The sequence below is a fragment of the Mytilus californianus genome, unplaced genomic scaffold, assembly GCF_021869535.1.
Source record: "Mytilus californianus isolate M0D057914Y unplaced genomic scaffold, xbMytCali1.0.p SCAF_18, whole genome shotgun sequence".
Classification (NCBI taxonomy): Eukaryota; Metazoa; Mollusca; class Bivalvia; order Mytilida; family Mytilidae; genus Mytilus; species Mytilus californianus.
The window spans coordinates 5,736,102-5,859,257 of NW_026262666.1; the positions used below are offsets into that span (position 1 = coordinate 5,736,102).

A 123,156-nucleotide genomic window follows, 5' to 3' on the forward strand; every position below is an offset into this window, starting at 1 on the left:
TCAGTTGTGTTGTATGTCTGTGGTGTATATTTACACAGTTTAATTCAGTTGTGTTGTATGTCTGTGATGTATGTTTACACAGTTTAATTCAGTTGTGTTGTATGTCTGTGATGTATGTTTACACAGTTTAATTCAGTTGTGTTGTATGTCTGTGGTGTATGTTTATCCAGTTCAATTCAGTTGTGTTGTATGTCTGTGGTGTATGTTTACATAGTTTAATTCAGTTGTGTTGTATGTCTGTGGTGAATGTTTACACAGTTTGATTCAGTTGTGTTGTATGTCTGTGGTGTATGTTTACCCAGTTTAATCCAGTTGTGTTGTATGTCTGTGGTGTATGTTTACACAGTTTAATCCAGTTGTGTTGTACGTCTGTGGTGTATGTTTACCCAGTTTAATTCAGTTGTGTTGTACGTCTGTGGTGTATGTTTACCCAGTTTGATTCAGTTGTGTTGTATGTCTGTGGTGTATGTTTACCCAGTTTAATTCAGTTGTGTTGTATGTCTGTGGTGTATGTTTACCCAGTTTAATTCAGTTGTGTTGTATGTCTGTGGTGGATGTTTACACAGTTTAATTCAGTTGTGTTGTATGTCTGTGGTGTATGTTTACCCAGTTTAATTCAGTTGTGTTGTATGTCTGTGGTGTATGTTTACCCAGTTTAATTCAGTTGTGTTGTATGTCTGTGGTGTATGTTTACCCAGTTTAATTCAGTTGTGTTGTACGTCTGTGGTGTATGTTTACCCAGTTTAATTCAGTTGTGTTGTATGTATGTGGTGTATGTTTACCCAGTTTAATTCAGTTGTGTTGTATGTCTGTGGTGTATGTTTACCCAGTTTAATTCAGTTGTGTTGTATGTCTGTGGTGTATGTTTACCCAGTTTAATTCAGTTGTGTTGTACGTCTGTGGTGTATGTTTACACAGTTTAATTCAGTTGTGTTGTATGTCTGTGGTGTATGTTTACCCAGTTTAATTCAGTTGTGTTGTACGTCAGTGGTGTATGTTTACCCAGTTTAATTCAGTTGTGTTGTATTTCTGTGGTGTATGTTTACCCAGTTTAATTCAGTTGTGTTGTACGTCTGTGGTGTATGTTTACCCAGTTTAATTAAGTTGTGTTGTATGTCTGTGGTGTATGTTTACCCAGTTTAATTCAGTTGTGTTGTACGTCAGTGGTGTATGTTTACCCAGTTTAATTCAGTTGTGTTGTATTTCTGTGGTGTATGTTTACCCAGTTTAATTCAGTTGTGTTGTACGTCTGTGGTGTATGTTTACCCAGTTTAATTAAGTTGTGTTGTATGTCTGTGGTGTATGTTTACATAGTTTAATTCAGTTGTGTTGTATGTCTGTGGTGAATGTTTACACAGTTTGATTCAGTTGTGTTGTATGTCTGTGGTGTATGTTTACCCAGTTTAATCCAGTTGTGTTGTATGTCTGTGGTGTATGTTTACACAGTTTAATCCAGTTGTGTTGTACGTCTGTGGTGTATGTTTACCCAGTTTAATTCAGTTGTGTTGTACGTCTGTGGTGTATGTTTACCCAGTTTGATTCAGTTGTGTTGTATGTCTGTGGTGTATGTTTACCCAGTTTAATTCAGTTGTGTTGTATGTCTGTGGTGTATGTTTACCCAGTTTAATTCAGTTGTGTTGTATGTCTGTGGTGGATGTTTACACAGTTTAATTCAGTTGTGTTGTATGTCTGTGGTGTATGTTTACCCAGTTTAATTCAGTTGTGTTGTATGTCTGTGGTGTATGTTTACCCAGTTTAATTCAGTTGTGTTGTACGTCTGTGGTGTATGTTTACCCAGTTTAATTCAGTTGTGTTGTATGTATGTGGTGTATGTTTACCCAGTTTAATTCAGTTGTGTTGTATGTCTGTGGTGTATGTTTACCCAGTTTAATTCAGTTGTGTTGTATGTCTGTGGTGTATGTTTACCCAGTTTAATTCAGTTGTGTTGTACGTCTGTGGTGTATGTTTACACAGTTTAATTCAGTTGTGTTGTATGTCTGTGGTGTATGTTTACCCAGTTTAATTCAGTTGTGTTGTACGTCAGTGGTGTATGTTTACCCAGTTTAATTCAGTTGTGTTGTATTTCTGTGGTGTATGTTTACCCAGTTTAATTCAGTTGTGTTGTACGTCTGTGGTGTATGTTTACCCAGTTTAATTAAGTTGTGTTGTATGTCTGTGGTGTATGTTTACCCAGTTTAATTAAGTTGTGTTGTATGTCTGTGGTGTATGTTTACACAGTTTCAGTTGTGTTGTATGTCTGTGGTGTATGTTTACACAGTTTCAGTTGTGTTGTATGTCTGTGGTGTATGTTTACCCAGTTTAATTCAGTTGTGTTGTATGTCTGTGGTGTATGTTTACCCAGTTTAATTAAGTTGTGTTGTATGTCTGTGGTGTATGTTTTCACAGTTTCAGTTGTGTTGTATGTCTGTGGTGTATGTTTACACAGTTTCAGTTGTGTTGTATGTCTGTGGTGTATGTTTACCCAGTTTAATTCAGTTGTGTTGTATGTCTGTGGTGTATGTTTACCCAGTTTAATTCAGTTGTGTTGTATGTCTGTGGTGTATGTTTACCCAGTTTTGGCTGCTGGATCCTAGTTATGGTCACGTTAACCATAATTATGTCTGTTTGGGTTGCTCACTCAATTTGGCAATATTACGGAACATTAAACAACTATCATACAAGTAGGCATTTTAGCTAGCTAGAAAACCAGGTGTAACCCACCATTGCCAAGCCAGGAATATGACAGTAGTTTTCCTGATGTTTTTTTTAACAATGTTTTTTTTCCCAATTTTTACAAAAATCAACAGGGATCTTCGTTTTATAGATATGACTGTGCATACAAATCAATGGAAATCAGATGAGACAAGCTTAACTTTTTATATGACATAAAACTGATGCAGGACGGATGATTTATCGGTTTGCATGTTTTTCTATGTTTCACAAGCAAACCGGAAGATGACGTGCTAAGTTCCGGTCAAACAGAGTGATACAGACAGTGGGACCACCGATAAATATTGTTATAGGGTAACTAGTCGGTGTGGTATTATCAAATAATCAGATCTAATGTCATTGAACCATCATAGCCCTATTCACAAACAAAAGTGAAGCGGAATAAGTCATACAAATCGCATCTTTTGCTATACCATTTATTAATAAAAATTATCATAATTATGTTAACGTTTTAAAGGATGAATTGATCTTTTTCGAGGATTTTTGCAATAACAAATAAGCGGCAACTGATCTTTCACTATTCTTTTCACGATCACCAAATAGCGTTACCCGATCGTTCACGATCAGATATATCATTTTTTTACAAATATTACCATTTTGCAAAGTTTCTTTTTTAACTAAAACAAAATAACTTTAAGAACCATTTTGAACAGTAATATGGAACAATTTTTTAAGAGAAAGGTAGTTTATGCATTCAAAATATGAAATAAATCATGTTTGTTTACATTGTTATTTCTTTGAAATTTCGATGAGCACTCTGCCTTTTGTAGTTTTGTAAAAACGGTGTACTTCAACCCTTGATTACTCTCGGATACTGATCACAATGTTGAACCATTTTGACCGACAGTTTAATTTTTCCAATATTTGTCAATATAATTCATTAAATTAGATGATTTACTGATGTTGCATATATCTGCTCGATAAGATTTCCTTCACGATCCTATACGAGGTCTTTCATGATCTAATCGCAATACTTGACCACCGTTACTTATTCTTTCACGATCATTTTTCTCGATATACCGAATGACAGCCGTGAATATGACACAGCTTGAGTGTAACATTTGCGAATTCATGTACGTTGTATTACACTGCATTTGTTTAATGATTAAATAGAAATTATCCAGAAAGAAGCATTTTAATGTAGTGAGTCGTGTGATCATGTTGTTAACTTTATTCAGTTAATGTCTTGCATTCAAGATTGTACCATTACTTTGTTAGATAGAGGTATGTTAACATGTTTTGTTACTTTTATTGTTATATTCAAACAGAAACCTGAGAAGATATACTAACGTTAGTATAATAGTCCCAGAAGAAACAAATATTATTGAGGTATCAATATCTATATGTGAAAAATAAATAAATTTATCGTAACGTTTATTGGTTAAGGGATTTTTTTCATCATTTTAAAGTGCAAATACTATAATATTGGTCAAGAATCAGTCTTCCAATGAAGCTTTTGCGGTTGCCCTTATAACAGCATCTGCAAATAGGAATCATTTTGCATTTCTAAGTTTTGATAACACATCGATTGTTGTCAATATCAGGAAATAAATAATTTACCATTTTTGAAAAGGGGTAAAAAAATATATATTGTGGAAGATTGAATACCCTTCCCGAGCAACTGCGGTCAACCAAGGAAAAGATAACCAGCTTGTTCAAAGTTAAGTGAATTAATTCAATCACAACATTTAAAATTCAGATATCGATGCGTATGTGTGTGTGTGTGTGTGTTTAGCTGCCCTTTTGTCTGTGTTTTTTTCCATTCATATGTCCATCCGTTAGTTTAAAAAAACTTTGTAATGAGCAATACTCCTCGTACATCGCTTGGTAGATTTTAGTGAAGTTTAGAGTATTAAAGTGTACATACGGAGAATGTACATGAAAGGATTTTATTTATGATAAACAAATTCTATTAGAGTTGAATAGATAGCAATACAAATTCACCATTACAGACACGATTTTAAGTCATCTCATTTTTAACGCTTGTTTATCACATTTATACATACCGTACTGTATTGGTTTTTCATGTTAACTAACATATAAAATTTATTGCAGTTATGAGATCTTTGCACCATAAAAAACCAAACGAACAAATTACAGCATGCAAAGCATTGGAATGTGAAAAAATACTATTTTTTTCTTATTTTGGGAATAAAGTTTTAGGGGTTTCCTTTTTAATCTAATTTTTGGAAAAGTCTATACTTCAAACCAAAGCAAAAAAAAAAATATCCACGAAAATAAGTTGGTTTGGATGACATGAAACCAATTTATAAACATGTTAAATTCAACCACAATTTTAATTTCTCACAACTGTCTTAATATTTTAGCTGAAGTATAATTTCATTGTAATCATATAAATATATCCTTATCAACTTTTGATATGGAAATTTTCAACCAATGTGTGACAGATTATCTACCGGGCGAAAAAGATAGTACAAATGGTATGCTTTCGAATGGTACCGTATATGATTTAGTCGTATGTTAGGTGGGTGCATTAAAAATAAAATTTTATGGTTAATGTCACTCATCTAACAACTGAAAAATGTATCCACATAGCATCATTATGATCTTTACATGACAGTTGTTATTTAAAAGAGAACTGTATCCACTAGCTATTGAGCATCAGGCCTTTTGTCAACTTAAAACTATTGTATGGTCGGTTGTCAGAGTTAGTTTTCGGTAGTAAAAAAAAAACACCCCAAAACAAAATCTAATTAAATATTTCGTGAAAGGGCAGACAAAAAAATGTCAGAGTTTGAAGACTAATTATCCTACATAATACACACAAAAAAATGATTTTTTTGTCTCGCCTGCGACGAAAGTCTCAGTATGCGAGACAAAGTTATTACAATCTGGCGGCGGCGGCGACGGCATAAACTATTTGTTTAAAGCTTTTATTTCAGAAGGTAGAAGACCTGGATGCTTCATACCTTGAATTCAGATACCTAATGTTACGAAGTTTATGTCTGTCATATGTCCATAGTCCTTGACCTCATTTTCATGGTTCAGTGACTGCTTGAAAAAAAATTACAGTTTTTTTGTTAAGTGAATTACTCGCTTGTTATGAGTAATAGGATAACTATATTTGGTATATGGGTTCCTTGCAACGTCTACATGTCCGTCAGGTAAGGTTCATCTGACCTCGACCTTATTCCACGGATCAGTGATCAAGGTTAAAGTTATGTGGTCAAGTCCGTATCTCAGATACTGTAAGCAATAAGTCAACTATATTTGGTGTAAAGAAAGCATACGCTAAAAATGTATTGCTTTGCGATACCATACGGCGTATTTTGTTAATAGTGAACAAAAAAGTAAAACATACTACACTGACAGAGGAACAAGTGATCAGTATGCTGAAGTTTCTTATTGACAACATATTTGTGGAATTTGGAGTAGGACTTTTTCAAGAAATTGTCGGCGTTCCTATGGGAACGAACTGTGCGCCTCTCCTTGCCGACCTCTTCTTATTTTCATATGAGTCGGAGTTCCTTCAGACACTTATCAAAACCAAGAAGATCAAAGAAGCCAGATCATTTAATTTCACATTCAGATATATTGATGATGTTCTTTCCATTAACAATCCAAACTTTTCTGATTGGGTTCCTTTAATATATCCTCCAGAACTAGAAATTAAAGAAACAATAGACACGGCTTCCTCCGCCTCATTTTTAGACTTATACATCGAATTTGACATAAGCGGTCATCTCAGTACCAGAATCTATGACAAACGAGACGATTTTAATTTTGAAATTATAAATTTCCCCCATGCACCTTAGCAGAAATATAACAACTTCACCTGCATATGGGATATACATTTCTCAACGCGGTATTCAAGAGATTACAGCTGCTACTCAGACTTTATAAAACGTTACCAGTGTCAGAGCAGAAAGCTGATGAACCAGGGTTATGTCAAAGAACGTCTCGTCCTTTTTCTAAAAAAAAGTTCATCGAAAGATACCAAGACCTTGTTGATAAATATTCCGTATCAACTTCACAAATAATACATGATGGTCTTCAAGTATAAATTCTAGGTACTGACATTGTTAATCATCTTAATTACGTGTTATGGTGTTCTTTTATTTGTCTTTGTATATTTTTAACCTTTACTGTTTAGTGCATTTTTGTTAACATACTTTTTGGCGTAAAAAAATATATTAAGTAGCTTGAATATATAAAAATAATGGAATCTGAAGCGAGATGATGTATCAAATGTTTTTGCGTTATATGTTTTTAAGACAAAACAGTTAACTCAAACACGCCTGATCCTAAAAAGATGTACTCGACTTTCAATTTTCGATTAGATTATAATTGCCCATTTTTATGATTTTTTCATTAAAAACTGTTGCAGAGGGCAGAGATGCAAATTAATGCTTTAAAAAGATCAATCTTTTATCTTTCTGTGGATTTTTTTCGGCGGAATGTATGCTTATGCACAGAAAAGATCCACATGTAGTTGCGCCTACAGTTTTGTGGAAATGTCTTTAATTCAAAAGTTTACAAATATCTCGAAGCTCCATACTATAATTTAAGTGTGAACACGTATATAGGATGCAAAAAATCCTGAATTATGCACCTACATTTCAAATATACCAACTTGGCCTTTTTAACCTTCTCTAATAAAGAGTTTCATTTCTTTTGTTTAATTTCAACTGGATGTATATAATTTTGCTATTACAGTTAAATCTACTATATAAATCACCTTCAGTGGTTGTTGTTGGTTCATGTCTGTCATATTTGTTTTTTGTAAATTGTTTTGTTATAAATTAGGCCGTTAGTTTTCTAAATTGAACTGTTTCATATTTTTCATATCGGGCCTTTATAGCGGACTATACGGTATGGGGTTTTCTCATTGTTGAAGGCCGTACGGTTGCATATAATTGCATACATCCACTTCATTTGAACTTTGGTGTCTCATTGGCAATCATACCACATCTCCTTATTTTTATATCTATTAAGCGAAAACCTTTCTAGTCAGATCCCTCTCCTCTTATCCCACTGAAGTACGTTATATACATTTTGAACATCAATTCATATATCACCTCTCTTAAAACGTTAGTTTTCTCTGGTCACGAGGGTGGTCTTTAAAGTTATGCGGGTTTGACTGTACCAATAAAGCATGACAATCACAAATCTCGTCTTTTTAGCTCACCTGGCCCGAAGGGCCAAGTGAGCTTTTCTCATCACTTGGCGTCCGTCGTCGTCCGTCGTCGTCGTCCGTCGTCGTCGTTAACTTTTTACATTTTGAACTTCTTCTAGAGAACCACTGAATGGAATGAAACCAAACATGGCATGAATGTTCCTTATGAGGTGCTGACCAAGTGTTGTTACTTTGTAGCGGATCCATCACCCAAGATGGCCGCCAGCGGGGGACATAGTTTAACATAGGACCCTATAGGAAATACATACAAATGTCTTCTTTTAGAGAACCACTGAATGGAATGAAACCAAACATGGCATGAATGTTCCTTATGAGGTGCTGACCAAGTGTTGTTACTTTGAAGCTGATCCATCATCCAAGATGGCCGCCAGCGGGGGACTTCCTTTAACATAGGAGCCTATGGGAAATACATACAAATGTCTTCTTTTAGAGAACCACTGAATGCAATGAAACCAAACATGGCATGAATGTTCCTTATGAGGTGCTGACCAAGTGTTGTTACTATGAAGCCGATCCATAATCTAAGATGGCAGCCAACGGAGGACTTAGTTTAACATAGGACCCTATGAGAAATACATACAAATGTTTTCTTTTGGAGAACCATTGAATGGAATGAAACCAAACATGGCATGGATGTTCCTTTTGAGGTGCTGACCAAGTGTTGTTACTTTGAAGCTGATCCTTCATCCATGATGGCCGCCAGATGGGGACAATGTTTAACAAAGTACCCTATGGACAATACATACAAATGTCTTCTTTTAGAGAACCACATACTGAATGGATTGAAACCAAACATGGCATGAATGTTCCTTATGAGGTGCTGACTAAGTTTTGTTACTTTGAAGCTGATCCTTCATCCATGATGGCCGCCAATGGGGGGACTTCCTTTAACATAAGACCCTATGGGAAATACATACAAATGCTTCTTCTAGAGGTGCACTGAATGGAATGAAACCAAAACATGGCATAAATGTTTCTTATGAGGTGCTGATGAAGTGTTGCTACTTTGTTGCCGATTTACTGTTCAAGGTGGCCACCAGGATTTTTTATTAAATTACAGGACCAATATTAAACCAAATTTGGTCTCACTCATTATTAGGGTATCTGTTATAATTTTAATCTATTTTTACATGATTTCCAAAACCAAAGTAGAATCAGGTGAGCGACACAGGCTCTTGAGAGCCTCTAGTTTTATAACTCACGGTGTGCTCAAAGAAAAATAGAAATATTTTAAGCATCGGTTTCATTCAACGTCACATTTTATAACCGTGTTATATAGCCATTTTTCACCATGCCAGTTTTTTCTCCCGGCATGATCTCATTTCCCCCCTCGGGGAAATTTCGGATCATTGCCATTCTTCCCTCGCGGAAAGTTGACAATACATATACATATAGCCACCTTTCTCCCATGCCACGATTTCCCCCCACAAAATGGATATATATCAAAATTGCACGGCCATTTATTCCATATATATTTTCCATATGTTCTTAAGACATGATTGATCTCTGGAATGCTATAATGATCTGTTTTTCGGCTTGGGTTGCATAGAAGAAATGTTTTGTCAACCTGTGTTCGCTTTGTCGACACGCGTGTCACTAGAAAGGTCTGGGATGGGGCACTTATTACAGGGGTGCCGTTAGCACTTACAAAATACCCCCATTCATATATCGAATATATCAAAAATTTCGAATTATTCGTATGTCTTACATGGAAATGTGTTCCTATTCATATTTACTGTGGATGATAAAATGCTATTGTAAAAGTTGGAGATAAACACTTTCACCGCAGGAATAAATTTATTTAATATTCATAAAGATATTTAGACCAATTGATATATGAAAGGCTGAAATTTTCCATCCATTGATATATTGTTTAATATAATTGGCACCCATTGATATATTTGACATCCTGAAAAACGGACATCAGTATAAAACTTATACAGATCGGTTCTTGGTTCTATGTTTATGGAAGCATTAACCTTTTTTTTACTTTCATTTTAAATGTTGTTAAAAGATGCAAACCTTGCAGAAGACTAATAGTTCCTTTTTATAATTGATTAAGTAAACGCGGACCTCGAAGAAGACACCCATTGATTTGCCTGTTTGAACAAACATCAAATATAAACAAAAAACGTTATTTTATCATAATAATCGATAGTTTCCTACAACACTTTATCGAACGCAAATCATCTCATGAATATTATTGATGGCTCATGAATATTATTGAAAGCTGGCATCATGAATATTAACGCCGGCTGTTATCGACGGCTAGCCTCATACTTGTAAAACTTATTTATAGGAAGTGACCCTTCAGTAAACATTGAACTTTATGTTTGTGCAGCCATCTGTGTCCATTACATGTAGCATGTTCTTGTCAGATAGTATCATGAGTGATTTGATCACACATCCACAATTCTGAGTTCTTTTCTACATGGCCACTAGTCTGTTAACATGTCCACCAATATGTGTATATGTCCACGAATCCTTTTACATGTTCACCAGATTGTGTGTGTCCTGTCTGTCTACATGTCCATCAGTCTGTGTGTGTCTGCAAGTCTCTCTACGTGTCCGGCAGTCCGTCAACATGTTCATCCACCGGTCTAGCTATGTGCAGACTGTTAACATGTCCACATGCAGCCTTTCTACACATCCACCAGTGTGTTCACTAATATGTCTATATGTCCACTAGTCTGTGAATATGTTTATTGGTATGTCTATGTGTCCACGATGATTGTGTGGTAACGCTTAACTATTTGAAAGAAGGCTAATATCCTTTAACGGATAATTAATTTCCAATTGACGTCGCCGACGTTACTACAAGGGGGAGGAGCTTCTCGTGTTACTAGGGGGGAGAATAGGCCTGATCCTGCCCCCCCCCCTATAACGCTGAGGGGAAAAGTGGGATCATGCCAATTGTTCCGGGGGGAAAACTGGATCGATCCAGTTCCCCCCCCCCCCCGAAAATTAGCATGGGAAAAAAAAGGCTATAGGACACCGGCTATCATGCAGTATGGCATGAATTACGGCAGATACATACCGGCTGTCATGCAATACGACAGATACATACCGGCTTTCATACAGTAAGGCAGATACACACCAGTTGTCATGCATACGACAAATAAATACCGGCTATCATACAGTAAAGCAGATACATACCGGCTATCATGCAGTAAGGAAGATACAGACCGGCTGTCATGCAGTACGACAGATACATGCCGACTGTCACACACTTCGTCAGATACATACCGGCTATCATACAGTAAGGGAGATACATACTGGCTATCATGCAGTACGTCAGATACATACCGACTATCATGCAGTAAGGGAGATACATATCAGCTATCATACAGTAAGGGAGATACATACCAGCTATCATACAGTAAGGCAGATACACACGAGCTGTCATGCATACGACAAATAAATACCGGCTATCAAACAGTAAAGCAGATACATACCGGCTATCATGCAGTACGTCAGATACATACGGACTATCATGCAGTAAGGGAGATACATACCAGCTATCATACAGTAAGGGAGATACATACCGGCTATCATACAGTCAGGCATATACATACCGGCTATCAAGCTGTACGGCAGATACAATATGATCAGTGTTTCCGATTGCCATAAAAAAACAAATTTGTTTGCACGTTCACAGCAGATTTTTGTCATTTGAATCATATGCGCTTGGATATAGGAACGTGATATAAAAGTAATTGAGACAGGAATCCAACAATAAAGATTCCTAAGTTTCAATAAACGGAATTTCAACAATTGTGTAAATTCAAAACTTTCAAAAACTATTCTGATTTCACATAATAAGTACCTGACCCCAGCCGGTGTATTTGTAACAGAGATGATTGATAAAGGTTAAAGTTAGTCAATTTAGACAGCCGACACCTCGAATAATTATGATCTCTCTAGCGACTCTTCTTGTTATAAATTCTTCCTAAGAGAGGTTTATTGTTTTTCGCCAATGAGAAAAGAGAATTTGTTTAGTCATATAATAAAACAATTTTTGGCCTATGTGAATATCATATCTCTGGGTTGATAAATCATTGTATCAACCTCATCAAAAGACTAGAAGTCAATAATTGCATATTACCGTCCTTAGTATGTATGATATACTTGCAATCGGACGTTCAACAGCCATCGATCAATCAATAGTGTCAATGTAGTAATTGTAGTGAGCGGATTGCAACTTCTTATTTATTCGCGTAAGACACTCGAGTGGTCTAGGGGGGTCTAATTTAGTAGGCCAGACGCGCGTTTCATCTGCATAAGACTCACCAGTGGCTCTTGAAACAAAACAATTGGAAGCCCAATGCAATTCTATTATATCGATGGATCTGATTGGATGACGACCAGCGTAAAATTTCCAATCCACATCTAGATGTAGGGTAGCGGAATCGGTCGAGGTTTGTCGATTGGTAAAGGTTGGCTTTACTGTCGCACATATCCGTTCACCTAGCTCCCCTTAGGACAAGCTTTAAATACAATACAGTTATCTCCCATAGTTGAATAATATGAATGAAAACTAATAATCCATAAAGGAGTGTCAAATTTAGGCGGTTACTTGTAATCGATCTAATCAGATTCCTATGATCAAGGTTTCCTGTACACATCGTGAAATACCAGACGCAAGTCATTAAGGGGAGCTTTTAAAAAAATTAAGCCACTCCTATCAGAACACGTTTAAAGAAATCAAATATATTTGTTGAATTTTCCAATGGTATTAAGGCCCGCTGAAATAGAGTTCATGCAATAAGTTTTGTCTTGCAACAGACTACCTCTTAAAAACTGCAAGACTTCCTCTTAACAACTTTTTAAACTTTAACACTACCTCTCACGCTCAGGATAAGTATTTATGCATCCAACACAATTAACTTATGACCACCTCATTGTCAATTGCGAGAAGGCATGCAGTCCACTATTCGTAGGTGAAGACTCCTTCTATACCCAAGGGTTTATTTGGCAAATAAAGTGTTATAAATTAAACGATACAAGTTTACTGGTTATAGAAGAGAGGCGAAAGATACCAGAGGGACATTCAAACTCATAAGTCGAAAATAAACTGACAACGTCATGGCTAAAAAAGAAAAAGACCAACAGACAAACAATAGTACACAAAACACAACAATAGACCTCTTATTCGATATTTCGCCAAACTCCTTGGTTAATGGTGAAATCGTCATCACGTTTGTATACACATTCGGTGTATGTAAAACACATGATAACAAATGAAAACGGAACTAGGACTATGTGCCTCGGGCGTTCATCGTTACATTGTTGTATCATAATGAGAAATATGACAAAATTTCTATGTATTTACAAAGTGGTGTGGTGTTTTCGTGAAACAGATATCAAAATTGGACATATGGAGCGATTTAATAATAAACTTCCATATTAAAACCAATACCTGATTTCCGGATTTCGTTATCGTCAAAATGTTATCAGAATAGTCCGTTATCAGTAGGACAACCCAAGTATGTCAGGTGTTTGAGACAAGGTAAGGCATGTTTTTGTTAAAGTAAAAAAATCCAGTTTTAGTCACTATTAACTTTTTTTATTTAGTTCATACGTCTCTATTTTTTTAATTACACGTATATATCTATATGCATATAGATATGAATAATAAGTGTTGATAAACTTGTATACTTGTGAGTTCATATTTACCTGATGTCTATTGTGAAATTTTAGTAAAATTCCTGCAATTTTGGATTAGAAACCAATAAAATATTCGTATTAGGTATACGTCTCTCACATTCATAATATTTTCCTAAAATAAATAAATCTGTGCGCTTCAAGACTTCACAAATCGGTTTTGTATTTGATTTATGCAGATTTCGTAGGATATTGTATAAATACCTTCGAAAATCAATCGAAATATATTGCCTAGAAACATTTGAAAACACGTTGTTAGATTTAAGAAAAACAATTGGTCATTATCCCAGCTCATGTCAAAGTTATTGGTGAAAGTTGTCATCTTGTTAATTTTTATGAGGTGCATGACTTGTCAAGTATATATAGTAATATTACGACAGCTTACGGTAAAAACGTGGATATGAATAAGATGTAATCGACTATGAGGCTTTCCGAAAACTCTTATGTCGTAGCAATATCAGCGGATACACACATCACATTTTATCCCGGTCTACCAATGAAATACACAACATTTTTTTCATAAAATGGACGTATAAGGAAATTTCATGTAAGTAATAAATCAATTTGTTTCTTAGTTTAAACAACACAATGTACAACATTGACATTACTTATTCAACATTTTTATATGAACAAATCGTGTTAATGTATGATTTTTATACCTATACTTATTTTCTTATGTTATACATTAATAGAAAAAAAATTGTATTGAATTGTGGCGGAGAACGCAGGAAACTTCAAACCACTTTGCCAACTTTAGAACAAAGGAGTAGGGTCGATTTCCCCTGAATTTATTTCACACTAGCGTATTTCAATCTTTACTCTATTAAATTCATAGTATCAGCTCAAGGTGTGTTCTTTAAGGTTCTATTTTTCCCCGGCTTATTTCTAAACAGGCCATCAAATTACAAACGCCAGAACAATACCAAAAGCCGTAATTTTGAAAGATTTGGCAAATTTTGATTATTGATCGTAAAATTGTATAAGGCTTTTGTTAACCAGAACCAAAGTTATGTTTAAAGTAAAAGCTATGTGTTGGCATTCGGGTTGGGTAGTGATGTCCTTCGATGGAATATTTGACAAAAACATGTTTAATTTCGCAGTTATTTTTATGGAATGACTGTAATCTTTTTTCTGTCTGAAGAAATTACATAAAAAATGTGGTGCACACTGAATAACCTGCGTAGCAATTCTCAATTCCATTTTCAAGGGGTAAATCATGAAAAAAACGTTGATGAAGTCACGGCCACATGACAAACTTATGTCTGTGAGCCGATAGACAAAAAACGTTCAGCCAATCAGAAGACGTGTTACATCCAAAATAAAATTATATCAAAATGCATGCAACAGCAGTATGTAGCGCAAAATAACTTTTTGATTTGATGGAAATATGTAAAATTATGAAACAGTTTTTTTTTTTTTTATTTGATACAGACCATCTAATTTTCAGTGTATATAGTAAGATCTGACATCTTTTATATTTTGACCTCAGTTAAGCTTGTGGATGAAACAAATTACAGTGGAAACTGGCCCTACTCCTGTGTTGTCTCGTCGACTTATATCCATATTGCTTTTTTTTATTCATTTTGAAAGTGACAATGAAATTGTGTACAATACCCGATGTGAATTCTAATAAATAATGTCTATGCAAAGATATTCCGAAATGTGAAATAATCCAATTCATGAAAAAAACATTAAAGAGCTAGAACAGCCCTAAAGATAAAAAAAAATGCAGTAGAGAAGAATCGAAAACTATGATTTGCTAGCGCAGATCCGGAAATTATTAAGAGGGGGATTCCACCTGGTAAAGCGATTAATCAGTGTTTGTTTTGGGGGTCTTCTTCGCGGTCCGCGTTTAAGTCGTGTCAATTTCTGTAACAATCAAAAACAACAGATGGGAATTTTTAATTCCTTCCTATTTCCGAGGCTAGTACAAATAAATTATTTTAGTTTCCTACAATGTACATATTTTGCATATTACCACAAGCAAGCTCTAGTCTATCGATAAGCGACCCACACAAATTCTATTAATGTAATAATTAATATTTAATCATATAAAATGCAAAAAAAATAATTAACATGACGCCAGACTGTTACAAATAATAATATACATTTATAAACATACACAAAGTTTTTAGGAATACACAATCAGGAAAATAAATCATAAAACAAAGAGAAATATTGCCTTTTAGACACCTTTGTATCTCAGATCTATATATTATGTAATATAGTCAAATTCACCATTGCAGATTTTTAAAAAAAATTATTAAGAATTTGTCCAATGCTTAAAATTGAGTTTAACTTTACATTTTCCTATTTAGATCCCTACCGATCGACCATTTTAACAGTTTTTCGGTATTTTATTTACAATAATGGATAATTCGCTAACATTAATGATTAGACGGCAACATGTTGAAATTATTAATTGTTATTGAACAAATAAGTAAATTGTACGTAAATTCTACGTGACAACCCTTGAATTTATTTAGTCTACCAATCTTGTTTTTTAAATTTTAAGTATGATCATTTTCATTTTTGTCATTATTAATGCAGGAAAAAGACAATTTGGTCAGCACTACACACAAATAAAATACAAACTGTTGAAAGCACATTAAAAAATGTCCGTCAACAGTTTAAGCATATAATTTACAATAAACAGAAAAAATCACACAGATTTCAATAAACTAAGACTCGTGAATCTCTCCTTTCCTCGGTTCTAATGACTGTTCTATAAAGGACGAAAGGACCTTATTTGGTACAAATAATGTCATACCGTATGAAAACAAGGCAAGATCGACATTTTCTATTTCAGAGGGAAAAAAAGGGGGGGGGGGGGTCGGTGAAAAAAGAGGAGATGTGGGATATAGGGGTAAAAAAGTGGGGATGTAGGAAAATGAAAAGAAAAAAATGGAAAGCGGGAAAAAATTTACAAAAAAAGGGGGGAAAATTTACAAAAAAAGCGGGATTTGGGAAATGAGTACCCTGTGTCACCCCCATTTTCGGGGGGGGGGGGGGGGGGGGGGGGGTAACCAGACCTGACGTTTCTCTTTAGTAAACAAGTATATGGGTCTTCCATTTTTTTTATTATCTTAAGCGCCCTTATCCTCAGTCAGACCGCTATCTTGTTTACACAATGATAAAAGAACCAATATTTACAACAAATCAATCACCTTTTTCTATATCAATAAGTAAGTCGTATAAGGAAGGAGTGTTATTGATTCTGTAAAATTCAACCAAGATAAAGTTATCATTTTCAAATATGATCAAAAGTGACCTGTTTATAGGACACACACTCATTAACTGACCAGTCAGAACTCTACACACTAAACGCCCCTAATATAAACTTTACTATTTGAATTAGTACGTTTATTGACAATTTTCGTATATAAAAAAATCATTTAAGATGGGTCTAATGGTGTCAAAGATATAAGTAAACGAAAGAAAATTGATTCGACTAATTAAAATAAGATAGAATTACAGCCAATTTTTTTTCAAAATATGGTCCTCCAACTCCCAATTCTCAGTAGACCCACCCCCTGGACATCAAATCCTGGATCCGTGCCTGGAGTAGAATTCACTATGCAGTTATACCGTCATTAAAGAGTAAAACAACAAAAATACCGAACTCCAAGGAAAATTCAAAACGGAAAGTTCCTTATCAAATGGCAAAATCAAAAGCTCAAACACACCAAACGAATGGAAAACAACTGTCATAGTCCTGAATTGGTACAGGCATTTCCTTATGTAGAAAATGGTGGATTAAACCTGGCTTTAAAGAACCACATTTATATAAAAAAAAAAAAAAAAATAAAACAAAAATAAAAATAAAACAAAAAAACAAAAACAAACCTAGCCATGCCGTATGCATGAATATAGTTCCGCAAACATTGGATTTGGTATAACAGTGATGTTAAAAGACAACTTGAGATTGTTGTGTCTGTAAGACACATTTGATGGCTCGTCACAGTTATAATTTATTCCATAATGTAGGACAATTAATTGTTATTTGTTTTGCTCCTTTCAAACTTCAAAACACATTAGCAAGTAAATAGGAGGTAACAAATGTGACTTGTAATAATACAAAAATGTTCATGGTAAATGCAGTATCCAATTAACAACTGTGCTTTTGTCATGCTGGCATAAAAATGACAAAGTTAAACATCCTGTCATTTGATGCCTCGTTCACACGTACATTTAATTCGAATTGAATTCGAATCGAATGCGAATCGAATTCGCTAATCGCGTTCACACACTCTTCTTTTTTAATTCGAATTGATTCGAATTCACTAAATCGCATTATCCAATTCGCATTAGAAATGCGTTTTTGTTAATACGAATTAAAAGTTAACGTCGTTAGGACAGTAAAGCGAATTTGACGCGCATTGCAATTCGAATTAGAATTTACGTTTGGACGTTAAACGTTTCGAATGCGAATTAAATTAATTCGAATTAGTTAATGCGAATCGAATTCGAATTACGTGTGAACGCAGCATTAGTAAATTTTTAAAAAGATCAAAATTCTGATGTCACATTAACACCCTTATGCTGCGTTCACACGTAATTCGAATTCGATTCGCATTAACTAATTCGAATTAGTTTAATTCGCATTCGAAACGTTTTACGTCCAAACGTAAATTCTAATTCGAATTGCAATGCGCGTCAAATTCGCTTTACTGTCCGAACGACGTTAACTATTAATTCGTATTAACAAAAACGCATTTCTAATGCGAATTGGATAATGCGATTTAGCGAATTCGAATCAATTCGAATTAAAAACGAAGAGTGTGTGAACGCGATTAGCGAATTCGATTCGCATTCGATTCGAATTCAATTCGAATTAAATGGACGTGTGAACGAGGCATTACTATATGTATTAACACACTGCATACTATAACATTTCTAGCGTTAAAACTAAAGGAGGAGTTAGCTAGACAAACTATGTCGGACGGACTTACGGACGGACGGACGGATGAACAGGGGTAAAACAGTTTGCCCTACGAATTGTAGTGCGGGCATAAATTAAAAAAAATTGAGTGACACAACAACACAGTACTTGTCGCACGTCACAGACAAACTCTGAGTGACTAAGATGGTTATTTCTTCAATTCCCCCCTCCCACCACTACAATCTGGAAGACAACTTACTCCAAAGACATCAACCTCATTGACAATATTTTTCCTTAGCTGCTTTTATGGTCTTACATGTATCTTCCGCATTCCATGTTTGTTAAAGTACTATATATAGTTATTTGTTGTTATCTTTTTTTCAGTTTTCCGTAAATGGACAGAAACAGGACTATTGAAATTAGTCAACACGTGTTACTTGCAACAAACCGGGGAGAACAAATATATACATTATAGATTTTAATTCAAATCGAATAGTAAATAGCAATAACAGATATATCTTTTTATCGCCAATGTAAATCGACATTGAATAGATGAACTAATTAATCTCTCATTTACAACTTGACTGATGTGAAAGAACAATTCAATGTCAAACCATGCTTAATATTTGATGACAGAAAATCTAGAAAAAAAATTACAAAAGTCGAATAACATCTACGAGTCCAACTTAAATGGAATGGGGGATGCGAATGAACGGTATTGCGCAAAAGGATCAGTGTTTAAATCTTTATTCTTAGTGCTATTATTCCTGATAACGATCCAGATAGCATTCAATTTATCCATTCAACAGGCAGCTTTCACATTTATGTCAAAATGGGTACAAGTATCGGAACAGTTGTACTCGAGTTCGTCTCGCCTAGCACAATTACATTCATCAACATTAGGCATACCAAAGGGTACTCCGAGTGCTGTCTCATTTCAAAAAGAACAGTCAACACAGTCAGTGATAAAATCAGATAACAACGTCACTTATGTGTGCAGTAAAAATGTAATGAATGTGACGAGTGAAGATTGTTTGCCTCTGTGTCCAGTAACTTCAGATAAACTAGGTAAGGCTTAAGAAAAAAAAATCAGGATTATCTAATTTAAAAAATCATCTTGTTCTTGCATTTATAAGAGCTTTCTTCCGATTTTCTTTTATTTTTTTCTATTTTTTTCTTTATTATTATTACTATTATGAATTTAACCTTTCTAACGTCCCATCGTATTCTTTAGCAACCGTTTGCGTCACACCATGGAAGTACTTTATTGACACATAGAACTTCTATGATCAAACAGGGGAAAATCGTTTACTGTTTTACTGTAATGTGTTGTGCGGGGGACTTCATCGAACTCCCATAATAGAATTTTATTGAAATTGAACAATCGGATTAAATAAGATACGAGATGTCGTCTTTTCAATCCGTGTTTTAAAAAGAGGTGTTCATTTAACTGATGACTTATAACGAGTTTTCTCCCCATCAGTGTTATGTGCCGTTTTAAACAAACGAACAAATCAAGGTTTGTAAGAAAAATGTTCATACAAAAACTTGTACTACATAGGATAAGGAAAGGGAAGAGGAAAAAAACAGGATAAGGAAAGGGAAGAGGAAATAAACAGGATAAGGAAAGGGAAGAGGAAATAAACAGGATAGAGTTGTTCGATCTTGTTTATAGGCTTTAGTTCTTCTCATCAAGCAAGTGTCTTGTTTCACAGGGGAATCATATTTTCCTCAAAATAGTCACGAGTGTAAGCTTTCCAAAAGCTTGTCTGACCTCACAAATCACTACTTTTGTTATCAACAATAATTCCATATTACGATTTAGCAATCATTATCGTAGCTGCAGTGAAGGGCAATGAGTTTCGATTGGTGATGAAAACGTTGTAGTGTGTTGGGTGACTTTAACGTTGGTTAAAGAGAAAAGAAATAGTGATACTGTGTAGCAATGGTGTTTGTTCCTCTCGAATGAACCAATTCCTTTCAATTACATACTTTAGTCAAAGTTTTGTTTTTCATTTTGCATCCGTATGTTTTTTGATGGTACAAAAACACAAATAATATAACCTAACATAATTATAGAATCACCAAATAAGATTTTTTAGGAGACAGTTGAACCTTTGTCTGTATATGTATCTTCTCAATCTATATCATTTAGTTTAGAATGAAAAGGGTTTTCCTATGTGTGTATGTGCCACATAAGATTTTAAACAAGAATAATTTTGATGTTAAAATTGGTTTCAAACGGCATTGCATGGTTAGTTGATTATTTATATGCTTTTTATTTTATATGGGGTTTTTTATTTGGTTTTTCTACATGGATAGATAGTAGGTTTCTAAAATTTGACTTTACGCCAAAAAACAAAAACAAACATAAAACAAAATCTGTAGGTTTTCTTAATAAATAATGGTTTGGCCAATCAAAAATGTCTGAAACAGTGGCGTTTTCAATAATCGTATTTAATACTGCAGCACCTTTTTGAACACAAACAGTACTTTTACACAAGGAAAATAATTTGTCAAACTTAAATATTTAATAATGAAACATGAAGCTATATTACGAAGGCTAAAACTTCTTGTTAAGTAATATATGTTTTATACGGCAACATCTTTCATAACAAAAACAGTATTTTGGTAGTTTTTATAGTGAAAAAAAATAATTTGTCAATCTTAAATATTTGATAATGAAAAATGAAGATATGTTATGAAGCTAAAACTTCATGTCAAGTTATCTGTTGTTTGGGGAGAATAAACATATTAACATGATAAATCAATTAACTTTGTAAACAATTTTTGAGAACGTACAAATGGCATGAATTTAAATAATACACAAAGTTGAACCCCCATCCAGACCCTCAGTTGTCCATTAAAAGTTACGTTTTAATATTGACCTTTTTTTTTTTAACTTTTAGCGATATTCGATTTAAAAATAATTGATAGAAATAGACTGTTTTGGTCCTTCATATTTTTATGGAAGACTTAAGGACATATATATATATATGATTGTATAGGAGGTGGCAAAGAAGAATTATTCAGATTTTTACATAAATAGGAATATCAACATTGCATGTTTTTCAAAGATGGTCGAATGAGTCTCATTGGGGCCTCTAGTTTTCTAACGTGAATACTTCCCATATCAGTATTAGGACTGAAAAAGACAGCCACTAACATAGGTGCTAGATCAGAATTAGGTAGATTTTCTTTGGACTCTTATATAAAAACTCAAACACTCATGTATTTTTATAGAATAAACGGTAATGATATTAATCCCCTGGTTAAAGAATCTCTACAAACAAACATAAATTTACATTCCGCATGAATTTATTCTTGGTACTCATTTGCAGATAAATTTTTTAAAGATATGAAAATAAACCCAGAAAATTACTATAATATTTATGTACCTTTTGAACAATAAAAAAAACGTGTTAAAATGTAATATTAAAAAGTGCGTTTCAGAGGAATATGAACAAACTACTTAAAATAAACTTTCAAAAATTGGATTCCTCATCCAAACTTTGTCTCTATGGGAAACTAAAAACTAATTGTCAGTCCGAGGAATATTTAAATTGCAATAATTTTATACATAGGCAGTTTCTCTCAAAATTTAGACTTAGTGATCATTCCCTAGGCATTTAATTTGGGAAGGTACAGAAATATTCCAAGAGCACAAAGGTTATGTAAAAAATGTGGAGTCCTAGATGACGAATTTCATTTCTTTTTGTATTGTGACATTAACATATCATTGCGTTCTAAATTTTTTGCTTATCTAAAAGACTATGTACTATTATTTCAACATCTTGATGCATTTAATAAACTAAAACACATTCTAAACCCCATCCCTGAACTTGTTTGTCATATTGGAGTCTTTATTAAGCAGTCTTTAGAACGCATATGGTCTGGAACATCCGTACATCGCAAGTGATTAAAATTTGATATAATTAGTAGGTTATAACTACTAAGAAAATCTAAAAAAAAAACACTTTTAAATTATAAAGTTAAGTTGATTTTTACATAAAGAGGAAGAAGACACGAGCAGCAACTTTGATTTTTTTTTCGACAAACTTGACATCAGAGTAAAATTTTTATTTTAGAGTTGTCAATTGAAAATGTTTGCCTACCAGGTTATTTGGATCATCCGTACGACCTATTAACTGATTAACCGGAAGTAAAATGGGTGTTCAAAGGTCTTGTTTAAAGTACTCTGCAAATTCATGGTATTAGAGTCTGGTGATTTTCTTATCTAAATCTGACACCTAGTTTATGCAATTTCAGCCAATTTTATTTCAGAGTGTTTTGATCAAATTTCATCTTCAAAATTGTTTACAGTGACCTGCTTCTTCTTCTTCTTTCCTCTATATCTTCCTCCAATAGTTGGAGTACACCAACCTTACTGAATTAAGGTTGGTTAATCCTTATAAAAATTATTAAGTGAAAACCTAACTATTTAAAAATAACATTATGTACAGTTAAATCCCTGCAAAGATACTAATAATAACTTCTATGTACATTAAAAATGGGTCACAGTTTAAAAGTTATTAATAAAATTTTTAAAAATAAAAAAGTTTTGAATATTATTTACAGGGTATGCATTATAGTAAAAAATCTTTACATTTACTAAACAATGTTACAGCATATATGTTCCAGACCATATGAGTATTTGGACTGTACACGTACGGTCTGGACATGGAAAGGAATATGCATGAACAAAACATGTAAATGTAAAAAAAAAACTAATGTTCCTTGTGGGCGAGAGTGCCAGAAAGAAAAGAAAAAATTCATTTCAATTGATTGACTGATCGCTTATTCACTTTATTCATGTACTTGTAACAATATGAGTTTAAGATTTTAACAAATGCCTGTCTAAAATCAACCAATATGGTCCATATACACAATTTCTTTCATTTCTATTACTAGTAGTACCAACATAACGTCCAGTTTCAATACAAAGGTTATGTGAAGACAAACGAATCCTTGTTATACATTTACCAAAAAGTACAGGAATGCATTTCTGTAAATAAAATTGCAAAACTACATTTGTTACCACATACTTATATAATCTACACTTTACAGAAGAATCTAATAAAAAATGTAACTCTTGGTTACTAGACCGTACGAGTATATTATACTCATACGGTCCGACCGTACGCGTATGGCGGGACCGTACGAGTATACTTATACGGTCCGGACCGTACGCGTACGGTCCAAATACTCTTATGGTCTGGAACATATACATATACATGTAGCATTGTTGAAATAAAATATTTTTTACTTGTACTCATCATGGGTAAGATACAATACAGAACCGCATCCGCGTATAATTTATTCAAGTCATCTTCAACGCATTCTGAAACAAATACATTTTCATTTTTGAAAACCAAACAAACATGCAAACAAATGAGTGATGGAAATCTGCTTAGCACCACAAAATGCTTGTGTGGGATTCTTTATCATTATTTTGATTTCAAACAAGAACACTATGGTTTAAAGTCTATTTTTGAGATGTTACGGACCGTTTTGGATGCTGTGGAAATTTAGTTTTAGTTTAAACATATTTTATTTACTCAAAGTAAAATGGATTGGACACAAGTAAACCATACTTATGAAGCCCGCCATGCTGTGGAGTATACATAACAGACACTGAATGGATTTCTTTCTAATGTTTTATAAATATTTGCAAAAGAAATTTGAATGTCAAATATAGACTTCAAGATATGTCAGTGTCTCCAGCATATACATATAAAGAGAAGTTGGAGTTTCTTGTGGATGTACAAATGTCAACTAGAGAATACAAATAGAGCACCATAGCTAGATAACTTTTCAGAAATGTTGTCTGTTTGATTGATAGAAAATCGCAATACAAAGATCAAATTTATGGGAATCAAAATTAGATACTTTAATCTTTTCATTTATTAAAAATATAATTCAAGCTGATAAGAAATACTTTCCAAGAACAAAAGTCCATGCTTTTTATTAGATCTTACTATCGGGAGTAAAAAAAATGCGAATTGAATTTTTTGATAATTAAAAAAAAATGTGCGGAAAGTTTGTGGACTTTAGCGGAAATTTGTTGTGGACTTTAGCGGTGTTGTGGATTTTAGATGTATTGCATGTGGACTTTAACTGTGCCACAAAGGGCGATGAGTTTCGATTGGTGATGAAAACGTTTTGTGTTGGGTGACTTTGACGTTGGTTAAAGAGAAAAGAAATAGTGATACTGTGTAGCAATGGTGTTTGTTCCTCCCGAATGAACCAATTCCTTCCCATTACATACTTTAGTCAAAGTTTTGTTTTTCTTCATTTTGCATCCGTATGTTTTTTGATGGTACAAAAACACAAATAATATAACCGAACATAATTATAGAATCTCCAAATAAGGATTTTTTAGGAGACAGTTGAAACTTTGTCTGTATATGTATCTTTTCAATCTATATCATTTAGTTTAGAATGAAAAGGGTTTTCCTATGTGTGTATTTCCCACATAAGATTTTTAACAAGAATAATTTTGATGTTAAAATTGGTTTCAAACGGCATTGCATGGTTAGTTGATTATTTATATGCTTTTTATTTTATATGGGGGTTTTTATTTGGTTTTTCTACATGGATAGATAGTAGGTTTCTAAAATTTGACTTTACGCAAAAAAAAGCAAACATAAAACAAAATCTGTAGGTTTTCTTAATAAATAATGGTTTGGCTAATCAAAAATGTCAGAAACAGTGGCGTTTTCAATAATCGTATTTAATACTGCAGCACCTTTTTGAACACAAACAGTACTTTTACACAAGGAAAATAATTTGTCAAACTTAAATTTTTAATAATGAAACATGAAGTTTTATTACGAAGGCTAAAACTTCTTGTTAAGTAATATATTTTATACGGCAACATCTTTCATAACAAAAACAGTATTTTGGTATTTTTATAGTAAAACAAAAATAATTAGTCAATTTTAAATATTTGATAATGAAAAATGAAGATATGTTTAATATGAAGCTAAAACTTCATGTCAAGTTATCTGTTGTTTGGAGAGAATAATCATATTAACATGATAAATCAATTAACTGTATAAACAATCTTTGAGAACGTGCAGGTCACCACCTAGTTCATTGTAATTCACTTACAAATCCGGACTTCAAAATGCGCTTTTGTGTTTATAAAACAATTACTACTTTGAATTTTAAATAGAAAATGCTTTTAAAAGATTAAACAGCACATGGACAGCTCTATTGAAATGCAAATATTTGTCTTACATCTCCAAAATTGTAGTATATATTGAAAAGCTTCAGAGTCAATCTGATTAAAATACATATCCCGTAAGCGGAGCGTGGACAAATGGTCTGTTTATCAGTGTAAATGCTTGGAAGGTTAAAATCCAAAATTATCTATTTCTATCCATTTTTTGGTTTTTCAGAAGAAAACAATCAATATGACTTAAAGTTCATAAAAAGTCAATACACGTAACTTTTATTGGATTAACGAGGGGCTGGATGGGGTTTACAGAATAGAAAATAATTGGAAAAAGTGCAGAATAAAGGCTTAAAAAAATAAAGAATATAGAGCAAAATATGCAAAAAATAAATAATAGAGAATAATGGTGTGCTAAAATATGAAGAATAGAAATAATCGTCAACAAAAATAAAGAATAGAACAAATGGCCCATGAAATTAAATAATACAGAAATGATGGACCCCCATCCAGACCATCAGTTGTCCATTAAAAGTTACGTTTTAATATTGACCTTTTTTTTTTAACTTTAAGCGTTATTCGATTTAAAAAGAATCGATAGAAATAGACTGTTTTGATCCTTCATATTTTTATGGAAGACTTAAGGACATATATATGATTGTATAGGAGTGGGCAAAGAAGACTTATTCAGATTTTTACATAAATAGGAATATCAACATTGCATGTTTTTCCAAGATGGTCGAATGAGTCTCCTTGGAGCCTCTAGTTTTCTAACGTGAATACTTCCTATCATTATGTTCTCATTTCTGATTGCAATCTGTACTATCATTGTACATGTATACAATATCTTTCATTCACAAATATAAAATTGTCGTCACATTTGGCCATGTCAGTTCATGGACAGGGCGTTTATTTAAAATAATCATTTGGGAAACAGCTGTGACTTTTGATTTGTTATTTAGATAGTGGTCAATATCATGTAGGTAATTTGAAATATTTGTTTTCTTGTGTTTTCTAAAAAAAGCATTCCGACAAACCAAATTCAATTAAGGCTACATATCTGAATAAAATTGGCAAACAATGAATTATATAACACAGAATAAAGAAAGAAAAATGTTCATAAAATTACTTCAAATTTGTTTTTTAATTCATAAATTTTGTTTAAAGATCTTTTTTTATATAATCAAATATTCTAGCACTGACTGAATAAAACAGACACAAGTAATGGATATCAATATTGTTTTTTGATATATTATAACTTTATATTACTACTTAAAGAGGAGCAAAGATGTCTTTTGTCCTTGTATTGCGTTTGCGTGCTAGAATGTCTTTTGGTGATCTTAGATAAAATAGAATAACAACACAAACATAATTTATGAACTTTTGAAAATTGAGAAATTAGGATTTGTAAGGCTACTCAAAACTTATGTCATACTACATGTATGGTCATGTATGTATGTCGTTAATCATTAGATACACTCAGTACTGTTGTTAAGTATGCAAGATAAATTGTTTAACAAGAATTATTAAAAAGAAACATGGCGTCAAACAGTAAGGAGAGTTTAAAATATGGATTTGTTTTATTTGGGTGAAAGTTAGTGTGTTTCTTTTTGGTTGGTTGAAGGCTTCAACTTGATGCAAGTTTTTTTGTAAAAGCACCAGCGCCGATCTTACAGCAATAGTTTTAATATTATGATTAACATATAAAAAAAGGCAGTTGCTATGTGTCCGGCCAATACAATGCGCATGTCACTATTTGTGTGTGCGTGTGCATGTGATATTATCTTCATCAGCACCAGGGGGTCGCAAATTATATATATGGACATTTAAAAAGCAATGTTTTGCAATCTTTAATTGTTAGGCCCCAATCTTGTTACTGACACTTGAAATTGTTGTTTTCTTCATATAATTATAGCCCAATGTGGACAACGTATATGATTTGAAAATTTTTCCATACATATTCCATATTTATTTCTATATCTATGGCTTCACATTGTAAGAAGAGGGACATGAGAAATTACTTGTAAAACAAACTTGGGTCGTGATTGACTCATGCATTTGAAGTTAACGTAAGGATTTGGTCTAGTTGAAAAGGATACAAAATTGTTATGTCTGAAGCTGTCAAACAGAATTATAGACCCCCTTAACATAAAGTTATCAAAATTTTGAGTGAGAGGTGGTAGATGTTTCTATAATGTTTTCCCCAAAAAGTAAACAACACTGTTAAAATCTTATTAGGAATCCCAGATGGGATTTTTCTTTTTTATTTGCATTTATTGTTCTAACTGAGAAATACGTGAGGAGGTCGGGGTGACACATGGTATTCCTTTTTCCAAATCCCCCTATTTTCTTTTTTCCCCAGATCCCACCTTTGTTGTCCCCTATATTCCATATCCCCACTTTTTACAACCTATATCCCACATCCACACCTTTTATATCCCACTTTTCCTTGTGATTTCTGTTATTTTTTAGTCCCTTTTATAAAATTAGATCTTTCTTTGAAGTTCATACTATCGTATTCGCTTGTCAAATTCTGAAACTGGAAAATTTATCACAAATATTGATATCGCTGTTTTTAGCCATGATCTCAAAATTGTAAATCAGTGATCGGATTACACGTGACCCCCTGGTTCTGCTGAAGATAATATGACACGCACTTCACGCACATAAAGTGACATGCGCATTGCCATGGCCGGACAAATAGTCCTAGCACTATTCGTCCGGCTAGCCGGACAAATAGCCGCTCCGAAAATAAAATGGCTAGAATATTTCCTACCACATTTGTTTCTAAAAGAAAGTAAATAAATTTATTTAAAAATATAATTTGACATAGACACTTCCGATTTATTAAAAAGATACAGTGCATCCTCGTTTTAATGGTACCTGAATTTAATGCCAACATTTTAGCCAAATATTTTTTTAGCAATGTATCGATTGATAAACTATATATATAGGAGCCTCTGGCATTTGTTAGTCTTGTATGTTTTTTAATTTTAGTTCATTTATATGTTTTGGAGTTTAGTGTGACGTCTATTTTCATTGAACTAGTACATATTTTTGTTTAGGGGCCAGCTGAAGCCCGCCTCCGGGCGCCGGATTTTCTCGCTGTGTTCAAGACCCATTGGTGGCCTCTGGCAGTTTTCTGCTCTTTGGTCGGGTTGTTGTCTCTTTGACACATTCCCCATTTCCATTCTCAATTTTAACAATTTGGCAAAGGGGTCTATGGTAATTTCATAGTGGCGATAAGTGAAGGCGTGGCAATAATGAGGGGCACTGGTATAAATGAATAGCTGTTGGGGAAAACAGGTCATATAATACAGAACTGGACAATCTACAGGATAAATAAACCATCTTATTGCAGAAAAAAAATAATAGGAAAATTATTTTCATGAGAATTTTAGAGAAGAAACGTTACTTTTAAAGAAAAGAAAAATGCCCTTGAAATTTAAAGAATACAGAAATTACGGACCACCTCCTTATCCGGTGATAGGAAGACGAGAAGGGAAGAAGAGTGTTAACAAACTGCATAAAAGTGTCTATTAAGACTGTAAACTGTAAACTAAATTGTAACATTGAACTCATATCAAATGTACAAGTATTTATCGTGAGGAATATGAGATGATACAAGTATAAATAGTATAAGTGTTAGAGGGTGATCATTTATAACAATCAACTCTTAAAATGAATAATCTCAATGACTTTACATAGAAAGAGGTAGGGTCCATTTCCACTTATTTTTTAAAGTCTGCAGATTAAAACTTGAGGGGGGTGGGGTGGGGGGGGGGGGGGCTTTAAATTTATTTGTATTTATAAATTGAAAGACTGTGTTGTAACGAAAAATAAATCCAAACTAACAGATTTATATTCTTAACTTAACAGATAAGTATTGTTTTACAACAATTTGTCACAACAGGAAATGTAAATACTTAATCTAATAACCAATTTGTTTTAGAAGACAAAATCAATGTAATGCTTGATATTATTACATATTTTTATGACACAATATATTGGTTAATTAATCTTCTTGTATTTACAAATCACAACAAGACATTGTCCTTATCATACCTAGTCCCTTAAAAAGAATATGTTGGACTTCTCGAGTTGTTTTTTCCCGGTTTGACCTAGAACAAAAAATTGAGAATGGAAACGGGACACCCGACCAAAGAGCAGAAAACAGCACAAGGCCACCAATAGGTCTTCAACACAGCGAGAAAATCTGCACCCGGAGATAAATTTTATAAAAAGTGTACTTCGGTTATCTAGAATCTTAAATTATTTTTTAATTGTCTTCAGAAAACCGAACACATAATATATTATCTTTCAAGAGACATTCAAATAAATCTAACGTTGTTTGATAAATATTTACATTCAAATGAATGACTTACAGAATTTATGTTCCGTCATGAACTCTGAAAAAAAATCCTCAAATTCTGTACTCTCCACAGGTTCTATCATTTTCAACTTTTAAATATATTTGGCCCAAATTGGATCACATAATTTAGAAGTGCAAAATAATGTAGCTCAGAAAACTTTAATTTTGGACTTTTTTCCAGCGACTTGGGGAAAACCAATCTGATAAACTGGTAAGGGGCTCAAATTTCGTTTGCTCAGAGTATATCCACAATAGGCTAACCGCGGATTACCTTGCTTTGCTTCTTTTAACATCTTAGTGTGAACGCTCCGGGTGAAAAAAAAAAGCGCATAATAGGCAAACCGCGTGTAAATCCGCTACGCTTCTTACAATGATCTAAGTGATTGAGGACCAAGTCGTGCAAGGAGCCCCGAGTGATAAACTCCGTATAAATAGGATAACCGCGGATAACTCTGCTACGCTTATTTTACTATCTTAGGTGTTTGAGGAACGAGTCACCCGAGGATCCCCGAGTAATACAATCCATGATAGGCAAACCGTGGGTAACCTCTGCTACATTTCTTTACTTTCTTTAAGTATTTGAGGTACGAACCACCCCAAAGCCTCCCGAGAGATGAAAACCAAGGTTGGAATGTATGCACCTGCTAAGATAAAACAAAAGTTTCACGAAACAATATTTTTTTTCATTACATCAAACTTTATTATGATTTTTTGTTAATAAAAAAACGAAATGCCACGTTATACTATGTCATCTGCAGCTGTGCAATACTATGGTTAATCTGTAACTACAAAATTAATGCACAGTAAAATCGATATTAATTGATATTTACATGATTTAAGTTGACTTTGTAATAATCCTTTGTAGTGCTCAAATATTGATTGATGGGGTCCCTTTCATCAATTACACTACTGGGCGTGCATATCAATTTAATGAATTTGAGAAACCGTATAAAATGTGGTGTTTTGGGATTGATTATTTTCGATTGAATTTTAGTTAGGATATATAATCTGAGACCACAAAAATTCATTATTACATTTTGTTAGCATTCAGTCAATTAAAAAAAAAATAACACCAGCGATTTTTCTAAAACAATTGCCTGTTTGAAATATAGTGTTTGTCAAAACATATACCTTAACCTTAAAAGAACTAACTTTATAAAGATCAAATGTTTTTTGTCATTTATTACACACAAGATACATGCTCATGACAAATTATTAATGCAATACGAAACAAATAGGAGTCATTTAGTATGCAAAGTTATGTTAAAACAAAAAAACATGAAACCTAAAATACAACTGGTGAAATCTGGAAACTTATCCAGTTAAATCTGGAAACTTATCCAGTTAAATCTGGAAACTTATCTAGTTAAATCTGGAAACTTGTCCAGTTAAATCTGGAAACTTGTCCAGTTAAATCTGGAAACTTGTCCAGTTAAATCTGGAAACTTATCCAGTTAAATCTGGAAACTTGTCCAGTTAAATCTGGAAACTTATCCAGTTAAATCTGGACTAGAAGTCTTTCATCATCACAAATGTTCAGCTTTTTCTGTTTACATTGTTTAATGGTTTTTCACTTTACGTTGTTTTAACATATTTCTTTTAAATTCCTTCTGTCGTGTAAGGGAGCGACCATTTGATTTTTATTGGGGGGAGGGGGGGGGGGGGTGGAGGATGAAATTTGAAAAAAAGGCAGGACAGGAGTTTTGAGCAAAAAAAAAGGCAGGATGAGCAACTTGGCCAAAAAAAAAAGGCACGATAAACTAATAAAGTGCTCCCGTAACCTTGTATGCAGATGCCTTATGTTACGAAGTTTCTGTCTGTCATATGTCCATTGCCCTTGACCTCATTTTCAAGGTTCAGCGACTGCGTGAAAAAAAATATTAGTTTTTTTTTGTCATGTGAATTTCTCACTTAATATGAGTAATAGGATAACTATATATGGGTTCCTTGCAACGTCTACATGTCCGTCAAACAGGGTTCACCTGGCCTCGACCTTATTTCATGGATCAGTGATCAAGGTTAAGGTTACGTAATTAGGTCCGTTTCTCAGATACTATAAGCAGTAGGTAAAGTATATGTGGTGCATAGAATAATTGTAAGGAGTACATGTCAGTCGAGTACATGTCAGTCTGGCAGGTGTCATATGACCTTGACCTCATTTTCATGGTTCATTTGTCAATGTTAAGTCTTTTTGTTTTGATCTGGGTTTTTTTTTCAAACACTATAAGCAATAGGTCAACTATATTTGGTGTATGGAATGGTTGTAAGGGGTACATGTCTGTCTTGCAGGTATCATCTGACATTGACCTCATTTTGATGGTTCATTGGTCAAATGAATGTTAATTTTTTGTGTTTTGGTCTGGGTTTTTTTTTCCAAATACTATAAGCAGTAGGTCATCCATATTTGGTGTATGGAATGGTTGTAAGGGGTACATGTCTGTTTGGCAGGTATAATCATCTGACCTTGACCTCATTTTCATGGTTCATTGGTCAATGTTTAGTTTTTGTGTTTTGGTCTGTTTTTCAATTACCACATGCAATAAGTCAACTATATTTGGTGTATGGAATGATTGTATACATGTCTGTCTGACATAATTTATGACTTTCAACATAAAATTAATGGTCAGTAAAGCAGGCCAGACATTTCAGCGTGTGCACTCTTGTTTAAAAGTCTTTGAGTTGCTGTCTTATTGGCATATTCCCCACTTTTTATTTCGTTCGTAAATAAACATACAGGATCATGAAAACAGAAATTGACACGTATAATTTGGTTCTAGCAAATTGAGAAACTAATTAAACTTCAAATAAAAGATGATATTTTTTCTTAAAAGAAACAAACAAGTAACACAAACTGCAAAATAATACCCGTTGAGACTCAGTCAAGAAAATCGTTAAACTTTTCTTTATAATTTATTATGTGACAATATAATTGAAATGCATTCAACATTTTATTTATGTAAAAGTAAAAAAAAATTCTTCACATGCGCAGAATCATATTTTAACGCTTATGAGGGGGGAAAACAATAGGAAGCGAGTTAGTGTTTAAGCGCTTTCGTCTATTAGTATCTGTATAGGGACTTATCAAGACTGTCCGTTGTTAAGGTATATCATAGTGATATATACAAGTATATTATTTATCATTAATTCACATAAAATATTGTAAAAACCAAAATTTATTTTTAGACCTACTGCTAGAGAATTTTAACCTCAGTATCCTGTTTTCTCGGAAAAAAGTTTACATGTTAACATCAAACAATGTAAATTAGGGAATGAACGTCGGACTTTACAAACCGGAATATGTTAATATGTATGCCTAAGGCAGTGAGTCCTCCGAGGTTTTTATCTAATAATTTGGCGTTTAAGTCTTTGAAAGTTGTGTGATGATGATGCATGCTCTTTGTATTCTCAATTCTCTTTAATTCATACTTAATTTGGCCTTCTCATATTTTTTTTATTCGAGCGTCACTGATGAGTCCTTTTATGAGGCAATGCGCGTCTTGCGTACAACATACTAAGCCTGATATCTATGATGAGTTTATTTGTAAGTCACTGACCATTCATCTTTTGTGGTTTGTCGATTAAAAACATTCACTAATGTTTCTATAATATACAGGACAAGATTGGTATATTTTAATCAATGTTTTTTTTTCTAAAACTTCAATAAGAAAAAATCATCTAGACCCTCATAAATAACATTCATACTGAGCAATTAAGTTTTATTGCACGATTTTTAATAACCGACTTTTTTTTATAGTCCTTGAATTTGTTTAATGAGTGTGTTTATGTACATGTCATGTTTTTTTTATGTAAATGTCATAAGTTATAAAAGCTTTAAGTCTCCGAAAAACTATTGCTTAGCACAATATTACTGACAGCAGCTATCGCAGGCGTGATACAGGGTTCCGCGGAACCCCTTTCGTTTTTTTTTTTTCGCTTTGTAAACAAAGCAGATCAAAGCAATGTTCTAATTTCAATTAGAATATTAGGTACATGGGTTTGACGTCTCAATATTGAATTTGAAACGTCAGTTGAATTTATGAGGTTCTGGATTGGGGTTAACTGAAGAGAGAATAAAGGGCGAAAAATATAAAGATTAGGGAATAATGAGGGTGCTAGAATAGAAAGAAGAGGAAAAAGTGAACTAAAAAATAAAAAAAAAACAGAAATAAAGGATACCCAATCCTTATTTATGCTACACTGCCCGGGAGATCAGAATGGGTGTTTCCATTCATACCGAAGCTGTCTGCAATCAAATGTAACAAAATCTTTAAACAAGTAAATTTATATGTATGGTCCACTTTAACTCGCGAACACTTTGTTATTTTAGAACGTATTTACTTTATCAAGTATAAATAGTTGCCTTTCGAACGCAAATATCCAAAACGGCATATAACGGTTAACATACTGTCTATAGCGTCCTTTAACTACTGTTTAAATGTTTTGACTTTGTTTTCGAGAAATACTGGCCAAAATATACATAAATTACTTATGCGCTTTTTTCTATTTTCAGTTGGCGCTTTAGCAACTTATTCCGACTCCCCAACATACTCTGACCTAGATAGACTGTATCCCTGGGTTCAAGATGGAGGAAGGGGAAAGCCGTCCTACTGTTACCCACGTCATCGTGTTGCCATCATCATTCCATACAGAAATAGGGATAGTCAACTACGGACATTTTTATACAATATCCATCCAATACTTTATAGACAAGAGTTAGATTATGGAATATATGTCGTAGAACAGGTATGCAATCTAATAAATCAATCAAAAATCGAAAACAGGGGGACCCCTCCCCCTTGGATCCGCCAATGCAATTATTATGGTGAACTTTGGTGAGACGGAAGGGTAAGTAGTGTATGGACTATGGACTGCAGTTGTCACTCCTCATGTGATTTATTGCAAAATTTGTCTATGCAGCTTATGACATTTCATTCTTTTTTTAATCAATTTTTTAGCAAGGACGGGACCGAACTTGTGGCGTTTTATGATTGGACTCTTTACTAAAGTCAACATGTTTCAATAAGATTTGTGAAAGTTATTTAATATGCATTGTGAATTGTCGCTTGATAAGGGGAAGATCGTTGGGGTGGGGTTTCGGGAGTGAACAAGAGGATTACTGTCCTGGTAATCTGGTAAGAACTGTTGATAATTAACCTGTCCAAGACATGAATGGAATTAATAGTATGTCTCACAAATTGCACATAAATATTGTGTACTAAATAAAAAAAAAATGTATACGATATAATTTCTTCCTTTAATAATATGACAATATGAATGGTTATTTTATTGTTCGATAGCCTGAGAGAATTGTTTATGTGAAAAAAAATAATAATCCTAATTTCAAATCCTACTATAAAAGACTGACTTTTCGTTTTTCATTTCGAAAGTTTTGCGGACCCTATCGTAATTTAGTTCACCTTTATGGAACATTTGTGTCACGGATGACCACGGATATGCCCCATTTGTCGTAACAACCTTTCCAACCTCCTTTCAACACGTGTGACATGACAGCATGCAATTTATCAACCCGAATAATCCAGTTCTCTACGATCAATCCGTCTTCGAGAAACGGTAGTTGATAGAGGGCGCTGAATAATTCGAGTTAATGGAACAGGAGCTGATTTGGTAAATAATTTTGTAGTCTTCCTGTTTGTTCAGACAGAACCAATAATAAAAATAGTAATATATGGATTGTCATAACACGAGACCGTCGGTGACAAAATACAAAACAATATCTTCATTGTTAAAAAAAATCATATATAAAACATCAAAAACTTCCATACAACATTTACAACAATCGGATAATCAAGAATCCTTTGTCCTCAGTTTGGTTGACCTTTGAAGACATATTACATGCACGTTGAACATTTGTTGGATTATGAATTGAAACTTTTACTTTTCAAGCAAAACTCATGAAATCACTATTTTGATAACCTTATATAGTTCATTCAAGTTATTGTTTCTTACACATTGACTTCTTTTCGCATTTGAAGAGCAAATGAAATTCATCATCTACAGCACAACTAAAGTAAAAGTGACGTAAACACCGGAGATCCCCCATGCGTAGTAACAGATGAAAATAAATAGTCAATCCGCAAAAAAATCCTCCTGACTCCCCCAGAATATCAAATAGGCGTCCCCTAATTGTCAAATGCTTGACTTAAACAAATATGTTTTTAAAATTAGTGTTCATTAATACTTATTGGTTCCATTTGTTTAATTCTTAAAAGACAATTAAATCAAAAAGGTTTATGACAAACATTAGCTAAATATAAACACTTGTCAAACAGTAATATATATACTAGTATATATAGTTATCTATTTACATGCATGTATACAATGTGCGTCTATCTCCCACCTTGCCATGCAGCACCGTTCCTTGGTGGCTTTTGTAGTTAAGTTAAATATCCAATACATTGCCAATTTATCTTAGGAACTTTTTCATGTTGGGGTGTACCTGAGAAGGAGGGAAACACTGTTGAACGTATATATATTTATATATGTGTGTGGTTCGCTATTTCTTTTCTTTGTATACTAGACTATTGTTGTTTCTTTTTGTTATCGTCTTATTAATGTCTTATATTGTATTATGCTCCTTGTGAGCCCATCTAATTGAAATAAAAACATCTTCTATACAGCGTAAACGAAACAAAATAGATGTTTACGACTGACCAAACAAGACAGCAAAACTAAAAATCAGTGGCGGATTCAAGAGAGGAAGTAGAATCAGTGGCGGATTCAAGAGGGGAAGTAGAAGGCGTGTGCCCCCTCTTTCAACGCCCCCGCTTTGATCGGACAATATATCATTAAATTTTTTAAGCATAAAGTCGTCCAAAACCCGTATTTATTCTGGATCCGCCCATGACAATCGACTTATGAAATAAAATATGCATTTCCTTATTCACTTCAGTAAATAGTTTCGATAATACAAAAATAGTAAAAATAGTATGAATAGCAACTTATAGCGATTAAGACATTTTTATTGTCATGGTAACATGTGTTACCATAATTGTACGTGTTATTATCCCGTGTGTCTAATGGGACAGATAATTTATAGACTGGCTCATTTCGTGTGAATAAATTGTTAAATTGAAATATTTTCAATGGTTTGCCCTTTGTTGGCGTCCATTTCCATGCATTTAGAAATACAAAAGGAAACGATACACGTGTTGACAATAGTTGCACATAGTATCAAATCGGCAATGCTATACATTTCATTTTCTTCATATTTAAAAAAAAAACTACGAGTCTATGTTCATAATCTTAATCCAAAATTGCATCCAGATATTTATATTAAATGCAGTCTTGACCAAAACTTTATCCATTTAGATGGTTGAAGGAGGGAGTATGGTAATTAACGTACTACAAAATACCTTAGTGTATCTAGCTATGACTACGTACATTTTTGTATTTATACATCCCACACAGCCACAAGGAATTCCTTCTATACCCCGTCAACATACATACAAAAAATTACATAAAAAAATAAAGACTGAGCAACATGAACACCACAAAAACAGGTTTTGAATATTGAATAGAATTGTGAAGGCATATGTTATGTGACTAGTTTGTACATGTGAAATACCTCGAGAAACACCAGGTGTTCAATTTAACAACCGTTTATTGGTGGGTTGCTATAATATTATGTATCAACATTTGCACCTAATCTACTTTTATTTACATAAATGTCTAAATAATGGTGTGAGTTATGGATGGACATTATGACGTATTTATACATTAATAATTATTGTTGTCTTGTTAACCTGGAGGGTGATTAATCATGCTTATTAAATTTTTACTAATATTATCATCGAGTGTAAGTGGTATGACCAAGGTCCAATGTATTTGTTTCACCCAAGGGGTCAAATCTAAATTATAAGTCGTTGGAATTTTGAAATTTAATATTCTAATTAAGAGACTTACAAAAACTGTACATATACATATATAAACTGATCTTGTAATTCATAGCTATGCGTGGCCGTTGTAGACCGTTTTGATACTGATCTTGTAATTCATAGCTATGCGTGGCCGTTGTAGACCGATTTGATACTGATCTTGTAATTCATAGCTATGCGTGGCCGTTGTAGACCGTTTTGATACTGATCTTGTAATTCATAGCCATACGTGGCTTGTAATTCATAGCTATGCGTGGCCGTTGTAGACCGTTTTGATACTGATCTTGTAATTCATAGCTATGCGTGGCCGTTGTAGACCGTTTTGATACTGATCTTGTAATTCATAGCTATGCGTGGCCGTTGAAGACCGTTTTGATACTGATCTTGTAATTCATAGCTATGCGTGTCCGTTGTAGACCGTTTTGATACTGATCTTGTAATTCATAGCTGTGCGTGGCCGTTGTAGACCGTTTTGATACTGATCTTATAATTCATAGCTATGCGTGGCCGTTGTAGACCGTTTTGATACTGATCTTATAATTCATAGCTATGCGTGGCCGTTGTAGACCGTTTTGATACTAAACTTGTAATTCATAGCTATACGTGGCTGTTGTAGACCGTTTTGATACTGATCTTGTAATTCATAGCTATGCGTGGCTGTTGTAGACCGTTTTGATACTGATCTTGTAATTCATAGCTATGCGTGGCCGTTGTAGACCGTTTTGATACTGATCTTGTAATTAATAGCTATGCGTGGCCGTTGTAGACCGTTTTGATACAGTGACGCCAATTTTTTTTTATTTTAGCGTTCCGGATTAAGTAAATCATGAAAGACTGTCCTTCTTTTTCATTTATTGTCCTTATTCATAATTTGGAACCCCCACTTTTTTTTTGGCCGATCAATGCATTTGAATCGGGACATATGGTTGGAACCCCCCCCCCCCCCCCCCCCCCCCCTTTTCTCCGGGGTTGGGACCGCCCCCTTTTTTTTAAATGGCTGAATCCGCCCCTGGATTGGAATAACTTTTTTTAAATTGTCACATTGTGAAATAAATTCACGAGAAGTTGGACCTCCCTCTTTTTTAGCCTCCGGTTTCGAGCATTTTGCTTGTTAAAAGGCTAAACTGGGTATATTTCTGTACAAGGCATGAGGAACTTCATAAGTTGATGCATAGACAAATTTAATTCATATCTTTACTACGACAACATTATATAACATTGAGGTCACACAAATTGTTTCATATATTTGTTTATTCCATGGATACATTTAAGTATTATATTGGCCAACTCGTCTAGACCTTTGTTGATTGATAAAGACACCGACAGCCTTTTTTACATTTTAGATTAATTTAAAACATTTGAAAAGACATTTAGAGTCATAATGTTTTAAATCAGTTATTTTCGTAGTCGGGTAAAGTAAAAAGTCAATCAGCTGATAACCAAGTTGGAGTTGTGATATATTTGATATATGAGGGAATTGATGGGGTTTACAGAACAGAGAATAGATTATTTTTTTGGGTCCATTTTTATCTATTCTTTATATTTTAGCACCCCATTTTTCTCTATTCTTTATTTTTTGGGGTCCATTTTTATCTATTCTTTATATACTTCGCCCATTATTCTCTATTCTGTAAACCCCCATCCAGACTCTCATAATTTGAATCGCGCAGCAAATCGATAGCTTTTAAATTGTGAACCCATAATCATATCGTACATGTCTAACGTTTCAGAATGGAAGTTCAAAATTTAATCGTGCCATGCTGATGAACATTGGGTATGCAGAAGCAATGAAGATACATGACTATCAGTGTTTTGTCTTCCATGATGTGGACTTGATTCCAGAAAACGACAAAAATATTTACAACTGTCCAAAACAACCAAGACATATGTCAGTTGCAATAGATAAATTCAAATACCGGTAAGAATTATAAGGTCTTATATTGGGAAGTCTTCTTGGAAACATTTTGACAGTTATATTTTAGACACATTACAGTGAGATTTTAGACACATGACAGTGAGATTTTAGACACATTGCAGTGAGATTTTACACATTTTAGACACATCACAGTGAGATTTTAGATACATTACAGTGAGATTTATAAAATAATTTTATTTTATGTCTCCCGCTTTCACAAACCGTCTACGACTCTAAAACTAAATTTTGTGAACTGGTGCTTGTATATCTTGTATGGCTCACGGATCTCTTTTTTTATAGAGAGCAAAGCGAGATGAAGTTGATGCATGTGAAAATTCTTTGTTAGCCTTGTCTTTCTAAAGGTTCATTAAAGGGATTTTCGAACAGGGTTAACTCAGTTAAAACAATTCTAGTTAACAAATAGTTCTACGTATTAAAGATTCAGTTTTACATTCGCTTATTTATGACAGTTTTCCAGATTGATATCAAAGGACCAGTCTAAACCACTGGTACAAGTTTAAACACAGGGTAAAACTTGGTTTGTGAAAACTATCAATTGTTTTTTTAACGTATTACTGTCTGTTAATGACTCAAGTTTGTCAAAAGCGTGTTTTAATTAAAGTAATTATTGCCCAAGCTTTAATTGTTAATGTTGTCTTTTTTTATATGTGCATGTCTTTCTCGGTGACCTTGTACTGGCCTTTGTCCAGTTAGGTTTATATTTTTCCTCATTTTTGATGTTTCATGTTACAATTTTGCTTCGGAACTCTTGTGAGTTCTTCGCTTATCGAAGCATACACAGTTATAGTATGAGATTAGAAATGTGAAATATTTTTTAGATTGCCTTACACAGCAATATTTGGAGGCGTATCATCTTTAACAAAGGAACAGTTCCAAAAAGTCAACGGATTTCCGAACAGATATTTTGGCTGGGGAGGTGAAGACGATGATATGTGGAATAGGTAAGGAGTATTTTGTAAGAAAGAAATTATATTCACATCCATACGGCATCCATTTTGGATTGGAATAGTACTATAAGGGTCTAAATGGGGGAGGGTTTTTTTTCCAGAATAGCGAATAATGGGAAAACAATAGAGAATATTGTTAGTAAAATAGTCCAAGAATGGGCCGAAAATGTAAGAGTAGAGAAAAATTGGCCAAAATAAGGAATAGAGAAATATATCCCGATAGTAAGGAATGGAGAAAACTGAGCTAAAAAATAAAGAATAAAGAATAATGGACAATGAATAAACAACAGAGAAAAAAAGCTTAAGCAATTGAAGAGTATACAGAAATGAAGAACCCCCTGACCTTCCGAGATCTATCTACTTCGCTGGAAGTGAACACATTTTTATCCTGCTGTATTTTAACTGACTTTCCTAGTATTTGTGATCAAAATAAACAAGAACGGCCTTTCTTGGTTGCCAATACTCAAGGTCACACGTCAAAAAAAGAGATCAGACATCTCTGAAAAGAAATTTTCCTCCATTGATCGATTGAACAAGAAAAGAGAGACAACTCAATTTTTCATATTCTTTTCATTTTATGATTTTTTTTCTTTTTAGAATTCACAACGCTGGATATAAAGTGATCCGATATGCTATGGAAATAGCTCGTTATAAAATGATTAAACATGGAACTGAAACAGGAAATAAAGCTAATCCTGGAAGGTAATGACGAATGACTGAAATCAAATTCATTTTAAAAAAATTTCAAGACATATCATTCATTTCAGTTAAATTGCAGAAGCCTCGATTTCATGAATTTCCTCTATTTGTAATTCAATGTTAATAGAAGTTTCTATCTGACAACTTCATTGATACTTGCAGCATATTATTTGTATTTCTAAGGTACCATATTAATATTTTGCTATACAATTTCTATAGCCTGAAATCAACAAATATATTCAAATGTTCCTTTACTAATATAAACAAGTACAGCTTGCCATTTTAACATGTAAGCTAGATATTTTTAATGTACTTTTTTAGTATACGTGAAATAGTCAACGGATTGATTTAACATCCAGTGGCAAATATTACATACATTTTCTGGTAGTGGAATTGGATTATAATAAATCTTCAAAGTAAAGGGAAATACTGTAAACCAACTTATTTTCGCGGATACTTTATTTCGCGTTTATCCCTTTCTAGCCCATTTCGCGGCGGTTTAATTTCGCGATTCTGAAATTTACTTGTTGCAGTCAGATAAATAAGGAAAAATCCAAGTTTTACATATTCGCGACTATTTATATTTGCGATATTTTTCTACTCGCGAAAGTTGCGAAAATTAGTTGGTTTACAGTAGTTCTACCTTTAAGTTAAGACCCATGTAGTACAATGTAGTGGGCAACTCTATTAAGGTATATACATGGAGGTATTTTTTCAACTGCTTGTGGGAACGTGGCAGAATGATGGGTGCAATGGCTGCCCCAAATCTAGGTGGTAAGGTCAAAACTTTCGAGGTTAAAAATTCCTCCAGAAGCTAAAAAGACAATTGCTCTTGTGTTTTGATTCAACATTAAGCTCAAGCACTATCACCATTCATTAAGCACTATCACCATTAATTTAGCACTATCACCATTCATTAAGCACTATCACCATTCATTAAGCACTATCACCATTCATTAAGATTAATATTACTTCTGATGAAGGTTTAAACAGTATTTTTGAACTCGGAAAAACCTGCATGATTATAGCATTTATCATTATTCATTACAGGTTTAAAATGCTGAAAGAAAGTAAAAAATATTTTAAAACAGATGGCATTAATAGCCTAAAATATAAAGTATTAAAGATAGACTTTAACCATCTCTATACACGAGTCGTTGTTGACATAGATGAAAAAGAAGTTATGGCGGTATGTAGAAATATTTTATTTGTATTCTTGCTTTTCATTGAAAAAAAAGTTGTAAAAAAGTCTCATAAGAAAAATATATCGGTATAAAATGACCGTATCCATATTTTGAATTTAGATGAAACATACAAATATCACCAACAGTAAAACTTGATAGAGAACTTTTTTTTTTTACATAGGCCAAAAGCAAAAATGAGACTAGATGCAGGGAAACGGTAACGTGTTTACACATTTGAGTATCTGGTAACGTGTCATCACTATTTGATATCTTTAAACTTGTGATATATGTTAACGTGTCATTACAATACGATATCTGTTTACTTGTGATATCTGTTAACGTTTCATCACAATACGATATATGTTAACTTGTGATATATGTTAACGTGTCATCACAATACGATCTCTGTTAACTTGTGATATCTGTTAACGTGTCATCACAATACGATATCTGTTAACTTATGATATCTGTAAACGTGTCATCACAATACGATATTTGTTAACTTGTGATATCTGTTAATGTGTCATCACAATACGATATCTGTTTACTTGTCGTGATATCTGTTAACGTGTAACTACTTCTTGATATTGTGTATCGTACATATGTCATCTTTGCATGATATTTGGTACGTGTCATCACTCCTTGATATTTGGTAACATATCATCACTCCTTGATATTTGGTAACGTATCATCGCTGTTTGATACATGTACCTGGTAACGTGTCGTCACTACATGAAATCAAGAAACGTGTCATTAGTACATGAAGTCAAGAAATGTGTCATAACTGCTTGATACATGTACCTGGTAACGTGTCGTCACTACATGAAATCAAACAAGAAACGTGTCATCACTGCTTGATATCTGGTAACGTTTAATCACTTTTCATATAACTACAGACTGTTCGGCATACTTTCCTTTTTTTATTTGCAGTGGAATTTTCAAGTGTGACATAGGCTTCATATATATGCAACTCATAACTACTATACGTAAACTTGCGAAAATTTCGTAATTTAAAATGTAAAAAAGTATATGTATTTTTTATTTTAGGGATTAAAAAGGTCATGACACCAACTTAGTGAAGAAGATACTACTCAAGTGTAAAGAAATAACGAATACACACTAAATGACGACAGATATATGGAGACACTCAATCGGATAATTCATTTATGGTGCATTATGGGGTAACTCTGCCGTTCTAGAAGATATTCATAACATTGCATTCAAACTGAAACTGTGTGGGTAGCATGAATTAGGATGACAGAAGAGGGATTATTTTTGATTCGACCATTTAAAGCAAAACCTTATGTACACTTTTTCAAATGAAAAATAAACGTTCTTGAAAATATGAAGTAACGTTTGAGACAGAGTGGTTAATCGTTTGTTTTTTTTATGAAGCATTGTTTAATGATTATAGATAGTTTGTTTGTGTTAAATTGTTTGCAACATTGTTTAACAGGTCGGGTACACTACATTTTATGGATACACATAATGCCCCCCCCCCCCCCCCCCCTATGTAATTTGTTTGTTTACATATAATCATTATTGTTTACGTTAGAGTGTGTTGCAATGCTTTATGGGTTTATTGCCACTTGATTACTTTCATATTTTACCCAGAACCACATGTGTCAAGCTCTTGGACTAAATCGTCCCTAGATCACGTATATAACAAGTCATTGCGAATAGTAATTTAGATGAACTAACTTTTAAAGTAGCTCCTGCCAAAAAATCAACACAACCAATGCAGATATTCTGCGTCTGTCTTTAAATCAGAGTGGCTTTGCAGCTGGAAACTCTGCGCAACCAGAGCATGCTTTATATTCGGCAGGATTACTATGAAAATAAGAAGATGTGGTATGATTGCCAATGAGACAACTCTAAGAGACCAAAAGACCATTTTACTATGTGTTTTTCTCAAGAGCATTGTTTTAAGAAAGGTATAAGAAAACATGATACGAAAATTCCTAGAGCACAGAGAAGCGTGTGTCCAGTTCTTCTAAAACGATTTAACTTGTTACCAAATTCGACGTGTTCGTAAGTGATAGTAAACTCGTAGTAGCACACAATGCATTGTAGTTCCTTGGATTGATTGGGCAATTTCTTAGAATGTGTAATTTGGGAAAATTAATACGCAAATATTTATACTTGACCTGAAAATTCTAGTTGTCTCGACCTGTGTAAAGATTATATGTGCCTTCTTATTGATCTCTTTACCAAAGAATAAATGAATCATGTTTTATTGCAGGAAAATTATTTTATTATTGTTATATATAATTTTATCCCCTGTAAATAACATATGGTCGCGCTTAGTGGAACAGAGCGCTGGCGCGATCAGTCATTATTGTATGTTAACTGAACAAAATGTTTTAAATCATTTTACACAAATATCTTTTTTTTAAATTAAATTATGTTTATATTTTTATTGATATTCTTTAAACATATTGAAGTGCCTTTCAAAAACAGAGTGTATGGATGTGGGTCCTTGATTTGAACAAGGATTTGTATAGATAGTTAACTACTAGTATACAAATCCTTGAATTGAGGGGGTGGATAGAGGTAAGGGAATATGGGAATGAAGGGGCTGGAAGCGGGAGTCAGGGGTGGGAACCGGGAGAAGAAAGGGGGAAATAAAAAAAGAAATATACTAGGAAAGTTTTTTTGACCGATTTTAGTCTAAGAGTAAAGGGGAGGGAAGTGGGAATCAAGGACCCCCTGTCCATCCCCTCTAATTTCTGTATTCTTTAAGTTTTTAAGACATTTTTTTTTATAATTAAAAATAACGCTTATTCTGAAAAATTCTCGTGAAAATGATTTTACAATTAAAATTTTCAGAATTTCTGTAATTAGATGATTTCTTATTCTGTATATTGTTCATTTGTGAAATAAGTGAAATATTATCTGATTCATTTATTTTCCACAGTTATTCTGTATACACTTGCACTCACTTTTTCTCTATTCTTCATATATTTTGCTATATATTCTCTGTTCATTTCCATATTTCTCTATTCATTACCAACCGCCTCGGTGGTCTCGTGGTTGCGTGTTCGCCTGGAGTGCGGGAGGTCGCGGGTTCGAACCCCGGCCGGTTCAAACTAATTATAAAGACTTTAAAATTGGTATTTGCTGCTTCTCCTAAGGAGTAAAAGCAAAGACTGGTTGGCTCGGAGTCAGAATAATGTGTCCAGGTAAGGTGACATGTTTTCCTGTGGACAGTTACCTTGTGAACTAGCACGTTAGAAATCCGACTCAATGCGTCGGTCTAGTACAAAGCAGGGTTAATATTCCAGTGGCGGATCTATAGGTGGAAGGGGGTGGGGTTTGGAACCCTCCTTTTTTTTTTTGACGATCAATGCATTTGAATGGGGACATATAGTTGGACCCCCCCCCCTTTATCCTTTTAAAAATGGCTGGATCCGCCCCTGATATTCATATTACATAAACATGTTCTCGTCCTGAATATGCATATTAATTTGCCGCTGGACGCGTTAAACAGCCATCCATTATCATCATCTATTCATTACCATATTTCTGTATTCTGTAAACTCCAACCATCCCCAAACAGGAATTGCAGTTAAAGAAAACAAACTGCACTACATTATATAAAAATAAGGAGATGAGGTATGATTGCCAATGAGTCAACTATCCACCAAAGTTCAAATAAAGTGAATGTAAGAGATTATGTTCAGTGGTAACTTGAATTGTGTTATTAGAATATGTAAAAAAAAAATATGCGTCTATTTGTCATCCAGTTTTAATGAGGGTCTGAATGGTGTTTACAGAATAGAGAATAATTGGGGGATGAAAAATAGAGAAAAATGAGATAAAAAATAAAGAATAGAGAATAATGGGGTACTATGATTGATAAATAAAGAATATAGAAAATAGCTTAAAACTTAAACAATACAGAAATGAAGACAGTCATCTATTTATATATTTGCTAAATGTTAATCCTGTAAACTGTGTTGGCTTTTATAGATGCCTTTCAATACATCCATACCGTGACCATTTTTCGTTATCATTTTAGGTATAACATGATGGTAAAGTTTGTTTATTTTTGTAAAATACATATTATTTATTCATTTATTGTATTGAAAATACATTTCATTATGCAACCATAAAATTAAGCACCCAAAAAATATGACAAAAACAGAAAAAAATGACGGCTGCTGTGCTTTGTATTTCTATTACATCATAGTGAGACGGTATTTTCAGACTCATTTTATGTTTTGAATCTGTTAAATCAATATTCAACGTTCTGATTAAGATAAGTCTATTTTAGAACGTGGTTTGAGTCAAATATATATCAAAGATCATACGGAAAATCATCGTTGAGTTATATTTATTTATAATGCATTGTGTTTTGTATCATTATTAAAATGTTGATAAACTGCTGTTTTTTTTTAATTTATGAATGGAATTTGAAAAGTTTAACGGGAATGAATTGCACTATTAACTGTTCACACATAATAAAATACCATGTGCACAACGATACCTAACAAGTTTCCTACCATTCAATATTAGCTGTGGAGGATTTGTGTTAACATTGATGTTTATCGGCAATTTGTACAGTTTTCCCTTTGATCTTACTGTCTAATATTTTTAAGATCATGGACAGGACTTGATACTCGAAAATATTAGGCAATGTCGTCATATATCAGTGCATCAACGTCGCGTGCTCAAGTCCATCCTCGTCAATTTTATCAATTAAATGCACGCGACTTCATTCATACAACCGAACAATTATCCCAACGTTTTGTACGCGTAAAAGTAGTTTTACTAACTATTTCATTTTACTTCATATTCTCAACAACAAAAAAATACAGTTATGACAAATTGCCGATAAACAGAATAATGACATTTTAGTTTTTGATACTGACTTCATCAGCTCGAATATCAGATCGCCCTAGCGGGCTCGCTTGATATTCTTGCTGATAAAGTCAGTATCAAAAACAAAAATGCCATTATTCTATACTTTGAAGTCATTTGTTAACAGGCAGACAGACAAAAAACATATATACCTACGTCTAATGGTAAAAGTGAGGGTGATCAGATACCAAGGGGACAACCGAATACCATAAATCGAAAAAATACAGACAAAAAAGTAATCTGGTTCTCGGCTGACTACTACACTTTGTTCATAGCGTAATACAAGCGGATTCCAGTTTAACAAAAAAGACGAACAAACATACAAACAAGTCCATAAAACACTTCACAGGAAGAAAAAAGAAAATGAGAAAAATTACCCAACCACACACCGATGGTGCACCCAGGAGGGGTCAGCAGTTCCCACTCCACTAATGACACCCGTCGTCTTAATATAATTATATGGTACATTTATGGTGCTTCTTTAAAAGCCCATCTTACACCTAATCAGGAAAGTAAAACGGTAAAGTTAACGTTAATCTGAGAAAAATAAAACTCATAAATTTGATGCGTCCGAAGCGATTTACCTTCATCAAGAACGCTCAAATCCAAAAATTTAAAAGCCAAAGGATGTATGCATATGAATCCTTGATTACTTGAAGAGATATATGACAAAAAGGAACTTTCAAAATCTAAGTCAACTTTGTCCAAGGGAGTTGGAACCTTAGTTTCCCAATAATAGTTTCTAAATGTATCAACGGAGAAATTTAAAATGGTATATTATTAACAAGTCAGTACCGAAGCACTGACTTTTGACCATGATTTGATGAGTACTGGATATCCATGATGTATATACCATGATCTGATGAGTACTCGATATCCATGATGTATATACCATGATCTGATGAGTACTAGATATCCATGATGTATATACCATGATCTGATGAGTACTGGATATCCATGATGTATATACCATGATCTGATGAGTACTCGATATCCATGATGTATATACCATGATCTGATGAGTACTGGATATCCATGATGTATATACCATGATCTGATGAGTACTGGATATCCATGATGTATATACCATGATCTGATGAGTACTTGATATCCATGATGTATATACCATGATCTGATGAGTACTGGATATCCATGATGTATATACCATGATCTGATGAGTACTGGATATCCATGATGTATTGACCTTGATCTGATGAGTACTGGATATCCATGATGTATATACCATGATCTGATGAATACTGGATATCTATGATGTATAAACTTGACTTTATACAACTCTATCCTTTTCGTTATGCATAGCAGACTACTGATTAATGAAGTATTAGTCCGCCAAGCCCTCTCACCTTATGTGATGGTCTAGAGGTTGTTCGCTATAGAATTTCAAAATAGTTTTCATAAATATTGGTTTTATTGATTAATAAGTATAAGTATCGGTTATTCTGAACATTGGTATCCTAAATATCAGCCACGAGTCACAATGTTATATTCACCCAGTTTTTTTGTGAGTGAGCGTGTGAGAACAAGCCTAAACGTTTTAGATTGTGTTGCTGATAAGTATAAGATTATCGGGTTTTCTACACATTTTCGACACAATGTGAAGCTTTTTAGCTAGTTCGCTGCGCTCTCTCTCCAAAAAGGTTCACATTGTGGCTCGCGGCTGATATTTTACGATATCTATACGAAGAAAACCCGATTATCCGTTTATCGTTCTATTTCTGGTCTTTTCCCCCTCCCTAAGACAGTTTTACGCTCTCCTCACACATTGTGACGTCGCTGATAACTTCTCCACAGACATTATGACGTCGCTGATAATGCCTGCTCTCGTCTCAAAGCCGTGATACGAGAATTACGGAGCGACTGAGCAGAGTGATATAGGCGTAGGAAAGGACGATAAGTTGTCATCTTACATTGTGACATCGCTGATAAGGTGTTCTTTCACATTGTGATGTCACTGATAAGATGTTCTTCCACATTGTGATGTCACTGATAAGGTGTTCTTTCACATTGTGATGTCACTGATAAGGTGTTCTTTCACATTGTGATGTCACTGATAAGATGTTCTCTCACAATGTGATGTCGCTAATAATGTGTTCTCTCACAATGTAATATTGCTGATAAGGTGTCCTCTCACATGTTCTCTCACAATGAGTTGTCGCTGATAAGGTGTTCTCTCATTGTGATCACGTTGATAAGGTGTTCTCTTACATGTTCTCTCATTGTGATGTCGCTGATAAGGTGTTCTCTCACATGTTCTCTCATTGTGATGTCGCTAATAAGGTGTTCTCAAAACATGTTCTCTCATTATGACGTCGCTGATAAGGTGTCCTCTCACATTGTGGTTTCGCTGATTAGGTGTTCTCTCTCATTGTGATCACGCTGATAAGGTGTATTCTCACATGTTCTCTCATTGTGATGTCGCTGATAAGGTGTTCTCTCACATGTTCTCTCATTGTAATGTCGCTGATAAGGTGTTCTCAAAACATGTTCTCTCATTATGACGTCGCTGATAAGGTGTCCTCTCACATTGTGGTGTCGCTGATTAGGTGTTCTCTCTCATTGTGATCACGCTGATAAGGTGTTCTCTCACATGTTCTCTCATTGTGATGTCGCTGATAAGGTGTTCTCTCACATGTTCTCTCATTGTGATGTCGCTGATAAGGTGTTCTCAAAACATGTTCTCTCATTATGACGTCGCTGATAAGGTGTCCTCTCACATTGTGGTGTCGCTGATAAGGTGTCCTCTCACATTGTGACGTCACTAACAAGATGTTCTCTCACATTGTGACGTCGCTGATAATTTCTGCTCTCAAATCAAAAGCTGTGATAACGAGAATTACGGAGCAACAGCAAGGTAATAAAGTCACAGAGGAGTATTTCAAGCAGAGTGCATACCAGTTTTTTTGTGATTTATTGTAAAGGAGTTTTGTTTCATTGAGACCAATACGCTATTCGGACACAGACTAATGCCAATCCTCCACTCGAGAAATGTTTTGAAAAATTATTTTGAGTACAAGCGGAATCGTTTAACGCGATGGGAATGAGAAAGCTATCGGATCTTGTATACTGTTATCGTCCTACAAATTCCATTACAAAGATGGAACCAACAAAATTAGATGCTTATAAATTTATACGCTCGAAGACAAATATTAGGAGCATAAAGCTGCGTCACTTTTTCTGTCCCTGTCTGTTTCCGGATGAAATCTTTAGTTTCCTGTGAATTGGAGTGAAACTTTGATAAATGGAAGATATAGGGAACGAGAAGTCTATTCATATTAGGACCAATAGGCCAAAAGTCAAATACGTTGTTTCTATTTTTTGTCTGGAAAATATCTAAGATGATAACTCCAATTGCCTTCTTTGGACTAGATTAAGACTTATATGGATTGAACATATATGAATAGGAAAAGGTCCTATTGATTTTCAGATCAATCGTTCAAAAGTAAAGGTCACATACGCTCAAAATAGACTGAACATTTAGAAATATGAGATGCACTTTGTTGTTTCTTGGAGATTTCTTGTGATGTACTTGTCTCGAACAATTTGATAATACTACAATATAAGTGTTAGATATATAGGAATGGGACAAAGACTATATTTGAAGTTAACAGGTCAAATGTAAAAAATGTTGGTTTCTGGATAAAATATCTTAACTCTGGCTTTTTATGAGTATTTATATTGGGCATGATCCTCTCAGACCTGGTGAATCATCCATTGTAACCTGACCTACTTTTTTTCAAAGGAGCAAATGTCAAAACTTTCGATCAAGCAATACAAAAATAAGTTGATGAGGTATGATTGCCAATGAGACACTCTCTACCAGAGACCAAATAACGTAGAGGATTACAACTACAGGTTGTACGGCCTTTAACATTTGTTTGTTCACAAAAAGAAGTTTCACACGAATATAATCAAAATATGATGACGTAGAACACACATCTAATTACAATACAGATCATGTGACCACGTTTTACTTACAAGGATCTGAAATTCCTCCGTTTACTTTCTGTCCTGGTAATTATTCAATTACCCAATGAAGTGTATGCCTTCAAATTTTTGAAAATGTATATCATTACATTGTAGGACAAAACGAAGTGACCCTGAAAGGTCTTATAAGCAGGAAATTAAACGGAGCTTTGAAAGATCCCTGTAAGCGTGCGTACATGAGCTATATTTTAAAAGGATCTGTAGAACACAGCAAATTTTTAATCTATTAACTTTCATGTTTCAACAACTGCCCTCAATACCCCCCACACCCACCCCCACCCCGCTATTCCTTCTAGACAATTTGGACATACAGTTAATTCGTGTTACGTAGCCCATATCTGGGACATGTTTGCGTTCTTTGGTACCATTAAAAGATTATTATTACACACTTACAAAAAACTGATAAACAATTCATTGACGTGATCATAGCCACAACTGTAATATTGATTGATTGCTGGTGGCTTAACGTCCAGTGGCAAATATTTTATGCATGTTCAGGACGAGACAACTGGAAGACTATGACTCCCCAAGGATATTGGGAGTCTCCGAGTGTTCTGGGTCTGTTCCACTACCTACTGGAAGACTACGAGACTACAAAGAACTGAATCGGTACCACTACTGAAAGACTATAAGTCCCGGAGGGTACTGGGTTGGTGTTACTTCTGGAGAACTTTGAGTGACCGAGGGTACTGGGTTGGTACCACTACTGAAAGAGAATGAGTCCACGAGGATACTGAGACGATACTAATACTGGAAGACTATGACTTTTCAACTGATTTTTATAGTTTGTTCCTTTGTTGTACTGTTACAACAGTGTCCCAGGTTAGGGGAGGGTTGGCGCCTACAGACATGTTTTACCCCGCCACATTCTATATGTGTCTGTCCCAGGTCAGGAGCCTGTAATTAAGTGGTTGTCGGGTTTTTTTCTGTTTCTCATATTTGTTTTTCCTTTATTGTTTTGCATAGTTTGTTCTTGTGTTGTGCCGTTTCACCATTGTCCCAGCTGGTTAGGGAGAGGGTTGGCGCTTTTAAACATGTTTAACCCTGCCAAGCCTGTAGTTAAGTTGTTGTCGTTGGTTCCGGTCTGTCATATGTGTTTTTCGTAAATTGTTTTGATATAAAGTAGGCCGTTAGTTTTCTCAGTTGAATTGTTTCATAATTTTCATGTCAGGGCCGTTTAAAGCCGGTATTGGTTTATCTCATTGTTGAATGCTGTACGATTGACTATAATTGCTTACATCCACTTCATTTGAAGTCTCATTGGAAATCATACCACATCTCCTTATTTTTATATGAGTCCCAGAGGGTATTGGGTCGGTGCCAATACTAGTAGACTATGAGTACCACTACTGGAAGACCATGAGTCCCCGAAGGTACAATGTGTCGGCGCCACTATTGGAAGACTTTAAGCCCCGATGGAACCAGCAGCCTTTGGTTGTCGTACGTCGTCGCCTGCTATACATGTTTTTGTTTAATGTAATTAGCATAAATAAGTTAGTTCGTTTTATCTTTTTGATTATCACGAGACGTTTTATAGCTCACTAAACAATTTGGGTTTTGCTCATTGTTGAAGGCCGTACGCTGACTAGCAGTTGTTTACATCCTTGTCAATTGGTGGATACTTGTTCAACATGTCTCATTTGCAATCATACCACGTGTCCTTATTCAGAGGCATTCCCGGAGAGAACATGCAAAACACCGAAGAGTTAAATTTTGACGCGGGATAAATGTTTTGTCAGCAGAATTCCTTAAAGATTTTAAGAGACCACGAACACAGGGACTCTGTTAAGCAGATTAAAATAAATTTAATCAATGATTTTTTATTTTAAATTTAGTATTTCCTGTCTATTTGTATTACTTTATTAACATATTTAAGGATGGCATCAATATTTCTTTGTTTTCTAGCAATGTCCAGTTTACTATCTACATCCGTATACTGAAAAATCTAGGTTTTTCCTGTCTATTTATATTACTTTATTAACGTATTTAACGATGGCATCAATATGTCTTTGCTTTCTAGCAATGTGCAGTTTACTATCCACATCCGTATACTGAAAAATCTAGGAAATACTAAAAAAAAAAAAAATTTAAATATTGATTATTTTTTTTAATCTGCTAACCGAGACCCTCTGACCACGGTAGATATCAAAGTTCTGATTTACTGAACATCGGATGACCGCAAGTTCTTGTGGATGGTCACAATCACTTGTCTCAGAAAAGAAAATCACATCTCTATACCTGAAAGTGAGGTTAATGTACAGAGATATATTTTTTTCTGAGAAAAGTTCGTGCGTGGATGATGAATAAATGACAGGGAATTCAACCTCACCGTAATAACTATTATATTGTAGTGATACAAATCAGTAAACTCTGGTTTGTTGTTATATATTATATTAATATTTGTATATAACAGTTACATGTATATATAATTTTCATCTATTTGTATATCATTCTATTCTACTATTCTAATAATAGTGCAGTGCAAGTACATGGTGGACACTCTTCCGATTAATTCGATTTTTCTAATAGATTGGATTTGAGCAGGCATTCATATTTTCCCGCAAAACGTTCTTGAGATATTCTTCCGCATGCGTTAACACAATTTTTCTGTACGTGTGCATAGATATTAATGATTTTTTACTTATATATATATATTTCTGACGACAAAACATTTTCATATTATTAATTTATGTTCTAAAAAAGTATTTTTATGAGTATTCATTGAAGAAATGAATTTATAACAAGCGATAAGGAATGTTATTTTGCACTCGATAATGTCCGCGTATTTATACGCACGGTTACCAGTCAAAAACGAAAGTCAAATCTCTGTGGCAACAATACATCGGAATGCTTTCACGGTCATCGCGATGTAAAAATCACATTGATTCCTTACAAACAAATACCTGTGTTTTTGAACTTATGTCAAAGATAACGAACATCAAATCGATCCATAGACTAGAATGGAATAACCCACTTTTATCTTCTTTAATAGGTTGGGGACAATTATTTTGGGTTTTCGAAGCCTTGAAAATAGTTTTCGAAGTTTCCATATATATAAGCTTGTAACTTCTTTAATAAGGTTACGGCTAATCATCTTTTGGAAACTTTGCTACAATTTTTATGAAAATATGTCATTTTAAGTAAAAAAAAAAAAACTCAGTTCAGAAGATTTTGATTGTAGCACTAACAAGTGATAATTCAAATGAGGGATTGTTACTAATTTTGGGAATTGTACCCCATGTGGCGGGTTGTCCCCAACATGTTTTACACGGACAACTTGTGAGCACAAAATTCATTTCAGGCAATTTGATAATACGATATTTTTAGTAGTTTAATATGAAAAAAAAACACATATTTGTAAAATTTCACTGAGACAAAAACTAACAACTCCGTCTACAATTTGCCAAATTAACACGAAGAGATTATAATGTATCCTTAAACATCAAACAGGTCCCAGAACATTTACTTATACGTTGGTTTTTTTTTGGTGTCACTTATTACATGTTTCGATTTATGATAAATGTTAAACTTTAATAAAAACGTTGTAAATGTTTCTATATCTAATCACGTTTTGTGTATCACGTGCATAAATGACAGTCAAATTATTTATATTAAGAGTTGAGTGAACTACATGTATAAACTGTGACAAGGTTAACTTATATATACTACCAAATAACAAGGGTTATTACTTAATACATTTTTATTTTGAATACTTTATATGTGGATCTCGTCCGTGTTGCAGCCGATAAATAACAAATGATGATGTATTCGGCGTTAAACTTTTTGATACTTAATACTTTCTTATTCATTATAGCCGTTAATAGTTTCTTACTCAATAATTCATTTGTGGATACAGATTGTGGAGATGTGGAAGGGATAGGAACGTCGGTCTACGAATTCAAAGAAATCCCATACGCCGAACCACTTGTGGGAAATTTGAGATGGAAGCCACCAGTTCCGAAATCAAAGGACGCAAAGAACTGTTGGACAGGAATATTAAAAGCTAATACGTTCGGGAATTCCTGCTTTCAAAGGGGAATGGTTAATAAATCTATACTGACCTTTGGATCTGAGGATTGTCTGTATTGGAATGTGTGGACTCCAAATATTAATAAAAATGTCATGGTTTGGATCCATTACGGATTTTTAAACTATCTGAACGGAAACTGGCCAGCCTACAGTCATTCTGAAGGGCTCGTTAAAGCTACAAACATTGTGTATGTTAGTATGAATTACATTAATGCCTTTGGTTTTATGGCATTGGATTTACTATCACAAGGGTCTCCGAATCGAAAATCCGGGAACTACGGATTCATGGACCAAATACTGGCTCTCCAATTGGTACAAAGGAACATACATAATTTTGGTGGGAATAAAGATTCTGTGAGTATGAGTTGTAGAAGAAAGCTTGACATCGTACATTATTGCTAAATATATGTAAATAAAAAATACATGAGTATCCGACCACAAAGTATCCGGCCTCACCTGATCAAATAGGTTTCTATAACATACTTAGATCATGAAACTTACACTATTTAAGGCAAAGAATAATATGTGCATTTGGTATTTGATATTTAAACACTAAACGTTTTATGGCTAGATTGGATAAGAATGAATATATAGGGATTATTTTTTCTCAATTGATACGTGTTTCTTGAACAATTTTCATCGGACACGCGTTTCTAAGATAATATTCATCTGATATATGTTTCTTATATGATTTTCATCTGATACATGTGAAACCAGAAGTATTAAAAGCCAAAGATAAGATATTTTAGAACATAAAAATTGAGAAAGGCCTAAATAGAGTAGCCCAAACAATCAATTAAGGACAACTTTGCATTAGTATACGTTGCAACCTTAAGTTAGGTACAATTGCATTATTAATGAAAAATACATTTAATGACAAAAATATATCATTAGGACCTTGGCAGTATCGATGAGTTGGTTTCCTTCGGGTTGTGATAGTAAAAACTTAGTATACTGTTTCAATGAATGATAATTTTTGTGTATCTTTATAGAAGGTGACAGTGTTTGGACAGAGCTCTGGAGGTTCAAGCATTTATGCTTTATTGGCGTCACAGATGGCGATGGGACTCTTTAATAAGGCCTGGATGTTAAGTGCGTCTCCTGTTATGATCAAGACTCTTGCTGATGCGTCCAAAGATAACTTGGTATTTTTGAAAAAAACACCAGATGTTCAGACATTAACTGTCTGCTGCAACTTCCGGCAGTTGACGTATTAAATGCCATTCCATTGGATGTGTTTCCGTAGTGGGAAATGGCGGATCAAAGTGATCTACCAACGCATAACCTTTTTGATGGAGCTCTACCAGTTATTGACGGTGAGTTGCACAGAAATCATTTATACTTATAAGTCAGAGATTAGGAAGACTTAATAAAAATAGAATAGTGAAAGCTCTCCTGAAGAGGGATATGCCACTTTTGTGCTCAAAAACATAGTTTTAAAGCGATGTTAATTTTTGTAAAAATGAATTATCATGCTTAGAGCCATATAAACAGTTTATGTTTTCTAAAAGAATGAAAAGATACCAAGATATACCAATCATTCCAAGATAAGATACCAATCATTCCAAGATAAGATACCAATCATTCCAACATAAGATAACAATCATTCCAACATAAGATACCAATCATTCCAACATAAGATACCAACCATTCCAACATAAGATACCAATCATTCCAAGATAGTAAGATACCAACCATTCCAAGATAAGATACCAATCATTCCAACATAAGATACCAATCATTTCAACATAAGATACCAATCATTCCAACATAAGATACCAATCATTCCAACATAAGATACCAATCATTCCAAGATAGTAAGATACCAACCATTCCAAGATAAGATACCAATCATTCCAACATAAGATACCAACCATTCCAAGATAAGATACCAATCATTCCAACATAAGATAACAATCATTCCAACATAAGATACCAATCATTCCAACATAAGATACCAACCATTCCAACATAAGATACCAATCATTCCAAGATAGTAAGATACCAACCATTCCAAGATAAGATACCAATCATTCCAACATAAGATACCAACCATTCCAAGATAAGATACCAATCATTCCAACATAAGATACCAATCATTCCAACATAAGATACCAATCATTCCAACATAAGATACCAACCATTCCAACATAAGATACCAATCATTCCAAGATAGTAAGATACCAACCATTCCAAGATAAGATATCAATCATTCCAAGATACCGATCATTCCAAGATAAGATAACAATCATTCCAACATAAGATACCAATCATTCCAACATAAGATATCAATCATTCCAACATAAGATACCAACCATTCCAAGATAAGATACCAATCATTCCAACATAAGATACCAACCATTCCTAGATAGTAAGATACCAATCATTCCAAGATAAGATAACAATCATTCCAACATAAGATATCAATCATTCCAACATAAGATATCAATCATTCCAACATAAGATACCAATCATTCCAACATAAGATATCAATCATTCCAACATAAGATACCAATCATTCCAAGATAAGATACCAATCATTCCAACATAAGATACCAATCATTCCAAGATAAGATAACAATCATTCCAACATAAGATACCAACCATTCCAACATAAGATACCAATCATTCCAACATAAGATACCAACCATTCCAAGATAGTAAGATACCAATCATTCCAAGATAAGATAACAATCATTCCAACATAAGATACCAACCATTCCAAGATAAGATACCAATCATTCCAACATAAGATACCAACCATTCCAAGATAAGATACCAATCATTCCAACATAAGATACCAACCATTCCAAGATAGTAAGATATCAATCATTCCAAGATACCAATCATTCCAAGATAAGATACCAATCATTCCAAGATAAGATACCAATCATTCCAAGATAAGATACCAATCATTCCAACATAAGATACATGTACCAATCAAAGACCGTAAGCCAAAGAAAACACAATTCCATGGAAATAAAGAAAATTGACGAAAAGACATAAAGTCTTTCCTACTGAATGTTCTTATTGTTATAGACCCACTAGTTATCCCATTGAATGTTGCTTTGAAGGTCTTGTAGTTTGTATCTTGTATCTGATTCTGATAAACAAAGATGAAAATATATATAATAAATGAAAGTGAATTAACATAAGAAAACAACAACAAAAAAACGGTTTCCAGATATTCAATATCTTCTATGAAATAAATTCAATAATAATTCGTGTACAGATTACAAAAAAAAAAATTCAAGAAAAACGTAACAATCAGTCCAAGAAAATCTGGTATCCCCTATCGATGACTTAAAGTGTAAATAAGTATATGTATTACAAGTGCTTTTAAATACAACGATCTAGCTTGCGATAATTATAATTTAATGTGCATTTCTAAAAAAAACAAAAAAAAACATATTTTTTTGGTGGGGGAGGGGTTTGTTGTTATTTTTCGACTTCGATTCTTTTACTGCTGATTTAAAATTTTCTTTCTTTCACAAGTGAATGTTTATTCAATTATGCATTGTGATGAACAGTTTGTATAACATGAGACATGTCAAAGTGTGACGTTTTGATTTATGGTTACAGGAACCGTTCTTCCAGTGGCCCCGATAGAGGCTTGGAAACGAAGACAAATGGTGGATGTACCAGTTATAATTAGTAAGTTCTACTTCAGTGAACAATATTGAAGATCGAAAATAAACCTATTGTTATTTCTTATTAAGTCGTGAGTTGCGCTAGGTAGGTAATCATACCATATCTTATTTTTATATTGTGCTTCTTAGTTATGAATAGTCGGCTCTTTTGTCGTAGGAGCCCCGAGCTTGAGGTTGCTTATGTTAGATTCCACCCGCAACAGAACTATATCGGCCCTGGTATGACTCATTAGAAATGCAAACTAAAACTTCAAAGTTCAAGATTTTTCTTTTTTTTTAATCCACTTTTTTTTTGTTTAATATAAAAATAAGGGAAAGTGCGATGCTCGCCAATTTGACTACTATCCATCTAGACTAAAGGACTCAGATTAAGAATAAATCAATTTTATGTCCTGTACATAGTCATTGCTTAAGACTTGTCGAATCTAGTGATCTTCCAGACGACTTAGTTGTGTAGTAAAGAAATTGTTATTTTTAATTCCAATTTCATTTTATTGTTTTGCTTCTTTTTTTCTCTTAAAGTCAGAATTTTATAATCGTCAAATATTATTAAAACTATTTTAATAAAATTATGCAAATATATGACACTAGCTTTAAAAAATAAGGCAACACGAACCCAATTTTTATAGCTTTTCATCTTTCAACAAAGGACCCAACTGCCGTCTTTGTTTGTCTACGTGCAATTTGTATATTCAGAACGGTATAAACCACCCAAGGATGAGACATTGACAACCGAAACCAGAAAATGATATTCATAACATACCTATACAAAGGGATTAATTTTTTGTTAAATTCAATAAATAGCAGAATTTTACATTTTAACTAATTTTGTAGGTACAACATCTCAAGAAATAGACGATGGCCCGGCTCCTTCCGACATTGCTCAATGGACTTGGGAGAATTATACACAGAGGGTAACAGATAAACTAAGTGAATTTCCGGAAGTAAACATATCTCGTGTGTTTGAACTGTATCCATCTGGTTTGGAAAGTCCGCAATATCAGTACACCTCTATGGCATCAGACTTACGGGCTACATGTCCAAATATGGAGTTAGCTCGTCACATGCAAATATCATTTGATTCTCCTAGCTACCATTATGTTTCAACAGCTCGACCTCAAGTCCCTTCGAAAAAGTTTGGAATTCCGCACGATGCTCGCTACGCAGCGCATGCGTGGGATGTGTTTGTATTTTTCGGTACAGTAGAGTATTATTCATCTTCGCTAGCCAAGGGTTACGATCCACTTCCCTCCTCTCCACCCTTGGCAGATTAAGCCTACATTTGTGATAACAATGTTGCGTCATCTATTGATAGATTAAAGTCACGCCCATTCCGAATACATTATTCTTGACCAATGGTAGCACTTGAACTCTTCAATTTGGAGGTAAAAACACGGTAGCGTCTAGATTCTACACACTTTGTAAAGCAGGAAACGAAAATATACGTTGACATTCATGCATTTGTGCAAGAAACATACACAGGAACTTCTATTAATTGAGTAAAACATTCAAATTGTCACTAAATATAGTCGTATGTTTAGGGATGTAAAGACTTGTTGCACAATAAGCACGTGGCAATTGTTTACATACACTTTCTACATTTACACGTGATCATGTTATAGGCGCTTTTTGATTGGTTGCAGCGAGTTTCGACTGCAACCAATGAAAATCATTACCTTGTGTCTCCGAAATTCTATCTCAATCCGCCAAGGGTGGAGAGGAGGGAAGTGGATCGTAACCTTTGGCTAGCGAAGATGAGTATTATTATAAACCTACCCAAATAGACAACGATTTCATACAAACAATACGACGTGAAATTGTCAACTTCGTGCAGACTGGAAGAACAATTTCCGATAGTTGACAACCATTCCCAAATACTACCACTTTAATGGACAGTGACTTAGGTATTACCGATTTTTACCACAAAGAGCAGTGCCAGTATTGGTTAACAAAAGGTTATATTCATACGCTTGGATTAATTAAGTTGCAAACGATTTTTTGTAAATGACAGTTTTTTCAAAGGAATTAAAACAATTGTTTAATTAGTAGTACATTTTGTAAATGATAAAAAAAAAACTATAAATGAACTACTTGATTTTAATCACAATGTAAGAATATCAATACGCTATACAATTATTATTACATGTTAGGAATTTTGATTATGCAACACGACGGGTGCCACTAGAGTGAGCAGGAACAATTTACACATCAGGAATGAGTACACGATGTCACTTCCGGATTAATTTGGGTTCGTTTAAAACAGTTTCGAGTTTTCTGTGTGATCTCCAGTACGAAAATAAGGAGTTGCGGTATACCAGTAGTCGACAATGAAGAAATCAACCACCAAAGAACATGCATTTAAACAAGTGATGGTCACTGTGCGGACTCCAACAATAATAAATCCCATAACGTAAAAAATATGTTAAAATAACTTGATAAATTCATGATTGTCAGCGTAAAAAAGGCAATATCGAGACGAAGGAAAAAAGTTGGTTACTTTTTTTTAAATCAGACAAAATATTCAAATTCAAATTCAAATTTTATATGACAATTATGGTATTACACTTTAGAAAAAAACATGATATTCTCTCTACACAAGGCATCGGATTTAACGTCCCCATTTCAATAGCACGAGACTGCGTATCCATATATCCCGCACAGCCAAACGGACGTTGCTATGGTGTTAAAGTAATATCATACGAGTGAAGTCCAAAAATGACCATATTTGTATACCCAAGTCACCTCTTGGGGTTAAATATCTTTATTATGTAGATGAGAAAATAATTATTCCCACACTTATGTATAGTATATAGCCTAGTAAGGGAGATAACCTGTAAATTCTTTGTAATAACTAAGATATATATAACATGGGACTTAACTCTAATTAACTCAGCCGTGGTATCAGGAATAATAATTGTTCTGTTCAATGTAATGTTATTTTTATCATTTCGTTCCATTTTATAAACACATGTATATGTTCATTTTGTAAATGTTGATATCCACTGAAAAGGAGTGCAAGATTATTAGGGGTAGAAGTTTGCATGTCCTTGCAACAGGCTATTTACGGATCCCGCAGAGAGTTGTTGCAAGTATTCCTTAACGTACCAACGTATTTGAAATCCCCATTCCGACCAGACGTAGCTATTTATTTATATATCCCACATAGTTAAACGGACGTTCCATATTACAAAAAAGTATAACAAAAATACCGAACTCTAATTAAATTCAAAAAAGGGAAGTCCATAAAAACTGACAAAATCATACTCTATCAATCAATGGAACAACAGTGAAAAACAACTGACATATATCTGACATGGTACGGGCATTTTTCGACGAAAGTGGTGGGTTAAACCTGTTTATATAGCTAGCTAAACCTCCCACTTGTATAACAGTTCTTTATAGTTCCGTTATATTGAGAAAATTATACAGCCATATGGGAGAAGTCATGGGATGACCATATTTCCATACCCGTATCAACCCTTGGGGTAGCTGCGGAACAGTAGCTCATAGGTCCTTGTCAAAATAGATCACAAGGACCTATGAGCTACAGTTCCGCAGCTACCCTTGGGGTCATAAATTAAAGGACGGTACTTACTTATATTGTAAGGTTCAACATAAAAAAAGATGATGTTACAAAATTTAAAAAAATGGGGCATCGTAATAAAACTCAATGGACATCTTGGTGCAAGATTAACTACTTTAGTCAAAACACGAAACACTCATTTTTCAACAAAATCTAAAACAGTATTTTCGACCGTTTTTCTGAAAATAGATATTTTGAGATACTTTGACAAGACTCCTTTAAATAAAGGTCATGTGATTTCTGTATATTCTAGATACCAGTAAGACAATTGCATGTTTTGATTTAGGGATAACAGCTGAACTGGGAAGACAGGCATTAGAAAAATATAAAAAAAAATTACACGCAATCTTATATTTATGTATACTTAACACCAGAAATAACGCACCGCATCTTAACATATTTGGTAGTTTCACAATTTCTTGTTTTTGATACAAATTTGTCGAAATATTGTATATTTTAAGCATGACCTTGAAATAAATACCGAGTTTCCAGCGAAAGTTTCATTTTAGTGGCGACAATGGAGAACTCAGCCACAAAAGTCTGAGATAAGTCAATATCAAATAAGTCATTAGAAAGGAATTCGATAAAGAAACCGAAAAGCAGAGATACTTCGTTATTTTCGGGTGAAATATACACACAACTTTATAGTGCTCACCAATTTGGCATTAAACAAATGGGTTAAAAATGTGTTTTTGATGTGTCAAAAATAAGAATTAAGAAAATTCTCATTTTCACAGAATTTGTTGTTTGTGACAAAAGAAGTGACAAACTTTTGACTTATTTAAATCTCTTTTGATAAAGTTATATGCAAAGGTATTTTTTACTCCAAAGAAATTAATGGAGATGGCGTTTTTCTTTTGTTGTTGCGTATACAAATATATAATAAGAGATTAAATACTAAAAACATAAACTCATTACTTACAGAAAGTTATACAATCAGTAAATACTTTGATGCACAAGGAATTATACATCATGGTTCGTATGTATCAAATGAAAGATTCTTTTCAAGAAATAAATACTGGTATGTAAAAAAAAGTTTGTCAAAATGTGAAGAGTAAATAACAAGAATTTAAGGATGTTCGCTCCTCTTGTTTTTGATTTTTTGCCAGATATTCGGAATCCTCTGGTTTTATCCATGTAGTGCCATTAAAAATTTTTGCCCACTAACCCCTTCTTTTCTTTTCATAATTTGATTACATATAGTTTAAAAAGCCATATTTGAAAATCTTATAAAATCCTTGTTATTTTTTCATTGTTTTTGAAAGAAAAAGGTGCCAATGTTAAATGTATGAAAAATCTAAAGAGAATCATTTCCCGCCAAATTTTCAATGGCTTATATCTCGAAAACAAGCACACGGACCCTTCATTTTTTCTGCTTTTTTTAGTTCCTTCATGTATATACTATTAATTTATAACAGTCTTTTAAAAAGCTTGTTATTTTGAAACAGAGTAGCGAACATCCTTAATCAAAGATATCCAAAACTTAAAACTAGGCGAGTTTTTTTATACGATTATACGAAAGTTTGAATTAGTGATTGTGTATGTACAAAAGAAAAGCGTCGATATCTAAATTTACATTAAACCACAGAACGTGTGTCAAACTCTGGTGCAGATCCAGGATTTTGAAAGGGGGGCCTGGCAAGCCAACGTTTGGAGTGATAATTTTGAAAAGTCTATATGCATATCTAGCTCAATAAGTGGGCTGGACAAAAATGTTTCTTTCCAAATTATTATAAAAGTTGTTTGTACATGTAATAAGAGAATTCTATATTCCCATATTGGCCAAATCTTTGAAGCGATAAGTAAAAACTTGTTCATAAATCTGTTTGATTTTCTCAAATCATGTACCCTATAATAAAGTCTATTTGATTGCTCATAACGTGAAATTGCCAATCTTTGAGGTATAGTAATACTGAAAAACTAGTGTTCTTGATAAATCCTTCAAATCTACGAAAAGAAGCCCTTAATGATGTGCGCTTAAAAAAGCTAAAATACATCACAGAGATCAATGTCGCATTTGTTTCAATCAGAATGCCGAAATCAATGAAAATGTTATTAAATAAAATCTTCAGCATTATATTAAATACTAGAAGGTGAAATGCGCAAACGCGGTATGAAAGATATTTTAAATAGAATATTATGTAATGATTAGCCTTAGTATTAATTTGGGTGCGTTTTCTGGAATTGGATGCACATAATGTAGTTGATGATACAAGCTATCTCAAATATCTGTGTTGTATCGTTATGTTTCATCGACTGTAAGGGATCTGCCATTTGATTTTTTTATTGGCTAGGATGGAAAATTTTGTCCTGCATTTTTTTTTAGTTGTAATCTCTGTCCTGCCTTTTTATTTTTCACTCTATTCGGTCCTGCCTTTTTTTTTTTTATTTATCCTGACTTTTTTTTACATAAATTGTCATCCTGCCTTTTTTTTTGCAAAGTGTCTCATCCTGCCTTTTTTTTTTACTCAAAACTCCTGTCCTGCCTATTTTTTTTCAAATTTCATCCTAGACCCCCCCCCCCCCCCCCTAAAAATCAAATGGTAGCTCCCTAAATCAAGTTTTTAGTGTTTATTTGTATAACTCCGAGAAACATTCTAATAGTTATCCCCCCCTTACTTGAGATAAACTGCATTCGAATTGACAGTCCTGTTTATCAAATCAAATCAAATTTCTTTATTCCTAATTGAAGGGCCCATATAGAGCATGTAAATCAACACAAATCACAAAGTTCATACAATATCCACACAAGCAACACATGTAATCTAACATATATAATGATTGTTAATAATTAAAATGATTAAGGTGGTACCCAACACCTTGACTAATATTAATTTGGCTCGTTTAATTTTCATAAAATTTTGACAAAAATATAAAAATTTCAAAAAATTTGAACCAACCACTTTATCAGAAAAATTTCATTGGTTATATAGCAGTTTGACAAACACTAATTTTGATCATTGAGAAGCTTAATATTTCCTTAACAATACAACGTAATTAAAACGTTTAGCTGATTTTTACAGAGTTATCTCCCTGTAGTGTTAGGTACCACCTTAAGAGCAAATCAAATATAGAAACAAAATTTAAAAAACTTATATACATGAGGGTAGAGAGCCAGTACAAAGAGGGATAACTCTATTTGTTCACCTTAACTTGTGTTTCTTTTTCCCTGTCTCATCTGGAAAAATTTTATTCTCATACAGATTAAAAACTGTGTTAAAATCTAAATCTTCATTTGTCGTGATCCAGATAAAAATATTTTCTAAATTAATGTTTCTCAGATTTGGAAACTTTTGAAATAAATTTTCTAAGAATTCTTATCTTGGAGAACTGTAAAGGGGGCATTAAACAAAATGCAGTTCTAGATTTTCTATTACGTTATGTGAACAGTGTTGACAGAGCCTTTCACATCTGGGCAGAAGCTCAAGTTTTCCTGAGATTATACTTAGTTTTCTTTCATGTCTCCCAGTTTCTATTCTCTATCTGTGGTTACTCCGCCTAACTTTTGTTAAAGTTCTTCTTCCTTTTTATACAGGTTTGACTGTATTTTACCCGAGATGACATTTTTATACAAGTTTGACTGTATTTTATTATACTATTGATGTTAAATCCGTATGTCTTGTACATTTTATATTAATCGGTTTTCCAAGATGAATTAAAAATGCAATATGTATACATCTCACTTAGCAAAAACATATAAGAAGTTTGTTTGGTGTATTATCGAATAGTTATTGAATTTTTAAAGATTCGCTTGAATGAATGAGATGCGGAAGAAAGACAACAGACGGTTAAATACGACATATGGGAGCGACACAAAATGTATTTACTTATTTTTCAAATGTCGAATTATGAATACTGATTATATGGCCGCTAAATATTGTAAAAAACTATCAGTTTTGAGAATCTTTTTTATATTGATAGTACTTTCATTATTGTTCCAGATCTATTATAATAGTGCGATTTTTCATCAAGAAATTGTTTTTGAATTTGTTTCAAGTTGGAGACACAATTATTCTAAAAATGTATACTTGTCATCGACTCGAGCTGGTCTAAAACGATCAGATAAAGGTGCAAATGTTATAGAATCAGCGGATTTAGTATATGATAACTTGACATTAATATGCAGTAAAAATGGAACAAACTGTTTGTCATTGTGTCCAGAAATTCCAGACAAACTAGGTATTTTCTAAACTTCTTTTTTTTGTTATCAAAACTTGGAATATGTATTGTGATGTATATGTTGGTTATTATATAATTTTGTCATTCAGATGATACTAAATGTGAATCGTGTAGTAGTTGTAATAGCATTAGATATAAAAATCAAAGTACTGACGTACTGTTTACTCAGATTTTCCCCAAATCTGGGAGTTGCATGACGAATAAATAATAGGGATTTTCATCTCAACGTTAAACTGCAATTATTTTTTTTAAGCTGATAAAAAATTCAACTACTATTATGATTAATTTTCAATTTGGTCAATTCAAAGGGTCGACAGACACAATTGATAATCGGGAATGCTATCAGAAATTAATTGTGCTTTGCAATACGTCACCGAGGACCAGATTGTTAGAAGGGTTTTGTTTACGTGCAAGGTATGTGACACCCTCCGAACATATGATACTATTGAATTAAGATTTGAAAGAATGTCAAAACCCGATAGAATGCGACTGTGTTTAAAAGCAGTATAATAGACGCCCTCCCCTCTTAGAATGCACATTTCTACCGGACCGAAGAAGTTCAATTGATCATATTTGATAGTCTGTCTATCCTTATTGGTATCTAAAGTATGTTGTGGTTCTTCATACACATTTGCATTTAAAAGTCAAAAAATCACATTATCTTATTTTCTCTAAAATCCATGATAGCATAGGCATGTCATACTTTCAAAACTGTCTAAATTTTTATTTTCTTGTAGCTTTTTGCATAGATCTAGATATTTATTATCTTAAAGCAAATCATGAAGACCTCAATTATTTACAAAATCGCACCATTCTTCGAAAACAGAATAGTATATTCATTCATACATAATGCGCATAAATGTAATAACAAGTGTCTTAGTTTCTGAATGAATTGCTTTTAGGGATGATTGCCCTTCTGGTTCGATAGCGAATTCAGTCTAGTGAAAAGGGGGAAGGGTAGTTAAATGTGGAGGAAATGTCGGGGTGAAAATTGTCTTACGCGATTAAAAAAAGAGTTGGAAAATGAAGATTCCGAACCCAGGATTTTTATTTTTGGTATATAAATATATATTGATTTTGTTATCAGTAAATTAAAATCAAACTAAATATTATTTTTATATACATATGCACATTCATGGCTCTACAATCTGTCGATACCTGTATCTTGGCATTGCACAAGGTCATGTTTTTCTCTGACTGTTAATGACGTCTTTACACTAAATTCATTGGATGTTGGATGTGTACTGATTGATATTTTAGTCTTAGATGCATATTTTTATCAGTTGTTATTGGCTTTGAACTAGCTGTCAGTAACTGCGAGTACTCTCATATCTGTACTTAGTGTCGTTTTGTTGTGGGGATGTATAAGTACCCAGCCACGTCCACTCTGGTTTTTTTTTTGTTATATGTATTTCTGTTTGTATCCATCTGATGAGTCAAGCCTTTTTCAACTGATTTTTATAGTTTATTATTATTATGGTGTACTATTACACCACTGTCCCGGGTTAGGGGGGGGGGGGTTGGATACCCGCTAACATGTTTAACCCCGCCACATTCTGCTTGTGCCTGTCCAAAGTCAGGAGCCTGTAATTTAGTGGTTGTCGTTTGTTGCTGTATATCATATTTGTTTTTCGTTCATTATTTTTTACATAAATCAGGCCGTTAGTTTTCTCGTTTGAATTGTTTTTCATTTTTCATTTCGGGGCCTTTTAAAGCTGACTATGCGGTATGGGTTTTGCTCATTGTTGAAGACCGTACGGTGACATATAGTTGTTAACTTCTATGTCATTTGGTCTCTTGTGGAGAGTTGTCGCATTGGCAATCATACTACATCTTCTTATTTTTATATACTGAGCATTAAGTTTCATCACACGATTTTAAACTACCGACGTGTTTAAAGTCCTTGATTCTTTTTAATGTATGTTTTTATTTAAATGTCATGTTTTTATATAAATGTCATAAAGAGTTAAAATTATAAAAGCTTCACGTTGTATCACCAGAGCTTCAAGTCTCCTAACAACTATATTTACTATACTACCTTGCTATAAAGCACTATATTATAGCCTTTGAAGAGTTATCTGCTGTAACGTTGATACCCTATGCGCATGTCAATGTTTTCACGTTACAGTAAAAATAATCTGCTGTTATCATGATCAAGTCACAAATTTAAGCATTGAGATATTTGCCTCTGGAGGTTAAGTATTCCAACAGTTTATTAATTAAATTCTAATATGACGCTCTTTTTTCGCTTTGTAAACAAAGCAATGTTCTAATTCCAATAAGAATATTAGGTACATGGGTTTGCATTTATGAGTGTATGCGACTTTTTTCACAAAAAAATCTTATGAGAAAAAATACTCGTAAGTAATGAACATTTTAGTATAACTTGCGATCAGTTTTTGTCGTAAGATATTTTGTGAAATAAGCTCCTGGATGGGGGTTTACAGAATAGAAAATAATGGGCGAAAAATATAAAGAATACAGAAAATAGAGCTAAAAATAAATAAAAGAGAATAATGATTGATTGATTGTTGGTTGCTTAACGTCCAGTGGCAAATATTTCATGCATATTCAAGACGAAAGAGAATAATGGGGTGCTTAAATATAAATAATGGGCAATGATAGGCAAAAATTATAAAATAAAGAGAAAAATGACCTAATTACATGTAATTAAAGAATACAGATATGAAGGACCCCCATCCAGACTCTTATTTATGCTATTAGTCTCTTCCTTATGCTACACTGCCCGGGAGATCAGAATGGGTGTTTCCATATATAATGAAACTGTCTGCAATGAAATTTAAAAAATAAAATTAAAAAGTGAATCTATATGTATTGTCCGCTTTTTATCGCGCACAAATTGTTATTTAAGCACGTATTTACTTCATCAAGTATAAATGATTGACCTTCGAACGTTTTATATATAGGTCCGCTTGGAACCGAAAATGTTCTGAATTTTCCTATTGGAATCGAATTAATTCTTTTGTGTCATGCTTTATGCTCATTTAAACATGGATAAGCATTATATTTGTCATTTTACACCTCGCATTTAAAAATATATCATAAGGTCTACCCATGGAAAATGAGCATAGAGTATGACATAACAGAATTATTTCTGAACCAAAAACTGTTTGCGACTAGGAGACAAAGAATACAGAGATACTTATAAACATAAAATTTAAAAAAATAAGGATGTTGGTTTTACGTCAATGTGACAAGAACCCAACGACACAAATCAGGGGCCGATCCAAGGTTAAAGGAAAGGGGGAACGTAATTGACCGTAATGATAAAAGTAGGGCCGAGAGTAGCGGAACGATTTCTTTTTGAACAATTTTGTGCAAAAAAGACATTATTTTCCGTCAAAAGGAAGGGGCGTACCCATAAACGCCCTAACCTGAATCCGTCACTGCAAAATATCCAAAACGACATATAAAGGTCAATTGCAACATCAGACTCGTTAAACACAATATGTTAATGTTTATATCGCTGAGAGTCTATAAACATTGACTTTATTTCTGAAAATACCACCCGATGATCACAAAATTATATCGAACTTATAAAATAATTTGGGTGGTGAACTTTGTCTTAGTCGGAAAGAATTTTGAGGTGTTCCTATTTTTTTGTTGTTGTTCTCCTTTGTTTCTTCATTTTGTTTTTTTCTTCATTATGTCTACTGGTGCTTAATGTCGTTTATCAATCTGTTAGACACATACGAATGGATTATACTACAATATCGTCAAAGTAAAAAATCTTTAACTGTTTTGATGTTTTGACTATGTTTTTGAGAAATACTGGCCTACCATACATAAAATTACTAAATATGAGAATTTTTTTCTTTTTTCAGTTGGTGCTTTAGCAACATATTCCAACTCTCCAACATACTCTGACCTGGATAGACTTTGTCCCTGGGTTCAAGATGGAGGAAGGGGAAAGCCGTCCTACTGTTACCCACGCCATCGTGTTGCCATCATCATTCCATACAGAAACAGGGATAGTCAACTCCGGACATTTTTATACAATATCCATCCAATTCTTTATAGACAAGAGTTAGATTATGGAATATTTGTCGTAGAACAGGTATGAATATATGTCGTAGAACAGGTATGCAATGCAATCACTTAAAATTATACGTCATTCAGTCCACTAAGAATATTATGCTGAACTTTGGTGATCCGGAAGGGTAAGTAGTGTATAGACTGCAGTTGTCACTCGTCGTGTGATTTATTCGATAATTTGTCTATGCAGCTCATGACAAATCTTTCCTTTTTTTCTAATCATTTTTTTAGCAAGGACGGGACTGGACTTGTGGCGTTTTATGATTGAACTCTTTACTGAAATCCACATTTCTTAATAAGATTTGTGAGTGTTATTTAATATGTAGTGTCGCTTGATAAGGGGAAGATCGTCATTTGGGGGTGGGGGTGAAGAACCTTCCCAATACACGAAGGGAATTAATATTCTGTTCCACAAATTGCAGAAAATCGTTGTGTACTAAATCAAAAATAAATCACACAAAACAAGTTCACCCGCCTACAGCAACAGGTACGAGTGAATATTAATGTTACCTTCGAAAAGCCCTTTTGACACCAAACAAAATAAGCGAATCAATAACAGCTGGTGCATGGACGCGTTCATCGTAGTCAGTTAATTTGGTATTATTTTTTGTACTTATAGGACAATATGAATGGTTGTTTTATTGTTCGATAGCCTGAGAGTGTTATGTGAAAAAAAAACATTAATCCTAATTTCAAATCCTAAATTAAAAGACTGACATTTCGTTTTTCATTTCGAAAATTGCGGACCCCATCGTAATTTGGTTGACCTTTATGGAACATTTGTGTCACGGATGACCACGAATATGCCCCATTTCACGGTGTCACGGATGACCACGAATATGCCCCATTTGTCGTAGCAACCATTCCAACCTCCTTTCAACACGTGTGACATGACAGAATGCAATTTATCCACCTCGAATAATCCAGTCGTTATATTCCGCTCACTACGATCAATCCATCTTCGAGAAACGGCAGTTGATAGTGGGCGCTAAATTATTCGATTTAATGGAATAGGAGCTGATTTTGTAAATAATTTTGTAGGTCTTCCTGTTTGTTACAGTGTAACCAATGTCAGACAGAATCAATAATGAAAAAAATAATATATATATGTATTGTCATAACATGAGACAGATGGTGACAAAATACAAAACAATATCTTTATAATTAAAAAAAATCATATATAAAACATCCAAAACTCCCATACAACAGGTTTTACAACAATCGGATAATCAAGAATCCTTTGTCCTCAGTTTGGTTGACCTTTGAAGACATATTACATGCATGTTGAACATTTGTTGGATTAAGAATACATTGAAACTTTTACTTGAAATCACTATTTTGATAACCTTATATAGTTCATTCAAGTATTGACTTCTTTTCGCATTTGAAGAGCAAATGAAATTCATCATCTACAGCACAACTAGAGTAAAAGTGACATAAAATTTGTAAACGGAGCACCGGAGATACCCCATGCGTAGTAACAGATGAAAATAAATAGTAAATCACCAAAAAATCCTCCTGATTCCCCCAGAATACCAAATGGGCGTCACCTAATTGTCAAATGCTTCACTTAAACAAATATGTTTTTAAAAATGGTGTTCATTAATTCTTATTGGTTCCATTTGTTTAATTCTTAAAAGACAATTAAATCAAAAAGGTTTATGACAAACATAAGCTAAACATTAGCTAAATATAAACACTTGTCAAACAGTAATATATATATACAATTATCTATTTACATTCATGTACACCACCTTGCCATGCAGCACCGTTCCTTGGTGGCTTTTGCAGTTAAATATCCAATACATTGCCAATTTATCTTAGAAACTTTTTCATGTTGGGGTGTACCTGAGAAGGAGGGAAACACTGTTGGACGTATAATTATATATATTTATATATGTGTGTAGTTCATGATGTTCAAAATGCTTTTTCTTTTCTTTGTATGTATACTAGACTATTGATATTTCTTTTTGTTATTGTCTTATTAATGTCTTATATTGTATTATGCTCCTTGTGAGTCCATTAAATGGAAATAAAACATCTTCTATACAGCGTAAACGAAACAAAAAAGATGTTTACGACATAACAACTGACCAAACAAGACAGCAAAACTAAAAATCAGTGGCTGATTCAAGAGGGGAAGTAGAATCAGAGGCGGATTCAAGAGAGGAAGTAGAAGGCGTGTGCCCCCTCCCTCAACCCCCCCCCCCCTTTTCTCTCCCGCTTTGATCGGACAATATATCATTTTAAGTCAAAAGTCATAAACGTTGCATTTCCTTATCCACTTCAATAAATAGTTTCGATAATACAAAAATAGTAAAAATAGTATGAATTGCAACTTATAGCGATTAAGACTTTTTTATTGTCATGGTAAAATGTGTTACCATAATTGTAAATGTTATTATCCCGTGTGTCTAATGGGACAGATAGTTTATAGACTGGCTCTTTTCGTGTGAATAAATTGTTAAATTAATATTATTTTCAATGGTTTGCTCTTTGTTGGTGTCCATTTCCATGCTTTTAGAAATACAAAAGGATATCAAACAACAACAACAAAATAAACAAACTGTCATCTTTTCACTTTTTCAAACGTTTGTCCTTGTATGTCTGATTTAGATTTATCCAGATGATCGCTTATAAAGTATATCAGCCCCCCACTCCCAATCTTCGAAATTTTATATTTTTATATTTCATGTTGCACCTGGGACTAGTATACTAGTATTGCTGTATTTCTGTCACGTAGTGTTTTAGCGATATTTTTTAACATTGTCATAAAGCGGGAGGTTTGGCATGCCATGAAACCAGGTTCAACCCACCATTTTTTCTTAAAATGTCCTGTACCAAGTCAGGAATATGGCAGTTGTTATCAAATAGTTCGTTTCTATGTGTGTTGGCGTTTGTTTTTGTTGCACTTCAGTGTTCCTGTTGTCCCTTTGTTTTCCCCTTATAGTTGATGTGTTTCCCTCGGTTTTGGTTTGTAACAGAACACCGGTATAATACTGTTGCCTTTATTATACTAACAATATATAATTATATTTTATACTTATTGACTGGGTATGAGTGGAATAGTAAGTTTATTGTCCCCTGAGGTGCAACTACTGCCCTGAGGCGTAGCCGAGGGCAATAGTTGTATCCGAGGGGACAATAAACTTACTATTCCAAGAATCCCCGGTCAGTAAGTGTTTTATTATACCGAAAGAGACAACAGACAATAAATTTCGGGGCTAAATCAACTATCGCAATATAAAAAGCAGAAACACAACCATACTGTTTAATGTTTACTTCATATATATTCTGAATGCTAAAGCTACGTCCCGCACTGACGTCAACCCTAGATACAATAGGAAAAACGCGACGTCTTAACTCCCGCGGTATTCTCAACATCCTCCAATCCCGTAGCTGCAGTTGAAATTCCGCGAAATATAATGACCCTTGCGGTCAAATAGTGTCATCGAGGACAAATAGTTGGAATCTATTGACCGGTCAAATTGTTCAACGCTTGCAATTTGAAAAATAGTGAAAATATTGTGTACTTACTTTATATACAAAAATGATAACTGAGGTATAATACTATAAAGTATGTCCCAGCTTGGACGGTACACGTGTTGACAATGTTTGCACGTAGTATCAAATCGGAAATGCTATACATTCCATTTTCTTTGTATTTAAGAAAAAAAAAATACTACGAGTCTATGTGCATAATCTTAATCCAAAGTTGCATCCAGATATTGGTATTTGATGCAGTCTTGAAAAAAAAACTTTATCCATTTAGTTGGTTGCAGGAGGGGTTATGGTATTTAACGTAGTACATACCTAGCAGTGGCTACGTATTTATACATCCCACGCAGCCACAAGGAAGTCCTTCTATACCCCCGTCAACATACATACAAAACATTACATGAAAAACTAAAGACTGAGCAACATGAACACCACAAAAACAGGTTTTGAAAATTGAATAGAATTGTGAACAGGCGGAAACCCACAGGCGGAAACCCAGTTGAAATAGAACAAAAGAATCGAAGCTCTTTGTTAGAGAAGGCGATAAATGCTTACTGTAATGTTTACTGTAGTAACACAAATTTTAAAAGTTAATAGAAACAAATAAAATGACAAATTTTTGCTAAATTACGAAATATTTTATCATAAAAACACAATTTGCATAAGTTTTCAATTTATCTATTACATAATTAAGCAGAACAATTAGATATCAAGTCGACGACATGGGTGTCTATTAAGTTGGATTTAAAAAATGCATAACCTCCGATTTTTCAAAAAAAATTTACCACGGACGGAAAACATATCAATCTATTTGTTCCTTAATTTTCGTTTCTGCCCTTCCATTATGTGACTCAAGAAAAAATTCCAAAAAATGGGCAACAATTGCATCGAAAAGAGAAAATCGAGTGCACCTTTTTATGTTAGGGCGTGTTTGAGTTGAATATTTTGTCTTGAAAACGTAAAAAGCAAAAGTATTTGATACATCATCTCGCTTCAGATTCTATCATTTTTATATATCAAGGCTACAGGTTGACTTTATAACATCGAAAATTCACAGTACTAAAAAAATGAAATATATAGGTCAAGTGAAATACCTTTCTAATGAATCATAAAAGCAGAGTAGGTGTGTTCGAATAGCAAATTTTTACTAAAAGTACTTGACGACAGACTTTTAAGTTGGATCTTAAAAATGTATATCTTCGAAAAAACTTCATTTTTTGTGTGTGATATCTAGGGTTTATAGTCTTCAACTACTGAAAATTTTTAGTCTGCCCTTCCACGAAATATTGAATTAGAATTTTTTTAAATGTTTATGAATTTTCGAAAATTCCACCTGACAACCGATCAGACAATAGTTTTAAGTTGACTGAATGCAGACAAGTACACTAACTGATGTTCGTTAGCTAGTAGATACATTTGTCTTTTAAAATACAACTGGCATATAAGGATCGTAATGGTGCTATGCGGATAAATTTATCGGTTTTCAAGAGCTAAATTGGCAGCGCGTCATCCCTACAATGGCTTCCATTTTTACGATTGTAAAAATGAACTGGCGTAATAGGGAGATAATTTTGACGAAGTAGAATCCTGACTGTGAAGGCATATGTTATGTGACTAGTTTGTACATGTAAACTACCTCGAGAAACACCAGGTGTTCAATTTAAGTATTATTTTTTGTATTCTTAAACGTACCACAATTTTTGTATTTGATTTACAAGTGGGGGGTGGAGCTAACGCGTGGCGTAGCACGGTTACCAACATGGTACGTTTAAGAATACAACAAATGATTTGTGACTCGAACCGTTCCGAGTCGGCCCGAGTTTTTCTACGATACGTGGCTTTTTAAAAAGCTCCTCCAATGAAAATCTTGTTTTTTGGGGCGATAAATTTTAAAGTGACCACATGGCAAGCTGATGCGGACATTTAACTTGAAGATGGAAGAGCCAGAAGATTGCGGAATGAATGTAGCAGAAATTGACTTTTTGGATGTCGATATGGTTGACGATGTAGATGACTTAACTTTGTCACAAGTTTGCCAGAATGTGGAAAATGAATATTTTGCATTTGAAGGGTTGCAAAACCTGACGTTGACTCAGACATTGCAAAACTACCAGCAAGGTAATATCGCCATAAGTTTCCACTGCCCAATTCTGGTATATAACGCCCGTCAATTATTTTCAGTTGTTTTTTTTTCAAATTTTAAAAGCAAAAACCAAAAAATAGCAACACCGGTAGTAATTTTATCATTCTAACCGAACGAACACACCGCTTGACGTGGCATATAACAATATTTTATTGTTACAAATTATGGTTTCATGTCGCCAGTTAATCAATATTAACCTAACAATTCAAATTTACCTATGTAGAAATTAAAGGTATATCCGTTTTTAGACGTATTTTTCCATGAACGAATTTAGGGTGACGAGGGTGCGTTCTAGTGGTTAGATTTTGTTATCATTGCCCACATGAACTCTACCTTTGATTTGTGTGTCACAATATATATTTATATATTTTAAAGTTTGCAGAATAAATTTGTTAAGTACAATTCAAGGCCCCCTTTCTGGTGCTATAAAGCTTTTTATGCACTTCAGAACTTGCGTATAACCGTTTCCATAGCAGGGGCGATTCCATGTTTTTTTAAAAGAGGGCGTAATTCAATAAAACGGATTATATACCGCCGAGCGGAGCGATGCGAAAAACGTTTTGGACGATTTTATGATAAACAAGAGTGCACACGCTGAAATGTCTCGCCTTCTTTATTAATCATTGATATTATGTTGATAGTCCTAAATATAAAGCTTTATTACAACTGTCACATAAACTTAACATTAACCAAAAAATTAACATTGACCAATGAACCATGAAAATGAGGTCAAGGTCAGATGAACCATGCCAGACAGACATGTACAGCTAACAATTCTTCCATACAACAAATATAGTTGACCTATTGCTTATAGTTTAAGAAAAACAGACCATAACACAAAAACTTAACACTGAGCAATGAACCGTGAAAATGAGGTCAAGGTCATATAAAACCTGTGCGACCGACATATAGATCATAAAATATTTCCATATACCAAATATAGTTGACCTATTGCATATAGTATTAGAAAAAAAGACCACATGGGCTAGATGACCTTCTGGTTTTTTTTTTTTTTTTTTATTATTATTTCTTCCTTTCGAAAAGTAAAAAAAAAGTTTTGACCAGTATGAAAGTGATATCATTAAAAGAACCTTTGTGAGCATACTTCAAAGACTCATAACTGCTACAAAGGTCAACTGATAACATTTCTAGTGATATGAACATCTTTAGCTACTGAATATGTTCTAATTATCTAAAAAGTTAAAGTATTCTTCAAAATGAAAAAGGTATCGCAAAATTATACTTGTTTCAAGATATTTTGTCATATGGATACAAATATAAGTAAGACCAGTACAGTGAGCTAGATTTGTTGTAGTATTAAAGTGCTGTAATTGACATTTACTTCTAATTCACACAAATTAACAAATTAACAAATGAATAATAAATGTTAAACAATGAAATATAATTTTAAAAACCATAATTTTTAAAATCAATTAGCATTATATGCCCTATGAAGTTTGTCATTTTCTTTTACATATAGTGAATGACCATTTACATACAGAACAGATGTTTTGAAAGTGTTACAAAACCACCGAGCATCATACTGCTTCTAGCACGTATAGCATTTTTTGGTAATTTTTTGCTTTTTTTCCCCTGTGTAACACATTGCAGGGGACATGGAAATACCAAGCGTCTGGCTGTGCCTCTGTGTGTCGGTTCTTTCAGTCTTGTTAGCACTGTCATGTTTACAATTCTTGCCAGATTTTTATAACACTAATACTATACTAAATCTAACATAAACAGCAGTAGTTGTCCTTTTCTAGATTTGGACATTTCAATCTCTAAAGGAAAACTCCATACGAAAATTTACGACAAAATAGACGATTTTTCATTCCCTATTGTTAATTTTCCTTTTTTAGACGGCGATGTTCCTTTGGCTCCATCATACGGTGTTTATATATCCCAACTCGTTCGTTATGCCCGTGTGTGTAGTGATGTCATAGATTTTAACGAACGTAATCAATGCATCACTGGTAAATTATTAAGTCAGGGATTTCGTTACCATAAATTACGTAAAACTTTTGCTAAGTTCTTTCATAGATACAAAGATTTGATTAGTAAATTTGGCTGTACCTGTAGAAAACTGATTAAAAACGGTATTTCACATCATAAATTTTACGGTAATATTGTACTTAAAGCGCGGAAATCACTATGTGATCCGTGTAAACTCATCGAACCTTTAACCAAACTTATTAGTAAAGGTTATCTTACCAATGTTGTAATTAGATCTTTGAATATAGTTTACATTGGCACTAATATCGATTTTGTCATCAGCAAATTAAAACATAACTAAATTTGTATTCTTTTCAAACGGGATGTATAAAGACACACCACGTTCATTTTGATCTATAAAGAGGTTAAACTCCTAACTATCCTACTGTCTGTCGATACATTTATTTTTGGCATTGCACAAGTCATGTCTTCTTTAACTGTCCATGACGTTAAAACACTAAATCCATGGGATGTGTTTTAGTTGATTTTAGTCTCTGATGCATGATTTTTTATTATTAATTGTTTTGGCTTTTAACTAGCTGTCAGTAACTGCGAGTACTCTCAAATCGTACTTTCGTGTTTATTTGACCTGTTGATACTAATTGTAATGCTTTTTTGTTATTTAATGTTATTCAGGGTTATATCTGGTCTATATACCAGCTTTGATAAGTGTTTGGTATTTCTATAAATTTTCACTTCGTACTATGACCATCAAAATTATTTATTTTGTAAAAATATTTCCTTTCTCTATTGGAACTGTACACGTATACCTAACAACAAAATTATTTTCATTTACCTGTGTTTAAAGTTATTGCAAATGGCTGATATTTTTGTTTGTGCATATTGTTTTTCTTAAATTGTTTAACATTTCATACCGATATAACATGTTACTTTTATTATTCTTCCCTTAGTTTATTTATTTTTTATTTACATTGTAGCATAGGTCAAATTTATTTGTTCAGTGTTTGTTCACTGGTGTTAATATGTCCTTTGATTGAGTTAAGCTATTTCAGTTGATATTTTATAGTGTGTCTTTCTATGTCGTGATGTTACACTATTGTTTCAGAAAAAGGGTGAAGGTTTGGTACCATTAAAACGTTTAAACCCGCTGCATTTGTTTGCACCTGTCCTAAGTCAGGAATCTGATGTTCAGTAGTTGTCGTTTGTTGATGTGGTTCTTAAGTGTTTCTCGTTTCTCGTTTTTTATATAGATTAGACCGTTGGTTTTCCCGTTTGAATGGTTTTACACTAGTAATTTTTTGGGGCCCTTTATAGCTTACTGTTCGGTGTGAGCCAAGGCTCCGTGTTGAAGACCGTACTTTGACCTATAATGGTTTACTTTTATAAATTTTGACTTGGATGGAGAGTTGTCTCATTGGCACTCATACCACATCTTCTTATCTTATCTATATAGGTGAATATCAGCTATATCGCGGACAAGTTCTAAAATGGTGGACGATCGACTTATTTTAAAAGAGATTTGCCTCTTGAAAGTATTAAATTTATGGAAAATGGGCTCGTTAACGCTCTCACGGGTACAATTTTTGTCAAATATTTTAATTATTTATAAAACTTACATGTAAATTATAGGTTAATATCAGCAATATCTTGGACAAATTCTGAAATGATGGACATCCACTTAATATAAAAGAATTGAGCCTCTTGAAAAAATTAAATGAATGTAATGGTCTTGTTTGCGCTCTCACGGGTACAATTCTTTTCAGATTTTATAAAACTACTATAGGTTAACAAGTTCCTTAATGGTGGCTGATCAACTTTTTTTAAAGAGTTATGCCTCATAGAAATATTACATTTATGGAAAATGACCTCATTAGCGCAATCACGGGTACAAATCTTGCCAGATTTTTATAAAACACATATTATATAGGCATATATCAGTAATATCACGGACAAATTCTAAAATGGTAGATGTCGACATATTACATGTATAAGAGTTGTGCCCATTGAAAATATCAAATTTATGTAATGACCTTCAGGTTAGCACTGTCATGGGTACAATTCTTGTCAGAAATTTAAAAAAACTTATACTATAGGTTAATATCAGCAATATCACAATTAACTTCCATAATGGTGGACGATCGACTTTTTTTTAAAGAGTTATGTCACTTCGAAATATTAAATTTATGGAAAATGGCCTAGTTAGCACTCTCACAGGTACATGTATAATTCTTGCCAGATTTTTATATAAAACTTATATTATAGGTTAATATCAGCAATATCTCGGACAAGTTCTAAATTGGTCGACAATTGACTTTTTTAAGAGTTATGCCCCTTGGAAATATTAAATAAGTGTAGCATGGGGGACATTGCAATTGGAACTGTTCTTGTATTTAATTTGGCTTCTGGACCAAAATGTTTGGATCAAATGTAAATAAAATGCCTTTATCTTCCTATCACTACTTACATAGAATGGATACTACTTAAAACAGTCCTGGTGCAGTTGAGAGTTGTCTATCAAATCTTGAAATTCACCAAGAATGAATTGCATAACAATGAACTGAGCTCAAAGCAAAACACTTTAATAATACACTTAGACAAAGAGCTCAATCCAGTGATATACTTTGTACAGGTCCTTCCGGAACATCCATTGTCAATAACAACATCTCACAAACATGACATACTTCATGGATCAGAAAGCCTGAAAAAGACATGATTCATTTTTATAATTTTAGTATATAAACCTGTTAAAGCTTACAAAGTTTTGGTAAAATCATTCCAACCTAGCATATATAACAATCACTTCATGCACAAATTGATATACATGTAGGCTTTGTGCCCTCTGTTTGAAATAAGAACAAACTTTCACCTAATCATAGTAAACTGATGAACATTGAACAAACATTCAAAACTATAAATTGTTATCAGACCACCCCCACCCCAATTTTTTTTTTTAATAACCCTATCAAGTGTCTATTTACCCTCACAACTGATTCAATAATATATGTATACATATATAAGACTCAGATTGATGTCAGATTTCTAATCGACATCTATTCCTGAAGACGATGTCCAAATCAGACTTCATAATAAAATAAGATTCCAAATCTACGACCAATCAAATACCCCTCTAATCATTCTTATAGACGTCTATTTGTTGTTTTCAAATATGTCTCAAAATTTAAGTATTCACTTCTCTAAATGCCATCCTTTTTACAGACTAGCCACAATGAAATCAGTTTTAAATAAACAAAGTTTCTTGCAAATTAGTAAAAGCATTTTTGAGTTACTGCCTGAAAACTGGAAAAATGCCCCTTTTTTTGTATGAATAAAAACTCCATAACTCTGAAAGGAAAAATAAAACATTTATAACAAACGAAAGCGAGCTCACGTCAATAGATATAAACAATTCACCAAAGTTTTATGCAAATTGGTTAAAGTGTTGTTAAGTTATTATTGTCTGACATGTTGATGAAGGACGTACTGACAGACAGACGGACAGACAACGGTATACCATAAGAAGTCCCATAAAAGGGCGTATAAAAATTGTAGGTGAATCTACAACTTAATAAATTGTGAAAGATATATTTTGAATCTTGCAAATTACATGTATATGATATTTCTTTTCAAAAATTCACTGTATAATTTTTTAATTTTGTTTATTGTTCGACTGTATATTAACCTCTAGATATTTTTCAATTACATTCAGTTTGGCGTTGGGTTGATGTCTGATTGTTGTACATGTAAATGTAATATTGGCATGGGATTTATTTGTATAAATAACAACTATTCACCAAAGTTCACATTATGTACATTGATGTAAGTAAATTTAGGCAACCATACAGCCTTCATAAAATGAGGAAAAGCCTTGAAGGCTGTAAACCGTCCCAACATGAAAAGTATGCAACAATTCAATCGAGAAAAGTAATGGCCATTTTAACAACTAAACAACAGCTCAGTTTGGGACCCCCTCAAAAAAATAAATAAAATAAAATGTGGGATATCCCTTATTTTGCTGTTGTAGAAAAGAGAAAAAGAAAATTTAGCCTTTTTTAACTTATAAAGGGGGGTTGTTTTTTTTCTTCAAAGGATGGATCCACTAATTTTCAATAGAAAATTAAGATTGTTTTAAAAAGTCCATCTCATCTGGGAACAGTATATGTGTATTATGTATATGTGGAGTGGACAAATTCAAACCCGAAATCAAATGTTGATACTGTTCTACTTGAATACTGCACTGTAGTGATAGGAAATCAAATTAAAACACGTCAGTAAATAACAATGTCAGTGGTCGAATCAGAACTTTATATAGGGTGGGAGGAAGGCGCTGCCTGATCTACCAAGGGCCCACTCCAGTCATTGAGTCAATCATGCTTCAGCGATTCCCTATATAATCACCCAAATTTTTCCCACAAAAGGGGAGGCCTGGCCCCCAGGCAGTGGCTGATTAAGATTTTCATAAGAGCTGGCCCACTGACTAAGAGGGGGGCGCTCCAGTCATGCTTCGGTGATTCCCCGTATAAACAACCAAATTTTCCCAACAAAAGGGGGCATGGGACTCTACCAGGGCCCCCTGGATCCATCTATGAATGCAGAAACAAATTCAATTGTCGCAATGGTGATGAATTCGAATGGAAGATTTTCCCGTGTAAATGTCATGTGTAAAACGGGAAAGATCATAATGAATTTCAGGTCAATGTTGTCATTCACATTCCGATCAATTTACACAGTTATATAGAATATATATGTTAATTATATCTAAATTGGTTTTAAATTAGTAACATTATCAGAAAAAATATTTATTTCTCGCAGACAACGCTATATAATATACATTTACTCGACACTGAATCTAAAAACCCTTAAAACATAATGATATATGGAATCGTCCAAACAGATTTCTTAATATTGATAAAGGGGATATATGAAGAATCAGAACTGTGTACACTGAAATAAGATCAGAGATAAAGCCAGACGTAAAGTGAAAACAACAAAAAAAAACCTATATAAAAGCATTGTTTATTAAATTTGCTTGCATAAGAACCTTGAAATTTAAACTAATGACGATTAGGTGTATCCTGTCAACCCCTGAAAAAAATAATACTGTGTTCTTGACTACTTCCGCGCGCGATGGTCGGAATAATTAATATTTTATTATAGTGTATGTTAACAATTTGTCGCACCTGGGACTTTAATACGTGAATAATAGTCTCTTGGTCCCAGGTTGTCTATTCCTTTATTTTTTTTTAAATATCAAAGACTACTAGCTAATTTTATTTTTAAAGTAACTATTAATTTATTAAAATGCTTATTGTATTTCGATATTATGCGAATAAAAGTCTATAATGTGTTCATCAAAAGAAACATTTTGTTTCATGTGTATAACAGGAGTGATTTATATTGTACAGTGTGCACTTGTTTTACTTTATCTTCATACTATAACGATAAAATATCAATATAATTTGCGCTAGAATGGAGCTGTATATGTACTGATTAATATCTTTTATTTCAAGTCACCTGGATACATAAACGCTTAGCAGTCCAGGGCAGCTGACAGAGGGGTTCCTGCTTTTCTCTGACGCAGTCAGTATAATTTCGGTTTGTGACCCATTTATAAAGGACGCTTCACTATGGTAACGGCATGCATAATGTCACAAATCTTTACTCTGATTGGACGAAACAACGGAATGGAACAAAAAACAAGAAAAAAGATATATGCTACAATAAAAGGAAAACATTTAGAACATAAAATCAAACATAAAAATGAAATTATCCAGATGAATAAAAATAATTTCAGGTAAAGGAGGTGTCATTATTACAACTGTCAAATTGTTTAGATTTTGTAGGCTTAGCCTTTAATATATGAGTAGGTAAATATCACTGACAGGTTCATAAGATATACATTGACCCAGGTCAATTAGGCTATTACCCAGACGACATTTGTACGTTGGGACCAACGTATTTACATTCATTGGCCCAACGTTGTTTTTAAACGTTGGCCCAATGTATAAGTGCAAAGTGGCCCTATGTTGGCACAACGTGATGGCTAAACGTTGGCACAACGTTGTAAGGTTTTATACAATACATAGGTCCAACGTTGGCCCAATGATGGAATAAAACAGCCGATGTTGAACCTCCGTTTTTGAACTTATGTCAAAGATAACGAACATCAAGCCAATCCATGGACTAGAATGGAATAATCCACTTTTTATCTGCTTCAACGGATTGGGTACAATTCCCCAAATGAGTAACACTCCTTCATTCGAGTAATCATTTGATAGCGCTAAAATAAAAATTTTCTTAACTGGGTCTTTTTACTTAAAATGGCATATATTCATAAAAAAATCAGTAAATTTTCCAAAAGATGAATAGCCCTCACCTGATTTACTGAGAAGTTACAAGACTGAAAACATCGAAAAATTGACTATTTCCAAGGCTACTAACTTTTTAAACACCCAAAAAATATGATTCTTTGGAAGAAGTTGTTCCGTTTTCTATATTTTATTGCTATCAAATGATTACTCAAATGAGGGATTGTTACTCATTTGGGGAATAGTTCCCCATGGGGTGGGTTGTCCCCAACCTGTTTAACGTCCTTTAACATGAACAACTTGCGAGCACAAAATTTATTTCTAGCAATTTGATAATATGCTCTTTTTAGTAGTTTAATATAAAAGAAAACGTATTTGTAAAATCTCACTGAAAAGGCAAACTTACAACTCCGTCTACAAATTAACACGAAGAGATTATAATGTATCCTTAAACATCAAACAGGTCCCAGAACACTGTGACTTATTACATGTTTTGCTTAATGATAAATGTTAAACTTTAATCAAATCCTTGTAAATTTTTCTATACCTAACCACGCTTTGTTTATCACGTGTATAAATGACATTAAAATGATTTATATCAAGAGTTGAGTGAACTACATGTATAAACTGTGTCAAGGTTAGATATATTACAAAATGACAAGGTTTCCAACTTATTACGATTTACTTTTAATGCTTTATATGTGCATCTCGTCAGTGTTGCAACCGATAAAAAACGAATGATGATAAATTCGGTGTTAAACTTTTTGATACTGAATTCGTACTTATGCATCGTAACCGTTAGTTTCTTACTCAATAATCCAGTTGTGGATACAGATTGTGGAGCGGTGGAAGGGATTGGAACGTCGGTCTACGAATTCAAAGGAATCCCATACGCCGAACCACCTCTGGGAAATTTGAGATGGAAGCCACCAGTTCCGAAATCAAAGGACGCAAAGAACTGTTGGACAGGAATATTAAAAGCTAATACGTTCGGCAATTCCTGCTTCCAAAGGGGAATAGTTAATAAATCTATAATCTTTGGATCTGAGGATTGTCTGTTCTTGAATGTGTGGACTCCTACCACTGATAGAAATGCTAAACTTCATGTCATGGTTTGGATCCACGGCGGATTTTTAAACTATCTGAACGGAAACTGGCCAGCCTACAGTCCCTCAGAAGGGCTCGTTAAGGCTACAAACATTGTTTATGTTAGTATGAATTATAGACTAAATGCTTTTGGTTTCATGGCATTGGATTTACTATCACAAAGGTCTCTTAATCGAACATCCGGGAACTACGGATTCATGGACCAAATACTGGCTCTCCAATGGGTACAAAGGAACATACATAATTTTGGTGGGAATAAAGATTCTGTGAGTAAAATTGTAGAAGAAAGGTTCACATCGTATATTATTGCTATATATTTTTTTAAATAAAATGTCTAAGTATCCGGCCTCACCTGATCAAAATAGGTTTCTATAACAAACTTGCATAGACTTACACTATTTAAGGCAAAGAAGAATATGTGCATTTGGTATCTGATATTTAAACACTATAAGTTTTTATAGATAGATTGGATAAGAATGGATGTATAGGAATTAACTTTTTTCTCAAATAATTTTCAATGAATACGTGTTTCTAAAATAATTTTCAATTGAGACGTCTTTCTATAACAGTTTTCATGGGTTTTTAGATAAATTTCATCAGATATATGTTTCTTAGACAATTTTCATCGGATACATTTGAAACCGGAAGTTTTAAAATTCAAAGATAAGATATTTTATAATATAAAAATTGATAAGGCCTAAATATAACAGCTCAAACAATAAGAGGACAACATTGCATGAGTACGTTGCAACCTTAGGTTAGGTACAATTGCATTTTTTTTATGAAAAAGATATTCAATTACAAAAATGTATCATTAAGACCATGGCAGTATCGATGCATTGACTTTCGAGGAGATTGTTTCCTACGGGTTCAGATAGTAAAAACTTAGTATACTGTTTCAATGAATGATCATTTTTTTTGTTTCTTTATCGTAGGTTACAGTGTTTGGACAGAGCTCTGGAGGTACAAGCATCTATGCTTTATTGGCGTCACCGATGGCAAAAGGACTCTTTAGTAAGGCCTGGATGTTAAGTGGGTCTCCTGTTATGAACAAGACTCTTGCTGATGCGTCCAAAGATAACTTGGTATTTTTGAAAAACACCGGATGTTCTGACATTAACTGTTTGCTACAACTTCCGGCAGATGACGTATTAAATGCCATTCCATGGGATGTGTTTCCGTACTGGGAAATGGCGGATCAAAATGATCTACCAACGCGTAATCTTTTTGATGGAGCTCTGCCAGTTATTGACGGTGAGTTACACTGAAATTGTTGATAATTATAAGTCTATAGATTAGGGACACTTTATATAAATAGAATAGTGAAGGATCTGCTTGAGGGATATGCCTCTCGTGTGCTCAAATCTTAATTTTAAAGCGAGGTTTATTTTGGTAAAAATTAATTATGCTAAAAGCTATATAAACATTTTTTGTTTTTAAAAGAATGAGAGATACCTAGATAAGATACCATATGTGATTGAAAAACACAATATCATGGACAAAAAGAAAATCGGCGATAAGAGAAAAAAGTCCACATAACAGTACACAGAAAATAAACAATGGATCAATATGAACCCGACAAAAAAAAGTGTTGAATTTGTGTACTCTGGAAGGGTAATTAATCAGTTCATTCTCCACTTGTGACAACAAATATATAAATATTTTTGTAGAAACCGAATTAAGTGTTTCGCTGAAATTGTGTTGCTAAAGAGTGAAATGTATGAGAATGAATATGTATTTTTCGTATAAGTAACTGAAACTATATGGTTAAACAAAAATCTCGAAAAATCTAGTTAGTGTGGTTTCTACATAATTTGACAAGAGAGTAACTTTTCGATTGTTTTCGACTCACCTGTACACCTGTTTCCTATTGAATGTTCCTATTGATATAAACTCGCTGGGTATCACATTGTGTGTTGCTTGTCACAGTATAATATGAACGGTAATTTTCTAAGCAGTTTCCAGAAATTATGTCAACAAAAGTGTTATCGTTGTTATTGGCTATGACTTAGCTTTCAGTAATTGTGAGTACTATTATATCTGTACTTTGGGTCTGTTGTGTTGTTGCTAGTAGCTTTTTGTGCTTTGTGTCGATCTGATGAGTTACTAGTAAACATTTTATATACGCCCGCTTACGGGACGTATTATGGTATACCGTTGTCCGTCCGTCATCAACATGTTGGACAATAACTCAAAAACGCTTAAACCGATTTGCATGAAACTTTGGTAAATTATTTATATCTATTGACTTGAGGTCCCTTTCGATTTTTATAAATTTTAGATTTCACGTTTCCGAGGTATGATTGTTTTCCAGTTTTCGGACAATAACTCAAAAACACTTTAACCAATTTGCAAGAAACTTTGGTGAATTATTTATCTATTGATGTGAGCTCCCTTTCGATTTTTATGAATTTCAGATTTTACGTTTCCGAGTAATGGGGTTTTATTCATTAAAAGAGGGTGATTTTCCAGTTTTTAGACAATAATTCAAAAAAAGCAGTTTTCAAGAAACTTCGGTGAATTGTTTATATCTATTGACATAAGCTCCCTTTCGATTTTTATATTTCAGGGAACGACCATTTAACTTCAAAGGAGGGGGGGTATGTTTTTTTCCTAAACAAATAAATATTCTGATCCCAAATTTGATGAAAAAAAAATATTGTGGTCAAGCAGATGACAAAAAAATTATTCTGAATCCAGATTTCCCCATACCTTATAGTGTTAAATTTAAAAAAAAATAATTTGATTGATAGCGTCGAAAGACGTTTTCGAGTTATGGGATTTTATTCATAAAAAAGGGATGATTTTCCAGTTTTCGGACAATAACTCAGAAGTGCTTTAAGCAGTTTTCATGAAACTTTCAGTATAGTTTCTAACCTTCTACTTCATGTGGTCTCTGGTGGAGATTTATCTCATAGGCAATCATACCACATATCCTTGTTGTTATGAAAGCTACGTTATAATTGTTTTCTACTCAACCATTTTTCTTTTGAATATTGTCATAATTAAAATTTAATGATTATTTCTAAATCTTAAAAATATTTTTATTTGTGTCAGTCTAATTAACTAAAGTATTATTTCATCTTAATAATCATATTTAATCTTTTTTGACTTTTTCTTTGTTTTTTGAGAGGGGGATGTTGTTTTTGCTGTTATTTTTCGACTCCATAATGCATTGTGATGAACAGTTTGTTTAGCATGAGACATGTCAAAGAGTGACGTTTTGTTTTATGGTTACAGGTAGCGTTCTTCCAATGGCCCCAATAGAGGCTTGGAAACGAGGACAAATGGTGGATGTACCCGTTATCATTAGTAAGTCACTTCAGTGAACAATATTACAGATCAAATATAAACCTATCGATATTTCTCATACAATCAAACGTAAAACTATCGATGGTTCTCATACAATCAAACATAAACCTATCGATGTTTCTCATACAATCAAACATAAACCTATCGATGTTTCTCATACAATCAAACATAAACCTATCGGTGTTTCTCATACAATCAAACATAAACCTATCGATGTTTCTCATACAATCAAACATAAACCTATCGATGTTTCTCATACAATCAAACATAAACCTATCGATGTTTCTCATACAATCAAACATAAACCTATTGATATTTCTCATACAGTCAAACATAAACCTATATTTTGAATGTGGTAAAAAATTAAATATTATTAAAACTATTTTAATAAAAATTAGACAAATATATGATTCTTACTTGAAAAAACAATAAGGCAACAAAAAAACAATTGCTTTTCATCTTTTCACAAAGGAACCAAATGTAGTTTAAGTTTGTCTGAAATTATCTATGTGAAGATGGTATATTAAGAATGGTTTGAACTACTTAAGGGTTTGACATTGACAACCAAAACCAAAAAAAGATATTTATTATATATACCGATGCAAAGGGATTTACTTAAATCAATAAATAGCAGAATTTAACATTTTAACTTATCTTTTAGGTACAACTGCTCAAGAAATAGATGATAGCCCAACTCCTTCCGATATTGCTCAATGGACTTGGCAAAATTATACACAGAGGGTAACAGATAAACTAAGTAAATTTCCGGAAGTAAACATATCTCGTGTGTTTGAACTGTATCCATCTGGTTTGGAAAGTCCACAATATCAGTACACATCTATGGCATCAGACTTACGCGTAACGTGTCCAAATATTGAGTTAGCGCGTCATATGCAAACATCATTTGACTCTTCTATCTACCATTATGTTTCAACAGCTCGACCTCAAGTCCCATCTAAAATTTTCGGGTTTCCGCACGATGCTCGCTACGCAGCGCATGCGTGGGATGTGTTTGCATTTTTCGGTACAGTAGAGCATTATTATAAACCTACACAAACAGACAACGATTTCATACTAACAATACGACGTGAAATTGTCAACTTCGTGCAGACTGGAAGGCCATTTTCCGACAGTTGGCAACCATTCCCAAATTCTACTGCTCTAATGGACAGTAACTTAGGTGTAACCGATTTCTACCACAAAGAGCAGTGCTTGTATTGGTCAACAACAGGGTTATATTCATACGCTTGGATAAATTAAAGAATTGTAAATGACGGCTTTTGTCAAAGGAATTATTACATTGTTTTTTTTATTTATAGTTCATTTTGTAAATACAAAAACAATAAATGAAATACTTGCATTGTGTGTTTTTATTTTTAAATATAAAATTATTAAACACAGTTCGAGAGGATTAATACGGTTTACCTACAATTATAATTACATGTTAGGAAGTTCCAGCATGCAACACGACGGATGTGCAGCTAGTTGAGCAGAAACAATTTACCAATCAGAAATGAGTACAACGGTCGAGTTTTCTCAGTATGATTTTCTGTACGAAAATAAGGAGATGTGGTACCGTCGCCAATGAAACAATAAACCACCAAAGAAAATGAAATTTAAACAAGGAAAGGTCTCTGTGCGGACTCGGAACAATAAGCAAATTTCATAACGTAAGTCATATGTCAAAATAACTTGATAAACGTATGATTGTCAGCGTAAAAACGCAAACGAAGGAAAAAGTTCAATATTTTTCTTAAATCAGACAAAATATTCAAATCTTATATCACAATTATGGTATTACACATAAAAAAAAAGCGTGATATACTCTCTTCACGAGGCATCAGATTTAACGTTTCAATTGGACGCGTGATTGCGTATCCATACATCCCGCACAGCCAAGCGGACGCCCCACTTTTGCTATGGTGTAAATGTTGTACGGATGAAGTCCAAAGATGGCCATATTTACATGAATGTATACCCAAGTCAACTCTTGCGGTTAAATATCTTCATCATGTGGATGAGACAAATACAAGTAGAACATTACCCATATCACGGTAGGTGAAATTAAAAGATTTATTTATGGATTTACTGTTGCTTGCTTTACGTCCAGTGGCAAATATTCCACTCACCCTCCAATCTTTTATATTCCTATATCACAAATATAGATATCCAAAAAGAATAATTATGGGCAATATGATTTTTCCATCATTGCATGATAACTTCAGTTGTGTTTTTTGGTTAGCATGTTGTTGGGTTTCTATCTCATTAATGTTTACCCAACATCTCACTTTTTTCGAACATCAAAAACAGAAATGGGAATCATTTATCAGTATCAAAAAAAAGTTTTATTTCAATGAAATATCTGTAGTTTTGATTAATTATATGTCCAGGCAAATGAAACTTCCTTAAAACCCCTTAAAGTTGAAACTCAAAACAAAATGCAAGACTGAAACTTATTAAAACTAACATTTCACATGAATACATTAGCACTGTAAGTAATTTTTATTGATGTAAAAAGAGAGGCACATGAAAGGAGTACCTCAGTTACCGCACTGGATGATTAAAAAAAAGTCCGGATAAGATTTGATAAAAAATAGAAGGAAGAATTTTGCAGCATTTGACTTAACTTGTTTATTCCTGTGTCATGAATAAACCTATATATATCTAATAACAGGTTCAATGGGCCCCACATAATGAGACAATTTTTGCCTCCAGTGGAACAGATAGAAGACTCCATGTATGGGATCTTAGGTTTGTGTTATTTTACTTATTTGTTGTAGCTCTTTGACCCTTAAAGTTGAGGTCATATTGCATTCAACCTGTATGTACGTCCGTTCGTCCAAAATAAAGTTCAGTCACACTTTACTCCCGAACTACAAAACAGATTGACTTTATAGTTGGTCAGGTGCTTGATAGTGATGAGTTGTGACGCACGAACGCGTTTTAGATCTGTTGGACACAATGTCCCTGTTTACTAGCTGAAACTTTGAATTTTTCAATATGATGAATGAACTTACAATTTTAGTCATGAATGCTTATATCAAGTACTACTGAATAGAATGATTTAAAATCTAGTCAGCAGCCTAACAGTAATGAGTTGTAACTTGTGTGTGCCTTTTGGGTCTGTTGGACACCTACTTCCTGTTTTCAGATACTTTCAATTATGAATGGGGTATGCTTAGCACGACAACACATGCATTCGTTTTCTAAAATTACATTGTATTCTGAACCAGTTAACTTAAATAATCTTTTTGCCAATTCTATAGGAGGGACATGAATATCCATTGACAATGAAAAGCTAGTGGAAAGAGCAAAATTATCTATGCATTCTTCTTGTTAGCCTTTAAATACACTATATTTTGTTAAGCTATATTTTTTTTTATATCAATAGTTATCATTCCTTAAAAATTGGATAAAATGCCTATATATATCCCTTTCAACTTGTCATTATTTGCATGGGCAGTAGCCCATTTTGTCCAGTTTAGAACCAGGCTACAATTGGCAAAGGGAAACAACTTGTGACCGTAGAATAAAACTGAGAATGGAAATGGGGAACGTGTCAAAGAGACAACAACCCGACCATAGAGCAGACAACAGCCGAAGGCGTTTTTTATACCGATAATATATTTAAATATGTTTGTTGGTTTAACTTTTTTTTATAATAACTTTTTGAGAATGTGTAAATATACTAGTTCCGTTTTAATCCGTCTCTCATAATTCTTTTTAGAATGGCATTAATAATTTTTAAAAAGTTTACTTTTACAATGTAAAATGTGTATACTGTATTATTGATGGTGAGACGTTAATAAATTATTGTATATTGTATGTTCTTAAACAATTAAATCAGTAATTGACAAATCGGCTATTGTGTTAACAAAACTCAATTGTTGTTAGAAAACAAAAATGTTAATGTTATAACATGTATAATGGATGTTCCAAAATTTATCCTGTGGGAGGCATTCAAATTAGTAAATTAAGGTTGTTGAATTTTCCTTAGAATTTTCCTTAGTAACAATTTTAAGTAAAATGAAAATTTTATTTTATTGGTTGTTGGGGTCTTATAAAAGTGCTTCACATACCCCCTTCGCCTTTAAGTCGGGAACAGTCCCAATTTATTCATTACTAGTCTATTATACATAGTGGAGAAAAAAATGCCGATAAATTCTAAAATGATGACCATCACTATTTATCCATGGTCTTTTTAGTGAAGACAAAAATAATTGGATGACATTGACCATAGGCATATCAAGAAAGAGCTCTGTCATTTCCAACTCACCACTGTGAGTGTTCGAAAAAATAAACAAAAAGACTTCAAAATGGGGAAAAAAGAGGGGGTCTTCACCTATCCTATGAAATGGAAATGTCTTTTCTTTTCTTTGATGGGAATCATTATATTACATTTGTTAGTATTTTGTTTGAAAATACACCAAATTGTTTAAACTATTGACTATGCTAGTTTTTAAATTTGTTTATAAACATTGATTGGAACATATTTATCTATAGTTAGTTTAATTGAGGTCTGGAGCTGGCATGTCAGTAACTGCATGCTAGTAGTCCTTTGTTCATTTATGTATCATTGTCATTTTGCTTAGTTTCTTTTGTTACCTATTCTGATATCGGACTCGGACTTCTTTTAAACTGAGTTTTACTGTGCGTATTGCTATGTGTTTCTTTATTCTACATTGGCTAGAGGTATAGGGGGAGGGTTGAGATCTCACAAAACATGTTTAACGCCGCCTCATTTTTGCGCCTGTCCCAAGTCAGGAGCCTCTGGCCTTTGTTAGTCTAGAATGTTTTTTAATTTTAGTTCATTTATATGTTTTGGAGTTTAGTGTGACGTCCATTTTCACTGAACTAGCACACGATTTTATTTAGGGGCCAGCTGAGGACCACCTGTTGAGAATACCGCGGGAGTTAAGACGTCGCGTTTTACCAATTGTATCTAGGGTTGACGTCAATGCGGGACGTAGCCTTAGCAGCTCGAATATATATGAAGTAAACGTTAAACTGTATGGTTGTGTTCTTTCTGTATAACGATAGTTGAGTTAGCCCCGACATTTATGGTGCCGTAACCAAAGGATTACATCGAAGATGGAGAAGTTAAAGAATATAAGAACTGGAAATAGAAGTGCAGTGACGAGACTTTTCCGTAAATTCGAGGAGGCGAAGGAAAACACGGACTTCGACAGAGATGAACTACTTGCAACATACGATAATCTTACGCAAAAGAAGAAATTGTTGGAAAAACTGAACGAACAGATATTGGAAGCAACGGATTCAGACAACGTTGAAAGTGAAATAGTAGATACAGATGAGTATTCAAATAATTTAGACACTTTTGTAATTTCATTCAAATTGGTCAAAACCGTACACCAAGTTCCAATGTAACACAATCTTCATATCAAGTACTCAATGTAGAAAGCCCTCCTTTCCGCCCGGCAAATGTTGATAACTTTCAAAACGCAACACCATTCTATGCTTCATCCGCCGCTCAACCACAGACAAGCTACAATGGCTCTGATACAGGTCATATTGCTACACAAAATATAGCTAGTACTAGTAACCATCGTTTACCCAAGTTATCACTACCGAAGTTTAATGGCAACATTTTAGATTGGCAAACGTTTTGGGACTCGTACGAATCTGCTGTACATTTTAATCCTACTTTGACAAACATTGAGAAATTTAATTATCTGAAATCGCAACTTGAAAGCGAGGCATTAAATACGATAACTGGATTTGCGCTTACAAATGGTAATTACATGGAGGCTATAAATGTACTCAAGGAACGGTTCGGACAAACACACAGAATTACGGAAGCCTACTTACAGGCACTTTTAGATATTTCCCAACCACGATACACCTTGTCAAGCTTAAGATTATTTTATGACCGATGTGAAGCCTACGTAAGAGGTTAAGATTCGCTCGGACAACCTGAGACGTCATATGGAACTTTACTGGTACCGATTATCATGAGAAAGTTACCAAGTGAAATCAGACAACACTTAGCAAGAGAACACGGACCGTCCAGTTGGAATTTGAAAGATCTGAGAAGGAGCATATTGAATGAAATTCAAATCATGGAGGCAGGACAAAATACAGGTACATATCTCGAGTCTTTAGACCGTCAGTTCGCAACTGCATCTACATGTACATTTCATACAAGAACAGAATCACCGCGAGAAAACACATCACACAACGCGAAGAGCCAACCCCGGAATATTACAGAAAGACCATGTGTTTTTTGTAAAGAGATACATGCACCAGCACACTGTACCAATGTTAGTAATCATAAAGCTCGCATGTCTATCGTAAAACGTGATAATTTATCCTTTAATTGTTTAGGTAATCATCATGCTAATGAGTGTCAATCGAAACGAACGTGTCGACACTGCAACCAGAGACATCATTCCAGCCTATGTAGTGCAAGTAGCTATGTTAACAGCGAAGGTTTAGCATTCATTACAAGCAATACAAATAAACAGATTCAATCTATACCCGTCAATCTTATAAATGACACTGAAAACGAGGAAGATACTAAAGTTTTGCATTCATCGACACAGATGCGTACAAATGTGCTATTGAAGACTGCTGTAGCTCCTGTATGGTCAGGTTATATATGTATGGATACGAATGTTTTATTTGATGAGGGTGCACAAAGATCTTTTTTAACAGATGATCTAGCGAAGAAATTGAATTTGAAAACTGAAGGAGCTGAAGTTGTAAACCTATCGGCATTTGGAAGGGACAACACAAGCACGAGAGAACTACGCAAAACCACCGTATTTGTCGAAACCGAAAATAGTCGTTAATTTCCTATTGAAGTCCTTATTGTTCCTACTATAGCAGTTCCAATTCATAATCATATGCGGTACGTAAACCGAAATATGGATTATCTCAAAGGGTTAAGACTCGCTCATCCAGTTACTCAGGACGATTCTTTTGAGATATCGTTACTTATTGGTGCCGACTACTATTGGAACTTTATCGAAGACGAAGTAATAAGAGGAGACGGACCGATCGCGGTTAAGTCAAAGCTTGGGTACTTATTATCAGGACCCTTACAACCAGGAAGGGTACGTTCGTCTACGACATCCAGCATCTTGAACGTACTGGTTTCGAATAAATCAGAGGAATTTGGCTTAAAAGAAATTATAAAGGAACAGACACGTCGCGGATTTATCGAGAGAGATGAGGAAGCAGAACCGACAGGGAAAATGTTAAAAGATGGACTGAATGATACGTATCTAATGAACTGTTGTGACTTATTATGGACTGTTACGAAAATGTTTGATTTATTGACTTACTTTCAAAAATCGATTATATGATACTATTTCATTGAAAGAAGGAACAGGTGCACGGAAAATATAGACATACTGTGATTTGTGTATACGAGATAGATTCATTGTGATTTAATTCGAAGATAACTAATCTGGAAGTTAATGACTGTGCTAAAGTTTAAGTTTTGAATTTGAGAAACAGTAATTTTAATTCATTTTCACTTTATTGTTAATTAATTTTAATATTTACTTTTAGCGGCCCGGAGAATGTTGAGAATACCGCGGGAGTTAAGACGTCGCGTTTTACCAATTGTATCTAGGGTTGACGTCAATGCGGGACGTAGCCTTAGCAGCTCGAATATATATGAAGTAAACGTTAAACTGTATGGTTGTGTTCTTTCTGTATAACGATAGTTGAGTTAGCCCCGACACCACCTCCGGGTGCGGGATTTTTCTCGCTGCATTGAAGACCCATTGGTGGCCTTCGGCTGTTGTCTGCTCTTTGGTCGGGTTGTTGTCTCTTTGACATATTCCCCATTTCCATTCTCAATTTTATTACAGTAAAATTGGAGAAGAGCAGTCTGCAGATGATGCTGAAGATTGACCACCAGAATTATTGGTAAATTAATTGGACTCCACTTACTTTTAGTGGTTTTCGTCCATCAATAGAAACTGTACACTACATTATAGCCAATAGTACTGAAAATTAATCATCATCCCTTTACTTTCACGGTTCATTGGTCACTTGCAAGTTTTCTTGATTGGATCTTTTTTACAATAAGTAATGGGATAATTATATTTGGTCTAGAATGATTGTAAGGTATACATGTCTGTTTGACAGGTTCCTCTGCAGTGGCGGATCCAGGGGTTGGAACCTTCCTTTTTTTTGACGATCAATGCATTTGAATGGGGACATACAGTTGGAACCACCCCCTCCCCCAACAACCCCCCCCCCCCTTTTATCCTGGGTTAGGAACCCCCTTTCAGAAATGACTGGATCCGCCCGCCCCTGCTCTGACCTTGTCTTCAATTTGATAGATGATTTAGTGTTAAGTTTATATGACACCTGCAGTAAGACTCAACATCAAATTCAGTTGTAATCATCATAGCAGGGGAGACAATTCACCGTGTGCACACTTATTTCGATGTCATAGCAAATGTAACTGGAAACATTGAAAACAAAATTTGTTTTATGCCTCTTGTTTAAAAGAAAATAGGTATTGTCAATTCTTTTTTTGGACATGTTAATGATATATTTGTGAATATTGCAACAAGTCGGTTGACATTGCCAGTACAAGAAATGTAATTTTGTACATGGTATTGAGTCACAGTTCTGCATTCTGATTCAATATTTCTGTTGATAAAACAAAGTGATTCTTAATATGTGAATTTTATTTGTACTTCCAAGTGGATTTTTAGAAATAATATATATATATATAAGGATATGTGGTTACAGATGTCATGAAAACAACTTAGAAATAATACTAAAGACATACAAAGTACAGATCTAAGAGAACAGTTACTGAAAGCTAGTTTGTTTTGTTTCCAAGAGTAATGACATAATAATATTTTATGGCATGCTTATTTTAGTTTTTACACGGAGGACATACAGCAAAGATCTCTGACTTCTCGTGGAACCCAAATGAACCCTGGGTAATATGTTCTGTATCAGATGATGATGATGGTGGATGGCAGCTTAACGTCCAGCGGTAAATTAATATGCATATTCAGGACGAGAACATTTTAATGTGATATGAATATTAGCCCTGCATTGTACAAGACCGACACGCCAAGCCGGAATTTTAACGTGCTAATTCACACAATAACAGTCCATGTCACTTTACCCACACACATTATTCTGATTCTGAGCCGACCAGTCTTTGTTCTTACTCCTTAAGGTGGCTCGGGTGTCTTCCTCCATTTTGGATTCTGAAGTAGCAGATAACGTTGGTCTAGATTTTTGATGAAATGTACAAATTTTGAGAGTAGTATATAATTTATGTAAAAGACTTTTGATGTAAATATAGAAAATTGTGTGTTTTATCATACTTACGGTTGTAATTTCTCAAAAACACCTTATTTGGGTTTAATTAGATTTTTTTCAACTTTGCCAAATAAGGGGAGATAACTCAGATAAAGTAATTTTTATAATAGAAAGTGTTGTGAATTTACCTTTTTTGATATTTTACAAGAAAACAAGTTCGGTGACCCCATTTTGTCTTTTTCTTATATGAAAGCATGTTATAAGAGCTATCTTCACACATTTTATCTTAAAGTTCTATCAAGTAGTTTTCTTTTTATCACACAAAATTTGATTTTCCATGCATAATCTATACAAAATCGGACAATTTTGCACGACCTGTAGCGAAAAAAAAGTCCGGTGGCCCATGCTTTTTATTATATTTTTGAAAAAGCATGATAAAACTTCATTTTAACAAATTATCAAAAATCTATCAATTTTAATTAAGACGCCCCAGCCACCTTAAAGCCGCGTGCTTAGCGGAAACGCAGCAAATGTCAGTTTTAGTCTTTGGTTTGACCCGGCCGGGGTTCGAACCCACGACCTGCCGCACTCGAGGCGAACACGCTACCACGAGACCACCGAGGCGGTTTTTCAGAAAATAACATCATGCAGGTCTGGTAAGTCTGGTTAATTATTGTATAATGATATGAATAGAAAGATGAAATACAGGCAGAAGATACCATTGGGATTATAAAAATCGAAGTTGATTCTTCATCAAGTGTCTGTACAACATGTCAATGCTCTTAATTTACCCAATAACCCTGTAATTGGGGAAGGAGTGAACAGATTTAACAGACTGTCCGACAGAGATCAGCAACATCACTTTTTAACGACACCCCACTTTAAGATATAACTGGACAAGTGACAAGATTCCTGACCTGAAATATTCATTTAATGTTATTCCAAAAACAGGTTGTGCACAATTATATGGGTATTTTACCTTTATGTAATATTTATGTTTTGAGTGTACTCAATGAAGGTTATTCCAGAAAAGTGTCATTGAAAAGAAAAGATAATAACCAGTGTGGAAATATCCTTTATTAACTCTCTCATTGTTTGTCCTGTGAGTGGTAAATTTGATGCCCTTACCACGTAGTCATTTTAAAATCAAGTAAGTGTCCTGATTTTTGTTTCCTCATGCCTGTAGATTTTGATGGGGACGTACAGATTAAATTTGCTTGAGTCGTCCTGATTTCATATCTACACATTTAGTTTAGAGCTATCTTTGTACTGTGTTTTTTTTCAGTTGTAACTCGTCATAAAATATTTGATATTTTTCAGGCTGAGAATATCTACAATGATGCAGAGCCTGATACTCCAGCAACCGAATTAGAGGCCACTGCTTCATGATGTGTGTGACTTCAGTATCATTTAACATTACTTATAACATACCGACTTTAAATAGCAGTGCTGATAAATTATTCGTGTAAATCTTGTCATTAAAAATACATGTTGTAGAAGACAAGACAGGTGTTATTCCATGGTAAAACATCAAATAAGTTTTACATTTAGTTTCATACTTCAAAAGGTAAGAAATAAAATCATCTTTGTTTTGTATATAAAAATACCTTATGGTTGTAAAACAATGTTTCTTTATGTAATTTTATACTAGAGTTCAAACCTTGGTGTTATCTCCCGCCGTTGGGAACATAGTCATAGTTTTTGTCTATCTGAAACCACGCTTAAACACATAGATGGCTCAAATATTTTCTTACTTTGTAGGATTCCCTGATCAAATTTTCTTGATCATACTATGCTGTCATTTGGATTTTATCATTCTTGCCAGAGTTAATGGACTTTTTGGCCTTCTAGTGGTGCAATCAGGGTTTTGTTTGTGCAATAGGGTTTATAAAGGGGTACTTTGAGGGGCAAAAAAAGAAAGGAGGGGTTTTCTGTAGAACCTTGACTGTTATATTATTTTTTCTGCACTCAATAATACATGAATATCAACCATTTTGAATCTCTAGGATATTTGTTTTCTACATGACCTAATTGTGTCGAATTATTTTCTTGTCATTACTTCAAGCAGCAGCCTGGAAGACATGGTCCATACGAATTTGACATATAACCTTGACCTCCCTCTTTATTTGTAGAAATAACACACATATATATATATATATAATATGTATATATGTATATAATGTAAATACAAAATAAAAAAAAAAACATTTACATATTTTGATTCAATACCACAAAAAATACAAACTAAAAAACATTTAATTTTATAGTTTGATCATTTATAAGGTCCCTGGTAACTTTGTGGCAGTGAACTAGTGATAGCTGTCTTGTCATTTAGTACTTCTAAATTGTATGGGATGTTAAGATTCAACTTATTTCAACATTTATATTTGAAGTGTTTATCTGGCTTAAATCTAAACAAAAACGTTTGATTTGGTCTCCATTAGCATATCAATCTAATAAATAAATGGTCTGTATCAAGATGTCTTCTGGTTCAGATTAGTTTTTCCCAATCAGCTGGAACAAAGTTTTCTCATCTTCATTCAGTTGGGATGTATATTCAATCGTCGTACTGAAATGGGAAATAATCTGGTTAATTTATAAACCTTACTTAGTAAAGTAAAAATGCAATTTATGAGTATTCTAGTTCTTATAAATAAGAAGATGTGGAGAAACAAGAAACACCTATGAACCACACCAACCAACGACAACCACTGAACAACAGGCTCCTGACTTAGGACAGGTGCACAAAAATGCAGCGGGTTTAAACGTTTTAACAGGCGCCAACCTTCACCCTAACCTGAGACAGTAGTGTAACATTACAACATAAAAACTTACCCACTTTTCTTTTGTTGATGACTATATTGACCTATAGATGTCTTTGGTTTTTTTTGTGTTGTTTGGTTGCTGTCTCATTGGTTTATTTATCCACATCTCTTTATTCATATATATATTTTTGAACATGGCAAACTTCATAAAGTACTTAAACTACTTTTTTGTCACTCTGTGGTTATTACCAGAATATTAAATTGGCATTACTGATAAGAACAGCAATAAAATTTGCAAACATAATTTTGATTTTTTTCTAAAATGCCCATCAATATGAAACTTGTGTAGTACTTTCAAAATGGTTTTCATGCCAAGAAGCTGTTGACTAAAAAGAATTGAAATCTTTCAAAAATAAACATTAAAAATTTACATTTAGAGAAATTCATGTTACTGATAAAAAGACATTTGCAAAGCTGAAACTTGACTTAAAATGTTGGTTATATATTTGTCTGTGAAAAGCATCTAGATCCTTAAGGGCTATTCCAGAATTAAGTTTAAGGTGGTCTTGAGGATTGAAAGGAGCCTAATATTGATAAAATAGGGAAAGTGGGATGGATTCAGTACACATTTTTACATAATAATTCCTTGCATTTTGAATTGTATAGGTAGGGTTTAGGGAAAAACTGCCTTTCATCCCCTAAAAATTTTAATTTTGAAAAAGTTCTTATAGTCATCCCTCATACATTTAATTTTGGAATAGCGAAGGCTTTATAGAAAAATAATTTTAACTCATTAACGACAACATACCTCTTGCATCATTTTATCATGTGCTCTTACATCCCATAATTTGTCTGGTTTCATTAGTTTGTCATTCAGTCTTAAGTCAAATATTTCAAAAGCTTGAAGCATCTGGAAAATGATTCAATTTTTTTATACCTTGATATTTTTAGATTTATTTCATTTTATTCTACACCAAAAAAGTCAAATAACAAAAATACCTCAAACCTCAAACGAATGGAAAACAACTGTCACCTTCCTGACTTAGTACAGGCATTTTCTTATGTATATCATTATTTTATTTTATTTTACTCTTGGATCTTTTCTCATCATCAACACAATTAGAAAATCATGAAATATATTGTGCAAACTCTGCTGGAAAGGGATAAATTTGAAAATAACTTGGTTTACTGTATGTGTTGTATCATTCCTTTTTGTAATCTGCATATAAAACATGCTTCCAACACTTCAGTTTAGTGACCTTGAAAAGGGAGGTAACACTAAAGACAAATTCAAACTCAACATTTTTGAGAAAATATTTTCTTTAATTACAAGCCTAAGGAAAAGTCATTTAAATTTTTTATAGGCTTTGTGCTAGTGTGAATTCCAAATTGCATTGACCATTCTCTGTGGGGTCTTACAAATTAAGTTCATTTCTTCTATACGAAGTAATAAAACAAACCTGAAAAGCACATCTGTTAAACGGCATTCTACCAACAGCAGTCCCAAGACCAGGACAAAGAACCCTTCTGATTGGCTGATTTTCTGGGTTTCTGTTGTGTTTCTGTACTGCAATAGAATATACACATTAATGAGTTGATATATTTGTCAATTATCAAAGTGTTTCTCCTGCAACAGTCCTTTTTTTACACTAGGTCCATTTGCTAGACCTTAAATTGTGTATTTCTTGTTTATTTCCACAGATTATGTATACAAATTGTATTGGGGTTCAAAGGACTAGAGAGGGTAATTTTCAAAAGTAAATGGTGATATTGAAACAAGGCAATTATACATATACATATTAAACTTTCCCTGATTGGTCTACGGGTGACTGGGGAACAGAAATATGATCCCTTTGGTTTTCTTCCGATCAGCACTAAACCCTTGCCAAAGTGGAGCAAAAAATCAGCAATGTTTTACTTTATCTACGTAAAGATCTGTCAAAATAACTCCCTTAAAAGAAGAATATGATAAACAAAGTAGAATCAGAAATGATTTACATATCTATTTAAATACCTGCCAAAATGACTCCTCTAAAAGACTGATACCGGTAAGCTTTAGTGGAGTTTATGATATGGTATGCGTAATGATTCATCTATGTAAGTACCTGGCAAAATGACTCCTCTAAAAGATAGATAAGCATTAGTCGAGTTTATGATATAGTATGAGTAATGATTTACATATCTATGTAAATACCTGCCAAAATGACTCCTCTAAAAGACAGATAAGCATTAGTTGAGTTTATGACATCTTTTGGTACTCTCATAGTCGGGACGTGTATGAGGTATTTGATTGGTTTACCATTACTTATATTATTGGTCTTTAACTTCTGAATGTGTTCTTTGTCTGGGTCTTTGTCATGGGCTGGGATAATGATTGCATTTCCCTACAAAATACAATGCATGTTTTTGATAAATTTGAATAAAATAACTTTAGGTGTATTAATGCCAACAAAACCAAAAGAAAAGAAGACACCTGAAATCAGATGCATTTTATTTAGTGGTTGTTGTTGGTTGCTGTTTTTTTTTTATTGCTTTAGCATAAATCAGGTTGTTCTGGTTTTCCTGTTTAAATATTATAGTTATACAATTTTTGTCGTTCATTTTATATATACAATATGCCAATTTCCATATATCACTCCATCACTCAACAAGTTTAGAATAAATTATAATTTTTAGACAGTTATTTTGAAAGATCTGCCACCAATACCAAATTCAGTGGTGTGGAACCAGTGTAGCATTGTAAATAGATATAAGAAGATCACATACTAACAAATAATTTTAGAGAAAAAAAAAATTTCAATTAGAATTTTACTATAAATCTATTATAGTTATCGATCAACTTCAAACAATCCCCCTCCCCAGCCCCTTGCTCACAATTTATTTCCAAGTGGCTACGCCACTGAAATTTACTAATTGACAAAAATTGTGCTGTTGTTAGATCTGATGAGGTTACAGTAAATCCTCCGTATTGCAAACTTTCAACATAAATTCAATCATGATAAGTACAGCAGGCGAGAAATTTCAGCGAGTGCACTCTTGTATTTTAAAATATACATTCTTACAACACTTTTATATTAAGGAATAGTTCAAAGAAAAGGTGTACTCTACTCACCACAAAGTTTTCTCCATCATATTGATCCCTGATTACTTTCTGTATCCGTTCTTGCCTGAAGAAAAAAGGTAAAATATTATCCACTGATCAACTGTAATATATATAACAACTTTAGTATATTACATATAGTTTGCTTCAAGGGTAAACGGTAGAAACACAATGTACATTGGCTAGTAATATTTTGTGCTGAAAACATAACTTATACTTTCATCCAATTTTTGAACTGCTTTTAGGTAAAAATATGAAATCTACAATTACTCAGTCATAACAGTTAGCCTAATATTCACTTAATTGTCTGCTAAACCTTAAATAAGCATTAGAACAGTCGTAGCAGTATATAAAATCCAGGGATGGGGGGGGGGGGGGGGGGGGGGGGGGGGGGGGGTCCAGCCATTTTTTAAAGGGGGGTTCCAACCATATGACCCCATTCAAAAGCATTGAACGTCAAAAAAGGGGGGTTCCACCACTGAAATCGTAGTAAACATTGCACTGACCTGAATCTCCTGGAAGGGGGAGGTAATGCTTTTTTTAATATAGATAATTAGAAAAAAAATTAAAACATTTATTTTCAAAATGTATTCTTTGCTTTTAAATAAAATTGAGAATGGAAATGGGGAATGTGTCAAAGAGACAACAACCCGACCAGAGAGCAGAAAACAGCCCAAAGGCCACCAATGGGTCTTCAACACAGCGAGAAAATCCCGCACCCGGAGGCGTGCTGCAGCTGGCCCCTAAACACAAATGTGTACTAGTTTAGTGAAAATGGACGTCACACTAAACTCCGAAAAATATAATAGAACTAAAATTATAAAACATGAAGACTAACAAAGGCCAGAGGCTCCTGACTTTGTTTTTGTATATTTGTATATTTTTGAGAGAAAAAATGTTTTTGTCACGAGAAAACTAGCCAACCCTTCCCCACACAACACATAAATGGCCGGTGTCTTGAATGCAGTCATAATAACTCCTTTAATTGGATTTAGGCAGATATCATCAATAGAAATCATCTTAAATATCTCATAAATGATTGCAGTTAACCAGTACACTAAATTTAATATTTGGTATTTTGAAAAATTCAACTCAATTATCATGAAATGAGCATAAAAAGTTGACAATAATTCATCATAAGACAACAAATTATATGCCAAAGTAACATCCTTAGCCTTTTGTAGCAGTCTGTTATTGTCCAGTTAATGCATCATTTCAATGTACGTCATGTTTTTGTTAAAGTTGATTTTGACTAAACTTTAGAAGCAAATACTCAGAAATATGTTTCCTTAATAGAGAGAAAACAAATTAAGACTCACATTTGCCATCCAAACAGCTCTGAAAATACTCGATCTATTCCACCATCCATAAATCCAAAGGCATTTGCTGGAGACACCTATCAATTAGAACTGAAAATTGAGATGCACTTCCTGGAATCAGCCTGTACTGAGAAAAGATTAAACTTAGAATTTTCCTTGGAGTTCGGTATTTTTGTTATTTTCCTTTTTTCGTGAAACAATTACTACCTAAAATCAACATGTATATACAGCAATCATTTTTACACAGAAAACAAATTTATCAAATTAAAACAAAAATTAAAAGCTAATTCCGTAAAAAATCTTTTTGTGGATGTTAATGATTTCAGCAATAGTGACTTATTTGAGGTTCTTGTCTTGATGATCATTTTTGCTGTTTGAAGTTCTTTTCTATCTTTAATAGTTTCAAAGTAATTCTCAAAAATGCAAAAATTAGTAAAAATCATCATTAAAGAGCAATAACTCCAATAAGGAGTTGACTCACCATTTCGGCCATTTGAGTTGTTTGTAAATCTTGTTTTTCTGGATAATTTTGCTGTGAAAAGTGTCTATCTATCTATCTATTATAGGTTTCAAGATTATAGGCAACCCCCCCCCCCCTCCCCCCCCCCAAAAAAAAAGGGTAAAAATCGTCATTAAAGAGCAATAACTCCAATAAGAAGTCAACTGACGACTTTGGCGATTCAAACTTAATTTTATATTATCTTACAGATAATTTAGCTATTAAAAGTTTCTATCTATCTTTTATATTTTCAAGTTATTTGGAAAAAGTGCAAAAAAATGGTCAAATCGTCATTAAAGGGCAAGAATTCAAATTAGGAGTCGACTCACGATTTTTGCCATTTTGTTCTCTCTGCCTATTTAATTTTTCAAGATAATTGGCAAAAATGGAAAAAAAGTTAAATATGTCATTTATGCGCAATAACACTTATAAAAGGTGGTCTAACAGTTTTCATATGAATGGACAGTAGGTCGATCTAAACATTCTGAACATATCTGCTATTCAGATCTTCTCCATTTTACCCCTATGTTCTATTTTTAGCAATGTTAGCCATGTTGGTTGGTAAGTCGAATTTAAAGGGCATATTTGTTTTTAATTAGATACCCAAATGAAAATGATGGCTAAGTTTAGTTAAATTTGACTTAGTAGTTTCAGAGGAGGACATTTTGGTAAAAATTAACGGACTGTCACGAAATAGAAGTTCCTTCATAATATAAGTTCCAAATGGAAAAAATATTCTAGAACATTATTTCCACTGGAATAAATATTACAGGATATGTTCCTAACGGAATAAATGGTATAGAATATTTGTTCCAACAGGAACATATTATGACATTGTTTATAACAAAGTTTCCAGTGGAACTTCTGTAAGCCGGAACAAATATACGTCGACAGGACGACGAAGACATATACGACGGACAACGGACGCCAAGAGAGAAAAGTGAGACTTGGTCCTTAGGGCAAGGTGTGAGCTAAACATATAATTAGATTGGTATTAGTACTTACAACAGCATCTACTTCAGGAGTACCAGCAAATATATCACCCTCTGTAGCCTGAAATATAAAAAAAAACAATAACTGTACCGACAGGTAACACTTCAATGGTGAAACCTATGACTGGGGTTATAAACTGGCTCACTGCTCTAGTAAGAAGAAACTGAAGCAGATATCTGGAAAGGATCTCACGCTACAGGAATGATGATCAATAGAAAATGGATTATTACAGTATGGAGCCCTCTGTTTCTTTGTGACTTTTATCCTAAATGTAAATAGTGTATAGAAATGTGAGTGATTGCTTATCTTTTTTTTATTTGAACCAGTCTTTTGTTTGGCGGAGTCTCAATTTTTTATTCTTGCTTGTACTGAAGGTATTAATGTGTACAGAATTAGGATAAACCAAAGGGTGTTGAGGGAAAGTATGGTTTTGTATGTTAAAGCACTTGCAACAATGTACTCTTAATAGGTGGCTTGAGTAGCTGTCCACACTTCTCATCCTTCATTTCCAGTGAACCAAAATTTCGGAACCTACTTTTTTGATTTATTGATCAATTTCTTCTCATTCTGAATATGCAAAAATATGTTTGCTCCTAGCTGTTAATTAAGCAAGCAAGAATCAATCAATCTTACTTACTAGTTTCTTTGTCGAGTTTTTCTATAAAGATCTTAGAAACGTTCATTTGTTTGTAGTTGTATTCATTCCTTAAAAGTCTTTAACAGTCGGGCAATGAATGACAGAATTTATACGGAGTTATCACTTGTTAAAGTTACTATGCTCCTGCATATGTTTCTTCTAACACAAATTTAGCAGTTATTAATTACTATCATATTCATGGAAAGAATGTTTGCTCCTAAAATCCAAAATAACAACAAAATGTCATAAATGACATCTTTTTCAATGTCTGTGTTCAGCAAAATATGCCATAGCAGTAGCAAATTTAATAATGTGTATTACCATACAGACAGTGTGGATTGATTTTAATGGGTTACTAAGATTGAGGAAAATATTTTGTGAAAATTCTTGATTGCACATTGTACTTGAATGAGGGTCTGGATGGAGGGTCCTTCATTTCTTTTTTTTTAATTGTTTTGACCATTTTTCTCTTCTTTATTTATTTTTAACATGTTTTTCTATTATTTATTTATTTTTACCATTTTTTCTCTAATTTTTATATTTCAGAACCCCATTATTCTCTATATTCTGTATTTTTTTAGCCTATTTTTATCAATTCTTTATTTTTTTCACCCTTTAATCTGCACTTTTTGTCCTTTTTTCTCTATTTTGTAAACCCCATCCAGACCCTCTTGAATTATGCAGACTAAGGGAGCTACCATTTGATTTTTATGGGGGGCTAGGATGAAATTTGAAAAAAAATAGGCAGGACAGGAGTTTTGAGTTAAAAAAAAAAGGCAGGATGACAACTTATGTAAAAAAAGTCAGGATAAACTAAGAAAAAAAAAGGCAGGACCGAATAGAGTGAAAAATAAAAAGGCAGGACAGAGATTACAACTTAAAAAAATGCAGGACAAAATTTTCATCCTAGCCCCCATAAAAATCAAATGGCAGCCCCCTAAATGCCTTTCATTATTGTTTTCCTGAATCATTTTTTTATACACAGATTTTACTGTAATACCTTGACCCTAGCTTCTATTTTATACACAGATTTTACTGTAATACCTTGACCCTATTTTCTATTTTATACATATTTTACTGTAATACCTTGACCCTATCTTCATATTTTCTGAACTTCTGTTTCCATTCGTCTACCATTTTACGTTTAATATCCCTGAGATAGTATGTAACTTTGATGTCATCTCCATGTTGTGCATATGTCTCCTCATCAGCTGATTTAACAGTCGAAGATTCTAGCTTTTCAAGTCTTTTCACTGTTGAGTCTATTTCTGTTTCTGCCATGGAAGCCAGAACTTATTCTTTTCTTTAGAATAGAACTATTGTTTGGGATGACTGAAGGCTGAAGTTTTTATCTATTAAACCCTAACAAAAACATTACAAACAACAATAACATCATATATTCCAGAGGTTGGGTTTCCTATAAGATTTTCCTCGACAAATATTGCTTCATACAACTAGCAAGATTATCTACCTTGGGTTCTTAATGGTAAAGCGCACGCAGAATATAAAATCAATTGGATATTAAATTAAACATAACACTAAATAAAACTTAAAAGCAAATGTAAGGAACAATTAAAGTATGCCTAGCTGTATTTCAAAATGTTTAAGAATGAATACAATATGAAATATAAGTGTTCTTTTTTTATATTAGATCATTGTTTATTACACTGTTACACCAAAATCTAAAGGGGCTTCAAATATGATATGTTGCCTTTCTGTTGGCACTGAGTGTATACATTAACTCCTCATTAGACTTTAAACAATATATAACGTAACATTTTGGAAGTCTACCATTATATTCAACAATTACATGTAATTGAATCAAAATCAATACCCCCCTTTTTATAAAAGATTTATTTATAGCAAAAAAGATGCTGAAAAATAGTTCATACGTATGCCTAGCAGTATTTCAAAATGTTTCAGAATGAATACAATATAAAATATAAAGTTATTAAAGCACTGTTTAATTATTACACCAAAACCTGGATCCATCTAATTCAAACGGGGCTTCAAATATGATGTGTAACAGTTGCATTTTTATTGGCACTGAGTATATACATTAACTCCCCATTAGACTTTAAACAGTATACAACGTAACATTTTGGGTTGGTTGCTATTAAATTTAACAATTACATGTAATTGAAACAAAATCAATAACAGATTTATTTATACAAAAATGAGGCTGAACAAATTAATCTTGATTTTACTAACTGTCTGATCTAAGACTTTTTCTACTACTAAACAATTATTGATATCAAAATAAATGTTCAGTTATTCTGGTATTATTAAGTATTGAAAAGTAAAACATGAAACTTACCTTTGAACATTTGCTTTTTTATGTTTTTATCAGAATATTTTGAAGTGTTATATACCTCCAGCTTTGGGTAACTGCCAGTGAGAAACCATTTACCATATAAAGACATATGACCTCAAACTAAAAACAGTTAATCATACATTCCCATTCTATAAATAAAGCTGATTTTCCCTGGACAATTTTGAGTTACCTCTCTTGCAATAGTTAACAAAATACAGACTCAGCAATCACTGTTTAAGAATCGAAACTGGCAGACATGAACGTTTTATCAATGTATGTGGTAAACAGGGGCGTAGCTACCCGGAGGCACGACAGCACGTGCATCCACGTCATTTTCACCCCTACCCCCCCCCCCCCCCTTCCCAAAAAAAAAAAAAAAACAGAGAGAGAAGGACAAAGTTAACAATAATAGGTATTGGTCTTTCTATGTATGCATTTTAAAAACTACACAAAGAATAAAAGCAAGAGGAACACACATGCAGCGAAATTTTTAATCCTGTATAAGACATGTATGTGTACGATAAAAACATACAACTGGTGTAACTATTAGCGGAACTTTTTATATTAAAAACAAAAAACCTACATTGTTGCCGATACCACCACCATAACGTATACTCGCCTCAAGTGCAAAAAAACCCAGAATCCTCCTATAGGGTTAACACAAAAACTTGAAAATTGTTATTTTCCGCTTCGCCCAAAGCACACATCTTACTAGAAGGAAGACTCTTCAACTCGTATCGATCCGGGAATAATTACTGTTACCTTGTGAACTAGTTCAAAATTGACTAAGTATGTAGGTCTTGACAACACATATAGTTCATTTTCACATCACGTCAACGTATTCTCGTCCTGGTATGCATGTAATATTTGCTACCGCACATTAATAACCATTCAATCAATCAATAGTTTCTGTATACTAGTACATGAGAAGTTGGAACTGCTGTTAATATAAAAAAAAAAGTACACATTCCCAGAACATGTATTACGTTATTTATTTATTTTACACAAATACATCTTCTATATAGATTCGATAATTCGAAATCGTTTGTATATGGGCCTGCTATACGAATGGTTGATTGTAAAAGCATTTAAATAAATTGTTAATTCTAACTCGTTTTCCTGGACTATTTGGTCATTCAATTTTATTATGAATTTTCTGTCCGAGTCGGGCTCTGAACTGCTGATTCTAGTTCGAAAGATACACCAAACTTTTAATACACGTATCTTTACTGTTCGAATGCATATGTATTTGTAATTAGCTGGATAATTAACAAATGCAGATCATGAATAAGATCGGGATCAAAGTACCATTCCCTCTGGAAATGTTCATTAATTTCAACTTCGAGAATACCTAACAGCATAAAATTAGAAATTCCTATCTCTCTCTTGTAGAGTATACCCACAAAATTTTTAAACATCTAAATACATATGTTAAGCAAAATATTGGGGAATGTGTTCACCAAGTATTTGGTATCCAATGGTGTTTATGCTAACAGAAACTCAACATATAGTATTGTGTTTATGTTTATTGTTTGTTTTTTTATACACCTACTTTGATCAATACAAATACTAGCATATGGAACAAATCTCCGTGATTTTAAAAGCTCTCACGGCGTACAAAAAACGAAAACGATAATGTTTAGCCTTTATTCGACTCGAAGTTAAACAAATAGTTGACCTAAAAAACAACAACAAAAATGTCCGAGTTTTATTACGGTTGTGATTTTTTTTAAAACGCTATATATGGAGACCCATCGCCCTTTAGTTTGTGATTCCACTTCATCAAAAAGGTAGATACGCCCCTGGTAAATATGAAATATTACCTCGACAAGAGAGGATATGTTTATATTGTAATTCAAATTCTATTGAAAATGAAATGCACTTTCTTCTGGAATGCCCTCTTTACAATAACCTCAGAAGAGATATGACTGATTATATCAAAAAATACCCCAGTTTAGTTAATTTAAACAGAATAGATCTTTTTACATGGATCATGAGTAATGAAGATAGCAGGTTTTTATCTATTTTATGTACATACCTTGATAAAGGCCTGCAACTTAGAAAATCAGAAAATTAGTTAAATACTCTAATAGATAGCAAAATTATCTCCCCTTGACCACTCACCCTTTCCTCATGCATTTGAACTACATGTATTATTTTATGTTTCTTTAATCACTCTGTAATGTCTATGTCATGTTGTTATTAATGTTATGCTCTTAATGGGCCCTTTAATTTGGAAAAATAAAAATATTGTATTGTATTGTATTATTGTATTGTATAATAGTGATTTACAAATATCTGTTTATTTTACTGGAATAAAAGGCTCATAAGAGCTTAAACTGCTCACCATGCAAACAAGATATGGCATTTAATATTTGATTTTTACACTTTTTAGTATGGTACATTAGCTACAGTTTAAGAATTAAATTACATTCAAACTTCTATATAAAGCCTTTCTAGGGCAAGACAAGTAAGTTAAATCAAGGAGAATAACAATTTTCTTCGGTTTTAGGACAACAGAAGTTATTTACGATCAAAATAGGGTTGAAATTTTTTGAAATTTTTTTTCAAGCTCCCCACAACTTACCCACCCTTAATTCATATGCCCGTCCACTTTGAAGTCATCACAATATCAAAGACTACAAAAACTGATATGTAGATCTTAGCGTATTTTTCAATCTTAAACTAAGACTGAGTTTACATTTTCTCTCAATATTCTAATTTTAGCCATGGTGACCATTTTGGTTGGCTGTTAGGAACAAAAAACACTAATTTTATGCTAGATAACCTAAGGATCATTCAGTTTAAGTTTGGTTGAAATTGGTCCTGAAGTTTCAAAGCAGATTTGTTTTTAATGAATGGACAACAATTGGACCTCAAGTTATTGCAAATGCACAGATGGTCCCTTGGTTGGAGCCAGATAAACTTAACCTGACGAAAAATTCGCCAGTTTGCTAATTAGGACATTTATATGCACATACTATAGTTATTCTTTGTGTTGCTAATCATTTTTGCAATAAACATGTTTAACCTAGCTCCTATAGCTTTTTAGATAACAGCCGAAACTGCAAAATAAACAGTAAAAAAAAACAACATTTCAAGGGCAATTACTCCAAAACAGGTTGTTAAAAATATCAGAGTAGATAGATTTTTCTTTAATTTTCAGGGTAGATACATAAATAAACTCATCACAAATACATTTTGTTGTGATGAACCTTTTGGAATTACACTTTAAACCTAGCTCCTATATGTTTTATGATAACAGCCAAAAACTGCAAGCAAACAAATATTATTTCAGGGGCAATTACTCCAAAACGAGTGAATAGATTTTCCCCAATTTTCAGGAATAATACATCTTGTCATGCTGATCATTTTTGCAATTTACACATTTAACATAGCTCCTATGGTGTTTGAAACAATGGCAAGGAAAAGCCGCAAGTGTCAAAAATCTTTTCAGGGGCAATAACTCCAAAGCAGGTGGATAGACTTTCCAAAATTTTCCAGGTAGATATAACTTGTGCTGACAGTTTTTACCCTGTCAGAAGAATTTCTCTTATTGCTATACTTTCAGAGATATGAGCCATAACTTTACTTTGACCACTCTGTTCTATTTTTAGACAAGGCGGCCATGTTGGTTCATTAACCTAGACGAAAATCACAACCTTCATAGTTGACATGCTATAGATGAAGCAGACAATCTTTGGTTTCAATCCATTGAGCAGTTTTAGAGCAGAAGATTTTTAAAGAAAAGTTTATTGACGATGGTGGACGGACGAAGGACGCAAAGTGATAGCAAAAGCTCACATGGCCCTTTGGGCCAGCTGAGCTAAAAAAGGACTATTATGCAGCAATTTGTAAAGATTTTTTTTTAATCAGTTTTCATAATATGTTCTTTTCTTTGGATTTTTTTTTAAATCTGAAAAAGCCAAGGTTGCAAATATAATTTACTAATCGACTCATGAAGTATGAGTAACTGAAAGCTCAATAACAACTGTATCACTGAACAATATATAGCTACCAGCTTCACCTTAAAGTTACAATGTACAGTTTCAGACATTAATAAGCCTCAGAATCTGTTTTGGGTACTGAATCTATAATCCTATATCCTTTCTATAATCCCCCTTTTAACTATAAACCATGCACTCATACTTTTTTTAAACTTGAAAATCATTTGTTATTTGCAAACATAAACGCATGCGCCCCTACAAAAAAAAAGATAATTATGAAAACTGATTAAAAATTAAATACAGTAAAATTAACTTTTAACTCATAAATTGTTCACACAGAGATATGTCTCGCCTGTCGGCATAAAATTCAGAAAATGTCAATCTGATGGACAGCAACATGGTTTATTAATTCAGTCGCTGAACCATTATCTAGTAAACAGGGCCTGAAAATAATCGCCAAACAGATAACTACTTATACTAACATCGAAAATTGATAATTAATTCAAAATCAATGGACCATGTCCTAGGGGGCAGGGCTGATATGCATAAAACTACTCAAGTTAAGATTTGTTCCGAACGGACGGATTTTTATACGACCGCAAAAAAATTTTGCGGTCGTATATTGGTATGACGTTGGCGTCGTCGTCGTCGTCGTCGTCGTCGTCGTCGTCGTCCGAAGACACATTGGTTTTCGCACTCTAACTTTAGTTTAAGTGAATGGATATCTATGAAATTTTACCATAAGGTTCAATACCACAAAAGAAAGGTTGGGATTGATTTTGGGGGTTATGGTACCAACAGTTAAGGAATTAGGGGCCAAAAAGGGGCCAAAAATAAGCATTTTTGTAACTTCCAGACATAACTTGTGTGTTGGTGTATGGATCTCTTTGACATTGTACCACAAGGTTCCATATCACAAAGGGAATGCTGGGATTGATTTTGGGGGTAATTGCTTAAAAATTTTAGGAATTAGGGGCAAAAAAAGGGGCAAAAAACAAGCATTTTTCTAGTTTCATGACAATAACTTGTTTGTAAGTGTATGGATCTTTCTGAAATTGTACTACAAGGTTCCATATCACAAAGGGAAAGCTGGAATTGAGTTTGGGGTAATTGCCCAAAACGTTTAGGAAAAAGGGGCCAAAATAGGGGCAAAAAACAAGCATTTTTCTAGTTTCAGGACCATTACTTGTGTGTAAGTAAATGGATCTTTATGAAATTGTACTACAAGGTTCCATATTACAAAGGGAAAGCTAGGTTTGAGTTTGAGGGTAATTGCCATAAACGTTTAGTAATTTGGGGCCAAAAAGGGGTAAAAATCAAGCATTTTTCTAGTTTCCAGACAATAACTTGTGTTCAAGTGTATGGATCTCTCTGAAATTGTACTGCAAGGTACCATACCACAAAGGGAAGGCTGTTATTTTTTTTTCTTTAAAATTTTCCATTTTAAATTGGTTATTTCTGATTTATATATAAAAGCAAATAATAATGATATGGTTTGAATAGGTAAATTAAAATTTTCTTAGACCACATTCATTCTGTGTCAGAAACCTATGCTGTGTCAAATATTTAATCACAATCCAAATTCAGAGCTGTATCAAGCTTGAATGTTGTGTCCATACTTGCCCCAACTGTTCAGGGTTCGACCTCTGCTGTCGTATCAAGCTGCGTCCCAGCGGAGCATTTTATTCTACATGTCCTACGATAGATTAGTACTACAATTGGATATCTTAACTGAAGTGGTTTTATGCATATCAGCCCAGGGCCTCAAAACAATTGTCAAACTTATATGTACAGACAGTAATGCAATTTCATACAAAATATCATTAATCTATCACAAGTAGATCCTATCAAACTAACTAGCAGAAAACTTAACAATTGTTGACGCCGTCGCCGTAACAGCAATCCCTATGTCTCGCTTTCCGCTACTTTCGTCGCAGGCGAGACAAAAATGGCAGGGGCCGAGGGATCCCTTTAGCTTTCTGGATTGCTGTAATAATTATTTGTAGCCATGAAAATTAGGGATTTGCTGCTAGCTTGTAAGGTAACAGTTTGCATATCGACATGTTATCCTCACGCTTACTGCAGTAAGCTGTGTGATTGACCGAAAAGTAACATATATACAAAAAGAAGGACATGTAAGATTGCCAATGAAGACCAAAAGAGAGAGATGTGAACAAATGTAATGTGAAAATGCTTGTTTTAAATCCTTTGGTTTAACACAGACAAGATCAAACCCCAAGGGGTTGAGAATTGGAAGCAAGAAAAATAGTCCAAAGCCACCAAAGTAGTTGATTATAAGAATTTGGTAATACATGTATTAGAAAACTCAAAATGCTGGTTTTCTACCCTAAATAAAATATTTAAAGTACTTAAACTTGATACAAAAGATTTGACAGATAAAAGTGTTTTTAAAAATAGTATAATAAGATATTATAATCAGCAATCTGACTCACAACTACAAAAAGTCAAATCTGGAGCTGTGGACAGTAAACTGATGCTTTTCAGTAATATTTTTGTTCCAAATTTTGTTCCCTTCTATCTTGAAACCAATCTTACCAAAAATATAAAAAGTAAAATTACACAACTACGTATCAGTGCTCATTGTTTAAATATAGAGCGGGTAGATATGATAAACCCAAAATTCCAAGAGAAGAACGTTTTGCAAATTCTGCACTGAAGTAGATACAGAAGAAAATGTTTTGATATCTTGTCATAAATATAAAGATATAAGGCAAAATTTTTTCCAGTCTTATGGTTTAGATTTGAAAAATTCACATGATAATTATTTTTCAGTTTCTAAACTTTTAAATCCACAAAATATTATTTTCATGTAATTATCTATACAAATTTATTAGAGATGCATTTAATAGAAGTAAGAAACAATTCTTAAAATTATGTGCACAATTGTATTATTATATACTACATACATGTAAAACTTTGAAATGTTGTTTTGTATATTATCATATGATTTGTAATGGAGAACACTAATGTAATATTAGTTATCTTTAATGAAGAATCTGAATCTGAATATACACAATAATTTAATTACAGTAAATAGTAAAGAGCCAATATATAGCCTATAAATCAATACAATATACACAAACAACACATGTAATCTAACATACAAATAACATATTGATTGTTAATAATTTATTAATTTTAATGTTTATTAAGAACAAATATAGACACAATCTGAACTTACATACTTGATGGGAGAGAGCCAGTACAAAGAGGGATAACTCTATAAAAATAAGGAGATGAGGTATGATTGCCTATGAGACAACTATCCACCAAAGTTCTAATAAAGTGGATGTAAGCAATCATAGGCAACCGTGAGAAAAATCCATATCATATAGTCGTTTATAAAATGCCCCGACATAAAAAAAATATGAAACAATTCAATTGAGAAAACTAACGGCCTAATTTATAATAAAACAATTTACGAAAAACAAATATGACAGACATGAACCAACGACAACCACTGAACTATAGGCTCCTGACCTGGGACAGGCACATAAAGAGTGTAGCGGGGTTAAACATGTTTGTGAGCGCTCAACCCTCTAACCTGGGACAGTGGTGTTACTGTTCAACATAAGAACACTTTTTTTGCACCTTAACTCTTTTTACCTGGTTCATCTGGAAAATGTTATTTAGATACAGACTAAAAAAAAATTTATTAAAAAATCTTCATTTGTCATGATCCAGGTAAAAATATTTCCTAAATGAATGTTTCTCAGATTTAGAAACTTTTGAAATAAATTTTAATTTGTATTAAGGGTTGAGTTTGCCGGTATCTTTTGAATGACTATTTCTTATGTCTTAAGAAAGTTCTTCTGGAGACATTTCTTCAAATACAGTTTAAATTTATTTTACGAAGTTTTTTTTGCAGATAGATTAATGTCAAGTTTTTAACTGTAAAAAAGTATATTATATATAAAGTACCATGAGTAATTTGACTGGTTACTGTTAGATTTATATTTCTTATAGGCTCTGCTCTACATATCAGCTGGAAAATGTTCAAGTGTATACCAGTACAAAATATTTGTTTTAACAAGTCTAAATATAATGGATATCTCCCAACTTCTGAAAGGACTGCTCTGTTTGTACAGAGTTTAGTAACACCTAGAATGGGTTTACAAAATTTTAAGTTTAGCTTTTCCATTTCCCGATCTTTGAAGATATCGAATAGAGAAAGCGTTTTTCTTCTTTGATTAATGTTAATGACTCCCACGTCCTCACAAAAATAAGATACAATGGGTTTAATGCAATGATAAAAAATATATGTAAAAAGGTTTTAATATAGATGGATCTGAAGATTTCATATCTCTATATAATTTGAAACTTGTGTTCTTTCCCTTCTGAAACAACTGTTTTCGGCTTCATTAAACTTTCCAGTGTTTTCAATTCTAAGGCCTATGCACTTCTATTGTTTGACACATTCAGTTCCAATATGCTTATATCTTTATAACTCAATATGAAACATGTCATTCATTAGCCTTCCAGTTTTGTTAAAAATGATTACCTTTGTCTTATTACATTAACTTATATACATGTACACAATTCAGTACAGTAGTTATTTAAATTATCTAGCTTTTGTTTAGCGTTATAAGTTATAAGATCATAAAAGTACAAAACACTTTATATATGTACATAGCAATGATAGCAGTTGTTGAATCCCCTCTGCTCAGTGAACATGACAAATGTAGCATCATAATGCATAACTGTCGGAAATGAGAGAAATAAAACCAATATATGCATCTACGAGATTAGTTGTGAATGAAATGGTTGCACAAACGACACACTCATTACGTTAAGCCTGCCCGGTTTGAATTTCATCAATTGCATACATATTGTTGGTTTTATTTTCAACCTCTAAATTTGGTGTATATGTCATAGACCAACGGTTGGAAACCCATGTCATTTCTCGCTCTGACTAGAGTTTTCTACATTTTCGGCCAATGCTAATTCCTAATGTCTTTTGGAAATGTCAGAAATAAATGTCAATATTATGCATAGATAACAGGGGAGTTATGCAGGCTTCTTGAAGCCTCCAGTTCCACAACTTTTAAGACATTTCGTATAGTTTTCAACATTGAAGGTTTAGTTCTTATAATGGGGTACCCGTACTGTCATCTTTGACACCATGCGAGACTAACATGTGCAAGAATATGTCACAGTTCCAAGCGAGATAACCCAATCTGTTTAGATTGGACAGTAGATAATTTTTGCAGCACTTTTTACCCCACCCCGAAATATTTTTTTATCTTACATTGATCTTTTGATGTCGTCCCTAAATCAAAGCTCATTTATACGATTCATAGTTTGTCTTTGATAAATAAATCGCCTTTAAAAAAAGCATTTTACATTGTTCATGAACAATAGATTATAAAAACTTTGGAACAATTTTTCTTGTTTGAGATTTTTTTTCCACACATCAAGAAAGAACGAAAACTTACGCCGGAAGATGGGCAGACGGACGCCGGACATTTGTAAACCATAATACGTCCCGTCAAAATTTTGACGGGCGTATAAAAAGAAGATGTGGTATGATTGCCAATGAGACAACTCTCCACAAGAGATGACACAGAAATTAACAGCTATAGGTCACCGTACGGCCTTCAACAATGAGCAAAGCCCATACCGCATAGTCAGCTATGAAAGGTCCCGAAATGACAAATGTTAAAACAATTCAAACGAGAAAACTAGAGGCCTAATTTATGTACAAAAAAAATGAACGAAAAACAAATATGTAACACACCAACAAGCGACAACCACTGAATTACAGGCTCCTGACTTTGGACAGGCACATACATACAGAATGTGGCTGGGTTAAACATGTTAACGAGAATCCAACCCTCCCTTACCTGGAACAGTGGTGTAACAGTACAACATAAGAACGAACTATAAAAATCAGTTGAAAAAGGTTTTATTAGCTCATCAGATGGATACAAATAAAAATACATCTATCAAAAACAAAGGGTGGAAGTGGCCGTACTTGTGTATTCCAACAACATAAGGAAACTAAGTACAGATCTTAGAGTACTCGCAGTTACTGACAGGTAGTTAAAAGCCACTAACAACCTATTAAAACAAGAGTGCACACGCTGAAATGTCTCGCCTTCTTTACTAATCATTGATACTATGTTGATAGTCCTAAATATAAAGCTTTATTACAACTGTCACATAAACTTAACATTAACCCAGAAAACTAAAAATTGACCAATGAACCATGAAAATGAGGTCAAGATCAGCTGAACCATGCCAGGCAGACATGTTCAGCTAACAATTCTTCCATACAACAGATATATTGCTTATGGTTTAAGAAAAACAGATCAAAACACAAAAACTTCACACTGAGCAATGAACCGTGAAAATGAGGTCAAGGTCAAACCAAATCTAAGCGACTGACATAAAGATCATAAAATATTTCCATACACCAAATATAGTTGACTTATTGCATATAGTATTAGATAAAAAGACCAAAATTCAAAAACTTAACTTTGACCACTGAACCATGAAAATGAGGTCAAGGTCAGATGACACCTACCAGCTAGACATGTACACCTTACAATCATTCCATACACCAAATATAGTAGACCTATTGCATATATACAGTATATGAAAAACAGACAAAACCACAAAAACTTAACTATAACCACTGAACCATGAAAATGAGGTCAAGGTCAGATGACACCTGCCAGTTGGACATGTACACCTTACAGTCCTTCCATACACCAAATATACTAGACCTATTGCTTATAGTATCTAAGATATGGACTTGACCACCAAAACTTAACCTTGTTCACTGATCCATGAAACGAGGTCGAGGTCAAGTGAAAACTGTCTGATGGGCATGAAGACCTTGCAACGTACGCACATACCAGCAAATATAGTTATCCTATTACTTATAATAAGAGAGAACTTAACATTACAAAAAATCTTAACTTTTTTTTCAAGTGAACCATGAAAATGAGGTCAAGGACATTGGACATGTGACTGACAGAAACTTCGTAACATTAGGCATCCATATACTAAGTATGAAGCATCCAGGTCTTCCACCTTCTAAAATATAAAGCTTCTAAAAAGTTAGCTAACGCCACCGCCGCCGCCGCCGGATCACTATCCCTATGTCGAGCTTTCTGCGACAAAAGTTGCAGACTCGACAAAAATCACGCATCTAAGACTAAGTTATCAATCAGTACACATCCAACAGCCAATGGATTTAGTAAAATGTCATAAACAGTCAGAGAAAAACAAGACCTAGTGCAGTGCAGGTACCGACAGATTGAAGATCCATGAATGTGTATATGTATATAACAATAATATTTAGTTTGCTTTTAATTTACTGAGAACAAAATCAATATTAATACCAATTAAAACAATATTCAACGATCTAATTACAGTGTTGAATTGGTAACCTTTTAGAATAAGTTTATTTAAAGGATCGACTAGTACTTAGAAGCAAATGATTCTCTCTTTATGACTGAGGAAGAAAAGTGGAGGGCAGTGCCAAACAATCTCTATGGAACGAGATTTGGTAATGTTAATTCAATTGCATACCAAATTTCACTTAACTGAAAAATATTTATTATTGACTTACCGTTTGTGGTAGTCCCTTTAAAGTTTTTCAATGACTTAATCTTGGGGAAGATTATGCTAAAAGTCATTAATGAAAATGAGGTCAAATACAAATGACTTATACCAGATGGACACCCCAGAGCACTGAACAAATAAACAAGAACCTGAATTGTTCACCTGGTAAAAAAAAATCATTTTAATTGATAGATCGTGGTTACTGAACGTCAAGTGGCATATATTTCATGCATGTTCAAGACCAGTTAATTTTTAGATTAATTTTAAATCTATTGGGATCCGTTATGTTGGCTTTTTTTTTACTTCTTATTTTGCAGCATTTTAACTTTTTTGGATTCGAGCGTCACTGATGAGTCTTTTGTAGACGAAACGCGCGTCTGGCGTAAATACAAAATTAATCCTGGTATCTATGATGAGTTTATTTAGTAGATTTCCTATTAGTGATAGTGAATTCTGTTTCTACCTATCTTTTAAAGTTTTTTTTTATTGTTTTCATGATAGTTGATAAAATCATACTTCCTAAAAGGAACCTGACGATTTCAACCATATCGTCTTTCTTGTAGATTTCACTATGCTGACTATTTTTGCTCTATAAAGTTTCTCTCTATCTACTTTATATTTTTTTCAAATGCCCCAAAATGTGTTAAAATTGCAATATAAATATGTAAATAGTTTGTTGACAATTTAGGCCAGTCAGTCTTATTTGAAGATCTTACTGTGCTGAAAACTCTCTCATTCTATTTTGGTTTCCACATGAATACAAAAATTGGTAAAAATCTTCTTACGAGAGCAAAAACCTCTCTACAGGGTCAATTAATGATTTCGGTCATGTTGACTTAATTATACACCATATTAAAGTAAAAAAAATGTTATTGTAGACAGAACTTGTCCTGCTTATCCTTTTCAGCAAGTCAGATATGCTCAAACTGTACCTTTCTTGGTCCCATACTGTGCATGCATATTCAACTGAAGGTCTTACTACTGTTGAATATGCTGCTGCTTTAACTGGTTTAGTGCAATCTTTTAAGTTTCATTTTCTTCGTATGAAGCCTAGTGTTTTGTTGCCTTTACCCACTATGTTGTCAATATGTCTGTCCAAGGTTAGTCTCAACCTTTATATATGTTATGTATTATCACCCAAATACAACATATATTTGAATATTAAGAATGAACACGAATGTGGCCAATTCCATTTTAGCAAAAAACGTCTTAAAATTAGCACAAATGGTCAAATTGTGAAGATTTCAGTAATATTGCATGAATTTATGATGCTTTTACCTAATGCATGTGCATTGTTTTGTAAAAAACAGCCCATATTTATGGATCACAAGTATTCTAATTTCCAATAAATATCTAAAAATAACATTTTGACAAATTTGTAAAAATGCTATATTTTGG

At 33.6% G+C, this 123,156-nt stretch overlaps 3 protein-coding genes and 1 pseudogene across 5 annotated transcripts; 3 read left to right on the forward strand and 1 right to left on the reverse strand.

Annotated features, from left to right (window-relative positions):
* The first annotated feature begins 3,930 nt into the window (after positions 1–3,930).
* Positions 3,931–44,127, forward strand: LOC127726618 (beta-1,4-N-acetylgalactosaminyltransferase bre-4-like). 3 transcript variants are annotated; one of them, XM_052234038.1, is made up of 8 exons: positions 3,931–3,954; positions 18,819–19,502; positions 34,494–34,726; positions 39,609–39,796; positions 40,633–40,755; positions 41,359–41,463; positions 42,511–42,649; positions 43,692–44,127. In XM_052234038.1, the coding sequence occupies exons 2-8, from the start codon at positions 19,064–19,066 to the stop codon at positions 43,707–43,709; spliced, it is 1,245 nt and encodes a 414-aa protein (XP_052089998.1). In that variant the 5' UTR covers positions 3,931–3,954; positions 18,819–19,063; the 3' UTR covers positions 43,710–44,127. The 3 variants fall into 3 exon arrangements, with proteins under 3 accessions (XP_052089998.1, XP_052089996.1, XP_052089995.1); XM_052234036.1 differs by lacking the exon at positions 3,931–3,954 and adding an exon at positions 13,161–13,397; XM_052234035.1 differs by lacking the exon at positions 3,931–3,954 and adding an exon at positions 13,838–14,099.
* An 11,253-nt stretch (positions 44,128–55,380) lies between these two features.
* On the forward strand, positions 55,381–66,726 carry LOC127726794 (para-nitrobenzyl esterase-like; annotated as a pseudogene).
* Positions 66,727–85,541: 18,815 nt separating this feature from the next.
* Positions 85,542–90,687, forward strand: LOC127726616 (para-nitrobenzyl esterase-like). Its single transcript, XM_052234033.1, has 4 exons — positions 85,542–86,281; positions 86,951–87,269; positions 89,256–89,327; positions 89,989–90,687. The coding sequence occupies exons 1-4, from the start codon at positions 85,646–85,648 to the stop codon at positions 90,585–90,587; spliced, it is 1,626 nt and encodes a 541-aa protein (XP_052089993.1). The 5' UTR covers positions 85,542–85,645; the 3' UTR covers positions 90,588–90,687.
* A 10,150-nt stretch (positions 90,688–100,837) lies between these two features.
* LOC127726621 (uncharacterized) lies at positions 100,838–109,187 on the reverse strand. Its single transcript, XM_052234041.1, has 8 exons — positions 108,991–109,187; positions 107,280–107,327; positions 105,776–105,852; positions 104,469–104,523; positions 103,551–103,740; positions 102,817–102,923; positions 102,165–102,266; positions 100,838–101,160 (listed from the first exon to the last, which is right to left on the reverse strand). The coding sequence occupies exons 1-8, from the start codon at positions 109,183–109,185 to the stop codon at positions 101,149–101,151; spliced, it is 786 nt and encodes a 261-aa protein (XP_052090001.1). The 5' UTR covers positions 109,186–109,187; the 3' UTR covers positions 100,838–101,148.
* Positions 109,188–123,156: the final 13,969 nt, after the last annotated feature.

Coding starts and splice junctions, on each gene's coding strand:
- LOC127726618 (XM_052234038.1), top strand. CDS start 19,064: ATGACAGAAAATCTAGAAAAAAAATTACAAAAGTCGAATAACATCTAC. Junction 19,503..34,493: donor AGTAACTTCAGATAAACTAG/GTAAGGCTTAAG, acceptor TTCTATTTTCAG/TTGGCGCTTTAGCAACTTAT. Junction 41,464..42,510: donor AATAAAGCTAATCCTGGAAG/GTAATGACGAAT, acceptor TATTCATTACAG/GTTTAAAATGCTGAAAGAAA.
- LOC127726616 (XM_052234033.1), top strand. CDS start 85,646: ATGATGATAAATTCGGTGTTAAACTTTTTGATACTGAATTCGTACTTA. Junction 86,282..86,950: donor TTGGTGGGAATAAAGATTCT/GTGAGTAAAATT, acceptor TCTTTATCGTAG/GTTACAGTGTTTGGACAGAG. Junction 89,328..89,988: donor GGATGTACCCGTTATCATTA/GTAAGTCACTTC, acceptor CTTATCTTTTAG/GTACAACTGCTCAAGAAATA.
- LOC127726621 (XM_052234041.1), bottom strand. CDS start 109,185: ATGGCAGAAACAGAAATAGACTCAACAGTGAAAAGACTTGAAAAGCTA. Junction 107,328..108,990: donor AATATGAAGATAGGGTCAAG/GTATTACAGTAA, acceptor TTTATATTTCAG/GCTACAGAGGGTGATATATT. Junction 105,853..107,279: donor CTCCTGAAGTAGATGCTGTT/GTAAGTACTAAT, acceptor TCTAATTGATAG/GTGTCTCCAGCAAATGCCTT.